Here is a 144179-nt window from a genome sequence, read left to right on the forward strand (position 1 = left end):
CACCAGCGTTGTTCCTCAAGGTCCTGTTCTCGGCCCTCTCCTCTTTATCATCGATCTCCTTCCACTCGGTCACATCTTCAGGAAATTTGGCATTCATTTTCACTGCTATACGCGGACGACACGCAGCTCTATCTCTCCACCCTACCACCATCTCCCGCCTCTCACTGCCTCTTAGAAATCAAATCCTTGTTCACTCAAAATTTCCTTAAACTCAATTGCAATAAAACTGTCCCTGACCTTCGTTCAAGTGATTTCACATGAGCCTCACAGGCGCAAACTGTGTTTGTGTAAGTTCAACTGAACTCTAAAAGGTTCAACCTCCAGGAAACCTTAACTATTAAGTGGGTGTTATTACCTTCATGCCCTTGATCAAATAATTTCTTTCCTCCATGCCTCAAAGGATTGTGGCGTGAACAAGGCACATGTGACATTAAAGAGGCAGTTTACCCAAATTGCAAAGGAAATATTTCGCTCACTGAACTGTGGTGATATCTAACCATGCAGGTAGTTTGGGTTTAATATATCTGAGTTCACAAGAACAGTGGAGGTGAATGGAATTGATAAATGACTGCACATGATGTCCTGGAGGTATATTATCCTGCCATATGATCATGAATATCTTTCTTAATGTACATAAAATCAATGTCTATAGTCCTAGAGGATGAAAAAAAAATCCATTTATTGAAATTTTGCATGATGTCAACCCCGTGTTTTTTTGTGATAAATGGTGTGATCATCTTATATCTGGTTGTTTCTTTCATTTTTCATGCTCTAAAGTAAATTCCCTCAGGGGAATAAAGGTCTCATTCATTTATTCATCATATGTAATATGACAGGGAATAATAATTTTGATCAATGTAAGATTTAGATTGTCTCACATTATTTACGGGGAAATGGGGAAATATGTCTTTTTGGACAATATTTTTGTTGACATTAAAATTGTCCATAAAAATGGATGTAGTCACCGGGTTTACCAAAGTGAAGCCAATTCGGATGAGCCTGAAGCCTGTATTCTCTGGAATGACCAGCAGAGGGCGACTCCACTGGTTGCCACTCACAAACCAACCATGGCGTGTTACTTGTCTTTGGCCGATCGATTCCAAAAAGTTAATAATCTGAAGATAAACTCCCTGGTAACAATCCAACATCTGTCCATGTGTTGTTGACTTGTTTTGCGCGCGTGCACACACACACACACACACACACACACACACACACACACACACACAATAATAATGCTGTGGTGACTATAAGTGGATAATATTTGTGTAAAAATAATAGGTGGTCTGTGAACATGATACGTTCAGGAAAGATTTTGCAACTTGTCAAACACGTAAATTATCTACAACTGACGCGTTGACACTTCGTACAAACGTATTTGGTGTTTGCAGTTTAGTTTCATAGAAAAACTTAATTTCCAGGGGGCAGGGTTGTATCATCATCATACTACTTCCCTTTCCCCTTATATCTTTCTATTATAGGAGGCAGACGTGCGTGGGCTTGTTTGGCCTCGGCGGAGGTTCACGCTCCACCGAGTGCCATTGTGGTTGGAGTGCGTATCCCCGTCTGTCTCTCTCCCTCGTCGCGTCCCCGTGTTATGGAGAATCGAAAGAGGCTCCCTGTTGTGTTTCCGCGGCACAAAGCTAATAACGCAGAGCCAAGGGGGAAAACTGATCAAACCGCTGGAACACAGCAGAGAGGGAGGGGGGGGGGGGGGGGGATAAACAACCGCTGCCGTAATGAGAGATTTATTACAGAGGAAAGTGGCTTTGTGGTGCGTGCGTGCACATTTATATGCATGTGCTCTAATAGTCGTCAGAAACAAACACAAACAAACATGGGGATGGATAAAGAGAGGAAACAAGCCCCCCCCACCCCCACCAACCTAATTGCAGGAAGAGGATAAATGGATTCCTCTGGAGAGAGCAAAGTGCCACAGCTTCCCTCTGAACCACATGAACTCTGCGTCTGCGCCTCGCTGTCGTCTGTCTCCGTCCACTCCGTCGTTTCTCTCGCTGGTTCTCGGTCTAATTCACTTTCCAGGGCCCGTCTGCGCCTCTTCCTCCGCCTCGCCCCCTCGTCCTCTCCGTCTATCTCATGTGGGACCGCGGCACACGGGGGACGCAGAGATGTCATATTGATAACAATCAGGGCTGAAACATAAAAAACAAGAAGAGACACAAATTACTCTGAAGAGAAATCATTCGATGATGAACGTTATAGTGTTGGAAAAGCAAAACACAAGTGTTTAATGCAGCAGTTCTGTGCTTTAGAGAGGCCATTTAGTCTAAGTAGTTTAAGTATGTTGCGCGTGGTAAATGGACTGTATTCGCCTCGTGTTCTTCCTTCCACTTCCTCCGACAAACTTCCTCTGAACAAACACAAAGACATGAACTGTTGAATGTTGGGAAAGCCACACGAGGTGGGTTGTGTTTCCGAAGTCGTGACGTCGATGTACCATTCGTACAAGACAACTCGCTGTCTTGTAATCGAGAGGCTTTCAGCCGCTGATCACACTACGAGACTGGGGGGGGGGGGGGTCACACTATACAAGATCCTTCTCCTGGAGAAATCCTCAACGGGCCTCTCTGGGCTCCAAAGAACGTTTTTTGTCATGAAAACAGGGGCAAAAAGTGACGGGGGTTTTGCGGGTTTCCGTTCAGCCTGTGTCGTCCTGCGCCGTCATTGGCTGTAGTAGTCGACGCACTCGCCGACAGTCACAGCGCAGTTCGCACTACAGACATCGCCGAGTTACTTTGATCACGTCATCGGTGGTTCACACAGCGATCGAGTGCTGATTCAATTGCCCTGACTTGACGCAGATTTCCCTCCAACTTGGTTTCTTTTTTGTCGGCGTGCTCCAGAATTTGTTGGTTAAGTGACAAACCATCTAGTGTGAACTCGCCATAACCGGGGCTAAAGCAAGCGTCCAACTTCCTCACTTTCTGCCAAGCCCTCTCCCTCTTCGCCCCGGTCACCATACAAACAGCAACTTGTGTCAAAAAGCTTGGGCTGCCCACTAACAGCGACACTTATTTTATATGTATTTAGGGTGAACTGTTGGGCCTTCTCTACTATGCCCTTCTAGATTGTATATTAATTTCCTTACTCACTTGTTTATTGATTTGGTCACCTTCTTACAAAACGACTACCAGTTCACTTCGTTCCATAGTTTCCATCGAACGCACTAATTTCTGTGCTTCTACTGTAAACATTGATCGCTTACATCTCACTAAACTCAATTACAGGCTTGACTGACAATGTGCAGGAGAAGAGGAACGGCACATCGCCTGAGACGTACGTGGCTCAGCTTTGTCTGTAAAAAGATCTCTCAGACTTATTTCTGGTGGAGCGAAGGGAATGTGCAGAAACGAGGTGACAAGATGAGCGCGTTTAACACCAGCTGCGAGAAGGTAATTATTTCTAAGAAAAGCACAAAAGTGTTAACGGGATAATGGAGCCTTAATGGAATAATAGACCAAGTGAAAAATGAAAAGGGTGACAGCAGCAAGGGAAGTAGTAGTCTAATTAACTTTGACTATGGCTCCATTTCCATCACAACAGTGGTGACTTGTTAAAAAAAGAAACATTTCAAAAAGAACAGAGGAGCAGCTGAGAAAAGAAGACGCAGCAGAAATCTGGCTTATTAATTTTTCAAGCGCTGGAAGTCTTGGATTCAACATTCTTCCGATCTTCCAATGAACCTTAAGTGTTGAGGAAAGAAATCATAATATATACGCTCAACTTTTTCACTTTGTCACCTTCTCCTGACGAGTTCCCAGTGTTCTGTTATAGCTCTGCTAATAGGTTGAAGAGTTTGGTGGTTAAAGCCGCACTGATCTATTTTTTGGGGGAAGAAAACGTATAATCTGTTATCTCCTTCATGAAATCTTTGGATCTTCGTCCAGTCTGTTGGGGTGAAGAGGGATCTGAACCGGAAGGCTAAGCTTTCGATTTACTTGTCAATCAACATTCCAACCCTCAAATATTGTCATGAGCTCAGGGTAGTGACCGCAAGAACGAAATCACAAATACAAGCGTACAAAATGAGCTTCATCCGTAGGGTGGATGGGCCCAGCCTTAGTGATAGGGTGAGGCGTTCAGACATCCAGAGGGAGCTCGGAGTTCAGCCACTGCTACTTTGGGTTGAAAGGGGTCCGTTGAGGTGGGTTGGGCATCTTGAGGGGCTGCCACCTGGGCGCCATCCTTTGGAAGTTTGCCAGGCATGTCTACCTGGGAGGAGATCTAGAGGTCGACCCAGAACTCGCTGGAGGAACTACACGGCCCATCTGGCCTGGGAATGCCTCAGATCAGCAGGAGCTGGAAAGCATGGCCCCGGGGAGAGGGATGTCTGGAACACCCTGCCTCTGCGAGCCAACCCCGGATATACAGAAGAAAATGGATGGATAGATCTAAACTAACTGGCGGAAGAGCAGGAATCTGGAAGCCGCCACAACTAGGACAGGTAAATGCAACAAGAATCACAGAATGAGATTAGGAAACAAAGGGATGAAGACCTTAATAAAAATTTTAAAAACCATGTCTGTACCACTTCAGTCAACAACCATGGATAGATTGACTGGACAGGAACAGAAAACAATGAGAAAAGTTGGAACAAACCAATAGTACAGTGGTTTTTTTTACATGTAATATTAGTTATAGATGTAGATATAACCTCCACAGGCATCTTAACTAAAGAAAGCATAATCCTCATATACATAACCTTAAGGAATTGTACTGTACGTTGCATTTGAAATTCCTCACTTTCTTGTAGAGGCTTTTTCCTTCCTTCATTCATCATCTCCAAACAGTAATTTTGAATTATGAGCTGCAGCGGCAGGGATGATAGGTTTTTAAAAGTGCAAATGAGCCAATGCAGAGTCAGGTCAAGAGTGTCCAGTCCAGGTCAAGTCTGAAAGCTGCTCTCACACAATTCCGTACGGCGTTTTCCATACTTCACAAGCACCTACAACAAGCTATTCACAGAGCTGCTTCTGGCCAGGAGAAAGAAGAATCATTTCTCCCATTACAGATGTAAAGAAATGAGGGAGAGAAGATGGATCAAAGGTAAGGCTGGGGGAAAAGTGAGGTGAAGAATAAAGAAAGCATGCAGGAATAAAAGACGAAGGAAAGAAATTGAACATGGAAAGGTGACATGAATCGAGCTGCGTCTCATTCAGCAGTTTCCCCCTGCCCTCATTTCCCATTGCATTTTCCTCATCCGGAATGATTTATATGCTCTACAAGTTTTACCATCAGGAAATCATTTCATCAGCTGGTAAAAGGGTCGGAGTCAATAATGTATTTCTACTCCCATTTTCCTCACATTCGCTGTTTACTATTAAATTGTAGTTTAGCAGTTTTTCCTCTTAAGGCCAATGCAGCAAAATGGAGGAAAATAATGATCATCCTTGTGGATATTGACTAAATCCCAGCTCATAGCCTTTAGTCCTTTCTTTTTAGCTTTGTCTGTGTGTGTACAAAACCAAAAAACAACTTTGCAGTGAAGACCATTGGATGCGTTACTCACATAAGATCTGAAATAAGTAAATGTCAGGTTTTGATGTCAGTTGCCCAGAATCAAAGAGTTACAGTCTATTCACAGCTTCACGACAAGGAATCCATCACAGAAAAAAGGAGAAATAGAAAATAATCTCATCACCCACAATGCAATGCAACCTTTTACACATTTTGTGGTTTGAGCCGGTTTTCGTAAATCGAGTTGGCCCGTGTACACACACACACACACACACGGCAACATGTGGCCGGGAGGATCTGGGAAATCCATTTAGCTGCACGGGGAACAAATGGGAAACTATTACACAGGCAAATTTGATCAAGCAAAAGCGATACATGACATGGATTTAAGTTTCCAAATATAAAGAAATATTTGCTTTTGGTAAAATGCAGCAGTTCGCTCAGAGAAATTCCTCTGGGTCCTTATAAACTTAAAATATCTAATGGTGAGTTTATTTGCACTGTGTGATTTTGATTTGTCCAAAGATGACTGGTATAAAGGAAACAATGTCCCAGAGTTTCAAACATTGCCGTCGTCACGTCTTGTGACCAAAGATAGCCTGGGACAAATGGCAAAAATTTAGGATGACAATACCAGTGTGGCTGCTGCTAGACAACCTATGTCTTCTAACCAACCAATAGGAATGGAGCATGAAATGACACCCGTGAATGTTGTTTTGCCTCTTTTCCCTTGCCAGAAGGGAGGTCCACATTGCGACCCTCACCTCATGAGCTCTGGGTAATGACCGAAAGAAGGAGATTGGGAATACAAGCCTCCGAAATGAAACCTTCCTCCCCTTGGGTGGCTGGGCTCAGCTTCAGAGATAAGGTGAGGAGTTCGGACATCCGTAAGGGAGCTAGGAGTAGAACCTCTGCCCCGTCTGTGTCAAAAGGGGTCAGTTGAGGTGGTTCGAGCATCTTCTCAGGATGCCACCTGGGCACCTTTTCCTTTGGAGGTTTACCAGGCACGTCCAAAAGGGAGGAGGAGACCGGCAGGTAGACCCAGAGCTCGCTGGAGGGACTGCATATCCCATCTGGCCTGGGAACGCTTCAGGATGCCCCAGGTGGAGCTGGAAGGTGTGGCCGGGGAGAGGGATGTCTGGATCACCCTCCTTAGCCGACTGGCTCCAAATTCTCCATCTCCACCTCTTCTAAATGTTCCCATACACATAAATGACACTTTTGCACCAGTTGGGTTCTTACTTGGCGTCATTGTTTACAACAAGGGCTGCACAGATGGATGACGCACCCTGATGGCGTGTTCCTCTTGTTTATTGACTTGTTACAATTGCACCAGGCTACATACATCAAACTTGATGTCCTACCAAGTTTATTAGACTCATGTTTCACAGTGTTGTCTTGCAACACACTTATAAGATTGCTGAAACCTCATGAGTCTGTAGACGCCTTGAGTAAAACAGACAGATACGATACAAAATATGAATAATGGAAAAACCAAACCAAGGTGTCACGTTTGTGACAGATTGTTTTGCTTTGTTGATGTTGTTTTTCATCCTCAAACTGCGGCGACTGTGTCCACATCACATACCACCTGGAGAATTGTGGAAGAGAGGGGGAACGTAGACCAATCGAAAACAAAGGAGTGCAAGGATGCAATTATATCGGTGGCCTGCTGTCTGTTCTGTAAGAACCCGCTGTTGGAATAGTACAGGATATAATTGTGGTTGTCAGAGAAGATGATGGATGATGGCTGATCCTCTCCACTGCTGCCTGGGACACAAGTAATGACTTGCATTAGGGCGAGTTCATTCAGCAAGGTAATACATTACATAGTTCATCTTAGCATATATTCAATGAAATTGCATGTGGCACTGTATGAATAGTAAATTGATATATTATACAATCATTGTAGTGTATGTTTAAGTTAATTACAAATCCCATGCTCTCTCATTTAACTGTAAAACAGATGCATGGAGATGGTAGCTGGCTGATATCACTGCACTGCTTTCAAATTGCTGTCAATAAAGACTGTATTTTTTAATTCAACCCAACTACTTGCAAATGTTGAAAGGATGAAACCAAAAAAAATCTGCCGATTGACCTTTCCATTCTTTTAGCAGCACCAGTATTGACCATAGATTGTATATAAAGATTTGAGATTTGCAGTTTCTGTTTCAGTTTTTTTGATTCGCCGTTGTGTTTTTGGATTTCTTTGTTTACCTATTTGTCGTCGTGATTTGCACTTGAGGGCCACCCTTACTTTGAGATATTGGTCAAACTACAGGTTAGCTTGATTGTTCTCTGCGGAGCATGAATGTGACCATGTCTGTTTACAAAAAGGGAAACTTCTTTGTCTGCCAGCGGCACAAATCAAAAGGTCAACATGAGGCTCTGGGGACTGTGACTGAACAAAATCTGTCCAGTTGATGTTGAGATATTTTTCTCTGTACCAATCAACAGGAACAACTTGACAACTCAACAGCTGTGATATCAGTTGTGTTTTTCCACCTTGTCAAAGTAGCTGTGAGTGTTTAGAGCGTCTGTCCTCCGTGTCGGTGGCCTCACTCTCACACAGTTTCAAAAAATCAATTTGTAATGCTGACTGCTTTGGAGCCATTTGGTCTCTGGCTGGCTTCACTCACCTGGCGGGCTGCTGGGGGCGCCATTAAAAGCCCAGTGATTATTCGAATTGTTCAGTGACTGCGGCAAAGTGTTCGTACTTTCCATAATAATGGAGAGCGAGGTGTTAATGGCTGCAGTTGGAGGGATTCTAATAAATGGGTGTAATAAAATCCCGGCGAAGCAACTGTGCATAATTTATGGTGTTTGTGGTGCTGGGGAATATAAGTGAGTCTGTGGCGCTGGACAAAAGGGAAAGTAAAGGTGCAATTTGTGCAACAACAAGAGGGGATACATTTTCTATTTTTACCCCCCCATCAGACGTCACCCTGCATGTGGTCGTGATAACATTCTCTTCATAGATTCTGTCCGAACAATTACTCGTCGTGACGGATTCCTTTAAAAGCCGACGAGAGAACTTGCAGAAGGTGGAGCAACAAATCTTCTAAAGAAACCCTGAGGCAGGAGCTGATGTGTTTACTCACCGAGCTCACTGCGAGTTTGACCATTACTTTTTCTGTGTGGGCTTCGTATGTGCTCAGAGATAAGCAGCTTTTTTTTTCAGGCGGCCGTCATTTGCCCTCGGGACCGGTTCAATACGAATTCATTTGGTCGTGTCGTTTTGGGTTGAGCTCGGGGTTGTGTTGTGGATCAGAGTGACGCTTCTGTTTCCAAAAAAAAACAAGACAGAGACATTTTCTTGGAAGGGAAATCTCTTCTTTTTTTCTCTCTGAGGACTTTGGTAATGACTGGCAGCTAGAAATCAATTTCCTCCAGATGATTCGTGCATAGCAAGCCATGGCAAAAAGTGTTAATGAGGGTACCATTGCTGTTTTATTGACACCCACTCAAAGGGGGCTCCTTTTCGAAAGATAATTAAATTTATTAAAAAAATATTGAAAAATTATTGTTGAGATGTTTTTTTTCTCCTGTCCTGCAACAAATTTGATGTAAAAATGTGATCCCTGATGTTCACCCACTGCACTTTAACAAACAACATCCACAATCATCAACTCTGATTCTTAACCACTAGTTAGCAATGTCCGTAAACTAGCGCTGACACTTTAAAGCTACAGTGTGTAATATTCAGAAGAACTTATTCACAGAAATTTTATATGCTATCCATAACTTTGTGTTCATATATGTATAATCACGATGTTCTTTTGTCAACTCTGAATGAGTTAAATATAGTAACATGAGGTGGACCCGACCTCCGTGTGAGTCTCCATGTTTCTACGTTGTGTTGAATACGGTTGCTGAACTGAATTTTTTTTAGTTGTGCTGGAAACCAGCGGTGCGCAACCATAAAGTGTCCCCTGTCGGGGTGCTCAGTTGGTTGCGGTTTGCAACATTACCACCAGAGGCCGCCAGAAAATTACAAAAATTACACACTGGGGCTTTGAGGAATTCTGTCCTTCGTTTCTGAGTTATCTTGTTTCATATTGAGGCATTGACCTGGAGGTGAGTCATGAATATACCAAACAACAAGACAATAGCTGTGTCAGACTGATCAACTCACCGGCCTTGTCGTCCCTAGAGCTAATCCAGCTAAAATTGTGCACGTTCCCTATATCAGTAAACCCTGCACACATGCTGGAAATATCAAACTGAATCTCAAAGAAAGTTCTTATCAAGGTTATAACAATAAAGAATACACGTAAAAGTTTAAATTCAAAATGTGAAAGTTTGAAATGTGTGTTCTACCAGCAGTGAATATTTGGGCCCTGAGTGTGTGTGTGTGTGTGTGTGTGTGTGTGGTCTCTTTTATGTGACAGTGTCCTGGCATTTTAATCAGGAGTGTTTGTTCTGAATCGCCAATGCCGATTCAGAGCATGTTTGATCAGTCTGCTTTTTCTCCAGCGACCCAATATGTCGGCAGATGATAACATTCCCCGGGCCGAACGGGCCTTATCTGAATCGTTTTGGATGGAAAAGTTTAAAAAGGGCAGCCCTCACCGCAAGACAAAGACAATCAATTTCTCTCCTGATCACAGATGAGACTAAGATCTTACATGAGATATTCAAAGCTGGTCTAGTGGAGGACTGACTGATTAAACACTGACATGCCTCGAGATGCTCAAGTGGTTCAATCCTCTGCATCTCAAACTGGGAGCTGCTCTTCTGTCCGTGGCTTTTTTCCCATTATTTATCTGCTCTCCTCTGTTTACGTCTTCCAATCATCTGGATGAGAGGGGGAAGTGCTCGCTCTTGACAGACGACATCAGCCACATGTTGCTCTGCTGTTCAATCTAAAGAGCAGGCTCTTGAAAAGATTTGCTCTTAAGATTTGCCAGTGGAGAAAAGGTCCAGGATTTTTGTGGAACCAGGGGCGTTTGAGAAAAGACCTCCTGCTTTTCCTCGCCAAAGGGTTGGACCAACTTCCTGGTTCAACGTTGACCTACCATACGTACCCTGCGTTCCATTATACCTCGAAACTCGCAAGTCAGGTTTATCGTTCCAGTATGATCTTGGAATTGCGACATCCGGGTCGGAAATTCCTAGTCGGAATTCCAACTAGGGAGGTCGGAAATAGATCAACACCCTGAGTCCCGGGCTCGGAGATCTGAGTTCCAAGGAATAATGTAACATGGTCATTGCAGATGCTCTGTTATTCACTTATCGCTCTTGTTGTTAAGTTTCCTGCCTTTATCTTTTACTGTTGTTTTCTTTTATGAGTTTTTCTTATGTACCAGTGGATAATCTCAAGGTATCAACTTGTTTTTAACCTGAATGATTTTCTTTTAGCTGTTATGACTTTTAAGTAACCACAGTTTTTCCTTCAAGCCTTCAAACTGCACTTTTCTTCTGAGGCGGAGCAATTTGTGAGATAATGCAAGTGGTTAAATTCGTTTGTGGCTGAGTCGGACTCCATGAGGAAACAGTTTGCGTAGCACTAGATCAAGATGATGAATCCCTTAAACGTTGGAATACATCTGCATTACACCCGCACCACGATTGCATCATTTTGTTTACACAATCATTTATTGCGCGATCAAAACAGCATCCACACTGTTTTGATAAAAAAAAAAAAGATTTGCTACTTTCCATGGAAAGTTTGTTTTCTCCTGCGTGATGCCAGGATGCCAGTAAAATCCGGCGCCTGCCAAATGAATCACAGCCTTTTAAATCTCTCGAAGGGGCCGACAAGGAAGACGAATCGCTTAGAAAATGAAATTAAAGAAGCATAACTCTACAAAAGCTGACAAAATATGTGATTCATCACTGGAGGGAAACGGCCCTCGGCGTTACGAGAAGGCAACATGGACGTAATGCTAAATAAATCCAACTCGCACACGCCGCTGCCCTGAAGAAAAGCCTGCTCCGTCTTAAAGACAGCTGTAAACACACACTGTGGATTCCTCTCCGCAGTCATTCACTTTCTCCTCCTCGTCCTCCTCCATCCCTCCATCCCTCTCAGTTTGTCTGCACAATACCCCGTCTCCAACTCATTACAAATGATACTATTGTGCTCAAATATTATATTTAATGCCTCACAATTCACATATCGGCACAATGACTGCTGTGTGGAGATGTTCCAATGTTTTTGTCAGTGGGGTATATATATATATATATATATATATATATATATATACTCCTAAGCACATTGAAACCTCTTCCCACAGCACAACCAGGCTCAAACCTATGTTTCTAATTTGTTTCATGCCTTGCAGATGTGCCTTGCTTCTTTCTTTTTTTTTCCATTCCCAGTTACCTCCTTTCACCGGTAGAGGCGCTATTTTTTAGGAAACGGTTTACCACGTACGACATACTTCGTCGTATGGGTTGGACGACTTGTTCCTAACCCTTCACCCACTCGGGGAAGCAATGACAGACGAAACCAGACCTCTTTCAAAGCAGTTTGACTATAATCCCGATCTAGGATCAGGTAGGGAGGTCGTTCTTTGTGGTTGTGGAAGTTCTCTGCCAACATATCAACGTCACACAGTTTGGGAATTGGGCAGAACCTTTGATTGACATTCAACCACCTGTAACCCCCTTTAAGCAACCGCAAAAAATCAAGACATCCTGGAACTATTGAAGACAAAATATTCTCGTCTAGCCTCATTACAGTGTCAGAACAGTTGGTCATGAATGTGGTGCAATGCAGAAAGCATATTGTACACAATGTCAATTACCTTGTAGCATATCGCTGCTGTGTATGTCGTCAGCATCGAGACGGATGAGAACATTGCTGCTAATCTGTGATTGAACTTCTTCTCTTGGGGTTTTTACAGAATCTCCAAACTGGAGGCGAGAGATTTGTTTCGCCCCCTCAAATACATGCTCTTGATGTTTATCTTTCTGGCGGGGAAAAATAGAAGCAAGAAATAAGTATGAACATACTGGTAGACTAACTGTATTGTTGCACGCCTGGATAGCGACCCGGCCTTCCTGTCGAGAGAACAGTGGCTTTGCCAGGTTTAATTACAGTGCGACGTAGGAGCGGTGGCCACACAAAAGGCTCCGCAGCAGGAGATGACGGAGGGTGAATCTGCCCCGTACGTCCTGACGCTCTTCCTAAACAGTTCTGCTTCCCTTTGTGTCGACGACATTGTGCCTCACAATGAGGCTCAGTCTGCAACGCTTAAGTGGCTCGGGTGTCAAATCGGCGGCAGCAGGAAAGTGCCGCCGCGCGCTCTCGTGATATTATGGAAATGTGGCTCTCCTGTGGCGAGAACGTGTTGTCTCTTTAACTTCAGGACAAAGGAAAAACTTAACAGGAACTTAGGCTTGAGAAAGAAATATAAGGGTGTGTTGACGCACATATGGAGCGGAAAAGTGGAGGCGGAGTCGGAGTCTCATTGTAATACTGTTATTACCATAGACTGTACATAAAAATGGACATAGTCTCCATCCCCGGGAAATGAAGCCAACGTGTCTGAAATCGGTATTCTCTGGAAAGACCAGCAGAGGGCGACTCCACTAGTTGTTTCTATAGAAGTCTGTGAGAAAATCACTGTACTTCTCTCTTGATTTATAACGTCAGTAAAACACTTTTCCTGAGGAGTTTAAGGTCCAATCTCTAGTTTCAAGTCAGTAGAGCAATAGTTTCAAAACAGCATGATGTTCATTTTGTACATTATGGTCCATTAAGAGTCAAATACGTGTATTGGGGTGTGGATACAGCGTGATTGACAGCTGGTACCTCAGTCAGACGTACCTCGAGTTCTATGCCCGGTTGCAAAAGAACCCCCAAGATGGCACAGGTCAGAATGCGAAACTCAAGGCTTCAGAACGTCAGCTCAGAAACGGGTAACGTCACAGTGGGTTATTACAGGTACTGTATTTGACCACAGCACACGTTTGGTTCCAGCTGGGGACAGTTGTCTATTTAATTCAAGTTCTTGGTCAGACTGATCCCAACAGTTCAAAAAATGAGTTGGGTGAAGCAGCAAAAGGAACCTCCATGTTGGTAGGTGCTAGTTAAGCAAGAGTGCTTTCTGAAAGAAGCCCTAGAACACACACACACACACGCACACACACTTGTTTAGAATCACACGGTTTTTGAAGTCTGAGCTCAGAAGAAAGATAAGAGGGAAAAACTGACATTTGTTCAACTGTCAGTAGACAACGGACATTGCTTGATGATGTTTGAGGGTGAGACTGCGCGATGGCACAGCGGTAGTATCCAGGTATGGATTAGCATCGATTAGCACGTTCTCTCTCATCCCGTCTGGCGTCAGTTAAGTTCACCTGCTGCACATCACTCGCAGGATATTGCACTTTGATAAATCCACGTGTAGGAACTTGTTTTCCCTTCATTTGTTATTTCCTCAAGTAGAAACTTCTGTGTCGTTGCGCCTCGGACGGGATTCATTTAGAAAAAAGGCTGGGGGGAGAGTAACAGGTTATCAATATCCTTAAGTATGTAGCCAGAGAAATTATTTCCGTCACGGCGTCTCTGACTCGACAGCTTTTAATCTACGACGCAGAATCATCGGAATGATGAGACGGAGAAGGAAATATACCTTTGAATCATCTATCAAGTCCCGAACTGATTGCATTTCACTGTTAACACTGTGCTTGTGTGTGTGTGTGTGTGTGTGTGTGTGTGTGTGTGTGTTGCAGCATTGGTGGGCTTGATCAAAACCCGAGCGCAATCAGTTTTTAATTTCCCTGAAATCAAATTACATGGGGGGGCAATAACCGAAGCACTGGACTATGGGAAAAGTCATCTCGGAGATTATAAATCGACCCTAAAGTGGGCGAGTGTGTGTAAGTGTGCGGCGTCTGTGCGATGAACGTGTGTGTATATATAATACACGCTCAAACATTAAATCAGCCGACCAGGAGCAGCCGGCAGGACGGGGGAACGTGAAACCTGCGTCGCCGACCAAGAAATCATCAGCGCTAACAACCCGCTGGCCGCTTCCTGTAAACTCCTCGCGGTGCTGTAGCCAATTAATTAGGTCGTTAAAAAACACAGACCTATCAGAGGGCCCGGGCCCTGCGCCATAATTTGTATTGATCTGCTACAGCGAGCTTACGCATGCTGGAATCGAACTCGCCTCTTCCCACGGCAGTTCGCAGAAAGGGGGGGGGGGGGTTGTATATTAATATTGATCTCCTATACTTTTAAAAACAAGTTTACTTTGCCCGTTCGTTGGCGAGGAAGACGTAATGAATGTTTGCTAATTATTTTTGGAAGCCAACATTTGATACTGAGCCGAGTTTGACGGCGTCAAAAATGACTGATATGTTGATTTTATCTTTCATATTTGTAAATTATAGAAAATGTTCTCAATTTCTTGCACCTGTGACAGAGTTGCCTTCTCACAGTGAGGGTCCTGCCCCCAATTGGTCGATACCAAGCGGCTAACCCACCATGGCGTCACCCGTTGGTTTGTGAACTGACGTTGTTCCAAGCCTTGTGTTTTCTCATTTTGGCCGGCGCCATCTTGGTTTTTTTGAAACCAGAAGAAACCACATTTGGAGAAGCGAGGGGGCGTGGCCTGGCTGAGAGCTCGTCCACTGCACGTCCACCCACACCTGCGACCTGCACCCGTTGGACGGACCAGCTGTCAATCACGCTGTATCAACGCTACTGTGCTCTATGTGTGTGTGTGTGTGTGTGTGTGTGTATGTGTGTTACCTATTTGGGACCTTGTCCGATACGAGCTGCGACCCCGTGGGGACCCGTAGTCCTCACAGCGACCAAATCCTGTTTCTAATGAGCCACAATGTCTTTACTGACGTCGTGCCAATGCATTTGTGCGTATAGGACCAAACTTAACCACCTACTGTACGGTACAGTGTGTCCATGAACTGATACGTCTATAAAACTAAACTGAAGTGGAATCAGACCCAGGAAGGCCTTGACTGAACTAGTAAATTCCAAAAAACCCTAAAAAAATTTGACAAAAGAAAAACGAAACTTTCAGTCATCTGATCCCGTTTCAAGTTTAACGATCAGCACAGTTCTTTAAGGATTATCAAGTTTCCGAAGGAGACGATTGTGTTCGTTCATCCACTGAACCTCGAAGCGGCAGGGTATTCACGCGTCGTCCCGTCCTCACATCCCCCCTCGGTGAAGTACTGAGCCCCGACATGTTCCCTCCTGTCAGACAAAATACTCGGATCTGTTTAATGAGACTTCCCGACGCCCTGTTGTCGCTCTGCGATGAGAGTCTTTAACCAGCCCAGACGCTTTTCATCTCGTATCTCGTTTTGATCCCGTTCCTACCTGGAGATGCCTTTTTTAAAAATTGATCTGTAACAAAAAAAAGAATAAGAAGAACTTAGTGAGCTCCTAACTATTCCAAAAAAAGATAAAAATCTTTCATATTTACTGCAGAGAAGTGCTCTTTGGTCCCTAGTGTCCAGGGCTGATGAGGCTTTCAGGGACCCGTGTCGACCATGACATGATTCTCTAACGTACGAGACTCATTTACGAATGCATCGAGTGTGTTTAGGGGGGGAAAGTCACAGGAAAGGGAGAGAAGAGGAGCAGGGGAGCGAGCGAACGAGTCGAGGCGGTCCTGAATCCGAACGGAGGCTCGGAGATTTAAATCAATCAGCGTGCGCTCTGTGGGGAAATCAGCGGAGGAGCTGATTGATGGATTAGGACCAAGACATGTTCCGTCAGCGGTGCCAGGCCCGATGCCAGATCTCTGACTTAATGCGACCACGTGGCGTGATGTTCATTATCGGTTTAGTGCCCCACTGTTGTGCTCCTTCTCAGGAATCCCAGAGTGGTGGCTTCGAGGGTGTGTGTGTGTGTGTGTGTGTGTGTGTGTGTGTGCCAGAGGGATTCGGTTAAACTTTTAGGACGTGACTCTCTTTGAACCCGGGGACCGTTCATGCCATTGATCCTCAGATCAGAGAAAAAGCGTTTGATTAAAAAACGGAAAAGGGGGAGGGAGGGGTGGTGGGGGTTTAATTGGCCGATTGGTTTCTGAGCTACAGAAACCAAACAAACTGTCCTTTAAACACGCAACACTGCAAACGTCCCGGTTGCTCCGACCTCCCGCGGACAGGGACGTCGCATCACTTTGTGTGTTTGGATCTTGTGCTGTTATGATCTCTGACGCTCCCCTTCCTGGTTCACGCTCACGTTTGTCGTCTCGGGGACGATTCAACCTGCCAAAGACAACGATGGCGCACTTGTGCACGGGCCCCGTCGTCCTCGCCTCCTCCATCACCGCCTGGTAAACTGCCGCCGCCGCCAAGGACAAGGGCAGGCGGCAGCGTTATCAGGTGACCGGCCGCAAACTGCCATCGCCTCAAGGCCTGAGCGCCTCCGGGACCCTGAGGGCGGAGCAGGTAGAAGACTTGGGCCGACCCCCTCCCACACCCCCCCCCGGGACAGTTAGAGACGCTCCTCTCGGGCTGAAGGCCACGGAAACACTTTGTTTCCCACCTGCGGTTGCTCCTCGGAGACCCCCACTCACGCTGACCTCCGACCTCATGGACATTATGCATCGCATCAACGCCGCCGCCGCACATCGCTCCACAATGTCGACTGGCACGACCTGTACAGCCGACAGACAGACTGTTGATCATATTTCCATTTGACACATACTTACTTACATACATCTGAGAGTCTGATAATCCTCAACCAATTGAACGGAGATAAGAAAGTATAGCTGACGTAATGAAAAAGAAAATGTGCCTCAAAGGATTTTATCAGAATTATATTTTTGACTAATGTGGCTGCAGAATATTGTGAACAAATGTGAACTGTAATTTCAAACATTCTTTTTTTAAAAACAACAACTTTTATCGCTGTGAATTTAAATCTATTGGATTTGATCCTTGTTTTATTCTTTCATCCGTTTGTGCTGCACTTTCTCATTTTGTCAAGACAAATGCTTTGGAAAATGAAGCTCATTATCATATCACTATTATTAATAATTATTCTCGTTTAAAAAAAGAGGAGAAACAAGACTTACAAGATGATAAGAAAAGCGTTCATTATAGCCCCAGACACAGTGTGAGCTCGCGAACAGCTGCCTTCTCTCCGACACCAACACCTGTGTTGGGAATTCTCCTCACCGCCCACAAATCTCGGCTAATTAAGTTTACGTGCCTCCGTATTGCGACGTGCTAACGGAATAAACAGGTTTGAAGAATGAACAAATCACAACCTCGCCACCTGCTCGAGGCTCGGCGGAGCGGCCAGAGTTTTCTCGGCCCGTGTTGTTATGGAAATAAAAAGAAAAGAAAACCGTCTCTGGACTCTTTCAAATGATCACAGCTGTTTGATTTGATTCATTTAATAGCAGCGTTTTAATTATGTCGCCCTTAACTCGTTTGGGTAAATTACTTTTGGAACACGGCGTCCGGGTTGCTGATACTGGGAAATAAAAAATATTAGTATTCGTGGGAGGTAGGACGTGCGACGCATTTTTCCTAAACTTGTAATCAGCAGCATTCGGCATATTTTGCAGCACAGTGAACGCTTCAGATCCGAAACTTGGCCTCGGGGTGATGAAATGAGGAAGAAGGTTAAATTCTGAAATGTGCACATGAATTACGCTCATACTCAAAGAAAATGCTAACAAGGACGGACGGACACACACACACACACACACACACACACACACACACACACACACACACACACACACACACACACACACACACACACACACACACACACACACACACACACACACACACACACACACACACACACACACACACACAGTTCCCACTGCGACCGCTGGCTACTGTCATACATGGTTCATTATCTTGAAGGATCATCCTTCCTCTCTCTCCGGTGACTGTACTCGTCTTCAACCCCTCCGCACACGAGTGAGTGTGTGTGTGTGTGTGTGCGTGTGTGCGTGTGTGTGTCAACACGAGTGTTTGCACTATTAACACGATTCATCGGGCCTCCTCTCTCGGACCGCGTGCTCGCCACCGTCACCCTTGAACGCCTCCTCTGTTTTCCTGAGGTGCCGCAGCGTGGACATCAGCCTCAAACGGACCGGCCCCGATGACTCGGAGGTACACAACCCACTTCCCCAGTGTCAGCACTCCGCGACGCTATAAAAGCATCAGTGTGAATTGAGGCGAGGACACAGGTATAGCAATTCATAATAGATAATGAACCCTCCCATTTATCCCTCTTCCCGCCGTCCCACGCCCATCTCCTGTCCTCCCTTTCTCTCTCTCTCTCTCCTCCTTTCCCCCCAAAACAGATAAAATACTGTTGGGATGAATGTTTGTAGTGTTATTCTTGTTTTATTGAGCATAAACGGGCGGCAGAGTTGGGCCAAGAATTGTGCTGCCTCAGCTCGTTGCCGAAGCCACCGCCGTGTAAATCAGAGCTTACGGCGGAGGAGGAGCTCATTGATGCGGATGAAGCGGGACAGATGCTCGACATGAGGCCTGGACGAGTGTCGGAGCGACGGAGACAAAGCGAGAGGACTTGTTAACGGACGATGTGACGCCGCAATTAAAAATGCCAAAAAGCTGGAATGAAATTTAAAAAATACTTTTTTTTTTGTTTACAGTTTTTTTTTAATGTTCTTGTGACTTTCGGAAAGAGTCCTCAAGAAGTTCGACCATGAATAAGTACAACAATGAAATATTGCTGTATATAAGATTAGATATTACTTTATTGATCCTACGCCAGGGCAGTTTGCATGTTACAGCAGCAGCAATAGTCAAAAAGCCATCAGGGAACAGGCAGGGCCGGCCCAAGGCATAAGCGAACCAAGGGGCTGCTTAGGGCCCCCAGGCCACCAGGGGGGCCCCCCATGCCCAGTGTAACTATGGGCACGATACAGCCACAGTCAGTCAGACAGTTGATGGAAAAGTCAGTAGCGAATAAAGTTAAAGAGAAAGGCAATGTCACACAAAAAAAGCACACGCGTGACTTATTTCAACGTTTTACCGTAAACATTCACCGGCTAGCTAGCCGTCCAACAAGCCCTCAGTTCAGTCGAGGCATCTTCAGCTAACGTTAGCTAGCTAAACCGTTAGCAAAGAAGATACAACGACAGCTAGCTTCCACTCAGTACTGTATCACTTTGAATATTAAAGTAAATTATCACTGGACCACTATTGTGAGTTGGCTACTTTTATCATAGGAGCATAAAGAGGCTGACATTTTGGTATAATGTAAGCAACACAGCAACAATTAATTCAATTGATAACGGATGTGTTAGATTTACAGAAGGTGTGCGAATGATCAAGCATGAAGATAGTATTAGTGGCGGTGGGGGGGGGCAAATCAAATTTTGCTCAGGGCCCAATATAAGCTATGGCCGGCTTTGGGAAGAGGTAACAAAAACAATGAAAAGATTCTAAATAACTGTCCAACGGTGGTGAATTCATTGTTCTGGATACTGGAGGTACAGTGACCTGAACAGACCACGGCAGCAAAGGAAGGTAAAAAATGTCAAGTTCCAATAAAGTATTTTTTATAAAAAATAAACTGAAAATAAAAAACAACTCTGGCATCTGGTCTGGCACCAGACGTGGAAATTCCCTCTCATCTTCAACCAGTTGCTAAGAGATACCGAACGATGACCGATTTAGCCCCATCGGTAGCCATGGCGACCAAAATGGACGTTGTGGAGATCATTGTTCTCAGCTGCACATTCCCGCTGCGACAGAACTTTTGAGGTGACCGACCCTCCGCGGGAAGTGACCGCGGAGGGTCACTTCCACTGGGTGTCCACTCGCCTCCCAGCACCTCAGCGCTGTTGCCTAGCGACACCTCGCTCGAGTTTGAACGCGGTTCACTGAGAATCGCAGGCGTGCTGGGAAACTTTGGCCGAAATGATTCAGCTTCACCAGTTGGACGACGGCTGATGTCATCACACGCGCTCAAACAGACGTCATGCGCCGGCATTTTCGTCAAGTGTGCAGGGATCCAGTGTGACGGCGGCATCATCTCCGACAAAGAGACACCAACGCCAATCGCAATTTCTAAACTGGGACTGTAGGGGGAATGTACCGTAGGCCTGTACGTAAACACAGCGACGTAATTACACTGGATTAACGAGCCAAAGCCAAATTGCCTGCAGCACATATACATTGTGTTGTTCAAAAGAAGCATCGTTTAGCGAGCGGCAAAAAATAAACAGCGTGGAGGCGGAGACACGTGTGCTTGTGTGTCGGTGCGTCTCATTATTCCACTGACAGACGGCCGATCAGCGATTAGGGTGACGTGGGTTTTCCTCCGTGTGTGTGTGTGTGTGTTTATGGCATCTTTTATGAGAATTAAAAATAGTTGCAGTTGCTGTTCAAGATTCAATTAGCGTCGTTGCTGCACGTGTGTTCTGACATACCATCGCGCTCAACAATGGGAAGAAGGAAAAAACATGGAATCTACCTTCGAGAGAACTGAAATTATAGTTATTCCATATTTTCTAGCGATTCCTGGGCAATGGAGCCACATCCAGACACGGCGTCAGGGACCTTTCATTCCCAGCCAATTGGACTGTGGGCCACTTAATGTGTGCTATTATATTATTAACTTACTGGATGATGATGATGGAACTAATTTGGGGAAAAAGAACTAGGAACAGATGACACAATGGGGCCGTAACATCACGGTGTTTGTCTCTTCTCTGCGCCCCCGACCCTCTGTACGGTCACGGTCGACCTCGTGCGTTGGCGTTTTTCTCAGGATTCGAGAAGGTTGACAGCGTGTTCATCCGTACACACACACAGATTCCTCGCATTATAGAAAGCCGCCGGAACTTTGACATAAAACGCAGACGGAGGCTCCAGCTCCTCCTCTACCTTTTTTGATCAAACTTATTGCCGGAAATCAAAAATGGAAGCATCAACAACTATCGGTTGAAAAGAACCCGTCTTCATATCTCCACGGAGGTTGTTTCTTTTCCTTTTCCCCATGGCTGTAATCCAGTTTTGCCTTCCAGATGTTGAGAGACAAAAGTCAAGGTGTTGGCTCCGCCTCATGAGTAGCATCCATCACTTTCAGCACTCAGCCCTGAGGGGATCTTTATTACTGACAGGCCTGGTTTACCTCCACCCCGTGTTTATAGCAGACGCCATATGACCCTGTCTCTCTCTCTCTCTCTCTCCATCATACCTGCCTTAGTTTATTTCACTGGCTTTTACTGTCACTGTCCTGCCTCTCCATCTGCAGTTTTTTCCTCTCCTGTGCATTTCAAAGAGATGGTGGGTGCCGACGTGTAAATGTGTAAAAATCACCCAAATATTACACACGTGAAATGGGATTGTCTTGAATATTTTCTTCAGAAACAAACAGTGTCAGCATCCGAAGACAGACGAAGGAAAAGACGGACAGAATGGACAGAACGTGCCACGAACGGAAACGTCTCCATACCGGTTCCCTCTATTGGATGATTGACAGCGTTGAGTAATCGCCCACAAGACAAAACACGAGCGTCGTATGGAAATTCAATATACTCTAATCAGGTGGAGAGAAAATGTGCACATATACATATATATATACATATACATACATATATATATACATATACATACGTATATATACACATACACCGGATATATACATATACAAATACATATATATACATATACATATATACATATACACATATATATATATACATATATATATATACACATATACACATACACCGGATATATACATATACAAATACATATATATATACATATACACATATACATACATATATACATATACACATATACATACATATATATACATATAAATATATATATACACACATACATATTGTCTACATATATACACACATACACATTTATATACATGTACACACATACACATTTATATACATGTACACACATACACATATATATATATATACATATACACATACACACATATATATACACACACATATATACATACATATATAGATATATATACAAATATACATATATATACACATACACATATATATACATATACACATATATATATACACATACATATGTATATATATATAAATGTGTAGCAGTGGAAATCCACATCTCAGTCAAACACTGGCTCCATCAGACAGCCGCTGTGCAGCAGTATATGAAACAGCGTGTGAGGACGAGGGCTATTCAAAAGGCATTGTGGGAAAATAACATTCTACGCCGTGCTTGTGTTCAGTCAAACAATCAGTTAATCAAGCTGAATTCATTCCCTGCCCTGTGGTTTTTAAAATTTTATTTTAATTAATCTTACCCTCTGCTTTTTCCACATGTTCTTCCTTTGTTACTGATTAAGGAAAAATTTGTGGTAAGAACTTGATGCTTTTAAATTAAATCTGTGGAACACTGTGTACTCAAATGTTCCATTTCACTATCAATTAGTGCCCAGAAGAAACATGGTATCTGGGAAAACAGGCAAGAGACGGCAAGTCGGATCATTTAAACCACTTATTTGGAGGTAAAACCAGAACTAAGTGCGACCGCAACGTCGGTAAACATCTGTAATTTCATAAGAAAACTGCTTATCTGGCTACTTTATGTCGTTTGCCTGCAGGTTTCCTTTGCCGCAAATGTTTGTGGGTTTGTTGAAAACCTTTATGATTGTTTAAATGCTCGCGTTCTCATCGCCCAAATTGATTTTAGTGATGCTGCCACATTCCCAGATCTCAATTATCAACTTACCGAAAAGAATGACGCCCGCTGCGCAAAGCATCTGGCGACTGAAGACGAGGCCGCTCGGGCCGATGTGGGCGCGTCGCAGTCCCACCGGGTCTGTTTCTGTGGCTCTTTTCCCTGCGTCGCCAAAGTATAAATTAACTAGCAATTAACTTGAAATGTGTTATTTTTAATGGTGCACTGCAATTGCTTTTATTTTTGCACAAACAGCACAGAGAAGTGCGACATCTGCTGAATGAAGCGACCAAACTCTGTCATGGTCGTTATATCCAAGAAAGCATCTGTTGCCATCGAAATGAGCAAAACACAAACAGTGGGAAAGACCTGAATATTTATTCTTGTCAAAAGACAAAATGTCAGCTAAATCTCCTCTAGACTATCAGAAACATTTGAAATGTTTGACATTGGTTAAATTCTAAACCCAACCAAACCTATCAGATGAAAGATCAGGTGTCAGGTGTTAATTGTCGACGTTAAAGGAGACATATTATGCTCATATTTAGGTTCATCATTTAATTTGGGTTATTGCTTGAAAAGGTTCCAATGCTCTTCTGTTCAGTTTCCTGCAGCCCCTCTTTCACAACATCTATCTGAAACACTTGGTTTTATCTCCCGTCTCTTTAAGGCCCCTCCCTCCCAACGAAGCCCAGTCTGCTCTGATTGGCCATGTGGCTCAACTCTATTGTGATTGGTCGACCGCTTCCAGTGCGTGAAGGAAGTTTCCTGGGTTCTTCTGGGGGTGTGCCAGGCTAGCCGTTAGACATGCTTTACGAACTTCAGTATCGTCCGGACTACTGACTTGCCGCGGACTCTCTGCTTTTTAACTTTGCAGACTTTTTACATACATACCTATATAACAGACTAAAGGAAAGGGGGAAACTGAAAAAGCATAACATGTCTCCTTTCATGTAAAATATTTTTTCTTGAACGCTAGCAGGCATCGTCAACAAGTCTCTTAGTGCATCTTTGTCCGTTTGGCGTAATGTGCACGTCTGAGTCAGAGCACGTCAGAGTACAAAGTGTGAGTCAAGTGAGCTTTTCTTTTATCGCTCATTAAGAGCCTCTGTGCCGTTTAGAGAAGTTGCTCCAGACCTTTCGGTTAATTTGTATTTGCAGTCCCTGGGAAGTAAGTAAGTAAGGAAGGAAGGAAGGAAGGAAGACGTCTGAGTCATTTAATGAAAACTTGTGTTTGGGTCAATTCCAGGTGCAGGAAATTCATAGAGGGAGGCCAGGGAGGAGAGGAAAGGCTGCAGCTGGTGTCACAGTGTCTGAGTGCATCCTCCGAACCAGGCGCGGACTAAAACAATAACCAGGTCCCAACCAGGCCACCGTCAGGCAGGTGAAGCTCTTTGTTTAATGTAACGAGACCAGAAGAGTGATACATGTGGCCACTAACGCTTTTCACCACTATACTTTCATTAGACAAAAGGCAAACGCAATGTAAAAGTCCATAGTGGTAGCAACGCCGCAGCATTTACATTGACCAACCAAGTGTCAACCCACATCTGACTTTATAAATCAAGTGAGAAGTAGTCAATTTCTGAAAATTTACAACCAGTGAGTCGCCCCCTGCTGGTCATTCAAGATAATACAGGGATTCGGGCACGTCCGCGTTGGCTTCACTTTCCAGACCCAGTGACGACGTACATACAATCTATGTTACCGACCAAAGTGTCTCACGCAGAGGCTCCTAGCTGGATCATTTTATTTCCATTAGCAGTTCAACTTAATTCAGTTATGCCTCTGGACACATGTTTAGGGTTTTACAACTCCGACAGACTGTGGTGGCAACACCTCGACAGGGAGAACACGAGTTGTGACCGACGAAGCATTTGATTTGGGTCCGAGATGACGTTGCTAGTGCGACATCTACTGTGGTGGCAGTGAATATCGTTCATGTCAACTTTAAATAACAAAACAACAGAACGGTACAGAAAGGGGAAGCAGGTGCTGGAAGGGGAAACTCCCTCAGGACAGGGAGGGTTCAGTCGGAGCCTCTGGTCTTTTTAAAATCCCCCTGCTGCCGAGGCGGTGTTCCGCTGAGACAGTGGTTCATTTACATACATATGAGGGACGTGTGCTCCCCGGAGAATTTAGAAGATTTGAGTTTTAAAACTCTGTGAGGCTTTAAAGCATGTGTGTGTGTGTGTGTGTGTGTGTGTGTGTGTGTGTGTGTGTGTGTGTGTGTGTGTGTGTGTGTGTGTGTGTGTGTCTTTGAGGCCACACTGCAGACGTACAGAAATCTGAATTAGATGCGGGGGTCCCCGTTTGTCCTTGATGCTTCATTTCCACAGAAAGTGGTCAATTAATTCCAAAAGTGTATCAGGTGGATTTAGAAATATGATAATACATGCAGCAAAATGGATGAGTTTGCTTAGGGACGACGCCAGGCAATTTATGGCTGAACAGCCACTGCGACTGCTGTAAGCCTGGAAGGGTGTAGAGGCCTTTTACAGAGATAATAAAGGAACGGCCAATGTGAGCTCCAGGAAAGGCTGCAGGGCTGCAAATACCTCAGCATCCAAACACACACACACACGCCACAACACACTCACTGCGAGTTTGCTCACAATTGACTGAACTCAAGTAAACTGAGAAATAAACAAGAGATTCAGTTCGTTCATCCAAAATATTTTAATCATTCGCAGATGACACCGTGCTTTTGCTAGCAGTGCGCAACAAGTGTGGAGCGACGGTGAAGCCTCATGTCTCATCTTTCTGAGGAAAAATGACTGACTTCTTAAAAACATCTGTATTGGCTAATATGTCTGATGTTCGGCGCCTGTGAGAGATTGATAGTTCGCAAGTGACGTCAAGTGTAACATTTGACAACTTTACATTAAACGCTACTATTTTGAGCTGATAAAATCTCAAAATAAAAATAGTAAAATTTTATTAATCGATCTACTGTGTATGTCGCAAGCAACTCGACAACTCATGTGCCAAAATTTTGAGGACTTTGCCAGTTGTTCCAACTTGAAGTGGCATTCACTGGGATTTTTCGAGTCAGGAACACATTTTTGCAATTATTCCGACACCACCTGAGCGCACAGTTAGTCCACAGTGAAATCGGTTATTTTTCTTCCCCTAACATTAGTAACTTCATATGATCGCAGGAAATTCTGAGAGTTTACATTTCGCTTTCCTTTAAATCGACTATTAATCAAGGCAGACAAACTTTTAGCGAGCTGCTCGTACTAAATACGTAAACTCCCTGCCTCTGCCTCTGTTCTAGGCCCAACAGTTGGAGCTCCGGGCTAAGCAGCTCCGTCTCCACATCCTACTAATGAACCAGAACTGAGCTGAGCAGCATTGCGAAGAGTGAAATATCAGTCGTCATGATTGCACGCCGCACGGTGTTATATTTTCAACAGTTGGCACGGTCCTGTGGTTGTGGTGTGCTGGGCCCCCAAGTGTGCTAACTTTCACGGGGGCCCAACACCCCTGGTGGCTCCTGTCCCCCACAGTAGTGCACATTTGGTTTATGATTACAATAAACTCACCCGCCCACTTCATTAGCCAAGAAAAACAGCAGGCGCGAAGCCAACACATGCAACCATCTGCTGCGACCACAAGCACATCACCTGTAGGCAACGATGGGCAGTCAATGGGAAACAGTTGTCCTTTAATCAAGGTGAAGGACGGCCAATTACCGGCCGTGTGAGACAATAATGGCCAACAGCAAGAGAGGCAACAGCTGGTACAACAGCTAGACGCCTGCTATAGCTTCTCCTACAAATCATACTCATGACAGAAAACAATAAAAAAGTGAACAAACAACTTGCTGATGATTTTTTCATTCACTTATGATGAGGTTACGGGATCATTAAGTGTGGAAAATGGATAAAAGCTCATACAGTACTGTGGGAATCACTAATGTCATAATAATGTGCTCGTTTTATTTGGACACTCCCTGGGTTCAGGTGAAAAACTTGTCCTGATGGTAGCTCCATAGGAAACAGCTGGGGTTCATCAAATGGAGACCAAGAAACTCCTCAAAAGATATTATTTAAATCCCAAACATTCTTTAATCAAGAGTAGACCAGTTATAAAAATGGATGTAGTCACCAGGTCTGGAAAGTGAAGCCAATGCAGAAGTGCCTAAAAACTGTATTCTCTTGAATGACCAGCAGAGGGCGACTCCACTGGTTGTTGCTATAGAAGTCTGAAAGAAAATTACTCTACTTCAATCTCTAGTTTCAAGTCTTCAATACAACATGATGCTAATTAAGTAAATGATGGCCTCCGTATGCATGAGGGCGTGGATACCATTTGATTGACAGCTAGTATCATCCAATGGGTGCAGGTCGCAGGTGGACCTGCAGTGAACAAGGTCTCAGTCAGGACCAACCCTGCTCCTCCAAATATGGTCACTTCTGGTTTAAAATAAACCCAAGATGGGGTATATCTTACTACTGACATGTACAGTACTAGGGAACATGGATTCATTATTTCTAAAACCCTGGTTCGATTCCGCGAATATCCATACATTCAAAACAAGTTAATGAGACTCAGTAGACCCCCTTAAATCCAACACATTGGTCCTTTAAGGTTTTGGAAATATTGCATTGTCCCTTAATAAAAAGCCAAACAATAATGGATGGAAATATGATGCCGTCGATACTCCTGATGTTACTTTCTGCCCTGAATATTAAGGAGTTCACCTGGTCCTGCGTTAGAGCTAAACAAGATACAGTTATGCGTTTGTCAATCACAAAAATGTATTTCAAAGTCTGTCACACAAGTATCATCAAGTAAAAACAAAATAAACATGCAGTAATACTAATAACACACTGCCAACATACTGTACAGGCCAGTCTGTATAACTTTATTTGTGCACAGATGTTTTAAATGCCAAATTGTGGGCATTTGCTGATGCATTGACCCAACAGTACAGTATCATTTGCCAAAGCAGTTGCCAGTTTCTTTCCAGTTTTTCAAGCAGGGGATCGGGGGAAAGTTTTTCTTCTTCTTACAGATCGCTGACAATCCGTTTTATTTTCCGAGCATTGCTCTGCAGAATCTGTCTCCCTCGGGAGGATTCTGCTGCGATATTTGTCTGATAGAGAGGCTTAGCCTTGCTAACAGATCTAGAAATCCCCAGTAACGCGCAATAATCCATTGGTGATTTTCTTTCATAAAATACTGTGGGACCCCTGATCGTCTGTTACATCAGCTTGCAAACGAGAAACAGTTTGGAAGTTTCTATTTTTAAGCGTTTGCAACTTTTTGTTTTTGCAAAAGGGTAATTTTTCCCTTCCATTCATCGTGTATGACTCCGGCCAGTGTGAGGAAATTGCTGGCTCTGCTGCAACAATGGATCGTGACAACTTTAACTGAACTGTGACAAACATGACCTTGACTCCTGTAAAAACCTATTGTGTGCAGTCGGAGGCTAAATGTTTTTGCATGCATTCTTGCAGGAAATGTAGATTATAAACTCATGACCGAACAGAAAGAAATGCAACCTGACATTCGTTTTTTTTAAGTGAGATGTGGAACAGGAATTTTAAAATGTGAGTCAGAGAAAATTAACTCCAAATGTGTGTGTGTGTGTGTGTGTGTGTGTGTGTGTGTGTGTGTGTGTGTGTGTGTGTGTGTGTGTGTGTGTGTGTGTGTGTGTGTGTGTGTGTGTGTGTGTGTGTGTGTGTGTGTGTGTGTGTGTGTGTGTGTGTGTGAGATGTCCAGCTCTGGATGTGTGTGTATTTGTAGGCTGCTGATGAAGCCAGAATCAATTGCTCTGGACTTAAAATGGTGCCATGAACTTTTCCATTTTTTAATATTCCTTCAAGTTCCCCGTGGATGAACTCTGCCCACCTGCTCAACAGCTTCATTTTCATGCCCAACTGTTTTCAATCATTCATACTTTCGTTGGCGGAGGAACAAAGATCAGAAGTTCATCCAAAAATCGTGAAAGCAAAACTCACCGTGGTCATGAACTGCAGGTAATTTGTGCTAATGGCTTTTTTTGTGTGTGTGTGATTGCGTCAGGGTCAGTAGAGACACAGAAACAGACATGTCGTTATTAAAATTCTAATATTTAGTCACTGCAAACATTTAGTGAATATTGTGACCATGCATAATAGGCAGAGCCGCTCGTGTTGCACTTTGCATTAGCTGATTTTTCATTATCCGTGTTCGTTCATGTTTCACATTAACTGGCTCAGTCACCGGCTCATTTATCCAGCTGATTAGTAAAATCTAATCACACTGTCACCGTTCAGTGACTTCCGGACCCAAAATGCAAGCACATACAGAAGCAGGTAGGTGCAGTGAAAGTACTTAATTAGAGGGAAAAGCAGGTTTAACGCTCTGGTAAAAGAAAAACACCCAAGATGGAAACAAGATGCAGGTAACTGGCTCCCATAGGAACGTAAGCAGCAACATATGCCGTGTTTTCTCTGTGTAGAACTTAACTGCCTCGTGTGGACTTTTTGTTACATCGTCTGAACTCTGACGTCTTTATTTATCGTTGGATTCATTTTTTTCGGTTTACTCATCTTCCTGTGGGACATTGCGTTTCCTGTTTTATTTTGTAGTGTCTTCCCTCTTCCTGTCTTTAGTTGCCCTTGTGTTTGTTTAACCTTGAGTTTGGTGTTTCCTGTTTTATTTTGACATTCATTTCCTGTCCTCCTGTCTCTTGTGTTCGGACACTTTACTTTTCCTGGTGATTGTCTGCACCTGTTCCTAATGTGTTGCACCTGTGTACAATTAGCCGTCCTTGTGTATATGGTCTCTGTGCTTCCTTTTGTCCGATCATCTGTTCAGTTTGGCTTCGGTCATGTCCCCTGTTTGCTCAGTGTCTTCTGCTTTTTCTACTTTTGCGCCTCATGTTTCACCGTGTGATTACCTGAGTTGGATTTTGCTTTTTGTTTTCTCCTTTGAAATAGCTAACGTTACATGGTGAAACTAATCGGTCAGAAAGACAGGAAACACACAAGGGCAGAAAAAACAACAGACGACGCAAACCAACAGAAGCTCAAGGTAAGAAAATAAAAACAGGAAAGGCAGGAAGAAATACAGAGAAGCTCTTACTGTACTCGTGCAGGTGTTCAGCTTCCACTTGATTTTTGCTTCATGGTCTCCAGTGGATTTCCTTCTCATCTCAAGCATCTGAAATTAAGTTACAAGTATATGAAAATTAATTAACTCACATATTGTTGCTTTCCAGCATTTCATGCAGAATCATACTTGCTAATATGTTAAAAATACAGCGTCAAATAGATATCAGAAGATTTGAAAAAATAATGTGAGACAGTTTGGCTCAAATGTCAAATGAAGGTGGTAGGCAGGCAGACATTTTGACTCCTCAAGGTGAATGTTTATTTACAGTGCTCTCATCACACACGTAACATAATATAAAAATACAAGGAAAATAAATCTCAAAATTACCTCATGAAACCTCAAGCACGGCCTCACCTTGTTCTCCCTTCTCCTTGAAAAGCAACAAATGCCACTGAATATATAGGGTGTTCAGTTAACACCTACACTCCTTCAGCCCACACCTGTATTTACTGAGGGATGAAACGTACATCGATTGTAACACCAGGAAATATAAATTATCACTTAAATCCTTTCCCATGCTCATTACATTTCTAAATCACTATCTGAAAGGTACATCTCTCTACAGATTTTTACTAACAAACGATAAACTATCATGCTAAACATTCCCAACGAAGAGAAACCCCCCACCAGTTGGTTTAACCCATGATGTCAGCACTGACATCACCAACACCATAAAAAGCGGGAAACTCTGGGCGTGGCCTCTCTCAAACAATAGACCTGCATGGTGGCTCTGGACAAAGGAACAAACAATTGTGAGTACGGACAAAGAAACAAACAATTAAACAATTTCCAAACTTGCAACATTAATAAAGATAACTGAAAAAAACTTTGATATGCTTTGACGTGAATTGTAACACAATGCTAACAAACAAACCCAGGATAGTGAAGGTAAGCTTTGCTTAGACTTTATCTTTCAAGACGTTCTCTTGAAATATAAAGTCTTTAGAAATGCTAGCAGCTCTCTGAGACTTTACTAAGATCTGCCATCCTAAAGTGACTCTTTGGAGCCTTAAGAGTTTTTCAGACTCTTTATTATTTGCTGTTTTATTGTGATACATGTACAATTTGTCTATTTTCTATCGTTGTCTGGTCTTCCCCACTTTTCTGATTTGTCTGCCCCGTCCTGATGCGTTTCACTCGTGTCCAATTATAACTCTTTGTCACTTCATCTGTTTGTCTCCCAAGTTTTACGCTTTATCCTAACGTCAAAATTTGGTTATGCCTTCTGTATCACTCAGTATTTTTGAGTTAGGATTTTCTGCCTTTTCCACCAGAGCATCAGTAAGCATATGTATTCTCATTACAGATATCTTCACTGCACATACCTGCCTTGGTGCTTAGGCTGGAGATAAACTTGCTTTTTAGCCTTTTAGCGTAATTGCTCACATACTTGTTATGACTATGCATGAACTACACATGTTACTGGACTATTTCTCTAGAGGATAGAATTCAGACTGTATAGAACTTCTAGATTTGCGTTCTGTAAATAAAAAAGATGGCGTCACTGGAGGAGGTTAGCCAATGGCTACTTCTGACATGTAAATGGTGAGGCCATTAAGTCAACGACGTTATGACAATGGTCAGTTTAAATGGTGAATTCTGAAACAATTTTTTAACAATTTCCCTTTTCTGAATGATGTATAAAACTACCGCCCCCTGCTGGTATGTAGAGTTATTTCTTTTCGCGCAGAACGTTCGAGCTAGTTGGCCGTTGGATTTAGTCTCGGCAGTTTAGTCTTAACCTTAACTCAAAGCTGGGTTGTGTTTGTTGTATTTCCTCCACCTCCTCTAGACATTCATTTAAATCCACCAAAGCGACTCAGTTGTGTTGCACTGTGCCCGAGGACCGCCCTTAATTGGTGATCAGAAGGATTGAACAACCTGAAGAGAAACCTTTGGCTCCATTAACACAAGACAAACACACTTCCCTGTCACACCCTCCTCCTCATCCACAGCTTGTTAAATTTGATTGACAGGAGCAGATATTTGTGGTGAGTGTCAGGCCAGCGAGGGTTCGGAAATGGAACAGAGATGTCCGTGCGCGTGGCGGCCGCATGAAAGTAATATCCATATATACGTGCTTTCACACGGTCACTTCCTCCCCAATTTGTCATGACTGATTCGTTTAGCTTCAGGAGGTATGAGTGCATGCAAACGATGCCTCACACTTGAAAATAATTGTGGGTAAGTGTGGCAGACTGACATTTCGTAATGGATGTTCTGTCCCTATAATTTGTTGGCATATATAGTTGCCCTCCAGTGACAGGACGAGGCCAACGGGGAAGAAGTTGTGTGACTTTTCTGCGTCAGGTCTTTTCGATGGATGCATGTCATTAACATGTCGTCATGATCCACAAGCAATCAGCTCTGAAATCATCTGCATTTTATTTTCTTCCAATCTAGTTAATGAAACCTATCAATCAGAGCAGCGTATATGTGTAGCTCTAGGAGACGTACGCATGTGATGGATGATGGAAAACTTTGCTTCTCAAGTGGAAAAAGTTAGATTGCACAGTCTCCGAACCTCCTCCAGAATACGAGGAATTGTCAGTAAACATAACAGATACTGACTTCATTTAGTTATTGGCCATTGAAAGAAGGATATGTTGTTTCTTTTTGATATGTTTTCCAAATATATTCTCGTCTCTTCGCCAACCGTGTTGCACGAGCATAGAGTCACATTGAGTGTCTGAGGACGTCTGTGTGCTGTCGTCTTGTCTTGGAGAAACAGATATCTTTGACGAAATGAATGCTTTTCTTTGGTGATCAGGGCTGATTGGACCTCCCGGATGTTCTCTTAACAGGGATCATTTGCCGACATATTGGTGGTGTTGACGGTGAACTTGTGTGTATGTTTGTTGTCTTTAACGAACACACGAGGTCCCGGCTGATGGATGTGTCCTCAACAGAGCAGAGATAACAGAGTTTGCTCCTCGGCCTTGAGGCCAAAAGGTTACAAATGACATTTCATAACTTGTTACAGGAGATGGACGGTATATTTACACCTTCCTCAGCTTTCAGTTTTTCTTTTTACTTCAATTTTAACCAATTTATGTTCAGCATTAGATACAGACATAGATCTCATTTGTCCTCCGACAGTCTGATGCAGAGCTCTCCACTGTTTAAATGGATGAAGTAGAAAGCCTTAGAACAACCAGCTTTTACTGCATCACTATAAAGTCTCCCTGCTGTGAGATGAGTGTTCATGCATGTCACTAGATTCTATTTTTAGAGATAACGGCGCCGGAGGGGCGATGAATAACCTGCACAGGCTTTTTATAGCCAAATCAGGCAAAGCTAACTTTTTTTTAAAATACTGTAATAATGCTATTTCATGATGATGATGATTGGTTAGTCTAGGTAAGCTGTAGATTGTATTTCATTTTATATTTTTAACATCAAATTTGCAATAACAGAGATTGTAGATTGTAATTGTGTCTCATATCGATAACATAGGAGACACAATCTATGTTATTGAAAGTGTACATACATTACTACACTATATGATCATTTCTAACTAGTGACGTCATTCCCACCGTGTAATCATATTTGTTGATCTTTATAAGCCCCAGGTCGTGTCTATATGTAGAGATGGATACAAAAATGGATTTTGAGCTATTCATGATGTAATTTTCTGACTTTATTGTGAATTCTTCATGAAGTCACTTACCTTATGACATCATATGACGGGGAATAATTTTCTGATTGATATAAGCTTAAGATTGTCTTACATTATTTGTTGAGATATCTTGAAAAATGTTTTTTGTGCAGCATATTTTTATATAACTTGTGGGAGTTTCACAAAAAAATTACCTGATGAAATATCAGAATCATCTCCTTGTCGTCGGCACATGCTAAAATTTAAATACGATACATATAGCAATCTTTAATAATCAACCAGTCAAAAAATCAAAGGTTTCACATCATCTAAAGTTCTTTTACAGGCAATCGACAAATGACAATGTGGCTCTGAAAAGTCTGTCCGCTGCCTGTGAAAACACAAAACAACACAAGTCGACCTTTTCCCACAGGACACTCGCGTGTGGCAGGAACATCACAGGCGTATATTAATAATGGCTCTTGTTATATTTAGATGTGCCAGTAAACCTTGTCAGCGAGCCAGTATGCAAAACAGCAGAAGTTTTGGCACGCCTGAATGGAACGCATTCATTATTGAATCTATGAGTTACACCTGTGTTTGACACGCAGGATACATCTGCTGTGAGAGAGCGGCTCTTTTGTTTGAAACCTTGGACAAAATCAGCTGCATTCTTTTCAAATGTTATTTAATTATTCTTTTTTTCCTTCCTCCCCCCAAACCCATTTCCAAGCCTGTCAGGTTGAGATGTTTTTGAATAAAATTAGTTATTATCCTGCTACAAAGCCAAAGTTCCTACTTTCTCATGTTGATGTCGTCACTGTGGTAAGTTAGTGTTGATAGCAGCGTGCTAATTGTCTACAGTTGAGCTAACTTGGCGACTTTGTCGATATTTGCTGGCTAATGTTAGCAAGCCGGCTAAGAGCGGGTCGCGGATGCTGTTTGAATCAAAAAACCCAGTAAAACAAAAAGAGGACTCTATAAAAGCAGAGTTTACAACACTAATCCAACCATCGGAAAAACAAACTAAGTGAAGCCAACTCTTAATTTAAGACTCTATATATTCATGTCAGTGGGTGTAAGTGGACCAGCTCTGTTAGGCCCCGCCCCCAAACTCCTGCAGATATGGTTAACTCAGGTTTTTTCGCTGGCCACTCACGATGCACGATACAGAAAAATGACAGTACCGTTCCAGGCCAACTGTCACTCACACAATGTCTCTCCCTATTATAGGTTTGTTTACCATCAAAGATGATTTTGAAGCTGTTATAAGGTAAGAAAAACTACGACGCTTTTACTTTGAAGCTATTAAAACTGTATCGGAAGCTTCTCCTCATATGTTTATACCTCAATTGAACTTTAGTCAAACTGTAAAGATATGTATTTGCAGCACTTTTACTTCCCTGAATTATGTGTCCTTCACCATTAATACAAGAGTTGAGCGCATGTTCTTTCAACAACGAGCACATAACCTTTACATTCAATCCTTCTTAATTATGGGAGGAAAACAAGGATCTAAATGATGCAAACGCCTTCAATGAGCGGAATTTTCTTTTAAAAGCTTTGTTAAATGATCAGACATTCTATTGCACACTTGAGCACAATATCGAGGGCTTTTCAGAACCCTTATAGTCCATTAGAGGAAATGACTTCCACACAGTAAACTCAGTGCAATTTTCATATTTAATACCCCCCTTTTGGCCCATGCATGCTTCCTGTGTTAGAACCATATCACTCCCACGAAAGTCTTATTTAAGCAGGCAACCTGACAGAATGTTATATTGTAAGAGAGGCTGTGGGATTTTAGCAGTATTTCAAAACTATATAATCATACTGGTACACAAATGTATAAGAAGAAGCTACGCTGAGCAAGAATGAAAATTGAGACGAAAAGCATTTCACATGACGTTCAAGAGGACACTCTTTGAAGATTTCACACCAATAATGATTTCCTCAAGGTGAGACGGGATGGGAAGGAAAAGTTTTTGTGTTTGAATACAGGAATGTGACTGGCTCGTGTGCAGACGGGTTGTTTTCATTCGGGAAAAGGTCAGCGGGTTGTTTCTGAGTCCACGTCTCGGTCGAGTGTGCGATCCAGACGTCAGCCCATCCGTCAGGCGGTTTATAGTGCAGAGTCGAGTCCAGATGGGATCCATCACGGCGAGACATCCGCGGCTGATGCTGTTTAGTTTAACCGCCTCCTGCGCCGAGCTCTTCCTTGGCTCGGCGGCAGTCGGACGCACACACATGCTCCATGTGGACGCTAAAGCTCCGGTGAACTCACTGCAGCTCATTTCAGCGAGGTTCTCATTGTTATTCATGTGCATTTGTTACCTAAAAGCAGAAGTTTCATCATCGTTGTAGTGTTTAAAATCAACAAGGAAAGCCATAGCTAATCCAAGCAGATTACAGTGTTGTGAAGGAACCAAATAACATAGGCAAATGGATCAAAATCTCATCAAACTCGAATTTATTTCTTCTGCCGAGTCCAAACCGCAGTTAATACGAGACCTTAAACCTTTTTGCATTTCCATAATCCCTCGCACTTTTTCCTCTGCACTATAATAAAACTTGAGATGGCAGAGTAAAGGGGGTCCACGGTAATAAGGTGAGTGACAAATTTACTAAGTGGCTGTGGAGAGATGAGGCGAGGCTGTGCACCGTCTAGACACTCTGGCGACACCTGCTGGCCGAGCCACGCAGTCTCCTGCTGCACGTCTTGTCTTGTTAAAGGGTTTTTAATGGGGATTATTGTCTGTGTGAGAGATGAGGGCGTTTCACAAACACACACCAGATGTCCAAATAGAAAAAAAAGTGCATTTAATCCACGAGCAAATTATCAAATAAAATTACAGCAGGCTGTGATGTAGCACATTTACGTCGTAGAAGTATTTTTTTTAAAGATGCAAATCATCCGTTATATTAGAGAAGCAGTTTAATGAATCTACATGCAAAGGCTGCTTGACCGTGGTGTCCTCGAGTGTGTTGTCTCTACTACTGCATGTGCACCAGTTGGTTTATTTTAATAACATGTCTCTGACTGTACTTGTCGTTGAGTGATACGTGGTGATGTGCGTCGGCATATTGGTGAAACTAAATGTGTTGAATCAGGTGCAGATGGACTACTGTTGTAGTTTCTTGCAGATGTTTCACCTTCATCCAAAAGGCTTCTTCAGTATTAACTGAGTTGAAACTGGCTGAGAGGTGAAACAATACAACCAAGTCCAGTTGCTCCTCAACACCCTCGTGGAAAACTATGACCTGGATGAATGAGAATCTCCAGACATATTTGTGCCACGGTTGAGTTGTGACGTTATCTAAGTGAGTTTCTTTCAACTGTCCTCAGAATATACTTGATATCCTTTTTTTAAAATGATGGTGTTTGCTCATTTGTTCATGAAACAAGGTGATTTTTTTTAACGTAATCATGCTTCTGACGTTTGAGTTTTTTAATCAAAAAACAGATTTCATCCAATCAATTTGTATTTTTATAGCGCCAAATCACAGCATACATCGTTTCAAGGCAATTAACATAGTGAGGTCACAATATTGCAGACAAAAACACAACAGTTCCCACAATGAGCAGCTCTGTGACTGTGGAGGAGAGGAGAAGAAAAAAAAACTCCCTTTTAACAGGAAGAAATCTCTAACAGAGCCGGGCGGAACATCTGCCTCGACCGGTGTGGGTGAGAGGAAAAAATGGGAGAGAGAGAGAGACAAAGAGAACAGTTGTAAGCAACGATGTTGTTAATTATAATGAATTGATAATAATGATTTGAGTCCATGGTGTTTTTCAGCTCCCACCAGTCAGCTGAAGTTTAAACGTGTTTTCTTATTTGAACAGCGGCGCATCGTTTGTAGTTTTTCCCCCAAGAGGCGGCTCAGTGTGTGAGATCCACACACACACACACACACACACACACACAGACAGACTGACGGTGTGTGTGTGTGCGTGTGCGTATTAGTGGAGGGTTGGCTCATGAGCTATTAAAGCGCGGAGCTCCAGTCTGGACCTTCCCTCCCCTGAAGTCAGTCAGACCGCCGCGCCACCCGCGCCCCACCGCAGCCTCTCGGGCTCTGATCTCCACCAAGTGATCCGGACACAGCAGCCGCAGTTCCCCCCTCCGCTGCTCCGCGGTGCGCCGCCAGACGCGCTCTCCCTCTCCGGTTGGGGATGGACTCGCCTCCTCCGTCTCCTTGTGTTCACCTTTGGCACTGACGCTGACGCCGCTGTGTAGTTTTGGTCGCGGAGTTTCGTGCGGGAGGAAGGAGCAGATTCCTCCGTGCGCTGCTGCGCCTTCCCACAACAGTTTTTGTTTTTGTTCCACGCCGGACTGTTCTTCGCCTCCTCCCGGCTGCGGCTCCGGGATGGGAATGTATTTGCATCTGCTGCTCTTGCAGCACTGTCTCGTCACGAGTTTGGTGTGCAACGCCGTCGCCTTCCTCGAGGAGCCCGCCGGCGGTAGGTCGGACGGGTACTGCGGGCGGATCCTCCGGGCGCAGACCCAGGGGACCCGGCGGGATGGACACCACGAGTTCAGCCTGAGGATGGAGGGGGACCCGGAAGCCTACCGGCCGGGCAGCACCTACAGAGGTGAGAGCTTGGTTCTCCATTTGCGCAAATCCGTGCGTAAAAGAGCTGCGCCAAATTGAAGTGGAGCGTTTATTTATAGTTTGAAAAAAACCCCAAACGTAAAGTGTTGAAAAAGACCGTGCACTCACTTACAATATAAGAAATGACCAAAGTAACCAGAGACTGTATTAAACATCTGCAGCCTGGAGGACGCACATTCCCAAACGATCCAGTCCGACTCCTCCACAGGGAGACTGGCGATTTGATAAGGCTACTTAGTGTTTTTACTGTGACCTATATTCACTTCCTCTCCTCTTCCTGCAAGCGTGTACACACACACACACACACACACACACACACACACACACACACACACACACAAAAATCTGGCTCCAATTAAGCTGACCACAACAAATTTAAAGTCCCTGTCCAGCCTGGTGACTTTGGCAAAATAAAAACTTTTTGTTCCAACACTGAGATTCTTGATGAGTTCCACTCGACACTTTTCAATCAGAAATACAAAAGTTTTAATCTCTTTATATATATATAAACTATTTAGATAATCGGTTAATCGGTTGGCTGATTTCAGCTTCTTAAATGTGAATATGTTCTGGTTTCTTTGCTCCTCTGTGACAGTAAATCAAATACTGTTGGTGTGTGGACAAAACAGAACTACATCTTGGGGGTTTGGGGATACACCGTCGACATTTTTCACCATTTAATGACATTTTATGGACCACAACAACTAATCGATTAATCGAGAAAATAATGGACAGATTAATCGATTATGAAAATAACCGTTAGTCGCAGCCCCTAGTCACCTCGTCTCCAATCTCCCCCACTGCCATCATACTCCAGATCATCCATCTTCATGTCCAGGGCTAAATTCTAAGGGACCTGTAAGGACCCAACTTGAGGAAAGCTATTCTCCGTTAAGCCTCCGAAGCCCGAGGCGAATAAGTTTTGAAGTTTTTGAAAAATGGATGATGTTGAAAATATTGGCAATTTAAAGATAAATGGGCCGGTGCAAAAAAACCCAACCAAAAAACAATTCCTCTCTCATCTCATTATGTGGCTCCTGTTCCCTGCACGGGATTTATAGCCTCTCTTTAATTCCAGCGTCGGATGATGAAGTCTTTGCTCACGGCCCTCACTCCTTCATACATGTCGGTCTGACACGGGGGGGGTCACGCTGCGTGACCCCGACGTTCGGAGGCCTCCGTGGAGTTGAAACACACGCTCTATCTTCTCTCTCTGTCTCCTTAACTTTGCAGTCGTCCTGCTGGCAACCAGCCCCTCTTTTTTCAGAGGTTTCACCCTCATCGCCCTGAAGGAGGGCAGGGAGGGCACCGCAGACGGCGACTACACCGGCCAGTTCCAGGTAAGGGAAAACCAGATGAACACATTGGCATGCGTCAACGCACACGGGAGTCGAGTCGGCTGACGCAGATGCACCAATAACTGACTGTGCAATATTTATATTTAGTCTCCATGTGCAACTGTTGCTACTGCTCTGTGTATAGTATTTATATACTTTTCTTATTTTTTTGTACATACTTACCCTTTTTTGTGAATTTCTTTATATATTCTTCTGTCCACTTTGCTGCTGTTATGCCCTAATGTCCCCATTGTGGGACGAGTAAAGGTATATCTTATCTTATCTTATCCTATCTAACCACATCTGTGGATGAGGAGCTCTCCCCTCCCGTTGTGGCTCAGAAGTAGAAGAGTTGCCTCTTTGGCGCAGACATGGCGTCCGTCCCGTATCCTTTCCTCCAGCAGAAGGAGACTTGCGGGAAGGAGGAGGCAGAGGAGGCATGTGAGGACAGAGAGAAAAGAGATTAACAGCGAGAGGGGAGAGAGATGTAAGATGTTTGGTTTCGGTAGTAACACGACTCCCGCTGAGCCGCACGGAGCTGCCGAGGAGCGAGAGCCAGGCTTCCTCAATTACCTCCCGCTCGGTGTAAACAGGAACGCGCGTCTGCGGCGGCGCCTCGCGCCCGCTCGTCCCGGGTCGCCGCCACGCTTCTACCGAACTGAGCGGGGAGGCTGCCGGAGAGAGGACGCGGGATGATTTTCATTTCTTCCTTGGATCAGCCAGACCTCTGACTTTGAAACACATAATCACGTTTGCTGGAAGTTTTTGTGGTCATGCTGTTTCTCGCCCGGCATGCAGCAGCGAGGCTCGAGTCTTAATCACGTTGGCAACGTCTGTGTTTTGCGGACGCTCCTGCACTTCAGGCGGACTTCTGTTCGCCCAGTTCCTGGCATTCGTGTCAATCGACAGTCCATCACGAAAGAGCTGGAGAGCCAGAGGAGTCCCGCTCAGCCCTCACATTAGCGTGGTGAAGATCAGCCTGGAAACAGTCCGGGAGTCGTCCGGCTGCGAACCGTCTTCTTCCCAAACCTCTCACCAAAACAAACTCCCTCGCCTGTTTATGAGAACACAAAGTGAAAAAACCCTGCAGTCCAACGGGGTTTGGTGTGGATCGTGTTGCTGCCCGGCTCGTGTGGGGGGGGGGGGGGGGGGAGGGTTGCGACATGAAAACCAGATGTTGGTGGTTTAAACTAAAAGTTATTTATTGTGAAAAGATGCAACTGGAACAGTTGCGTGGCTGAACTAAAGAGGCGGGGGGGGGGGCGGATGCTGTTTGAATCAAAAGACCCAGTAAAACGAAAAGAGGACTCTATAAAAGCAGAGTTTACGACACTAATCCAACCATCGGAAAAACAAACTAAGTGAAGCCAACTCATTTACGACTCTCCCTATCCCTATCACTAAAAAAACAAAACACAGTGAAGCAGCAGCCTTGTTCCAGTCAACAAAGAAACGGCTACTGTATCTTCAATATTCCATAAATCGATAACTACAAGCTGCCATAGACGGAGTAGACCACTCACTAGGTGCCGCTCCAATCAGGACCAACAGGAAGCGTCCAATCCCGCGTGAGGTCCCACACATCCTGCTCAGCATGTCTCCAAATGACAGTAGTTAAAGGGGCAGTAAGCGATTTTGGAGAAACCGTGTTTGTCTCTTTGTTGTTGCTGTGATGTTACTGCTCTGGCTCTGGGAGACCGATGTGCTAACCGCTAGGCTAAAACCTTGGTGCTGCAGCGCCGCCTGCTAGCACGTCTCTGAAGGTGATGTCAATGCACAGAGCCTAACACGGATGCCTGCGCAGAACCGACAGCTAGCGGTGCTGCGGGGAAATATTCGCGAAATATAATATTTTTGACAAAAACGCGTACTGCTTGGGGATCGCTCACTGCCCCTTTAACGGCAGCATGGAGAGGGGGCGGAGCTATGGCCGTAAGAAGACGCTAAAATTGTTAAAGTTTTATTTGCATATACACGTTTGCGAAGAGACTTCATCTATATGGACCAGAGGTACACGCCCGCAATCTATAGGCCACCGTCTCTGAGGAAGAGCTACTGGCACTTTTAAAAATACATTTCTACACCGTAAGATTTCACACAATAGGTTCAGGAAATCCACTGGCAGCTGTTCCCACTCGGCAGCCATCTTGGCAACGCCTTGGGGAATTATTTCAGGTCACACTTTGGATGCGTGAGGATGATTTTGTTTCATGTTCGGCTATAACGTAGTCAGTTGGCGATCGGCTCGTTGGAATGAGGGGTGGGAATATGTGTCATATGAACTCCATCTTGAGCGTTTTTTACGGACTTTTCTATTCAGGATTCGTCAAGTGGTTCAAACTCATGCACAAATTCAAGTCCAGCACTTCTTTCAGCCAGTCAAACCGAGAGGATTGTGCCGTCTCGGCGGAGGCAGCGGCTCTTTGACTGTGTTCCAGATCATTTATTCATTCACTGTCGCTGCTTGGGCTCCATCGTGACCAACAGCAGGGGCGTATTAATGACACCAGTTGTGACCCTTCCTCTCTCCTCTGACCCTCACGCACGTCTTCATCCTCTCTTTACCCACTCATGCATGAATCCAGCTCCTACTTTTTTCTTTTTTTTCCCCCCTTGCCTGTTAATGTGTAAAATCTCAGCATCTCACAGCAGCAGCATCGCCTCTGGGTCCACTTTCAACTTTTCCATCCGCTAAATTATAATGAACATTCTTTGTTTGCTCTATGATAAAATAATTAACAATAAAGGAAAGGAAAGAAAAAAGAGGCATCAATTAACCAGAACGCCACAGGAGAATAAACGCCAGCGACTAAAACAAACTCTGCGTCGAAATGTAAAACTGAGTGTGAGAGAGTGAAGTGGAGAAGTCTGGAGTGGAGGTTTCTGTTGTACATGGAGTTTGGAGCAGGGACTTAAACGTGGCCCTGCCTGAAGATTGATTTGCTATTAACAGCAGCATGTGTATGAAAACAAAGACACCAGAGGAAATAAGTTGTTTTGTAGCTCGCAGTCGGACTCAAGTAAATCTGGGCGGGCGGGCGGGCGGCCACGCAGTGCGGTTTGGTTTAAACGGTTCAAAACCCCAAACATCTCGGCTCTGTTTGATTTCTGCTCGATGCACAGTAAACACTTTTCACGTCTCAACCTCGGGGTCCCGGCAGGGGGGGGGGGGCAGTGAGCGCCGACTGGAACAGTGTGGGCCGAGCTCCAAAAACAAAATTAAATTCGACAATCTGGCTTCGCAATCGGTTTAACACACATTGGCAAATCCATCAGACACTTTTTTTCCGTTCTCTAATTGACAGTTGTAACTTGACACTTTCATCCACGCGCGGGGGAAAAACTGACCAAGGCCCCTTGAGGTTTCAAAACACTGGTCTATAGTGTTTTTACAGAAGAACATCTGAAGAGTCGGGAGAAGTCGACCGTATGAAAAGACGAGATGTTACATCATAAACCGCACTGCATCATCTCAATGAAAACTTTACTTTGGATTCATTTCGAATCAAACACGCCGCCCTTCATATTAATGGGTCGATAAGAGACGATGAAACCGCGACGGCGAGTTTTTCCTTTTTATCTAAATGACCTCAATCCATCAAACTCGACCGGCCTTTACCCGGTGTTTTAAGAAACACTCGCATCCGAGGTTGAACAATTTAGGAGCACAATGAAAAGTTATCATCCACAATGTTTTCCCTCATTAGTTCTTTTTCGGATGCTAACATGCACTGGTCCAAGCGGAGTCTCTGTCAATCATCATTTCTTTCAGCCACTTGAGCTCTTTTCTCATTCATCATACTCCATCAACTGTTAATGCATTTCTGCAGAAACCATATTAAAATATGCGGACAATCTTCGCGGAATATTTCCAATACCATGAAACAGTAATCATCCCAAACATGGCTGATTGGTAGGCTTTCATTGATGGAGAATTGCAATGTGTTTTTAGCCTCGTTATACCAAACGGACATAAGGAGGACGGCTTCAGTTTGGATATGTTGTGAAAGAAAGAGAGAGAGACCGAGAGCGGGGATGCTGATGATAACCTGTGGCCAAATTGGACGACAATGTTGTTGTTGTTGTTTGGGTTTTTTTCGTCCTAATTATTGCTGCCTTGAAATTTTCGGGATTTGTTTTGCACGAGTAAATGACTATGGGCTGTAGGAAAAATAAAGGATATTAAAGCAACATGTGATTCATTCTCCTTACACATACTTGAGTACAGTCCGTAAAGTAAAATCCATCCAGTAGTGCGTGAGATTTAACGTGAACAGTCTACAGCGCGGTAGAACGACCAAATCCGTAACGGACCGGCCACTGTCGGCGCTCGCCATCCTGAGACAATAGCTGACAATAGTGCGGCTAATTTAGCTAAGGATCCTGCTCCCGTTAGCCTCGATCAATACGCAGCTTTTTCAGAATACCTGGAAGGGGGATTGAGTTCTTGTATGTTTTTGTTTTGTTGTGCACGTGTCACGACGGTGCGTACGCATCACTCGCGGAACACGCTAAGAGACGTGCTAGAGGCTAATGCTAGCGCGTCCGGTGGCGCGTCCGGCTCCCACGTTGCTCCAGTATTGACCGATGCTCGTTACTGTAGCAATTGAGGAAAACAGTTAAGGAATATTAGACTACAAATAGTACCCCTAAGGTTTTTTTCAATTCCGTCCGCTGCATGTAATTGTTTGTACGTCAAATTGTATGAACAGCGTGAGCGGCAGGAACAGAATAAACACCTGAAGTTCAAAAAGGCCCAAATGAGTCGGCGCAGACGGGAACAGCGTCGTGTGGAAGTGACCTTCCTCCCTGATGAATGGATTTTTTTATTTATTTTCTCCGATGGAAAACGTTGGTTCACCGCAGTGACCGCTCCGTCGGCCCGACGTCAGCCATTCTGTTTGGATCGGAAAAGTGAAGTTGGTTCGGGGCTGAATCTCGTAACAGTTGTTTATCAGCGCACGTTTTACAGCTCACGCGCGCGCGGAGCCCTGGTCAGGTTGAGTTGAACACCAACATTGTCTCTCCTGACAGCTCATTTCTCCACGAGTCACCGGTCCCCGGAGACTTGTTGTGTTGTGACAGAGGAGCCAAACGAGCCAAACGAGCCCCGCTCGGCCGCGGCCCGTCGCCCGGTCGTTGTTTTCCCTCCTCGGCCTCGCTCGGGACCTCGGCCGTTTCTGGCAGCCGTCCTGGAATGTGCCCGCCTGCTGCTTCTCTCTTTCTTTCTTTTTTTTTTACGAAGACAACACAATGCAGATTCATTTCCGCTGCTTCTTTCCCCCCTTAAGCGATGAGCTGCTCTTTGTGCGTCACCGTTAAATAACGTCTGTCTTAATTGCGTCGGCCCTCGGAGAGTTTATCTGCCACTGAGCGTCTGTGTGAGCGCGAGCGACTCGCTGTCCGTCATTGTCTGTGTGTCTTTTGTGCTTATATATGCACCAGTGTGTGTGTGTGTGTGTGTGTGTGTGTGTGTGTGTGTGTGTGTGTGTGTGTGTGTGTGTGTGTGTGTGTGTGTGTGTGTGTGTGTGTGTGTGTGTGTGTGTGTGTGTGTGTGTGTGTGTTTTTTTCCCAGCCCTCCTTGCGCTCGTGTGGGACGCGGGTCATATTTATCTAGGCCAGCAATGTGTTATTGCTCAGGGAGACAAATGGAGCTTGTTTGGATAAGGGGAGAGATGAGCAGACACGAGATATTATCTCCCTGCGCAGATTGCGTTGGTGCTCTCGAGTTTAGCCAGGGATAAACAAACGCAATCAGTTTAAAAGTGCCACAGCGAAGTCAATGGTTTTTTTAGACGGAGGCAATTATGTAAGCCCAGCAGAGCTTAGGGGGCTTTAGCGAAGAGGACGTGTAGGATGTGTGCAGGGTCGGAACGATGGTGACCTGATATACGCCGCGCGGAGTGGCAATAATTAATCTGGCATCACATCTTAAGTACCAACCGACACACTGTAGATACAGTACCGGAGCGCGCCTTGTTTTCTGATTAACAAGCGGCGGGCGAGGACGACCGCGCTCTGAGAGAAGCAGTTTTACACAACTTTTATTTATCATGCTCGACAAGCATTCCCCCCCCGAATGCTTTGCGTGAGCAGCGTTGCACTCCGCTCTGATTGCGGCTTGTTAAATGCATTATGCATCAAAAACGATGCGAGGACGCTTTCTGTCACTGCGCTCTCTGATTACCGAGGGCTTCAAGTTGTGACTCCTGCAAGTGTCGGAGGGAAATGAGTTGTTGTTGTTGTTGTTGCCGGGGAAGTGACAAATCACTTTGGCGCTACTCTGAATTGGTGGGAGAAATATATGGGCAAAATATGAAAACATTTTTTTTCACATTATGCGTCTGTGTATCACAGATAATGTCGTTGTTGTACACAGAGATTTGTGGCTTTGGTGCGTGAGCTAGTTTTTATTCTCTACTGCACAAGAAGTGGTTTTAGATAGTCCCACAACTTCAACATCCATTTCTTTACTAGAGCTGCAACTAACGATTACATTCATTAATCGGTCCATTATTTTCTCGATTAATCCATCAGTTGTTTGGTCACACCAAAGATCTTCAGTTCACCGTCACAGAGGAGCAGAGAAACCAGAACATATTCACATTTAAGAAGCTGAAATCAGAGAATTTTGACTTTTTTTTTCTCATAAAAACATCTTGAACCGATTCATCACTGATTATCAAAAAAGTAGGCGATTAATTTAGCAGTGGATTACTAATGGATTAACTCTCTAATATTTACTGTATTCGTGTGTCTATTCTCTCAAGGCATCGTCTCAAATATTGCTGTGAAGAGGGACGTGTGGCACCAAGACATAAACGACGGAGCATAATATGAAACGATGGATGTTTTTCTTTCATCCCATGATATATATATATCTATATATCTATATATATATATGGTCGAACCACACAGCCCTGAGCCAGTGTCATAAAGATTTTCACTTGCTCCACATTACTCTCGTGTAGCTCCGGGTCATTCGGTCGCGTTTCGCCGAGTGTGCTCTTAAGTCAAGGTGACAGACTCGTCTGCTGTTGTCGGAAGCTTTTCGCACGAAAACCCCCCGACGACGACGACGACGACGACGACGACGACGACGACGATGTCGGAGTGTCGTGACGGGAAGAACAGAGATGAGAAAAGAGGACGCGACAGACTTAAGAAGAAGGGGCGGGAAAGAAAATCATTTCAGCTTCTTTCACAAGACGGAAGAGAGATGCTCTGTGTTTATGTACCGTGCCTGCATGAATACACACACACACACACACACACACACACACACACACACACACACACACACACACACACACACACACACACACACGTACGTCGGGCAGATCGTGAAAATCTTTGCATTTCTTTTTAAATTGACCTCTATGAAGCATCCATCCATCCATCGTCTATCACTTTATCCATTTGTGGGACGCGGGGGCGCTGGAGCCAATCCCAGGTGACATTGGGCGAGAGGCGGGGTGAATTTAGAGTCTCCAATGAACCTAACCCCTTTCTGCATGTCTCTGGACTGTGGGAGGAAGCCGGAGAACCCAGAGAGAACCCACGCACACCCGGTTGGTTTGAACCGGGACTCGAACCCAGAACCTTCTTGCTGTGAGGTGACAGCGCTGACCGCTACACCACCGTGCAGCCCTCTACGAAGCAACGCAGCTCTAAAACTGTAGAATAAAACTATAAAAAAATAAAGAAAGAGCTTTGGGGGAATTTCTAGGAATAATAAAGATTAAGCAGATTAACAATTCTTCTCCATGTTCTCCAGTGTGGTATTGTTGTCATTGAACGCCAAAAGCCACGGAATCGGCTCCATTTGTAATGGTAATAAATCCACACACACACACACACACACACACACACATGCACACACACACACACACACACACAGAGTAACTGTTTGGATATGTGATAGTGCCGTCGTGGTTGGGTGGCTCGGATACCAGAATGTAATACGATGCAATATCGGCGATAGCCCCGAGATCTCTGCGGCTTTTGATTGATGGAAAGCTCAAGGCAAAAATGTCGGCGCCTGCGAGGTCTTCATCCACACAAGAGAACTTTGTTACTTTTCCGAAAATAAGCTCATCTTCCAAGAGATGATGTGACATTTCAATCCATCAGTCTGTCAGCCGACGTTTTTTTTGTTTTTTCCTCCTCGTCTCCGCGCGCAAATCCTGAAGGTTTCAACTTCCTCTGGAACTGTGTGTGTGTGTGTGTGTGTGTGTGTGTGTGTGTGTGTGTGTGTGTGTGTGTGTGTGTGTGTGTGTGTGTGTGTGTGTGTGTGTGTGTGTGTGTGTGTGTGTGTGTGTGTGTGTGTGTGTGTGTGTGTGTGTGTGTGTGTGTGTGTGTGTGCGCGCTGACCAATGCGCACACACACTAATATCGCTCTTATTGTCAGTTTTCTCAAAGGATACTGGGTGTTTGTTAAAGCCTCGGTTTGTCCTGTCTCCGTCTCCCATTCTGTCTCTTGTGTGTGTGTGTGTTTGCACAGGGCTCTGCGTTTGCTTGCGCAGGCCTTCTGAAGCATCTGTGTTTACCGTCTCAACAGAGAGCGAGAGACGGAGAGAGAGGGAGAGGGCGTGGACACACACACACACACACACACACACACACACACACACACACACACACACACACATGCCAGCCTCTGCAATGAAAACAAACACTTCTCCTCTTTTGCCAGTCTTCCCACACTCCCACCTTCCCTTCTCTATCTTTCCCTCTCTCTTTCCATATGTCCGTCCACCTTCCTATCAATCTTTGATGTGCCTCACTTTGATTGATTGGTGAAAATAGAAATCATAACTCGGGACTCGCCTGTCTTTTAGGTTGGACTTCAAAACCCAGTTTTCAGACTTTTGGGAAATACTTTCTGTGACTCCATCCTCTTCATTTCTAACAGGTCCGTCTTGACTTTACATTTAGGACGAAGTTCAGGACGTGGGACGCTGGAGCTTTGTCTATTGGCCAAGTCATGTGGCCTTTAACTGATCAACCGTCTACTTGTGATTCCTGCTTGTCACTCGAGTGCCCCGATCATTCCTTCGTCTCGACGTGGTCTTTCCGGAAAGTGAGCGAAAGCCGGGAGAGATTAGCTCCGAAGGTTCTAGTTTGTGTCTAGGAGGTGAATAGTGAAGCTCGTGCGAGGCTCCGGTGTGAGACTATAGGCCGCGAAGCAGAAGAAACAATAAGACGGTCTGCAGCCGCTGCTCCAACATCTCGGTGTACACAAGAACATATTTCAGGCCAAGAAGATGTTGGTGAGGTCAAGCGCACTGATCCTCTAATTGAATCCCTCCATTTTGGACAGGGCTGATGGGAAGCATGTCTTTAGCAATGCAAAATGCCTTGGGAGACGGACGCGCTATCGAGGGGGGGTAAAACTCTCGAGCGCTAGTCTCGGCGGCTAGCGATTGTCCTAACGTGTTCCCGGGGTAAAAGAATCAACTCCCCCTTCCAAATATTCGTGCTCGGTGACATTCCGAAAAAGCCGCGCGGTTGATCGAGGCTAACGGAACCAGGACCATGAGGGGAATTAGCCGCGATGTCATCTATTGTCTCAGGGAACGCCAGCGCTGACGGTGGACGGTCCGTTTTCGGATGTTATCGGATCGTAGACTGTTACAGCGCTTCACTTGGTTTTAAAGTACTATTTCTGGTATTTCACATGGTCTGATGGTCGAGTAGCATTGATCACTTTCAGGGGGGGGGGGTAAAACCCCTGATAATACGAAATGCACTAAAATGCTAACGCGATCCTTTGCTTCTCGCTGGTCACACTGGGCACCGGCCCGGGGGGCGTGTCGAAGGTCCACTGTCAACACTCTTACTCTCCGCTGATGTTGTCTCGAGCGATGAAACCGGTTTGCCGTCGTCTGTTTTGTCACGTGCCACTGCTCCGGGGCTTTTTTTCCTGTCCGACTCTGACTAGCCAAAATATCTTCAAACTGCTCCGGTCGAGTGACCTTTTCCTGTCGTCGATGTCTCCGTCCTTTGGGGCGGGTCGCCGTGGGCGTCGCGTCTTCTTCATGTCATAGTATTTGGCTGCGACCACAAGCGACCTAACGTGCACGATTGTTGACTATGTATAGCGTGGAGATGTGAGGCGCTCGTGCGTCGTGCATGAGACGCCTTCGCCTCATTCAAGCGCACAGGTCAAGGTCATGGTGCAGATATGGCCATGCTGGGAGAAAGTAATACCTCCTGGGTGATGGATGTCTGTCTGCAAAAAACTAGTTTCAACCTTCAACCATAGTCTAAACTTGTGTGTGCTCCCGCTGCGGTAAATAAACTCTTGTTGCTCTGTTCATTATCGAAACCCCCTCGCAGCATGCAGAGGGTCTCGACCCAGATCTGTAATAAACCGTGTCTGAACTGAGAACCACCTGATCCGAGTGTCTGAATTCAATCTTCCTCCTGAAGACGAAACTCGTGCCATCGGTGCGTTTGTGGTTCGTTTTCTGTGCAAGCTTGTCGAAGCATTTGTATTTAATTATCCACACGTAATATTTATCGACCCATTTGTTTCACGTCTATAGAGGAAAATTCCATCCGAGTGGTATAAATCATTTTATCGCACGGGGCCCCCGTGAATCTTGTCTCAGGACTTGATTGTGTTAGTCGTGCTCTTGTTGTTCAAAGTGAACACAGTAATGGAAACTTAACGTCTGGAAAGTATTGAGTATTAATTCAGTATTAAAGTGTTCTTCATCTTCATTTATTCCAATTTATCTCTTTAGCCCTGATCTATCTCCACATTCACCTCCAACTCTCACAAAACCGTCTGTCACAAGTCTTCACTTTCCTCTTCTTTTGTGTTTCTCTCTTTCTCCTTTCGCCTTGTAGTCAGTTTCTTTGTCTCGTTTGCTTTTGACTGACAGAACTTGTGTCCTCACTGACACAGAGTAAATAAGACAGTGACATGTGACATTTGACCCCATCTCAATGTCCCATTAAGAGTTCGTCCGTGGGTGTCGGGTCTTTGTTATCGCTGAGCCGCGGCAGCTGGAGAACACCGGCTACAAGGTCGTAGGCCGTGGCAGCGTATGTCTGTTCCTGTGTGTGTTTAGTCTTTTACAAAATGTCAAGGTCCAAGCACCGAGGGAACCGGGCTAGACACAACTTGAAAACACAAGACTCTTGTTATCCGAAGATTCACTCATTGTCCTCGTTCACACAACTTTGCTCTTGGCTCAAGCTGGTGTAAAACGTTTTTTTCTTTTTTGAGATGTCATCAAATCAGAATCGAAGATTAATCATATAATTCACAATGAACATTTTCACGTCAAGCAAGTTTGGTTCCTAAGTCGACAAAGAAATGTAATTGGGGCAGTTTATCCGTGAACTTTATTATGAATAACTATAGATAAAGAGTCAAATAAAAACAACCAAACATATAGAACTTGAATTAAGAATGTGAACATGAATTCTAACGTAAAATGGAAACATAAATGCACATCTTCTGCATTGTGTACTCTGTAAAAGAGAAGTGTTAATATTGGCGCATGTCAGCAAACATAAATGCAGATACAGATATGTCTGTTAAAGGCTCATATCGGCCAATCAGAAGATCGGTCCGGCTTCACAGATTTGGATACTCCCTTTCAGAAGACGAGGAAGAAGAAGTTCTTTAGATTCAAAGAAGTAATTTTGCCGTTTTCGCAAAAGTCTATGACTAAATTCTTTGTTTCTTTTTTGTTTCTAGATCATCGATGAGGACGACACGCAGTTCATGACCAACTGCCCCCCCGCGGTGACGGAGAGCACGCCGCGCAGACGCACCAGGATACAGGTGTTATGGACGGCGCCACCTACTGGAACCGGCTGCGTTATACTGAAGTGAGTTTCATTTATTTTAATCTAATAATAATAATGCTCCTACCTCTTTAAACAATATTACACTTCAGACGTCCCTGTGAAGATTTAATCAGTTCGGTGTTGTTTCTTTAAATTAAATCATCTCGCGCGGTTATAAAGTTGCGAGCGGCGGGGGCCGTCGTTGAAAAGGTCAGCAGCTTCGCCAAAGTCACTCACTTTTGCCTGACATTAATGAGCTGTTTTTCACAAAAGGAAAGGGGGAAAAAGTAGCTGCCCGAAATGAAAGGTAATCAATCCAAAAGCCATATGGTGCTTTGGATAATGTGGCGTCATAATGGAAAGTCGATTATAGGTGATATTAGAAAGCCACAGGCATGATTTGTGGTCTTTCATACAGCAGCAGGAACATTTTATCTTCTATTCCTCCTTTGTTTTACCTGCGCAAAGCAAATAACTCTGGGCTGCAACATTGCGGATGTGAGCAGCACCCCGGCTGGTCATTGTTGTGTTTTTACAGATGGTCATTATTGGCTGGGAAGACAATAAGTGAGCTAATTCCAGGTGTGATTCTTCCAGAAGCTCGGACTTGTGTGTGTGGCTTGTGTAGAGAAAAACCCAGACCCTGCAACAAGGAGACAGACGATCATTACATGGGGGCAATTTGTGGTCGGAGGCAGGTTCGATCGTGTTGTTTCAGGGGCTGAGGAACATTAACTGCTCGCTGCCGTGTGACTCTTTGTCATTTTAAAGATCCAATAAAAAGGACTTCATTGCCTCGCTGTGAGAAGGATTGTGGTGCGATACCGGCGGTGCGGTGGTAACTGAGGATGCGTGTGCTGTACATATTGGAATAGTAAACTTGGGGTTCAAACTTACTGATACTTCTGCCCAGTCAATAAATCAACCGATGTTGGGTTTGTTGCAGATATCTGGAACAAGTCTATCTTTTAACTGTACAATCTCCCAGATATTGCACCTCATGGTATATGGACTGTGTCTTATCCAGTTTCCAACGCAAAGGCAATAATTATCAATAGAAGTCAAAGGTGAAGAAGTTTTTATTTTGTCTTTCTATCGGCTTTAGAGGCTGAGAAATGAAAAAGGTTTCAGTGAAAGTAAAGTTTTTCCACCAAGCCCTTAAGGCGTTTTGAGTTTGTTGGATGTCAATGTGAGAAGGACAACACTTGAGTAAACGTACTTAGATACCGTGTATCGGCGCGTTCACACCAAAACGATGCCAAGTATTTGTACGGTGAGATTTCACACTCGATGCAAACGGACAATGCAAATGACGCAATTGGTGCGACGCCAACGGCGAGAAGATGCGAAACCCGTATCGTTCACTTCCTCCAATTTAAGCGAAACATTTGCGCGATGTAATGTCGCGAAAGGGCCAATCAGCGTTGACATCCTCCCGACGTTTGAGAGAAATTCATTTGACGTCAGACTTTTTAGTTTAGTCCATGTTACACCTGCTAACATGGAAGGGGCGGAGTTTATAACTTATACTGCATCCAGCCACCAGGGGGGGGGGCGATAAAGACGATTGCACTTCACTTCATGGGAGCATTTCGTCCATCTCTTTATACAGTCTGAGGCCTAGAAGCTGTTCCGTACTTCACACGAGACAATTATCCGTTGACTTTAATCATGTTTTACTTTGTGTTTATGTGCCCTCACGGACTTAAAGCTTTCGGAAAGTTCAATATCCCTGCAGCGAGAAACAAAACTTTAAAAAACAGCAAAATCCCTGCTTTCAATCATAAAGACACTTCCGCAGTAAATCCTGACTGTTTGTGCTGCCGCACCTCCGGCAGACGCCCCGTGTTTTATTCCTTCTGAGTTGGAACATTTCTGTTTTAGGGGTTTTGTACCATCCACCTCGACTTTCACTGCGGTTTGAATTTGATTAAACAAAGTGTAAAGCAGTGGAGTGTGTGTTTAGCCATTAATTCTTAATGTTCTCTCTTGTGAGCGCCCCGGGGCTGTTGTGGAACTGAGAAGAGGAAAGAGACAATCGTTATAGGTAGAAAAGCAGAGGAGAGGAAAAACGACTGTCGACTGACCTGAGCGAAAGAACTAAAGGGATCGATGGATTTTTATTCACGATGACTTTGATCCACAGACGCTATATTGTCTGATAACAAACTGCTCTTACGATTAATAGGTGATGAAGTGTAATGTAAAGTGTATGTGCTTCGTGACGCTTCTTGTGTGGCCTCGTCCGGCGACGAGTGAGTTATGGCAATATTACCTGTTATTACCACATTTTGACATAACTACAGTGCACATGCATGTTTTCCCCCTCTGCCTCTCTTCTCTTCCCCGAGATGCTATAACTCGCGCCCTCGCCTCCACAGTGTATCCTCCCAGCTGGAACTTCTAATTTATCTGCCGCTGCTGTACGACAGATGGAACGTCGCCATCGCAGTGTTCGGCAAGTCCAATAAATCTCGCCCCGTGCAGTGGGAAACATCTGCTATGCGAATTTCGCCTCGTATTACCAGTCACCTTTGTCTCGTCAGCGGCGAGATGGAGATTTAGCGTCACCTTATCTAATATGCACGCGTCTCCCCGTCTTCCTGCTCATCTGTCCGTCCGTCCATCTGCGCAGAGACAATTCATGCCAGGGAGATGCTCTGCTGTAGGTCGGCGCTTGGACAACTTCAGCAGCTGTCTCCAGTGAGTCGGGCCTCTCTGTGCCGGCCCGGTGTCAAGTTAAAAGGAGGCAAATGTCACTTTAATGGCGGATCTTCGCACCAAATTGCACATTTTCACTCGCACACCAGCGTCATCCTACTCCGTGGGAATATTCCTCTTCTCCTCCTCCTCCTCCTCCTCTCTTTATCCTGCAGTCTGTTTCTGTCTACACTCCCCGGCACTCTTCTTGTTATCGACCGAACGCTGCCAGTCCAGGACGCTAAGCACACACGTCTCTCAGCTCCTTCCAAGAGAGGCTTAAAAAAACCCAAACAGCCCCTGACAGTTGGGAGGGTTCCAGTTCTTTCTCTGTGTTGTGGGAATGACATTGGTCCTTTCAGTATAGTGGAACAGGCCTCTGGGAATTAATTTTCAATTTGATGCCAACTTCAACACCTGCTATTTAAAAATCTGTGCAATTATATTTTGGCGAGGTGGGGGTGAAATCTCCCCCTGACAGCTGTAGCGCTTGGACGGAGCGACTCGTTTTTATTGCAAGATTAAGAGATTCAGGCTTTCATGATGTGCAAATAGGGCTTGTCAAGAAACATCGTGGCAAAAAGCCAAAAATTCTCGCTTAGCAATTAAGTGAAATTGATACCGCTCTCGTGACTTAACTTGGCTTATCGTAGCGACTGGAAACGGGGATATGTGGCAAGCGCTGCCATGCTAGCAGGATAATGAACATTGATGTTATGTAAGCAAGGTAGGCTACAAGGTTTGACAAGCTGTTTTGCTAACAGTGTTTTTTGTGTTGTCAATGGAATTGATTAAATGAGGATTTATACGATCTCCAACTCCAACTAGCTATATTCGCTAACTATGTACTCACACGGTGAGTTGCTAACATCCTAACATGGCGAATGAATCCAGAAAAAGGCAAAATAGATGAGGAGTCCAATCAGAACAGGAAACTCAACTTTTTTGCAAACAGACGTAGGATTGAGACTGGGAGCTCGTCCACTGTGAGCCAACTTACACCTACAACTGTGCACCGATTGGACGGGCCAGCTGCCAATCACAGGCTTCAGGCACTTCCGCATTGGATTCATTTTCCGAACACGATGACTACGTCCATTTTTATATACATGGTTTCTACCTTCAAGCAAAGTGGTTTCCATACCTAATTTTTGGTTTATTGACAACCTGTGGTAGGTTTCCATTTTGGATTTTTAAGGAATATAGAAAAACATTTTTTTTGATAAAAGCAAAATGTGGAAACAGCTTAATCATGATCAATGCACATGTGGCTCAATGTGCTTGGGACAAAACCCCCACAAACTCCAGATCAACTGTGTGTGGAGTGATTGGACTGAAACCAACCTGTAGAAAACATAAATGCCATATTTCCTTCAGGTTTACAACATTGCTTTCCTCTCTTTGCACCCTCTTCTGCAATGGTTACATAGGGGGTCATTCCTTTGTTCCCAGGTCCTACGTTACCCAGATTTATATGGCAACATAATCAAAAAGGGCCCTATGTTGTGGATATGTGCTCACCTGGGTCCTATGTTCCCTATCTGCAAACTGTGTTACACTCCCCCTCCTCTAAGCTGCACAATGTCCCTAAATTGAAAAAGTTAGGATCACATTCTCCTCGGGAAAAAGCCCTGTTCCTAAAGATTAAAATCATAACTCAATGTTTCTGAGCGGTAAATGAGCCGCAAAACGTCTGACAGCCTCTAAATCAATCACAAGTACTTCTTGCAGAAATGCACTCGTGCAATTCATGATATTTTTTTAATAGACCTTTCACTTTCAAGTAATTATCTTCAAAGTTGGAGACCTGTTTTCCCCTTACTTACTACTGACAGATGTTTGCTTTTTTTGATTAAGCTTATGAAAACGACGCAAGTGGGTCCAAATCCTCAGACTCTTGGAAGCCACTGTACATAAAACCCTGTGCTTTCAAACCTAGAACAAATATGTATTTGTATGTTGCTACAAAACTCAAGTCTGTCCAAAATTCCCAACTTGAAATTACAGTCTAACAAAAGAACACAGATACAAAAATCTGATAAATATATAATAAGAACTTCCCCATCCCTACCCATAACCAAGCAATGACTATTTTTGGGCACTGCCTACCCCTACCGGTCATTTTTAATTTGCCTACCTCAAGCATTTCCAATGACTCCTCTATTTCTTACATTGATAATTTGTGCATCAGCTTGAGATATCCAACTGTGAACTCTGTAGAATCCTGTTAACCCAAGGCATTTACTGCATAGACTTCTCCAAAAGTAGCAAGTAAAGTCCTGTCAGGTGCTTCTTTGCCTTGAAGGTTAGTTGTGCCTTCTGGTTCTGAAAGCTGGGTGAAGCACGCAAACTTGTTGCTGCTAGCTGTGCTCGAAGTAATAGAGTTTGATGCTGCCATCTTCAGGTCTTATTGTTTGGAGAGGTGACGGAAGAAGCACTTGGGGCCCGTTGGACAACCATCATGGTCAATGATCCGATAACGATAGTACATTTGATAGCTTACGGCTTTGTCCTGCTGGTTGGACAAACCATGCATTCTGATTAAGTCATCATGGCCTTAGATTTTTTTTTTCCATAGGCTTTTTCTACACTTTTCACTTGATAAAGTGATCTGCAAATTAATCGCTAACAAAAAAAGTAGCTAGCCAAGCCCTGAATAGGAATCAACTCTTTTACGATCACACAATATTGAACTCTATTGGGGAATAAACTATTTTCTCCCCTGAAGTTCCGAACACCTGAAAGAAGTCGTCTGTTAACGCTCTCGTGAGTTTCTTGGCAGGCGGAACATGTCAGCCGCTTTTAAATAGCTGCTCTGGAACAGCTCTGCTCGTCTCAGCCGTTACTGGCACGGGAACTGACAACAACTTCAAGATGCAATGTGCAACTTTTTCTCCTTCAGGCAGGAAGTGTACTGTCAGGCGAACCCTCCTCCTCCTCCTCCTCCTCAGTTAGTCAAGTTTTCACCCCGGCTCTTGTCACTCACCCTGCAGAGCTGTCTGCCTTGAAACAACATGTTGCCCGAGGCCGAGGGAGACGGCAACCGCAAAAGCCTCCACAGGCGCTGAAGAAGTGCGTGCTGATGTCGACCACGTTCTTAACTTTCCTGACACATGTTTAGCTTTGCTGCATTTATTTTCCATGCTGCGCTTCCCTATTCTCGCTGCTCGCGTAACACACCGACGTTTCAGTTCCTACGTACAGTAGGGGCAAACAGGAAACTCAGCTTGAGCACACAAATAGTCAATTTATCTTGTTGTTTAACACAGCAATTTCATTGTTGATCTATTATTCTTTAATAAAACACTTCTGAGAGTTTTTATGAGCTTTTATCATTTATCATACTGTACCTCCGGAGAAAAGACAGAAGCTGTGCTCGATTTGTAGAAATTCTTAGAGTTGCTTATGGTAAGTTCAATTTCAATCTGTAGTCACCTGAAAAGTCAGAAACTCTACAGATTCTAACAGAAAACCTAATTAATGTAGGCTACATGTGACTGGCAATGTAGGACAAAGCAAATGTCATGTTATCATTGTTAGCTTGTTCAGTCAGGTCTTTGCCATTGGTTTGATGTGGATTTTTTTTTGAATACACTGGTCGGGGTTCGAAATGCCTCGGGCACGGGAGACAGACTCGCTAACCACGAGGTCAAAACAGATGAGTCGGTGCTAGCGGCTGTCGCTAGCACGTGTCCTTAGTTGGCGGGAAGTGATGTTTACTGTGCAGTGTTGTGTGGTTCGCATCATTTCTTTCTGTGCGGAAATATTCGTTGAATTTTAGAAAATTGGTATCGAAAATCTCTTACTGCGGTTTAGGGTTACGGCTGTTTCATACCATACTAGCCAAGAGCCGTTTCCAGAGGTCAAAAGCAACGCTAGTGTGTACTTTGTCTGCCGCTGTCGTTAGTATGCTAGCCCTGACATGGCTGGCCCTCAGCTCGTCTCTTTCCGATAGCGAGGTGTTGCTGTTGCGGTCAACGTGCCCCAACGTGGCTGAAGTTCTTGGGAAGCGAACATCACCACCGCCTACCGCGTTTGGTGGCAAGAGAAAGCTTCTAAACGTTAATGTCATCTTTAATCTTCTTTTAAAGGTAATCAACCCTCTTGTTTTAATCAAAAAGGAAGGTCTTTAAAACACTGATTTGATATTAAACCCACAGAAATGTACTGTACGGTTTCAAAAGAAAACTTTATCTTTTGTCCTCGGGTTTTGACAACCCCTGACGAAAACAGTTGAACTTGAATATGTCTCTGTTTCAAAACTGTCAAATCTTTGTTTAATAATTGTGAGTCACCCACACAATTTCTCTCCGTCTTCAAAGCGTTGTTCGGTTTCATCTGCCACGTGTTCTGTGGAGGATTTTCAGTCTTTGTTTTAACTTTTATGTTCTGCGGGCGTGATGTGCTCATACACAACATCCACGGGCTGTAATAGTGTGTATGTCGGTGTGAGATTGTGTGTGTGTGTGTGTGTGTGTGTGTGTGTGTCGTTGTGAAAGAAAGTGTGTTTTCCACCTTAGGTCACCGAGGTCCTTGAGGTTGTCCTGATGAGCTCAGACCAAATCTGTTCTTTAATCTCCAGAAACTCCTGAAATGGTCTTTGGGTGTCTGGAAACATTTTACGCCCGAAGCTTAAAAGTTAGGAGATGAGACTTTAAGTGAGCAGAAGAGCGTTGGGGCGGACTGTTTGTCCAATCAAAGTTTTGCTGTCCTGTTGATCACTTCTCATCCCGTTATCAGGTCAACTCTCTGCTCTCGCTCCCATCGCGGCCCTCAGGCCGGCTCTTTATCACACTTTCACCTCACTTTGACCTCCCCTCACAATCTCCCACCCCCCATCAGTATTCTGGTGCCGGTACTGGAAGGAGGAAGAGATTCCAAGAGTTGTCTGCTCGCTCAGTGACAACACAAATCTAACGGCGAGGACTCTAAAGCCGTTTGATAGCTGGCTCTAAACCCTTCAGACTTGATGCGGGCACAGACAAAGACAAACTTTTGTGTAAGCTCAGCTATCTGAAACCATCTGGCCATAGGGATTCATGTACGTAACCTGAGGCTTTATTAAGTTCAGATATTTCTCAGCTGAGAAAGCAATGGTTTCGATTTGGAAAATTCATCTAAACTTGCTGGTCAATGTGTAGAGAGAAGTCTAATTTCTTAAAGTCCAGTAGTAGGCTAATTTATCGATGACTTTGTCGTCTGTAGCAAACTGAAAAATGTTACTCAAAATAATACCCACTGAAATGACCAAATATGGCATCTGCCATTCCATCTCATCTTGTTAACGTTACGTTACGCAAGTATCAACCCACCGTGACGTCACCCGTTGGTTTGTGAGCTGCCGATTTGAAGCCTAGAGTTCCGCATTTTTGACCAGTGCCATCTTGTTTTTTCTTTAAATTGGGGGTGTGGTCTGACTACGATCTTGTCCACTCTGCGCCCACCTACACCTGCAACCATGCATCGATCGGACGGTACCAGCTGTCAATCATCCTGTATCCACGCCCCAATACGTACGATAATTAACATTTTACAGCATTCATATTTTAATACAGGAAGGAAATCCTCAACCTTGTCAATCAATAAATAATTTCCCAGAGGTAAACGCCAAAATCATTTGGCATATTTTTGGATTACGTTACTGTCCAGTCCTACTTATTAATGCTTTATGATCTGTTGTATCATATTTTCCTCCACAGTCACAATTTTTCAATACGTACAAATAAACTTACACAAGTAAAAGGCAATAAACTGATTTCCCTTTCCCGCAGTAACTTCAGTTGAATTTCCTCCACTTGATGTGTTATTTTTGCCGTCAGGAGCACTTGTCATGTAGTGAAAACATTATTGTATGTACAGTGACACAGTTGAATATGTAGGAGCCGCTCTCATCGCGCAGCTCCCCCACGTGAATCCACACGGCACGCTGGAGATTCAGCGCCATCCAAGCCCGCGGGGTACACAGAAGACAAGTCAGCAGACATGTCGCTGAGATATGGAATATATTTACAGGAATGCATGAGGCATGAAATGCAGTTGGGAGGTATGATTAATAAGGAGCTTGGAACAGAAGGAGGCAGGGGGGCAGATGGAATAAGAAAAAACATCAATCAATAGCAGCGTGGTAGGATGGAAACAGATGGGAAGTCTAGATTTGTAATCTTTAATGTGCTTTATTTGCAATGTAGGCATAAGTGGTATTGTTTTTTTTCTGCTGAACACTTAGTCTCTAGAAATATCTTCTGAGGCGTGAAGCCACAGCAGTGGCTCTCCCCTGCAAAACTTTTGGATTCCTTTGTTTTTGTTCTGCACGTGTCGTCAGCGCAGCATGTGATTAACAAGTTCTTCTTGTGGCCCATCTGTTGGCTCTCAGATTTATTCTTGTAAACATTAAATAGTTCTGAATGTCTATACTTGGTTTTGGGGATGATGTTCTAAAACGCTTAACGTTTAACGACACTTAATGTGCTAGTGCAGAGATCAATAATCACCACATTTCTCTCAGATAATGCTCCGTCATAAACACTTACAACCTGTCAAAACATTCAAAACAGAAATCCTATAAAAATGGACGTTTATCTTTAGGCATGGGCCGATATTAGATTTTGTCGGTATGATAACCTTGGGCAACAATATCGCGATATCACGATTTCATGGTATCCCGGTATCGCGCAACTCTACAATGTGCTGTTGTAAAATAAATTTGTATTTTCGCAACCGAGGCTTTTTGATACCATGGTATACCTTAAAACCATAAACCGTAATCTTACATTAAGTCACATTAAACCTTTTCCTTATAATAGGCTTCTATTGGGAAAACGCTTAACGTAAGATAACGTCCATAATTGTAGGATTTGGGGTTTGATTTTTTTTTGACAGGTGTAAGTGATTATAACGTGACATATCTGATATAAATTTGGTGATGAATGACGGCTGCTTTAGCACCTTAGGTCACGTTAAGCCTTTTGCACGTTTCACGTTTTAGAACGTCCCTCGGTTTTGGCCTCTCAGCTTCACATTTGTTCTGTGCGTGGGCGAGTTGAAGAGTAGAGTTGCAAGAATGTCAAGGTAAACGTACAGTACCTACTTTTACACCCCACCACTTCGTTCACCGTCAGAAAGGTTATATTGAGCGCTCTCTCCTCGGAGCGCTGGAACTAGTTTCCTCCTCCCACACGTCTCGGGTACAATCTGCCTCCTCTGAGGTGCAGCGGCCTGCGATTGACAAATGTTCAATATAGAAACGAGTAAACTCCCAAACCGATGTGCAGACTGAACAGATGAGGGGGTATGTAATTGTGAAAAGATGTTAAAAAAAACCTCCTCCCAAATGACAGCTTATTGTTGGAATAATTGATACATTCATTTGATCAATAACCCAAATCACCATTAGTGTCATTGAAGCTATCAGAGAAAATATATATATTTTTTAAACTACCAAGGTCAGCTCAGTAATAGTCTGTATATTTCACTTTTGTTTTTCAATTTCATGCCCAAGCAGTCAATCCATGTTGCAGGGTTTATTGCACCATTCGGTCTGTGTAAGATTTATAGGAGCAATATAACCACTAACTCCTACCTAATGTCACCGGTCCCTCCTCAGTCTGCACACTCATTGTGTCATTTCACTTGTGTCAGTTTCACATCTCGCGGTTTATGTGTCTCCACTGTACGAGGCGGCTGCTGCTGCCGCGGCGACGCAAAGGCTGTGCTTTTAGAAAAAGTAGTAGGTATGAAATGGGTATATTTTTCCATTTATATGATACGACGTAGTAATATTACATTGTGGGCATCCTTGGTTATCTCTCGTCGTTATTCCGGGCTTTTGGGTTGTGTGACGTCCAGAAACGTTTGCTTATACTAAATTCTGAAATGTTCTTTGGCTACAGGCTATTCATAAGTTTGATCTGTGGAATTTCTGTAATCCAAATTAAGAATTCACGAAGCCTCTGCACGATGAGCTGGCTGTGGTGAATCTGCTTTGCAGACTGTGAGGTGCTCGTCGCCGGTGGGTTGACGGGCAGGTGAAGCTCGGAGGGGGGGGGTGAGAAGTGTAAGTGCATGCGGGTGTAGTTAATACGGTGAGAGGCAAGTCTCTGTAGTTCCCCCTTGCTTACAGTACGTACCGACAGTTGAAGCTTGCGGCTGTGTCACAACCCTTGGAAGCGGTTAAGACTTTAAGACCCTCAGTGATCCGTTGCTGCAGTTCAAAATCATAATCCGTTAAATATCAACTAAGTCAAAACTGAATCAAGTGGCAACCAACCGTGACGTCACCCGTTGGTTTGTGAGCTGCCGTTTCGAAGCCTCGAGTCTCTCATTTTGACCGGCGCCATGTTGGGTTCTTTGAATTGGGGGTGTGTCTGACTGAGAGCTTGTCCACCTCCACCTGCAACCATGCACCGATTGGACGGTACCAGCTGTCAATCGCGCTATATATATGTATATATATAGCACGATTGACAGCTGGTACCGTCCGCTGGTACAATCCATGATCTGAAGGCATGATACACATATTCTTAGATTCAATGACACAATTCAAAAGAATGGTCATAAATCTGCTTAGAATTGTTGAAAAAAGACAAACAATCGTTTTAGCCTTTGTCCCCTCAGGTCTTGCACAGCAGTGTTATCGCCATAGGCTGCACATAAAGGTTATCACACAGTTATTACAGCACCATATCTGCAATATGAGAAATGCGTTTCATTCCGTCTGAACAGGACCTGGTATAAATCGGCTTATTATTTCCCATAACAATAAAAGATAAACTGTAGCCCACACAAGTTGGAATCTGTGCTCCGTCCACAGCCTGTGGTAAAGATCCATACTCTATACTTCCTGCCATAGCTCCTCCAAGCCTCCTCTCACGCGTCCGTGGGCACGATTGGGCCGTGTTAAATTCCATATCGCGGCGCCGCGCTCGTCCGGGTGACGTCCGGAGAGCTCGGGCCGGTGTTCCTGTGGAAAGACGTGTGCTCTCTGTGTCCATTATGAAAACATCGGGGGGGAAACCATTACCGTCCTCCTCTCGCCGAGAAACACGTCGGCCCAGATCAGAGAGAAAGAAAAGAAACAACACATTACAGTGTTATCCATCTAATGCCCCTCTTCTGCTCCTCCGTCTCATAATTTCTCCCACTTCCTTTCTGTTTTTTTGTTTGTTTTCATCTCCAGGGCCAGTATTGTCCAGAAGAGAATCATCTATTTCCAGGAAGAGGGCTCGCTCACCATTCGGCTTTGTGAGAAAGGTAATTGCACCTCGACCCCCCGTCGCCTCCTCCTCCTCCTCTCCCTCGTCGGCTGCTCGTCTTTTCATCCTTGACATCGTGGTGCCATCGGCCCTTTTTTTTTTTTTTGTTACCTGTTGTCTTTCTTTTGTACTAGGATTTGAAAATATGAGATCCAGCAGAAGAGAGCAGGGGAAACGGCTTAATGGAACTCGTGGCAGTCGGCGTGGAATTTAAATAATGTTCCTCAGCATGTCATCGCTGAGTGAAGCCGTCGCTTTTTTTGTGTTGCCCCTGATTTCACTGAGTCAGCGAGGCGACACGACTCTCTGAGCCGTGATGCTACACGTTTATTGTACAGTAAAAAAATCAGAGTCTGTAACAAATGGCTTTTTTCAAACCTCAATCTCCTCTAATAATCTAATAATCTTCCTCTCCGTCGCCAAAAATCTAATTTTCCGAGCTGTTATTCAAAAGCCAATCAAACCACACTGTTTCAATCCGCTGACATACGTTAGGCACCTTCACTGTTCCACTCCTCCCGTAGAATGTTTTATTCCAAATAGTTTTCATAGCTCATATATATTCAAGCGCTCCCCTTGAGTCCCATCTTTGCAAAAAAAAAAAAGAGAAAAAAAAAGAAACATGTGGTCAAGGGCATAATCTGAATATTCATCGAGTCCACGTCGGAGCTGACGTGTCATTTTAATAACGGTTTATTCCGCGCGTGTAATGTCGGTGACATTCTCTGCTGCTCCAGATCGTCGCGGTCCATCTGCTCTTTGTGTGGAAGCAGCTCGCACACGGGCGGATCTTTGCTCGTCTACTCAGCTATGTATAATTTGTTAGGTTTGCGCATCTTGTTTATCATGGTGTGTGTGTGTGTGTGTGTGTGTGTGTGTGTGTGTGTGTGTGTGTGTGTGTGTGTGTGTGTGTGTGTGTGTGTGTGTGTGTGTGTGTGTGTGTGTGTGTGTGTGTGTGTGTGTGTGTGTGTGTGTGTGTGTGTGTGTGTGTGTGCGCGTCCCACTCACTTCAGAGCATGTGTTCGGTGAGGCGACCGAAGCTCCTGCCATGGAGTGCTGCGCCTGCGGAACTGCCAAGTACAGACTCACCTTCCACGGCAACTGGTCGGAGAAAGTGCATCCAAAAGACTATCCACGTGAGTTCAGAGCACGGACGCGCACTGACGCGCGCAATCTGCGGCGCGAACCTTTTTTTCGCCAGGCACGACGAGAGCGCTTAAAAACCCATAGAACACACGAGCACGTGTGCTGCATATGCAGAAAGGTAAGTTGTACTCGGCTCCAAAAAATGGAGACGAGGTCGCCGGAGCTGCGCAGGTTAGTTTTTCCACGGCTCAACAACTGGGAACGAGGAAAACCTGCTAAAAATGGCAAATGATAAACGGACGGCATTCGTACAGCGCGTTATCAGTTTTAACGACCACCCGGAGCACGGTACGCAACCAGAAGTCACATTCACCCGTTCACACACACACACACACATTCATAATAAAGCGCTTCTATATAAAACCCAGCGCTATGACGAAGAAAAAAGTTTTATCTCTTCTGTACAAAAACCAAAGACCAGTGAATTTGAATCTAGTTGCCTGGTAACATGCACCTGCAACCATGCACCTGATTGGACGGACGGGGTGTCAATCACGCTGTATCCATGCTCCAATGTGAAGGCTGCTTTATCCTCGATTTCACTCTAAATGAACCATAATTAAAAAAAAATGATATCATGTTGTATTGAAGAAGACTCGAAACTAGAGATTGAACCATGGACTCCTCAGGAAAGTGTTTTACTGACGTTATGAATCAAGTCAGAAGTAGAGTCGCCCTCTGCTGGTGCTTCCAGAGAACACAGGCTTCTGGCACTAACCGCTTTGGCTTCATTCTCCAGACTACGTCCATTTTTTTTCTATACAGTCTCTGGTTGTGACACGGCTGACGTCCGGCCGTATGAATACACGAGACAAAACCACCAATCACTCTAATCATCAGACTAATGAAACGATTGTCCCAGGCTTTAGTGAATGATCCAATTACAGAGAGTATTCTGTGTGTAATCTGTCACCGAGCAAATCAAGGGAAAATGTAATAGCCACTTAAAAGCCGGCTGTTTATCAGTCTTATTTAAAACCACTGCAGAAAGTAAGTCAGGCAGCCAGCTAGCTCCTCATGCCTCGTACTCACTCCCTTCCAAACCCTAACCAATAGATTTCCCGTCCTCCAGGAAGAGCCAACCACTGGTCGGCTCTGATTGGCGCGTCCCACTCCAGGGGCTACGTGCTGTGGGAGTACGGAGGCTACGCCAGCGAGGGCGTCCGTCAGGTCGCCGAGCTGGGATCCCCCATCAAGATGGAGGAGGAGATTCGACGAAAGGTATCGATCCCTCGTTCATCGCGTTTCTAACGTAACAGCTTATGAAAAATGTCCACGTCTTTTAAAACGTTTTCATGACCCGCGCACTGGTTAAAAACATTCATCAGTGCATATGCAGAGGAGTGTCAATTCAGCTCTTCATCATATGTTCTCAGGCCCGCTTGCCATTTGTCAGAGGCTATTACAACATACTGTGAGGGTAACGACAGGCTGAGGCAATAAAAAAACCACACACACACACACAAATTTCGCTGCGTCAAAGTGACAGCTGATGAATAGTGAACTCTGCCTTCAGGGGATCAGATGTGTGTGTGTGTGTGTGTGTGTGTGTGTGTGTGTGTGTGTGTGTGTGTGTGTGTGTGTGTGTGTGTGTGTGTGTGTGTGTGTGTGTGTGTGTGTGTGTGTGTGTGTGTGTGTGTGTGTGTGTGTGTGTGTGTGTGTGTGTGTGTGTGTGTGTGTGTGTGTGTGAAGTTGAAACGCAGCATAGTCGGGGGAATAGTGCATGACAGGACACAGCTGAGAGGTGTGCCTGAGCATACTTGCATGTGTGTGTGTGTGTATAGGCGAGTTAAATGCTCGCATGACTGTTGGGTGATGTGACAGTACAGTGTATATATTGTGAGCTAATAGTAAATTGTCCCACTGTGCTATGTAGCTATCGCTCAAAATGCTATTTAAAACCCCCACGTCCACGTACGTCCCCACCCCCCCTTTTCAAATCTGTCTGCATTGTGGTTACGGTGACACGGATAAAAACGAACTAACTGTTTATTCAAACACAAATCCACATTACGTAATCCTGAACTACAGCCTGATGTCGGATCATTGTTACTCTGTTTATTCTCCATTGACTCACATGAAGGACCAACTAACGTTTCCCAGAATCACAGTGTCATAATTGTATTTACCATGATAGCGGATTGAGATGGATGGATAGACAGATAGATGGATGGGTGGATACATTGATAGGTGGATAGATAGATGGTTGAGTGGATAGATAGATAGATGATAGATTGATAGATGGATGGGTGGATACATTGGTGGATTGATAGGTGGATAGATAGATGGTTGAGTGGATAGATAGATAGATGATAGATTGATAGATGGACAGATAGATAGATAGATGGATGGGTGGATAGGTGGATCGATAGGTGGATAAATAGATACATAGATACATGGATAGATGTATGGATACATAGATTGATAGATTGATGGATTGATGGATAGACAGATTGATGATGGATTGATGGATAGATAGACTGATGATAGATTGATGATGGATAAATAGATAGATGGATAGATAGCTAGATAGAAAGATGGATAGATGGATGGACTTTTTCGATCCCAAATTGGGAAATTAAGGAACCGCAAAAAATATACAAGTAGAAGGAAAAGATAGAGAAAGAATGTGCATTATATGATTGCAAGTGTGCAATCAGTAACCAGTAATGTTACCCAGTGTGCATAATAAGGTAACAGGAAGGTGCAAATGTGTCTTAATTCGTGTTGTACAGTCTAACGTCTTGTGGCGTTGGAAGATTTCCCGTAACGCTCCTCGTGACAGCCAAGCTGAACGAGGCCTTTTCGGAGAAGCTGCTCCGCTGTGAGTCCAGTGTGTGTTGGAGAGGACGGTCGTCGGGGGGGTTTATCCGTGATCGATATGTACCAGTTCGTTCAGCGTCCTCCTCTCCGCCGCAGCTTTCACAAGTCTCAAATCACCACAAACAAACCCTGATTTATACGTTACATTATATTTCCGCTCTCCTGTGTTCCTGCCTCGACACAGTCTGTCTCTGTGCATCCTCTCTCTCTCTCTCTCTCTCTCTCTCTCTCTCTGCCACACACACACTCTCTCTCTGCGGGTGCTGAAAGGTGTGCCCCGGCCATTTGCGAGGGAACAATAGTGTGTTGTTAGTGGGCTGTCACTGTGGTGTGTGCCTGTCAGTTTAGGTTTGGGCCGTTGTGTGGAGACACTACAGGCTGACGGACAGCCCTAACTCCTCTCTTGGCCGGCTCTGTCTGTCTCCGGGGGCTAATAACTACCCTGACACAATGGAAACTTCAGCCCATTTCATAGCGGAATGAGACGGCTTGATTGTGTGGCGTAGACTGGAATGTTAGCCATTGAGCTGTAGAATGAAACAGCTTGATTGTACACTGCACACGCTGGAATGTCAGTTGTCGGGTTTTTTGGGGACTTTGTTACAGGAGGCAGTTTTAAAAACTCTTTTTTTTCTAATACCTTGAAATAAGAAAGGTTTTGTTGCCGACGCTCTGTCCAGTCCCTTAAGGGAGAACGAGGATTTTCGCTTGTAATCGTTGTTGGCAGCTCAGGAGGTTTTGTGATTGGTTCGGTTTGTCCGTTTGTTTATTAGCAGGATTGCTCAAAAAGATATAAACGTATTTGTATGACATTTTTTTTTATCAATGATAGGGTTCTGGATCCAGGAATGTTTTTGAAGGTGAAACAGCGTATAGGTCGATTGCTCAGCCTTGGCGAAGGTCCACGCTAACCGATTGTGCTTGTTGTCACTTACAAAACTATGGCAAAGTAAAATAATGAAAACAACGTACAATTTCAAAGATTTTCCATTATGAGGCCTCAGGAAGGGTTCAAGCTCCTTCAACAGTATTACAATTTACTGAAGATAAAAGGTCTCAGCAGTGTTGTAGCTACTCAACTGTTGTGGGGAATCGGTAAAGATATTCTCTGTCGCAGAAGAGCTGCAAAGAGAAACTTTACAAAGTGAAATTCCCTCCTGTTTTACCCCAAATTGATCTTTTCAGTAACTTGTTTCCAATAATTTTTTTGGACCAATTGTACAACATTTGACATAAAACAGTAAATCATCAGCATACGGCCATTCTGATCACAACCTTCCTACATACCCATGGTGACCAAACAACCAGCAGCCAAAAGGTGTGTGAGGAGATGGTCTGAGGAGACCAGTGTGGCGCTGAGGGACTGTTTTGACACCACCGACTGGGAAGTGCTGTGGGGTCCACATTCCACACAATAACAAACCCAGGGACCCCTGAACTAAAAACCTCTCTGAACGAGAAAGAGGTTTTTCAGATCTGAGGCGGGTACAGAGGGAGCTGAGAAGGGAGATAAGGAAGAGCAAGGACAGCGACAAGAGGAAGCGTCTGATGCCAGAGAGGTCTGGCGTGGCCTGAAAGTAATATCTGGCCACAGTAGACGGAGTGAGAGGCTTAATCTTATCATATCATATAATCACATTTGCAAAGTTGCAACAAGCCAATATAAAAAAATGACTAATTGACAAGTGATTAATTGACAAAGAATTAAGAGGACATTAATTAAAACTGCTAAACTTTCTTTTGTGAGTTTACAGACAATTCATTTTTTTCTTTTTAAATATAATAGCATAACAACGGTTGTGCCTTGTGCAAGGATTGATAGCAGCTCCTTATCTGTGCTTGAAATATGAAGCTACAGGAAGCGGCTGGTTAACTACAGCTCATGATAAAGACTGGAAACAGAAACAAAATCCTCAAAATGTGTGTGCCAGAATCTGGAAAGCTCACCAAGTAACATCTCATATCTCAGTTTTTAAAATCTGTGCAAAATCAAAGGGTCAATATGAACTTGTGCTTCTCTACGGGCGCCAAGTGAAAACGCTGTGATTTATGAAGCAAAATACAGTCATTTAGTGTTCAGCTATTTCTATTTCTCCAAGTTATGCCACGGGGGAGCAGATGACGGACAGAGGATTGAATAACGTGCTACAGCTGGAAGGTCCTGTGCTGTTTAGTCTAAATGGGAACAATGAATTTGTCCTGACTGCTGCAGCTGAGGTGTAATCAGGTTCAGAAGTGAGGCGACACCGTGCCAGATGGCCTGCGAGAGCCACATCCTCACGTCAGCAGCACCACGAGTCCAAGGTGATTATTTACAGGAGTTTGTCACAGAAATGGAAAGGAGAGTGACTGATGATACCAGATTTTTACCCATTACATTTTACCACACACTTAACCTTGTAGATATAAGATCTTGTTTGTTACAAATAAGATATTCAAGTTATCTTTTCAAGGTTTGAGACTCACACACACACACACACACACACACACGCACGCGTTCTCTCTCTCTTTTCAATTCTCCGGGGGCGTCCGAGTTCAGACTGGGTGAACATCAAAATGGCTGCTGTAAAGGTGGGAAGCCGACATGGGTCAGTAATCCCTGTCTTAGCTGAGAATCCCAACCATCCAGAGGAGCAATCGGCTGTGGTGATGTGTGGACAAAGCCTTATAAGACCGAACCTCTCCGGCCCAGTGGCGAACCTGCCTGCAATGCCCAAACTAACAGACAGACGGGCAGAGACGCGGACGGACGGACGGACGGACGGACGGACGGACAGACGGACGGACAGACAGACAGACAGACAGACAGATGGACAGACAGACAGACAGAAAGACAGACAGACAGACAGATGGACAGACAGACGGACAGACAGATGGACAGACAGACAGACAGACAGAAAGACAGACAGACAGACAGATGGACAGACAGACGGACAGACAGATGGACAGACAGGGAGCTCTCACTCTGCCATGACATGAGAACAAGTCAGTACAGCTCTGTTTAAAATTAGGTGCGTCTTTATTCTTGTGCAGAGAGACCAAGTTTATTCTGCACCTCACCTCAGCTGTTTTCAGACACTATCTCGGGAAAAATGTGGGCAAAATTGATTGCGGACATTTTCCGGAGTTTGCTGTTCACGTATGACGATAGCAGCAGCAGCAGGTTTGTCCGACACGTTCTCAACAGCAAAAACATATTAGACACATTCAGGCGAGGGTTGGTCGCCTGGGCAGGGGGGGGGGGGGGGGGTTCCTTGAACCCCCGAACTTCTGCATGGGGGACGGACGTGCTAGCGAGGAGGCTAAAACCCACGGGCTCTAGCAGCCATTCGCTTGAGCGTCTCTTCGACACACACCACCGCTAACGTCCGGACTCCGGTGCATGTCTGAAACCAGCTCTAGTGAGTCCTGCAGTCAAGGTTAAGACGACCTGCTGCTTCACGTATCACCTGACGACCGTCTCTCCTGCGTGTTTGTTTAAGTTGAACTCGGCCCGAACCTGTCGTCCATCAAACGCCCCCTCGAGCGTGTGAGCACAGCGGCTCGCCGGACAGGACCCGACACGCGCGAGCCTGTGGAAAATATGCGGGATGAAGATCATTTAAAGGGAAAAGCTCCGGGCAAATTTCAGCTCATACCGTCAACGCATAGCTGCTCAACAGCTGAGAGTCCCAGCTCGCACGACTTTCTGAAAAGGAGTCTCCCTCTCTCTGAACGCTGGCACAGTTGACCTCAGGACTCATGAACAAGTTAAAACGCGCCAAGATCCTGAAGGTGGTTTTGTTCATTTCACTGAAGCTGTCAGAAAAAAAGGGTAACACGTTTTTATTTATAGAGAAACAGAGCGAGATGGTAAGAACTACCGACGAAGGAAGTTTAACATTCACCAAACTTCCCTTTCCCTAAATCTGTCATACCTAATTTTACATTGACGCACGTCATGCAAGTTGAATTCAGCATTTCCTCTTTACTACATAGTTGTAACTAGCTTGTTTGAACTCGTGGGAATATCGCAGATATTCTGAAATTCCATCTGAGATTACATTCATGACATTTTGTGCTTCAGAAAAGAGTCAAGGACAAATGCAAGGATATTGCTCATCTACGGGCAATTCAAATTTTCCCCGAGTAGCCTTTATCTCCCATCTGGAAATCAGAGAACTGATATCTGGAATATATACACAAACCTCTAGTTTAGCTCATTCAGCTTTTCTTTTGCTGATCTTGAACCAAAGACTCTACGGTCAGTGGATCTTAAAGACGTGGGTCTATTTTGTCCAAAAAGGAACTAAAAGTGTCTCTTTTACTCCAGCAACAAAATGACGCGGCCCATCTCATCACCGACGGCCTCGGAAATGTCAACAGGCGGCCGAGACGAGCGGAGGTTGTAAAGAAGAAAAAAATGTGAAGAGCGACCAGCCGGGGAGTAAATCCTCAACCTTTCCAGTTGCCAGGGGACCAAAAAATAATAATAATCTGTAGCTTCATAATTATTACTCCCCCCCCCCCCACCGTGAAATGCCACACGCTCTCCGCCGGGTGCGATCGCACGCGGAGATCAGACCGCGGCGAAATGTCAAGAGCTTCCCGGCCAACGAGCCGTTTGTATCAGCGCTGAAGGGGGAGCGGCGTTCTCGCCGGGGCCCACTCAATTGCACTTTTGATGAAGTTTGTGCGAATTCTCTTCTCTGGATGGTTGTACCGCGGCCGGCCCCTCGCGGCGCGGTGCCTCTCCTGCTCACACCTCTTTGAAGAAGGATTTGTCACTCGGGCTCCTCTTCTTTCCGCCTGCATCAGCAGGCGCTCTGGGCCCCCGTCATGGCTACAGCTGTTTGTGAAAAGCCGTTGGATGTGCAGTTTGACAGTTTCACCCCCTCCCCCCCCCCAAAAAAAACTGGCTCAGCCTTTAGTGCCGCAGGGAGCAGGAGGCAGGTGGCAGCTCACCTTTTTGCCTTTATCGGAACAGAGGGACTAAAGGAGGCAGGTTGCACAAAGACACACAGCTGCAGGATTTTCCCTCCAAAACGTCGCCGCGAGCCGCAGGCAGGGCCGGGCCACACCTGGCGTATTCGCCTTGAGCTATAGTACCGACTGTGTGTGGGGGAGGGGGGAGCTGTGGCTGATATTTCCTCTGCACAAAGTGACACTTTATTTCCATTACAAAGTCTCCGTCGGCCGAAAAAGTTTGACTGTTGGAAATAAGGAGGTGTCACAGTGACCTTCTCTGTGCCCGCAGAGATCCGTCAACGCTGGAGGTTTCTCGCCCGCTTCACTTGCACGAGCTCCGTCCCTGCAGATGCTATTAAAGCCTTTTCGTACTTACTTGCATACCTTTTTTTTTTATGTTCTGTATTTTCTGTTCTTTCCCTCCTTCCGGTCAGATTTTTTTTTCTTGGCCTTCCCTTTTCCACCATATGACTCTTGCCTTCTTAACTGTCTCGTCCCTCATGCCTCCTTCTCAGAGCTTTTCCATAAGCGCCGGCTTCTGCCGACTCTCTATTCTCCTGCCGGATACTTCATGTCACGATAATGATTACGATGAATCATAATACCATGGAACAAGAGTCTGTCTGTATTCTGCTCGCATATCTCGAGAGCCGTTCATCTTATCGGCCTCACAGTTGGCAGTTGGTGTGTTGTCGAGGGCGCAGAGGAAGTTCTGTGTTGAACTGGTGCGATTTGGACCCATGATATACGCTCAATATTATGGGGGAGACATATGATGCTCATAACCAGGTTCATAATTTTTAATTTGGGTTATTACTTTAAAAGGTTCACACGCTCTAATGTTCAGTTGACACGTCAGTTTCCTGCAGCTCCTCTTTCACGACATCTTGTCTGAAACACTTGATTTTTAGCTCCTGTCTCTTTAAGGCCCCTCCCTCCCAGTGAAGCCCAGTCTGCTCTGATTGGCCAGCTGGCTCCACTCTGTTGTGATTGGTCAACCTGCTTCCAGCGCGTGTGGGAAGTTCTTTTGCTTCTCGCTTTACCCGGCTTTGTTGGGGGGCGTGTCAGACTAGCCGCTAGACATGTTTTGTGAACGTCCGTGACATGGTGATGTCACCATCTTACGGAAGAAGCGTCCGGACGGCTGACGAGGCGTTTCAGGAACAGAGTTTTCTGTCGGGGGGAGGAGCTCCCTTTACTGCAGACTTTACTGCAATTCTATTACATACACACAATTGAATATCCTTTAGTATATATATATATTTTTCTCACTTTTCTTCATCCGTCCTTCCTCCTTCATGAGAATCCCTAGATTTGAATAAAAAAAAAAAGATTTCAGTTCATAAATCTGTTGCTTTTTTTCTCCTTTGAAGAACTATGGGAACGTTTGTTATACGGGGAAGTTTCTTCCATTCTGGCTTTCCTCCATTTCCGACCGTCTTTCTCACGTCGCCTGCATATTTCTTCTCCTCCGTATCTGCATCTTTTCGTTTCTCTTCCATCCATCATTGCTTTCTCTCTCTCTTCATTTCATCCAAACATCTTACCCACTAACCGATTGATGCCCAGAAGCTCTTATGAGCATCTCATTTCTCTCTCTCCTTTCTCTCTCCGTCTTCCCTTAGTGTCTTCTCTCCGTTTTGAAAGGCCTTATTTCACACAGATTGTCAGAGAGGGGTGGGGTTGGAGAAGAGGACCCAGAGAAGTGTCACTCACTTTCATCTGTCAACTCCAAACACTCTTCACAGGAAATTGCTGCAGACGTGCCACAGATAGACAATGTGCTGGACGGGCGAACCCGAGCGTCCCTACATCCTTATTGGTCCTTTGCAGAAGAAAAGAAAAAAAAAACAGAGAAAGAAAAACACGAGGTGCACTCCAGAGTCCCCCCCCCCGTTCCTTTCTTCTGTCAGATTAAGAGCGAGGGAAGTGGCGAGGGAAGTGACGCCACGTGATGTACTTCCTCCGAGTGTCTCTCACGAACTGTCCCGTCTCTCTGAGATGTCGTTGTCAGTCGCTCGGCACCGACGGAGACGTTTGTGCCGCTGCTCAGAACGTTCCTCAGCACGCAGGGAGATTCTTTTATTATAATTATTATTATTATGATTATGATAGATCTCTAGGTGAGACATGGATTGTGATGTGTTCTCTGTCCTCCTGCTCCGGTCGAGGCAGATGGCCGCCCACTCGAACGAATGAAGGAAGGAACGAAGGGACAAACGAAGGAAGGAAAGAACGAAGGGATGAAGGAAGGAACGAATGAATGAAGGAAGGAACGAAGGGATGAAGGGACAAACTAAGGGATGAAGGAACGAATGAATGAAGGAAGGAACGAAGGGATGAAGGGACAAACGAAGGAACGAAGGGATGAAGGAACGAATGAATGAAGGAACGAATGAAGGAAGGAAGGAACGAAGGGATGAAGGAAGGAAGGAAGGAACGAAGGGATGAAGGAAGGAACGAATGAAGGAACGAACGAATGAAGGAAGGAACGAAGGGATGAAGGAAGGAACGAATGAAGGAAGGAACGAAGGGATGAAGGAACGAAGGGATGAAGGAACGAATGAATGAAGGAACGAACGAATGAAGGAAGGAACGAAGGGATGAAGGAAGGAACGAATGAAGGAAGGAACGAAGGGATGAAGGAAGGAACGAATGAAGGAACGAACGAATGAAGGAAGGAACGAAGGGACAAACAAAGGAAGGAATGAATGAAAGAACCAACGAACGAATGAAGGACCGAACAAAAGGACAAACGAAGGAACAAATGAAGGAAGGAAGGGATGAAGGAACAAATGAAAGAAGGAAGGGATGAAGGAACAAATGAAAGAAGGAAGGGATGAAGGAACAAATGAAAGAAGGAAGGGATGAAGGAACAAAGGAAGGGATGAACGAAGGGACAAGCGAAGGAAGGAATCATCTCTCACATGCATGTGCACATATTTACTGTGTCCCATCACGTCGTCCCTTGGAGGAGGCGGAGCCTCGTCAGTGCTCCGTAGACAACGACAGGGTTCGTTGATGAAAACACGGGGGAATCGTTTCATTTTTCATTTTGTGCTCGTTATTCGCCCCAGACTGACTCATGTCTTCATACTTATTGTTCGGAGGAGTCGTGATGAATTCCATCAGTGCTGCCTGACACCAGGCCGCCGCCTCGCAGTTACCTCCGGGAGACTTCTGTTTTATAATCAGATACACCTCATCTTTGGATCCGTCAGCCTTTTAACGCCACTCCGCTTCTTTATCTGCATCCACTCGATGCACTTCATCACCTCGGCTGTGATTGACAGTCCTCGTCAAGCCGCTCATTCGCTGCAGGTCACGTGATGCAGGCCGACTGCCGTCACGCCGTATCTGGACTTAACTGCACTTGTCACTGAGAGTGAGAGGTGGGCGGGAAATGAGAGACATCTCAGCCCATCGGTGTGTGTGTGTGTGTGTGTGTGTGTGTGTGTGTGTGTGTGTGTGTGTGTGTGTGTGTGTGTGTGTGTGTGTGTGTGTGTGTGTGTGTTCGTGTGTGTGTGTGTTCGTGTGTGTGTGTGTGTTCGTGTGTGTGTTCGTGTGTGTGTGTGTGTGTGTGTGTGTGTGTGTGTGTGTGTGTGTGCACATCCCATTTCCTCTTGGTGTATCTGTGTGATTTGTGCACACGTGGGAGTGTATGTTGTACGAGTTCTCCCTGTGAAAGAGTGACAGGTAGTTAAGTCAGGGAGCAGCCGATGACACACACACACACACACACACATACGCTCGCTCGCTCGCTCCGAGAGTCCTGGGGGATTTTTGGGGGAAAAGCTGTTGGCGGCTGACAGGCGGACGGCGTCTCACAAACGGACTCTTTAATTGGCCGAGACTTTCCAGGAGGCGGACGAGTGGACAAACGGAGCAGGCGGCGAGGACGGTGACGGCAGAGATACGAGCCCCTCCGACGCTCTCCGGCACCAATTAATGACCGACTCTCTGGGAGAGTGCTGCGGTCGGGAGGCCTCCTTCAGGCTGAGGGGGCATGTGAACACGCTCAGGGGAAAGGATGCGAGTGGACGGGCACAAACGTTTGTCCAATGTCTTGTTCGTGCGAGAGTGGAGATTGTTCCAGTGTGAGACAGTGGTCATAGAAAAGAGAATAGTTCTAATTAGAGCCCGACCGATATATATATCGGTTTGCCGGCAATATCGGGCAATATTAGCCTTTCACAGACGTATCGGTATCGGACGATATGTTTAGAGCTCATTATTGGCCGATATTATTGGCCAACAGATATGAGCCTTTAAATGTTGCATTTATGTTTCACATTTTACGTAAAATAAATGTTTTTATTTGGTTGTATTTGTTTTTTTATTTCAATTTACAGTTATTTATGATAAAGTTCATGGTTAAACTAAAATATCAAGCCTCCGTTACATGTCTTTGTCATAAAGGTTTGATAACGACATCTTAGGAATCATTGACAGATTTAAAAATGATAATATACTGTATAACGGCCGAACTATCGGTATCGGGAATCTTATAGTCCCAAATATCGATATCGGCATCGGCAACCAAAAATCCAAATGGGTCGGGCTGTAGTTTTAATTTAGTTTAAGCAGCCAGATTTTTAAAACCTCCAAAATTCCATATTCCATATGTTTTTAAACATTATAGTATAGTTTCACATTGATATTTATCACTTTAATTATCATTTGACTGGCTAATCTCCAAGTAACGCAACACGAAAATTCCCCTTTGCGTTTGATGCGAAGGCAGCATTAAAAGTTGGGAAGTGGGATTCCTTTGAATGGCAGCAGGTTGGTTCCAGTGAGTGTGTAGGTGTGTCATTGTGTGGTGATGACCACGAGATGCACTCTCCTTAATGCGTCTTCCTTTTTCTTTCCCGTTGGTCGTCAAACAAACCGGACGACGTCCTTGGTCTGGTGTACGACCTTTAATGCGTCCCGCTGCTGGACACGTCTCTGTCGCGGCTTTTAGGAAAAAAGGAAAGAAAAAAAATTACGATTCGTGCAACAGACGAATGCGTAAAGAGCCTCGACTAGAAAAAGGGAGAAAGGAGGTTCCAAAGTCCACGATGGCAGACAGAGTACAGAGGGTCAGGCTGAGGCCAAATCTGACAAACACCGACCGCCAAGGGCAAAAGCACAATGAGGACCAGGCGAAGAGCAGAGAGACGGACGCCGAGGCACGTCGACACTCTGGCAGCGAGCGAGTTGACGTCACGGCGGGTCGCCAGTGGTCGTCCGTCCTCAGTCTACGGTCCGGATCCGACACTGACGGCTTCTTTGAAGAGAGGAAGAAGCCTTTTGTTCTGTGTTTGCATGTTCGCCTGGTGCAGCTCAAGGGTTCATCCACATCCTCTGGCTTCCTCCCACAGTCCAGTCGGACCCCCCCCCTCCCCACCACCACGACCCGTCCTGTATGTCTCTGGTTGAATCCTCCCGCCTGCCTATTGACGCTCCCGTGGCGCCCGGAGGAGAACGGAATCCAAACTGGGTTAGATTTGAAAATTGAAACCGTCACAAACGAGCGGCGAGCGTTCCTCCAGAGGTACGTCCTCCTCACGGTTTCCTCCTTTGGTGCAAAGGCAGCACAGCATCAACGCGGCTGGCAAACATTTTTTCATGCGCAAAGCGCTGAAATTCAGAACCTTGCCAGCTGTCAGTTTGCTCAGCGCCGGTATAAAGCTCCCGACATGAAGCGTCTGTCGGTAAGGCTTTAAATAAAAAAAAAAGAAAGAAAGCTGAATCCCGAGACTCACTGTACCTGAGACAAACGTGTTTATTCCTCCAGACAGATTCCCTTGTTATCCACATACGATTTCACAGCTTGTAATTGTTTCAGCAGTGGACTGTGGCTGTTAGACAGGACGACGACGCCGCGTCTTCAAGCGTCCTCCGTTCATCTGGCGTTGAAAAGGACTTCGACGCTTCACTTTGCAGCGATCGGACTTCGTTGGGTCTCGGATGCACCGAGGGAATTTGTGTTTGGTTGTATCCTTTATATATCCCTCTTCACTGCCGGCCTCGGAAGAGCTCTTTAACGCCATCATTTCCTCCATTTTTAATTTTCCTGAATGTCGCACGTGACACCGCCGTCTACTGAAGTGTCCGCTCTCCACTTTTATACGTCATAATGTTCTGTGTGATCTTATACACCTCCCCAGGGAAGAGAATTGGGTCTGTAAAGATAATGCGATGGCAGAGCCAAAACGGATAAACCCCCGGTATACGTGATGGATTAAAACAGAATTGTGGTTGTAATAACTCTTTGCCCAGTCGTAAATGTTTAATAGGGACATTTTAAAATGCACAGCGCTGTCGGAGGGCGGCGTCCAGAGCGGAGCGCTCTCCCTCACTCCGGGGCTAAAGATCAGCTGTCAGCAAAATCAATGGCGACGGGGAAGTTTGCGAGGCCGGCCCGCTCCGCGGCGCCTCGGCTTGTCCTTGGCGTGTCTTACTTTGTTTTGCTTTGTCCGGTCATTTTACATCACTGTCGGGGGAAACTTTCCTCCGCTCGAACCGAGGAAGAGGAGGAGGAGGAGGAAGAGGAGGAGGAGGAGGAGGAGGAGGAAGAGGAAGAGGAGGAGGAGGAGGAAGAGGAGGAGGAGGAAGAGGAAGAGGAAGAGGAGGAGGAGGAGGAGGAGGATCAGGAAGAGGAAAAGTTGACGGCGAGAGCGTAGGACGACAGAGGACGCTGAATTTTTAAAAAGACGTTGCCAAAGTGACGACAATCGTCCTCGACGGGAGCGTGACACCCGAAGCGGGAGCTAAGACGTTTTTGTTTTCACTGCCTCGTCCTCCCTCACTTTATCAAAACCCAATTTTTGTCTCCTCACTTTTTACGATTGCTGCTCGATCGATTTATTTCTCTAAACTACTCTTTTTTTTTTCCAGAGTGCCGCAGTCACAATTGGTATTCATACCAAGGTATCAGATCGCTGACGTATCTAACCCACTATTACACCAGTGAAATGTTACCTACAGAAAATACGCAATGTTCTGAAATTGAATCAAATATAATCAAAATCGGTTGATGTTAGGTTTCACTGCTATGCTACTCCCCTATGGTGTCTTTAGAAATGAAATGACATTTTCTTTAATTGGTTTTAAGTAAACTTTTTTGAAATTAACTTTTTTCCACCAGTAGGGGGTGCTACCACACTTTCAGCAGACCTTATACTTCCAGCGTGTTAGGATAAACCATTTTATGTTTTTTTGCTAGATGGCATGTGATGATGATTTCTTTTTTGTCTACTACTGTTTCCAAGGTTTACAAATTAAAGCCCCAGTGTGTAATTTTTGTAATTTTCTGGCGGCATCTGGTGGTTGAGTTGCAAACCGTAGCCAACTTGAGCAACCGACAGGGGACACCTAATGGCGTTTTCCGGCAGCGTCTGAAAATTCAACACGATAGCGACGTATTCTGGAACAGTTTAGTTCATCAACCGTATTCAACACGACGTAGAAACATGAAGACTCACACGGAGGTCGGGTCACCTCATGTAACTATATTTAACTCATTATACATATATCAACACCTAGTTATGGACAATATGTTCAATTTCTGTGAATAAGTTCTTCTAAATATTTACACACTGTAGCTTTAACTTTTTAACCAAAGTGGAGTAGAGGTCGTTTCAGAAAGGGGAAAAAATGGATGTCTCTCCTGTTCAATCATAACTCCGCATATGAATCAATAATAAAACTGACGGCTCCAGTGAACAATCTGCGTTTTGCCAAGGTCAAGAATAAACACTCGTCTAGTTTCTTTGCGTCCGTCTGCTGAAATCATATCTGCGGTTTCCATGGTCAATATTGATCCTGCGGGAACGTGTCGAGAACTGATTGGAAACCTTCACGCCGCCTCTGTTAATCCGGCACATCGCTCAGTGTTTCTCTTCCCACTGGGGAAAACTACGGCACTTCTCCAAGCTGCCACTTAATGTTTCTGCATCTGTCTGTGTGTGTGTTCGCCTCCGCCTCCACCCTCTTCTAATTGGGAATTTGTATTCATTAAAAGCGCCGGATGAGCACTAAGATGCGAGTCCACACCTGTTGTTTGTGTCGGGAGGCGGGTCGGGATTAACAGCGGGGTCCAACAGTTCCCCTCCACTCTCTCATCAATTATCACCATCACATCATGAATCCACAATTATCTCCCGAGCCGCTGCCCTCGGGCCACGTCCGACCCTCCGTCTAACAGTTTTCAAAATAATGAAAAGACATGTAAGTTATTATTGGGGGCCTTCCTGCCGCTGAGTTTCATCCTTAATTATTCGTTTTCCATTGTATCTCATTATGGGTGGGGAGGGAAGATGACGTCTGGATCCAGAGGAGTTGGGGTTTGGGCACGTCGGCTTCCGCATGCATGAGGGAGAGAGAGAGAGAGAAAAGACAGAGAGGCGGAAAAGATTAGTTGATAGTCGGGGAAACAGAAAAACGTTAATGACTGATGGGCCGGCGGAGAGAGGAAGTGCAGCAGCTTGTTAAACTTCACAGGCCGACGAGGTAACAATATGTCGGGGGGGCTTTATAATGAGGACGCTTCTCTCGTGTGGACCGAGGCTTTAATCCCCCGACACGTCAGCAGCGTGACATATGGTAAACAGTGCATTGTTTGTCACCTACTCACCATTTTCTATTTTCTTTTCTTTTGTGGCACATTCCCTTGTCGTTCTCCCTGAACTTAGTATCCCCCTCACTTTTCTTCTCTCGCTTTCATTCCCTCCTTTGTGTTTTGCCGCCACCTTTTTCCTTCCCTCCCCAGTGTGTCCTTGCTCGACCTCTTAAAGGTGACATATTATGCTCATGTTCAGGTTCATACTTTTAGTTTGGTTTACCATTCGGAAAGGTTTACATGCTCTAATGTTCAGAAAAGACATCAGTGTTCTCACACTGTCCATTCCTGCAGCTCCTCCTTTCACCCTCTGTCTAAAACGCCTGGATTTCTTTTAGCTCCTCCCCCTCCCGATAAACCCCCAGTCTGCTCTGATTGGCCAGCTGGCCCAGTCTGTTGTGATTGCTCAACCGATTTCGAAATGTTTAGGAAATGTCACGCCCCTTCACCAGAGAAGTAGAGATTCTCAGATTGCAGGCGGGGTTACCCCCAGCAGAGAGGAATCTGAACCAGTCGTTCAAACTTCAGGCTTAAGGGTTTAACCCGCTCACAAAAAGTGTACAAACTTTTTTTTTCTCATAATATGTCACCTTTAAAAGATTCCTGTTTTTTCTCTGTGGATTTTATTGTTACTCTGTGTTTGGATTTGCGGTTGTATTCTGTATCTTTTTCTCGTTGCCTTCCTAGTGTGTCTCTGCCTCGGTGACTTTTAGTTTTCCCTTGTGTTTAATTGAATATCAAGTTCATTGCTTCCTGTTTTCTTGTGACATTCATCTCTTCTTCTCATGTCTCTGGTTTTCCATCACTTTTCTTGTGCCCCCCCCCCCCCCAATTGTCTGCACCTGTTCCCCTTATGTGTTCCACCTGTGTTCAATTAGCCCCGCCCACCTCCTGTGGAACGTCTCTGTGATTCCCTTTGTGTTTGTCACTTCGTCCGTTCCGCTCAGCTTCGTGCTCTGCCACCGGGTGTTATCATATGCAGATGTAAAACATGAAGCTCTTCCTGGTTGTGTTTTGTAGAGCGAGTTTCTCTATTAACACGAGTCACAAGGAGGATCGTTGTAGGAGAATAAAAGTGGATTGAACTCATTGGGCCTACGTGTAATTAAAGATTGATTCTTGGAGGAAAAAGGATCGAGGAGCAATGAATATTAATTAGATCTAATGCTCCCTCTTAAATAAAAACCTCTTTAAAGCCCGAGCTTCTTTTGAAAAGAACCTCCTAAAAGCTGAGGGGTTTTCAGAAAAAAAGTAGAAACTTGAAATCAAAATCATTTGACATCTTTAACCTTTGGTTTTTATTGTAGATCGTTGAGTTGGCTGACAACAACCAGCAGATCTTTCAACATGTTTTGTTTATTGATTTAAAAAGAAGAAGAAATGATGTTACCGTGTTGCATCAGGTCGGATCTTTGCCTCTGGCTCGTCGTGATACTGGCTCTTACTCGCTGAAATCCTCCACCTCCTCCAACATGTCTCTCAACTCGAGCCTTTGGCCGGTGGCTCAGCCGACAAGTCAAAGTCTGTGTTCGGATCTCCTGTGTCGTTCATCACTGTTGTTCTCTTTCAAGCAACCGCTTTACTCGTCTTCCACCTTGCTCCCTTCCCTCAGGTCGGTCAACCGTTGTCTGAACTGTTAACTTTAGAAACTCTTTTTGGCAGCTGCAAAGGCTGCAAGAGAAGTTTAAAAAAAATTACATTTCCCATTATGCGTTTAACCATCTCAGCGTGAATTTTAACACAGATGTCACGTCTGATCTTAATGGTAGATACACAAATATCTCGGATACATGTGGTTCCTGTCTCAGGGAGCAGAAGTAGTTTTCACTGAATTGTGATTGAACATCAATTAACTACTGGTTTGCACCTTTGTTTCTTTTGATAGGACATTAACAATACGAATTTGGGTGAGTTCCTTAACCTGCAGCCACATCCTGGTCTCTCTCTCTCTCTCTCTCTCCCTCCCCATGATGCCTTGTGGGTGGTATCTGGTGTGTTTTCTATATTTTTATATCCCCCGCGTCTTCTATTGTTTGTCCTTTTGAACATTCAATGCCTCTTACTGCATTAAAAAGTTAGGCATTGCCTAGAGACGACAACATTAGACTTTCATGAGTAACATTTTGAGTGATTTTTTCTCGGGGTTGACTTAACATACAGCCTTAGTGAACTGTGCCTCTCCTTCACTTCACTGAGTGCATCCACCAGAAGCCGACTTGCATAATGAGCTTGGTGAGCCGGGAGGTAAACGTGTAGATTTGCGATTTACAAAGTCAATGGAAAAAGTGCAGTTCTTTCATTTGCACTGCACCGTTTTCTTGATAAATTTGGTCCCAGAAGCGTCCACAGCTCCGAGCAGCTGTGCGAGGCGCAGGAGGGCCAGACGGGACATTTTCTGCCAGTTGTGTCGGGCCAGGTCGAAGTGGCAGCAGGTGAAGTGTGTACAGTCCAGATGCCCCAATCCTCAGATATGTTTTCCAACTCCTCCTGAGGGGGTGCTTGGGAATTCTGAAGCCAGATGACCCCGCAGTCCAGACTGTATTTGTTCTTCAGGCGAAATGAAATAACGGATTCTACATTGAAGTACGGAGGCTCCGCTTTAATTTGAGTACGGTTTACACCAATAAAGGAAGAACTGTGGCGGTAGACACACAGACATACAGGTATCAATGAAGTCAAACGAAATGATATCACTATGAAGTGGAAAATATTTGGTGGTCAGTGACGACCTGAACTGTCTGCATCTTCCCCGGATGATCCACAATCTTATTATTTTGGTCATCACAAAGTGCATGACCAAAGGTGAAGGTTGGAATGTAGATCCACCAGTCTGTCAAAAGGTTTCTCCTTCGTTCGGGACATCGACTCACTTCCGACCCGGACAGAGTCCGTCTGCACTTGTCCGGAGTTTTGGAGCACCAAAGATTCAGATGCCATGTTAGTTTGAAAACTCTGGGGGAGCGTTTAGGTATGGATGGGTAGAAATAGAGAGAAGTTTGGAAACTATGATGATGCCACTCGCGTGCCCTTTCTGTTTGGTTCTTATCAGTCACAACTCGACAACCAGTGGTCAAGTCAAATCATTGTAAAATCTTACAGCTCCACCTCGTCATCAGGCCAAGAAAAGAAACCCCTCGTCTTACACTTACAATTGTTTCTCTTCTGAAGTATTTTCTGTAGGTAAACAACTGCAGAGTAGGCGATCTGCTTCCTGTTTTCACTGGAACACGCTGGAATACATGCTCAATGTATGTGCACGGTCACGTGACAAACGTTTTCAGGTGTGTTCAAGTGTGGACGTGGATTAAAACTGGTACGAAGCGGAAACGCTCGTCTGGACGGAGGTTGTGTTAGTTTTCCACGAGGTTGTTGATACAGGAGCAACTGGACTTGGTTACAACTTCTTGAAGAGGTTTCACCTCTAAGGCCTCTTCAGTTCTAACTAAGTTGAGGTGAATCCCAGTTATTGTTTTAGTTTTAAAACCAAAACGCAGTAGTACGGACATAGCCTAAGTCAAAAGCTAACTTTAGCATGCTAACATGGTCCCAATGACACTGTTTACCATGTTATCCATCCTGATTTTTTGTGTTCATTAGCACATGGTGGCAGTGCAAGAAGTCTTAGAGTTGGTGATTCAACAAAGTCCTCGACGACCACCGTCGTCTGTCTTCGTGGCAACAAGAAAGCCTCACATGGCACCAGAGGAATCAGAAGACGACGATCCCAGGGGTCAGCGGAGTCTGCGGAATTCATCATTATACAAACAGACCCCGCGTGACACTCGTGGTATTTCCCCGAATGCACAACGAGACCTACACGATCTCCGAGCCCACTGAGCCGGATTTTGTTCACTCCGCTCTCCGTGCTGCCATTTCACACCATTGTCCTTTCTGCCAACCCTCCGTTCCCTCCTCACATTCCCCCGCTCCGTGTTATTCTATTATAATATTCTATTCTATGATAAGACGTAATCAGCCCCTCCCCTCATCTCAACCTCAGTGGCGGTGTCAGCGCTGACATGTGGGTTGGCCTTTTCCTGTGCGACAGCAGCCTGACACCGGTTCACATCCCTCTTCATTAGAGACGCTGCAGCCGGTTATATTTTGCGCCACTCAGCCTGGGTGGTGTAATCAGTTGTGTTCAAAACACCAATCCAGCCGCCATGACAAGATAATTACGGCTGGTTCCCGGGGGAGACGTGGAGTCGGGAACCACAGAACTCAAGTAGAAGTTGCAGCTGCAGTTGCACCATTAGGTCTCAGTCCATTCAGTTTAATCAGTGTTTTTCTGTGAAGCGTGTGGGTGGGGACAGACACGGTGGAGCGCTTAATTACTTGCAATCAGTCTCAGACCAAAAAGTTAAATTTGCACCTATCTGCCAATGGCTGGAAAGAAATCAATGCTCAAAATCTTTTTCAACCGCTCGTAGAGCTGCATTAGTTTGTGTTTCCTGTCGATTAAGAGGTATGTGATGGGGGGGGGGGGGGGCTGAAGGGAATATGAAATAACCGATGGACTGGAGAATATTTAGATTAGAAATGATGTTCGACAGCACTAGTTATTTCAGTCACTCCATCATGTGTGTGTTGGGGGGGGGGGGTCTTCTGATGTTTTAAGGTTCAAAATACTTATTGTCATTGTGCACAGCCAAATTGTTAAAACTCTGGGCCAGTTCCCGATTCCGACAAATGAGCTAAAACAAACAGATCCAACCAGTCGATGTTAAAATGAGAGTAACCGCACCAATAACGTGAGCAATTTTCTCTGCTGAATCCCGAGAGCAATGTAAGACGCGTCGAAATGATTAAACAGAAATGACCTGTGTTTTTTTAATCTTTCGTTCTCTACCTTTCCTCTTTCGACAGTATCTGTTGCTCACTGATGCTTTTGACTGTATGAAAATCTGCACCCTCCGATGCTTCGTCATTACGTTCCACCATCCAACATCTTTTTACCTTTTAGTCAAATTACGTTTCTGTTGTACGAGGGTGTTTTGAAGCCGTCCTGAGTGGAAGACATGTCAGATCACAGCCGCTCTTCAGACTCGCGTCTTTTATTATCGGCAAAAGAAGCGTTTCATGTTTTATCCTTCAAGTGCGGATGCGTCACATTCTGCAGTACAGCGCGCTGCGACCGTTGACGTACTGAAACACAGTGGAAATAAAAATAGCCTTGGATTGATGTAGTCGCCAAAATTGCCGTCATTAACATATCTGTTCATGTTAAACAAATACAAAATTTGACTGCAGTTATGAGACGCTGTGCAAAATCCGGACAACACTATGATTTCCAGGAGAAGAGCCTCTTTTGCACTTTGCACCTACGAGCACCGGACGAACAAATTGGGGAAAAGTGAGAGACGCACAATCTGTGCACTTGTTGTTGATACGATAATTGAAATTGAATAAATGCATTTGAATATAACTTTAAGTAAAGCATCCGAACAATTCCTGGAAGAAATATGTGATGCGTTATGGAGGCCCAAGACGGCGGTGGGGGGTGGGGGGGGGGGATAAGAGGCAATGCTCATAAAAGATAATTTTTCATACAGCGGGTTATGTGGTGAAAGCCATTTCAGAGTGTGACATATATTCCCCGTAGCTGCTACGAGCCTCATGAAAGTTTAATGAGCAGGAAGAAAAAAAAAGAAGAAACCACAGTTAATGTATTCTTTGCTGGAAAACTGCAGCAGCCCAACAGAGAAGAGCACAAAGAGAAGCAGCGTGAGTGCCCCTCCGTCCGAGGTCTTCTCCGGTGTTCCGTCGGTCTGTGGCCGTAAACATCGCCCGGCTGACAGGCCACACACACACACACACACACACACACACTCTCCGCTGCGTGTTGTTACACATGTTGCTCCTTGCAGTCTCTCTCTTGTTCCTCCGGCCTTGGAGCATCCCCCTGCGGTCAATCCTCGTCCATTTAACGGTTTCCGTGGCGATGTTGTGGCAGCCGCCCCGCGCCGCGCCGCACTCTCTCCAGACCTCCGTCCGTCCGACCCTCCCCGCGTTTTTCTCCAAATGGTTGTGAACACAGGAAACAACCCAGCGCGAGCGGCGGGCGACTTTATTCCCGCGACAGGGCCGGGGGCAGGGGGGATTCATCACTCGCTCTCGACTCCAGTTACACCTCGGCCCGGCTCAAGGTCAAAGCAATTACTGGACTTTCAATCCCACCCTGACCTCCCTCCTCTTCACAGGACTCTTACTCCTCTCACTCCCCCCCGATCCTCGCCTCCTCCTCCCTCCTCCCTCAACACTCGTGTTTTCTTGTTCTTTTTGTTTTCCTTTCGCTGCTCTTTTTCTTTTTCCGACACCTGGAACTCACTTTTCTTTCCTTGTTCCTCCACGGTGGTCTTTCCACTTGACAAGTTGCTCACAGATAATTACTTTCATTTTCCTAATCATTATTATCTATTACTGTGTCACACGTTTAGAGCAGTAGACTCGGAAGTTGCGTTAAAGTCACAGCTATCACGTCCTCCGTTGATACTCTTGTATCTCACCACTGGGTCAGCAGCTGCAAACCAGTATGCAAAGTATCAATCGCTCCTTGAGCGTCCGTCCTGAGCGACCGCAGGTGGACGACGGGTGCGAACGAACGCATTGACGATGCATTCAGGACGCCGGTGGATCAGACCTCGTTGGGAGGCGGCCTGAGACGCAGGTGGTCGCATTCTTTTGGAACCGTGTGGACGTAAGTGCGTCGGAGGAGCGCCCGCTCAGCCGACGTTCCTTTGACCCCGGTTCACCCCCTCGTGATGAACCGAAAAAGATTTCCCATTACATCCATTTGTTGGTGGCCTCCTTTGTAAAGCTGTGCACCAGGAACGGCGTATGGTGTTTATTTGCATATCGAGCGGAGAGGTGACAAGTGGACACAGGAGGCTGTTGTGATGGAACCTCATCAGGACAGATATTAATACCCAGTCTGGACGGATGCTGTACAGTCTCGAGCAACGTGGTGGACTGATTGACTGACCGACATTGCCCACCCCCAAGTTCCCGGCCTAACCAAGCCTGGCATGACTGAAAGTGTTTCCCCTTCCTGCTCAAAGAGCAGTTTTAACATAAACGATTAGATCCGCTCCTCTGTTGTTGCTTTCTTCCACCCGGAGGTTTTCTCAGGTCGGCCCCTCCAGTACAATATAAGACCAAATGAAACTGCCAGAGGCAATTTCAAAATCATCACCTCAGCTGCCAGAAGGCAAAACAAGCGGGAGGTTTTTCAGGCCCGAGCACATAATGACCTTTTTGCCTTCTCTTCCCAAATTATAGCGGAGGAAAGGTTCAAGACTGCAGTTTGATCAATTGTCTTTAGTAAAGGCCACGTTCATAACCTTCAGAGCCTTTCTCTCTTTTCCCAAACACCTAAAGAACTGAGGCAGTTGTGGTTTACTGGAGCTAAGTGATTGCGCTAAGATGTGAAAAGAAAGAAATGAGACGGGACGACGGGACCTGAATTACTCAGGGCACGGACAGAGAGGTGGACCAATGAGGGACGAGAGGCCCCCTAATGGTACCAGACCCTCATTACATACTGGGACATCATCCATCCACACCTCTCTCCTCCTCCCTCCTCTTTTCAGGTCTCAGTGAAAAAAACATCTACATTTCCAGATCCACTTCAAACAACTTTCCGCCCATCTCGGCTCTAGAAAGTATTTTCCTTGTTTTTTTCACATATGTTCCTCTTTCTGTTCTTATTCGTAAGACGGCGTTACAGATGAAAGTTCCAATCAACAAGTTGCACCAGCGGGATTTTTAAAAAATGTATTTGTAGGTCTTTGAATTATGATGATCTGTTTTCTTTTTGCTTGTGTAAATGCATATACTTAGTTCAGTGGCCTGATATGTTCCCAGTGTAAGAGCTCATAACTCTGCGTCATTAGTCAGCCTTCAGTCACTTTTCAAAATATATCTTTGCGTCTCCCTGAACGCCGCCGCCCCCCCCCCCCCCTCCTCAAGCTCCATCACATAAATGGACACACATTATTGATCTTGATGTCGTTTCCATAGAGACACTCGTCAGTCTTTCCATATCAGACACGCTTGCTCAGGAGACACCAGTCTCGGTCCATGGGTCAACCCACTCATCCTCCATTTGCATTTACAGGACGTTCAAGTCGAGCAAAACTACGTGCCTCGCTGTTTTGGACACCAGGCCCAAGTGTTTTGTGTGCGATGTTGGTCTGGGAACACTCGATGATCTTTGGACGCTGCCGCAGCCTCCCCTGCACGTCGGAGCGAAGGCGTCTTTCTCCCTTGTTGGGCGCAAATGTTTGCAGTTGTGTTTTTACGAGTGTTCCCACGATAAAGGGTGTTGAATCAGGAGCTACTTCAGTCTTAGAAGAAGCCTCTTGGATGAGAGCTGCAACTTTGTTTTTCTTGTACAGATGGGATTTGTGCCGTGTTTGGCTTTGCAGACAAGCCGTGGACGTTTGCCAATAGTTGTTATTGCGTATTGTTCGAGGGCGCTCACACACCTCCGCGCTGTCAAATACTTGAACTGATGAAATGTGGTATAGAACCATTTTTATTGGCCGGGGGTTTGCGATACCTTTCTGCTGTCTGAAGACGCTGCAACGCTCCCTCTGCGGACTGAACCTGATAATCTGATACTGCCCCTCATCACCGGTGCGACTCTCAGCTCGTTGCTCCGGGCGTTCCGCTCCTCTGACACTGGGAACGCACGCCCGATGTTTCTGCCAGGCCTCATCAGTGCTGCGGAGGATGTCGTAAACCTGCTGGAAAAGGCTCAGCCTTCCCGCAGATCCGGAGCAAGTGATCTTGCAGTGGATCTCGCGGTCGATGGCCTTCTCTCCACGCGGCCCGTTTCCACGTCCAGAACCGTCCTGCCGGTACAGATTTTCTCCAGTCCTGCTCGTACTTCTTCCTCAATCATGGGATGTATCGAGGTCTGGGGATGACATCCCTCACACCAGTCATAAAACTGCGATGTGACCTCACTGCTGCCTGTGACGTAAAGCCCCAGTGTGTAATTTTTTTAAATTTTCTGGCTGCATCTGGTGGCCAAGTTTCAAACTGAAACCGACTGAGCCACCGACAGGGGACACTTTACGGTGGCGCACCGCTGATCCCATTTCCGGATTCCGACAGCGTCTGAAAAATTGGACCGTTTAGTTCAACAACCGTATTAAACACGAAGTAGAAACATGGAGACTCACACGGAGGTCGGGTCCAACTCATGTAACTATATTTAACTCATTATACATATATGAACACATAGTTATGGACAATATATTCAATTTCTGTGAATAAGTTCTTCTAAATATTACACACTGTAGCTTTAAGTTCCTTCCAGGTCCTGACTGATGAATAAACTTCAAGTTATGAAGAAAAACAAGTTTTCAGAAACTCCTGTTCTTAAAACAAACAGACAGTGGGTGTGATTTTTTTTGCTGTTGCAGCAGATATAATATCTATAGAACACCGAAGCCTCCGAGGGATTCTTTCCTTCCTCACAAACACTTAAATTGACTGCATTCAATAAAAAACCTCCATGTTTTAATACCCTGACATTACATTACTGCCTCTGCCAGTAGCATCATCGCCACCGCTGGAGTCAAAGTCTCATAAAACCTCGGTTCTAATTGTCGCCGTGCTGCGTTGTTTTTGATCACTGGAGCTTCTACGTGTTTAATGTGAAGCATTACAGAATATGAGCTTTCACGGGGCCAGGAACCAACGCGCTCATGTCTCCGGGGGCCACGGTGTAGACTTATGAAATTATTACTAGAACTAGAAAAGATTTCAAAACACTCGAATGTGAACTTGAAACTAGCGAGGTTTCAGCGTAAAAGAAGAAGAAGAAGAAGAAGATATGGCCTTTGTCTATTTCTGAATCTGTTGACAGGCTCTTACAGTTTCATGTACAGCCGCAATTACAGCCGCCGTGCTCGAGGGACGAGTAAATTACAATGTAATTGGACACATGATGCGGCGTCGCTCTCTCGCCTCCGTGTCCGCGACACAGGTGGTTGATAAATAACCCGCGGAGCTGAAGTTGTTATTTGACAAATGATTGAAGACGTTGAAATTCACGATTCATTTTCACAAGCGAAGATTGTTTCGTCGTGTGTCAATTTATTGTGTTTGTGTGTGGCATGTTTCTAGGTGAATACTTACGTGTGTGTGTGTGTGTGTGTGTGTGTGTGTGTTCTGAGATGCAACGTATTTGCCCAGTCATCCGTCTGTCCCGCGGCCCCCCTGTGCAATGGTAATTGCATTCGCGCAGTGTTGATTTATTATTAGACACCTTTTCCCAAAGTCCCCAGGCTCATTTTCCTTTATTAGAGCGCGTCCAGGAAAGACAATACAGAGCCTCGCGCCGCCGCCGCCACGCGCACAGTCGCCTGCGGGCCGAAAAAAAAACCCCTTCATTCCAAAGTGAGCGAGCGATAAGTGGGTAAGGTGAGACGACGGAGGGGGTTTGGGGAGGAATGGAGCAGGGCCGCCTGTTTCTGCCCCGGTCCTGTTCACACAGGAAAAATGGGCTGCGAGTTCTTAAAACACCAACATGGAAACAAATCGTCCGTCTGACTTGATGCGGGGGGTTGATCTGAAGACGCCAGAAATAAGATATGGACATATCACAATGCACAGCTACAAAAGCATATGGACAACTTGAAAGCAACAGTAATGACAGTTTACTCTTGCCCCAGCAAATAGTAGTTCAACAATATTAATACATGTGCTGATATTGTCCGGAGGGGCTGTTTGTGAGAAAGCAAATGTCCGGACGCAATTTTCCAGACAGAAAACTGCCATAGCAACATCTCGACCATTTAAAGGTGGCGGTCCTCCGAAGTAAGCGATTCTTTCTTCTAGACCAGCAAAGAGTTGGTGGCACTCTGGACTGAGAGCCAGTTCTTTGGCCGTCGAAAAACACAAAGAACTCGAACCGCCTCGGTGGAGAAGGGGCACGAGCGCAGAATCCCTGATGTGGACCAGGACTGTCCCCATCTCACACCTGTACCTCAGACCGGCCAACTCCTTAGAGTTCTTCACATCGCTCCTTCACGCGCTGGAAATAAACCTGCAAATCCTCACATTTGAAAAAATGTTCTCTTCATAAATGAAACTGTTAACAAGTTGCAGACGTTGTTCAATCGATAGATTGTTTGCGTCAGTTAATCAACTAATGGTTGGGTTTGCGTGTTGTTCAGGTGCAGTTCAGAGGCTAAAAGACATGAAACCAGAAGGAGGATGGATAGAAAACATTCTAAGGACATAGAGTGAGAATTATGAGAAAGGAAGTCGCCGGGAAAAGGAAAGAGGATACAAGGTGGGGATGAAAGGACTCGGATGGAGAGGAGAAGGATGGAGGGAAGGATGGAGGGAAGGATGGAGGGAAGGATGGAGGGAAGGATGGAGGGAAGGAGGTGTTATGGGAGAATGGACTGAATATAATCAGTGTAGCTGTGTGTTTTCTCTCTTTTCACCTCTAGGTTATCACTCTCTCCTTCCATTAACAACCTTCTTATCATGTTCCCTCCCTGCCGTGTCTCCACCTCCATCTCGTTCCTAACGTGTCTCTTCCTCGGTCTTTTTTCTTCACCCTTTCCTCTGGCTCTCCTGCCTCCTTTTCACATATCACTTTCCCCCGTCTCACCCTCTCCTCCCCGCCACCCCGTCTCACCTTGCATGTTAATGCTTGTTGCCTCTCTTCCTCCTCCTCCTCCTCTTTTCACCTGACCGGCCTCTCCACCTCCCTCCCTCCCTCCCTCCCTCTCTCTTCTGAGAAACATTTGGTGAAAATGTTATGTGCCTTTAAACACTGTTAAATCACAGTCATTTTGTACCATTACAATAATTACTATAAACAAACAAGACCATTACAGGAAGATTTGCATCTCCTACCGGGCTCCACGGAGCTCTGTGAATTACATGGTACCGGCTGAGGGGCCGCCGTAAAATGTGCAGGGCTGTTTCACGGGAATGGGATGTTTTTCTTCTTCTTTCTTTTAGCCTAAATTGAAGCGAAAGCATTAATGCGGCCGATAATGGCAGATAGTGAGAAGCGGAGTGAGAGCGCGATGGGGAGAAAAACCCTTAAACATGTTTATCCTTTCAAAATATTTATCTGGAAAGTGAGTGATTGCAGCCGCCAGAGACGGCGAGGTCGGAAAAACACGAGCGACTGCGGCTAAAAGGGTTTTTGTCGTGTGCGAGCGCGTCGTGCATCGCTGAATAAGTGGCCTTTTAATTGATTATTCATTTGGACATGTTCGTCAAAATAATTCTATTTTTGACAGATTTGCAGTGCGCTGTGTGAAATGGTGTGTTGACGGACACAGTTCTTCCACTGGCCCCGCCCCCAACTTCCGACGGACTGGAGCTGCTTTCAGATATGCTCTACACGGAGGGCCAAACATTTCCCCGAAATTTTATGCATGTGAAAACACAAATGTTGCTCTGGACATTTTCCGGAACATTTCCTGGATTTTCTTGAAGCCTCTAGTTTATCATTTTGACCTTCGCCATTTAGTTTTTTGTGCAACCGGACGTAGAATTGGGGGTGTGGCCTGACTGAGAGCTCGTCCACTGTTCCCCCACGCACACCTGCAACCATCCACCGATTGGACAGACCAGCTGTCAATCACACCCCAACGTATGCATTGCTTTATCGTCTATTTTACTCTAAATGGACAATTATTTACAAAATGAACTTCATGCAGAAACTGCAGATTGAACCATAAACTCCTCAGTAAAATGTTTACTGGCGTTATAAATCAAGTGAGAAGTAGAGTCAAGTTTCTCATAGACTTCTATAGAAGCAACCAGTGGAGTCGCCCTCTGCTGGTGACTCCAGAGAATACAGGCTTCAGGCACTTCCGCATTGGCTTCATTATATGGGGTGAGCCCACGTGACAATACGGTTGAATTCACAGTGAGCTAGTGGGCGTGTTGATGACTGTAAACAGAAACTCTACGCTGCCTCCTGCTGCTCCGGCCAGACGCCACAGAAATGTCCTCGGACAAATGTCTGGATTTTATTGGAGTAAATCGATATTGAATACTTCCAACGACAATTAACTTCTAAACGCCCCTCTTCGGCAGCAGGACCCGGTTTACACTCGAGTTACGTCATGCGTCTCGGGCAGACTGGACGACCATTGATTCTCCAAAAAGCTCAAACGCGCCCGTGAGCGTTCGCAGCGCCTGCGGAGGGAATCTGAGACGTGTAGACGTAGATCTCAACACATCTCTGTCTCTGTATCAGTCGGCGGCTTTGGTGAAACACCTCCAGCAATTTCCACACATGCAACATGCTGATCCCTGATCAGTTCAGCCTCCCATCCCTGGGTGTGTGTGTGTGTGTGTGTGAGAGAGAGAGAGCATTGATCTGTATGGGCGAGGGAGTGCGAGGGGAAGTGAAGCCCAGGAAGACAATTCAAAATTTTTGTCTCACTTGTCGTTCAAAAATATGACGAAACGCAAAGAAAAACCGAGAGGTAGCGTATTGAAATGCAGGCATTGCAAGCTGGGATTCTCAGATACACATCATCATGTTTCTTTGTATTTCACGTGGAAGCTCTTCAGGTCAGATCTTTGAACGACGATAACGTTGGGTCGAACGAAGAATCCATAACCTTACTCAAACATTGGGATGAATGAATAAATGGACATATTTGGTCAAACCTATGTTAGTATTTTTTTCATCCACTTGGCAGCTTTGGAAATTATATTTTGAACTTATTAGCTATGGAGCAATATTAGCATTTGTTAGATGTCATGTTTGTAGCCACCTGATGAATGTAAGTCCAATATTAACTCTCCTTCCAGCTCTGTTTTGGTCTCCACCAACTCAAAATCAATACGCTGTTAAATGCTCCACGACAGGGCGGCACGGTGGTTCAGTGGTAAGACCTGTCGCCTCACAGTAAGAAGGTTCTTGGTTTGAATCCCTGTTCGGACCAACCTACTCTGGCTTCCTCCCATAGTCCAAACACATGCAGATTGGAGTTGGGTTAAATGGAGACTAAATTGTACGCAGGTTTATTTTTATAGCACGTTTCAACAACAAGGCAAACGTTCAAAGTGCTTTACACAAAACACTAAAAGAAGTTGGGAAGAAACAAATATTAAATTACATTTAAATACAGTCATCAAAAATGGAAAATAAAAACAAACTAAAGTAGAATGTGACAGGTTAAAAAAGACAGTCACAGTGCAGAGTGAGTGTTTGTTTCAGGCTGGCAACCTGTCACACAAACTTCAGCCCTTATTTTGAATTTTTCATTTGTAATAATACTTGTTTGAAAAGATAATCCAGCGTCGCTGCTCGTGGAACCATACATTTTTTGGTCTACTGTTGTTGTCTCTGACTGCCTCCGTACCTGTCGGGGAATTCACCCGCTGCTCATTAGTCTTCGTACCTATGAGTGTGTGTGTGTGTGTGTGTGTGTGCCAGTGTGTGTGTTCCTGCGTGTGTGTGCGTGTCTCTGGATGTCAATATTCATAAACATATCCATCTTTCTGTGTGTGTGCATGTGTGTGCGCACGGATGGTGTGAGGTCTAAGAGGCACACACACACACACACACACACACACACACACACACACACACAGACGCACACTTGTTTTCTCCACACTGCCCAAGGGAAGAGAGGAGGCTTTCAAGGCAACTCTGGAACCTTCAGTCATGCAGAAAAAAAAGGATTTTCTATTTCCCATATCCCAAACTGAGGCTGTTATTTGTGTGTGTTAGTGTGTGTGTGTGTGTGTGTGTGTGTGTGTGTGTGTGTGTGTGTGTGTGTGTGTGTGTGTGTGTGTGTGTGTGTGTGTGTGTGTGTGTGTGTGTGTGTGTGTGTGTGTGTGTGTGTGTGTGTGTGTGTGTGTGTGTGTGTGTGTGTGTGTGTGCGTGCGTGTGTTTAATAGAGAAAGGAGACAAAAAAGGAGGGGAAGTGGAGAAAATGCAATAAAGCCTCTTATTAAACCAGAGAGGGCACATTTTGGACTTTTCAATTCAGTCCCAATCAACTGCTGCAGCAAACTCAATCCATCATTTGTCCTCCTGCCTTTTTTCCGGCCAAAGTATAAATACAGCCGATTCATTACGGCGGATGATAATGTGTTGTTCGGCCCATAAAGTGGCCCGTAAAAGCCACAGAGGGGCGGCGGCGGACGGCGGTGAGCGGGCTGCGGAGTGATGCTGCCCCGCCACAATGACGGACGGCCATTATAAAACAAGCAGCGAGCCACTTGGTGCCGACAGGAGACGAGTCCAGCTTCTTAAGTCCTGTTGGAAAGTGAAATACGCTTCGCCGCCGTCCTCGGATGACAGTACTCGCCCTCACTCGTGTCCGTTTGTCAGGGGGTTTTTTTGGGGGGGGGGGTCTGTTCTCTGCCAATGTTTCTTTTCTTTTTTTCTAAGTCCCTTCATAGCCGTCAATGTGGTGACCAATTGCTTCTTGTGTTTCTCTCCTTCTCTCGGCAGGGAGATGAAGTGCTGACGGTCATTAAGACTAAGGCTCAGTGGCCGGCGTGGCAGCCGCTCAACATGTGAGTATCACTCAGCGTCACTTTCCTTCAAGGCAAAGGGGCTCTGCTCTGCTCTTCTACCGAAATAGACGTTTGTTTTGAAAAAGCAGAAATGTATTTTCCCAGCTTGACAGGCCCGACTGCATTAGTGTCCCCTGAGGTACACGAGTCAATTCTGCTATTGATCGCTGGTGCTGGTAATTTGATTGGGTCAGTATTTATGTGGAACATTTGACATAGATTGCATTTATTAGCCTACTGAATTTCTGATGTATTACTTATTTGCGGGGGGAATTACCCCGGGGGATCTGATGAATATGGATCATAAGGAGTGTTGGACACAGAGCGCAAATTTGAAGGAGGGGTTGTGATTCTAATTATTATAAAGCTCCTTGCACCTGCCTCAGTAAATCAGACTGCAAGTCTTTATTCTGTGCTATACACTCGTCTTTAATCATTATATTGTTGTTTTCATCAGCTCTCTGCACATTTAACTGTTTTCCAAAGAGAACACCGTCCACACTTGAGATGTTGGTGGAATTGCTGGTCATTTGTTGGGTCATTGTAATGGAAAAAATTGATGCAGTTGAAAGGGTCAGGAAGACGGAGACCGTGGATCGTGTTGAGCAGAAGTATTTAATACAAGAGATCAATGTATATATGAGATCTCTGGTGCGTTACACGGATCAACAGGTGGTCAGTGCATCAGGGTGTCCCCAAAAACCTGCCTATCTCCGGTGTTCGTCGGTGTATTTAACTCATTTAAACCAGAGTAACGTCAGAAATGGCTCCGTAGTATCTCAATAGAAACGCTTTGTCTCTAAATTCAGGACAAAGGGCGACCAACCTTGCGACTTGACCAAACAGTCTAAGAGTCAGGACAGATTTGTTTTCCCCCAACAGCCATGTTCTCTCCAAGTCTGTTATCTGGGAGTGGGGTTTTCATCCAGCAGTCACATACAGCATGTGACTGCTGGATGAAAACCCCACTCCCACTTTTTTTGAGGAAATAGGTTTTAGAAACTCGACAGTGTTTTAAATTGTTTGTTTGTGAAGTGTTTTTGCTCTGGTGGCCCAGCTGAGCGCTGAGAGTGGTTTTCCTCTGTTCATGAAGAAGTTCATACTTTGGAGGCCCACAAAACAATATATCATCTTTTTTTTTCTGTTGAGAAGCTGCCTGAGCTTCCTGAGAGAAAAACTTAGTCTAGATATTTATTTTTTCTAAAGTAAAACCTGAATCAGTTTGGCTCAAAGTAAACAAAGATGAACAAAACTCTTATTAAGTGATCTGGATATTATAATATATGAAGAAAAAAATGGACATACAAGTAAATATCAAGAAACAATTAAAGATGCATGTTTAATTCCTTTGTTACTGAAATCTTTGATAATGCATCAACACGTCTTCATCTTTGTTATGCGCCGCATCAAATTCCTAATTAGCAGGAAAGGGTGAAAAAAGGGGTTCAATTTGTGACCCAATGACCAATGACTGTCAATTTAATTATAATTATAATACTATTGTATGAATTCTAATTTACTTGTTAGGAGAAAAAATAAAAATGATGATGTCGTCCTTTAAACACCTCTTGAAAAAGCCAGACTGACTTGCCTGGATGTGGTCGCGCTCTCTGGCATCCGGTGCTCACTTTGGATTTAGTTCAAGAGCAATTACAAATTTATGCCAATTCCCGCCCTAAGCACAGCATGGGCATGAACACACACACACACACACACACACAGACACTAATGCACTGTATCTTTCACCAAACATCTGTTTAATTGCCCCCCCTAGCGTTGTCTGTCATTTGCAATATATAGTGCCACTATTATTTTTTTACTAATGAGAACATTCACACATACATGTGCACACACACACACACACACACGCACACACACACACACAGAGTATGAAATATGAGCTAATTTTGTTCAATTTTGCATTGCAGAGTTGTCATGTTTTCCTAAAAGAGCTGTTTCTGTATGTATGTCTTGGTTCGGCCATCGTGATTAAGATGCCCCAGACAATTTTCTACCCGAGAAACTTTTTTTTGCTTATAATTACACTGAGTGGGATTTAGACATGCAAAGAGAGAATACCTCATTATGAGCTATTTCCTGCCTCTAATTGGATATTCCAGAGCTTCGTTTATCCAGCAATTAGCAGGGTGGGACTCAGGTCAGAGGTCATGACATCAGGACTGGCCATTTTTCAAATAATTATCCCCCCCAAAAAAATACCCTGCTATTGCAGAATGTTTGTACAAAGGACTTTTTTTTCTCCTGAGATGATTATGTTAAAAACATACTTGCTGCCTCATTAAATACAATGTCTTCTTTTATTATTAATTATATTCCCCCCTACCCCATTACCAGGCGAGCAGCTCCATCAGCAGAGTTCTCTGTGGACCGGACCCGGCACCTCATGTCCTTCCTCACCATGCTCGGGCCCAGTCCGGACTGGAACGTGGGGCTTTCGGGAGAGGATCTCTGCACCAAGGATTGTGGCTGGGTGCAGAGGCTGGAGACGGACCTCATTCCCTGGGACGCAGGCACTGACGGTGGTGTCACGTATGAGGTAGTCTATCCTACTTTACCTCATTAGTTCACACGTTTTCTGGAGGCGGAAGAAACCGGGGAGGTGCAACATCTGAAGCCGTTGTCATCATGGAGGACCAGGGCTCCCCATTGAACCACACGCCTGTAAAGAATAGCCATACTCTAAACGTTAGCCAATTGCCTCTATAGGTAATTCAAATATCACACAGCTGACCATTGATGGTCAGCGATGATCAAATTGTCATGTCCTCAAAACAAATTAACAGATCTGCTTCAGCTAATGCTAAAGTCATGTGTTCATAAAGAAAGATACTGTTCCCTAATAACATTCAGATGTTCTATCTAAGGTTATGTATTTGGTGTGTAGATATTGTTTCCTCAAAATTATCTGCGTCAGCTAAAATTACATGTTGTTTCCTAATTAACAAATTAATATTAGTTAAAGCAGATATATGCTATCTAACATTGCATGTTTGCAGGGAGGAATATTGTTACGACAAATAAGCATATCTGCGTTTGCTAATGTTTTTAGATTGGAATAATGTTTTTTCACAAGGACAAGTTAGCATATACCTTTAGCTAATGTTAGCCAAAGTTATGTGTTTGTAGAGAAAATATTGTTTCCTAATAACAAATTAACATTGCTAAAACAGATATGCTATCTGAAGTTATGTGTTTGTAGAGAGAGATATTGTTTAGCAAATTAGCATATCTGCGTTAGCTAATGTGTGAAGAGAAGAATAATTTTGTTTCATAATAACCAATTAACATATAGCTTTAGCTAATGTTATCTAAATGTATGCATTTGTTGAATAATGTTATATTTAACTTTCCAGATACAAACATTTAAGCACACCTAGTTCTTTTGAGTTGGTCACACTTCCCGCTGCTAAGAAGTAAAGACCCACAAAATGGCCACTGAAGGTGTGTTACATCAGTGGCACTTGTGTTACCTGACCTTATTTAAAAGGAGCAGTGGTATAGTTTTATTGTTAGAGATAAATCCGTTGCTATTATTGACAGCTGACAGTCAAAGTATATTGCACATTATCAAAAGGCGTATAACTCAATATCCGTTGGCAGCCTTTATATTAAACTGCCATCACAGCACACTTCCACCTCCGTTATTGTGTTTGTAGTTTCCTACATCCTTAGTATAAAAGGAGCTCATCCATATTCACCCGCTGTTTGGAGACTACAGCGATTTATTTATAGTTTGCAAGCCCCTGAATAAGCATAAAGAGCTTATCCGGCTGAAGGGAGGTGGTAAACACCTTTCAAAAACTTCACAGACACAAAACCAGAGCTCTTTCTATTCAACTTCTTTTGCGTCTTAGATGTGGAAGTGACTTATCTGGGTCTTTTTTTTTTTTGGCCTCGTGTCAAATAGCCTTAATTTGTCCCTTAGCTCTCTGACCCACACTGGCAGTCATTGGACAATAATTAATACAGTCAGCATCGTACTGAGCAGGTTAAAATGTGACAATTAGACGGTTTTCTTATCCCTCAACATAGAAGTACATGTTGTTTCTCATGTATAGTGCTATACACTGTTGTGCTATTGTGGATGTATGTGAATCATGTGTATAAAATGGGGAATATAGCAATATAACTTAGCGATGCCTTTACGTTAATCTACTGTTTTCAAGCTTATGACGTAAAGCGTCCCCTTTGAAAATGACATATTTCGTTTTCTAAGTTTAACGCCACATGATATATTCATTATACACTGCCGATATTAAAATATCTGCCACCTACAGACAGAGAGGCGGCATTACACATCTTCCAGACAGAGTTTCTTTTGGTCTGCAGAAAAATGCTGTAACTTCCAATTATCTCGAACAAGTGAAAGATGTCCTCTGTTTGCCTCTCGCACAGGATCTTTTCATCCAAGTAGAGAGGAAAAACTTTCAGTCAACCCGCGAACTACAAAGAGAATTGTCTACCTTTCTTTTTTTTAACAGCACTGTAGATGAGGATCTGACTTCATATCCATTCTCCCTTTGTAGATTGTCTTCCTTTTGTCTTATTCAGTGCTGGCGCATATATCAAATCAAAAGTTGGTTTAAAAAAAAGTTGGTTTACAACATTAATTTAAGATGGAAGAAGAAAGAGAATGATTCATTTGTCATGTTTTATCGCTTTACCCTAGGTTCTTCTCTTTTTTTTAACTTTAGCAGTAAGTGCAAACTCTGCCATCACACACACACGCCTGGAAACAATGCAATGAATCTGTTATTAAAGGGATGTTTAAATGGATATACATAATGCATACTGAGATCAAACAGAAAAGAGGCCCCGGACCAGATGGCTGATGGGAGCCTCTCTCAGGCCCCTGACAGCTACCCACCTCTCTTTTTGGCCAGAAAGGAGTAAAAAAAAAAACAAGGCAGCTATTGTTCGCATATTACATTTGATTAATTCTGCTTGGTCTCCCGCTGCTCTGCTGTTCCTTCCCTCAAGAGAAATCATGTTGTCCTCATTTAAGAAGCCTTTTTCCGCAGACAAATGCGTACACTGTATGCTTCTATTGGATTTGCATTCCCTGTCACACAAATAACTCCCAAGCCCTAAATTTTTGGCTGTTTAACTTTGATTATTCTAACCGTCCCTAAGCGGAAGACTCGCACTCTCTTTTCCCCTCAGGCACATTTGGTTTGCCAGTATACAAGAACAGATGTTTTCCTCGAGGACGCCGACCAATTTACCCACAGAGTGCATGATTTGCACATTGCTAATGCGGGAGTGTGGGAATACTTCCCCTTCAAATCTTGACCTGATCTTCACCCGTGGCGTCTTATTCGCTCACGTACATTTACACCCCCCCTCCGATTGTTAAAGAGCTGTCAGAGCTTATTCACCTTTAGATTCACATTGAGAACTTGAATACACCCACCTGGGGAGATGACTGTGAAAACTGAAAGGCCCCTTGTAGTGCTAAAGGAAAAATAATAATTATGATTTGATGTTCAGTGCAGCAGAGGTGCCTTCTGCTGCGGGTTAAATTCATGTCCACGTCCACTCCATGTGCAATCTTTTCAGAAATATTATTTATTTCAAGAAAGGGTACAGAGGGCTTTAAGTTTTCCATTGGCATCAGCTCTTTTATATATAAGATACTAAAAGCTGTATTAATTGAATTCGGCTACCTGGAGGTAAAGCGACTACACAACACTGATATTGTCGCCTTGCTATCTAAAACTGAAGGACAAACATGTTCGCAAACACTGGCGTTTCTACAAAGTAAGCAGATAGGAGCAACCTTAACCTTAACTTGTTGATTATAAGTCCAATATATACACTCTATTTTGGTCTCCACTACCTCCATTATTCACCATCATAGTAGCTGACTTAATATGTTCCGTGTGGTGCTGGGCAGGTAGCAGAAAGTCGCCTTACAAAGCTTTTTTTGCCAGAAACATCTATCTGCTGCAGCTGAGACAAAGCCAAACTAGTTCAATCGGGGGCCATGAATTCAAAACAATGAGCTGTAAGATGCTAAAAAAGGCTTTGGAGAGTTTTTCACCTTCGTCATGTCCGTTACCGTTGTCGTATTTGCTTACATTTACTTCCCCATCTCACCCTCTTTCAGTCGCCGAACAGGCCCACCATCCCTCAGGAGAAGATCCGACCGCTGACCAGTTTGGACCACCCCCAGAGCCCCTTCTACGACCCCAAGGGAGGGGCAATTACCCCTGTGGCTAAGTTGGTGGTGGAACGCATTGCTAGGAAGGTAAAATGGCGTATGTAAGAGTGTATATGTGTGCGTGTATATGTGAATAAGATTTAGGAATAACTTCTTAAAACTCAAAATTATTGCAATTTCATTGTCAATAGCAATATTGGTAAGAAAGAAAATGTAGTTATATTTAGATATTTTCCTCAAATTTGCAGCTCTAAAGTGAAGTTTATTAACACATTTTATAAAAAAAAATTAAATACATGGTCAATGATAATGTATAAAAGGTAAATAATGGTTCAAATCGCTAATGGTGGTCTGCTGACTGTCATGCTAGCAAACTAGCTTGCTAGGCCTAGGGCTAGCTTGGCTGCCGTCATTGGTCATGTCACCTTCAGATTTATCACGTGACCAAAGTTTCATACTTACTAATATGTGATGACAAATGATTAAACTTCATCCAACCTCCATCTCACTGTGACATCTGAGAGAGTTGAAAGTTACAGAAAAAGCTGATTGCTGTCGACCTTGAGATATAGTTTGGGTTGTTCTGCTATTTTCAATCTATTTAGAAGATTGCTTCATCTTGAAAGAAGCCCTTGGATAGACATTTCTTTTATGTGTGTGTTATGATGATGTGTATGACCCCCGTTTTTTCTTGTGTCCACAGGGGGAACAATGTAATGTGGTCCCAGACACCATAGATGACATTGTGGCTGATATTGGACAGGAGGAGAAGGAGGAAGGTAAAGTACATGAATTACCACATCATCCTTTCATAATAACAGTGCTGCAGGGGAAAGAATCCGAAACAGATGAACCAAAAAGGGCTTGGCGCTGTGTTCATCTAATTATCCAGTCCCTGTCATTACCTGATATTAAATTCCTTAATTTTCTTTGAACTTGACGGATTCTTCAGTTCCACCCTGTTTGCTAAACATCCATGTTTTTATGGAGTTGTGTAGCTCGCAGACAGTGTGGGGGATTCGGTGTCCTGTGATGATCAAGGACACCCACTTAGCTAATTGAAGACACAGCTGGTTAAAGTTGAGTCTCAGATGGGAGGTCAGACATGTCAGCATACACATCTGGCCGGGGCCCTGTCGTCGCCCCTGCTGTGAGATGGCGGGCGTCCCACCGCTGCAGAGTAACACAACCGCGTCTGGAGCAAGTTCTGCCCTTATCAAACGTACTTAATATTCTGTGGTCCTGTCACGCTGGACAGTGACGTTTCTGCAGAGCTTGGGACATTTTAACATCACAAATCGTACCATTCGCCGTATTTTCTGAAATAAAAGTCACTTTTTTTGTAGTTGTCGAAGCAAGTTTTTGGAACACACTGCATTTCACACTTCATGTTTTGCCACTCCTGGAATTTTCCAGTATCTACCTACCTATCTTACCTACCTACCCATCTACCTACCTTACCTATCTATCTACCTACCTATCTTACCTACCTACCTACCTACCTTACCTATCTATCTACCTACCTACCTACCTAACCTATCTATCTACCTACCTATCTTACCTACCTTACCTACCTACCTAACCTACCTACCTACCTTACCTATCTATCTTACCTACCTTACTTACCTACCTACCCATCTACCTACCTTACCTATCTATCTACCTACCTTACCTATCTATCTACCTACCTACCTACCTAACCTATCTATCTACCTACCTATCTTACCTACCTTACCTGCCTGCCTACCTACCTATCTATCTACCTACCTATCTACCTACCTTACCTTACCATCTCCATACCTGCCATCTTCCCTGGAGGCCTGACTAAAATACTCTAGTTGCTCGACATTGCAGTCAACCGGGGTTTTTAAGGCCAATTTTTACACCTGTGTGAGACATGGATAGTGGATTGGATAACACAGCAACCCGGAGGATGCGTCATGCAACTTGCCAGGATGCCCCCCCCCCCCCCCCCCCCAGAATGAGTCAGAGCTTTTATCTTAATGTGGCTTGTTATGCCTAACGGTACCTAGCCTATGTTCTTTAGGCTTATGTATTCTGTAACTGAATTGAAGACATAACAGATTTTTTGATAGGTTCAACCAATATTCTGCTGCAACATATTGTAGTTCTTTTCTGGTATAACTCAGCCCTGAAATCGATCGGCGCTGTGACCTTACTTAGAGCGGCTAAACCGGCGACCGATGCACAACAGTCTTTGTGTTGCACGTTGGGGCTTTATGCCTCTTTTTATAGGTAAGATAGGCTGCAGGATTTTTGCCCACACTGCAGAATTTCTTAACAAGGATCTCCTGCCGCCTAATAACTGTCTTCCTCAGTCAGTCATGAACCATTTGCTTCTTTCCCTCCTCCCTCTCTGTCTCTTACTCCACCTGTCCTCTCTTGTTCTCCCACTTCGCTGCGTGAGATGACGAGCATCTATGGGAGCCGGTCCCTGCGGTGTGCCCGGAGCCTCGCTGCTTCCACTTACGCACATCAGCCAGACTCTCTCCCTTTACCTTTCTTCTCCTCATTCTCATCCTCTGTCATTACCCTTTATCCCAGAGAATTGGACGCTCTCAGGTTTCTCCCCGAGGGCCCGATGATGTATTCTTTTCTCTCCTCTCTCCCCTCATTTTCTCCGCCTCTGAACTCCCGGGAGAGCATTATTAATTGCAGCCAGTGCTCCTGTTACTTCTTGTACTTCTGCTCCCACTGATAATTGGACAAGACATTCCACACTCTTCACTCTCTCTCTCTCTCCTCCGCTCCCGCCTCTGCCCCTCAGATGTCTCTCTGTGGCCTCTTGTGGTCCACTACCTGCGGTTATCACCTTTGGATACGATGTTAAATAATCAGCGTTAGTATAGTCCTCCCCGACCCACACACCCTTCAAACCTACCCCCTCCTCTGTCTGAGGAAAAGTGCTCAGCTGCTTTAGAGGAATCACATAGAAAAGTATGTTTTGTGAAAAAGCACATTCAACCACCATCACCCTCTTGTCTCTCTCTCTCCCAGACGACACACCGGAGACGTGCATCTACTCGGGCTGGTCTCCCTGGTCGGCATGCAGCAGCGCTACGTGTGAAAAAGGCCGCAGGATGAGGCAGAGGATGCTGAAGGCCCAGCTGGACCTCAGCGTGCCGTGTCCGCACACTCAAGATTTCCAGCCCTGCATGGGCCATGGATGCAGTATTGAGGGTAAACTCCTTCCACTTTCTCCAACAAACCACTCGAACAAACAAACACACGTAACTGTTGAACTGTTGAATGAAAAAGAAGGCAGACAGGAATGCCGATGGGAAAGACACACAAAGCGCTTGTGCTAACTGGGGCTAAAGCTAGCGTACAACTTTTTTGCTCACGTTCTACTGAGCCTTCTCCTTCTTCACCTGCTCACGATACAAATAGCGACTCGTATCAAAAAACTTGGGGTGTTCACATATACTCATTTCCGATTCAATGACAGGACGTCTGACGTCAGTGACGGAGGAAGGATCTCAACGCTGAATTGCCTATCACATGTCTAGTGGCGTCTTACCAATGACTTTTTATGGAATCTACTCGCCCGGACAATTTGCGTCGTGTCCGGTGTGAACGCGCCAATAAGTCTCCATGGCTCCAAAGGACATTACTTTGACTTGCAGTCATATCCTATACTTCAGCCACCCACCAGGGGGCGATCCCGAGGATTTGGCTTCACTTTTTGGGAGCTGTTATGTCGTTAATCTTTATACATACACTCATTGGGATGGCAACACCAATCTGTCCATCATTTTAAGTGATAAGAAACACAAATGTTAGCATGTTAATATGCTACATTAAGGAAGTAAAAATCGTCCACCTGTTAAACATGCTAACATTGCGTAAAGGAGCGTGTTTGTGAGAGGGTAGGTTCGAATGTTGAGATTAACGTATGCAGTAGTTTAAGAGATAACAGTAAAGATTATGTTTAAAGTTCAAAGATGCATTTATGAATTTGGTTACTGAAGATGCCAAGGTTTGAAAGTTTTCCTTCCCCCCCGGGTAATAAACTCCAGACAACACAGGTGCTACCGATCGCCGTGGAGAGAAGAGCTCTCACTCTGATCTGTCAGTGACGGGCGGATTCACCCAAAGTGTCTGAAGGATTCGGTGTCGCAGGTTTTTTCCTTCCTGCCGCTGTTAGACTTTAACAAACTGCGACTGCTCCCTGTAGATCACAGGCACCAGGATTCTGCCAAACTACTGCAGCAATAATTCACTCGGTGTCATTTAAAATTAAGTATTGACTGAACTTTCAATATCTGTCAATATCTTTCTATGTCTGTACACAATCTTGTTTACGTTGTATAGATCATTGCTACCTGTCTTTAAATATCCCGATGTTTTTATTGCTCGTTCACTTTTTTTTTTTGCTTCGTCCTTTGCTGCGCAGCAAATTCCCCACGTTGTGCGACTAATAAAGGTTTATCTTATCTTCCACGGCCGGCGCCGCCTCACTCTTGAAGGTGTGTGTGTAGATTAGAAGTGTTACATCCACAATACTGCCACCTTCACCACTTTGCAGATTGCCTCATTACTGCTATCAGGTTCCCTTTTGACATTTGGGGTAAATCCAAAATGTTGCCAAATAGGCGCTTTTTTCCGCTTTGACACCAAATCCTTCCCCCTTGTACGTCAACTCTTTTCCTGATAAGACTCTGCTGCTCTGTGATGTGACTCTGCCCTGCAGCTGCACGGGAGCTCAGCTCGTAATTGTTGCATCCAAAGTTTTCGATAACTTCAGTTTTACAAATTTGAATCTGAATTCTATGAATGTGGATGCGACATTTGATAAGTGAAAGTGAACAAATGCATAATTTTTTTATATAAAAAAAAAATTAATAAGACAGTAGCCTCGGTGGGCAAGTTATGCAATCAGCGTTTGCCTGAACACTGTATGATGGTGTGATGAGACCAAATTTTCGTCTTGCGTAACTAGCAGTGGTAAACCTTCGCCTCCAATCCAAGCGAGCGAGGGGGAGAATTCAAACATTCACCTCCTGTGGCAAAGAAAATCCGCAGCGTGGCCTCGCGTGTAGGTGAACTTTGGCGAACTTTGGCAAAATTTGCGTATGTGTGACCGTGTCCTTACTGGCTTCACACACACGAGTTAAACAATATTTTTGATTTACCTCTTTGAGTAACGCCCACTCCTTTTCTGATACAACGTCAGGACGTCGGTGGAATCTCAAAGCAGATTGGCTTTGGCGACATCGTGTCCTGCGAATCTTACGCTGAAGCGCGCGCGTGATGCTAAATTCGCGTCTTTGCATTGACTCGTTTGTAATCGTTCAAGAAAATTTGCTTCGCTTTTGGTCCGAACACTCTTTTCTTCTTTTGGTCCGAACGCAGCTTAACCCCAGTAACTACAGCTTTGTGTTCAAGTTTAAGTCTTTGAGTGGTTTTACCTTGAATTATTTTAGCCTTTATTTGACAGAAATAGTGAAGGAGAGACAGGAAACGGGATGAGAGAGGACGGGAACGACGACACTAAACGGAGTCAAACTGGGAATCTGATGCTCGTATTCGTTGATGCTGTATGCACCCTAACCAGTTGTTGGGTCCCCCCTCCTTAAGGTTTCATTCTTTATGTTCGAACGCTCTACGAGTTTTAGAATTTGGATCGTTCATCTACTATTAACGAAAGGGGCCATCAGTGAACCCTAGAAATAATGAGCAGATTAAAGTGGAGGTATTATCAAAGTTTAGCTTTTTATCTACCAGCTGACAACGACTCTGTGACTGTGGGTCGTTCCTTTTGTTTTAAACTGATGGGATCTTTTGTCGCTCTTTTGTCGCTGCAGCCTCATTTACGTTTCACAGCCCGGCGGTTTTTAGTTTATTCAGAAACGTAATTGTTGTTGTCAAGGATTATAGTGTGTGTGTGTGTGTGTGTGTGTGCAAAGAAGCAGGAAGACAGAAAGCAAACAAGTGGCTGAGACTCTAGAGCCGAATGTGAGCGCAGATGCTGTGATGCCCACACATATCGGAAACTGATACAGTTACATCATCAGATTATGTCACGAAATACTGTAAATCCCTTAATTTCATAGAGTAAACACCGGTGATTGGATGCCCTAATTGCTTCGGTGGGTACATAAAAGATTATGCGGATTAGCTGTTAACGCTGAGCGGACTCCTGCATCCAGGAACGCTTAAACCCGGGGATTCCACCGCGTTTATCTGTGACTTTAAAGGAAATCGACGCACCGTGTTTTCACTGTTGTGTTAAGGATAATGAGGAATAACAGGAGGATTGTTTGCTACTGACTGTTCCTGAATGCTCATTAGGATACAGGAGCAAGCGGATGTTCACGGTTCACAGTAATCCAAGCATCGACGGCGATCACAGAGGATTTTTTGCAAATTGGCGTCAACATTTTTTCCTGTTTCTCTCCGTGTTGTCGAAGGAGAAAGTCGTCTTTCGCTTTTCCGTCGAACTTGTCAATTTCATGCTATTTTACTGCGAGCAACAACCCACCCCATCCCACAACACACACACACACACAAGCGCAAAACCCCCAGGAGTTTGCTTTGGTCCAATTTACAGTGAAGTTGTCAGTTTGGAACAAATGCCGAGCGGCAGCCACAGTCGACGTCTGTCTTCTCCCCCCTCACTCTTCATTCCCTCGCTCCCGGGATGCCGAGCAGTCGGCAGACAAGTGAAGCTCATGAGGCTGTGCAAGGCTGAAGAATCCTCTCTCACACGCACACGGCTCACCGCTGCTCCTCTTATCGATTATCAGACAGCTACACAGATAGCTTTTTGTTCCTAAGCACCTCTCCTTTGTTTTCATTTAGCGCTCCGTCAGCGTGCACGGGCAGATTGATAATAGCGAGGTGATGCACGCCAGCGGGGCTGGACGAGGAGGCCGAGGGCCAGCGGTGATTAATATTCCTCGGAAACACTACTCTGCCTCTCCGGGGATCTCGACCGAGCGAGAGATACCTGCGTCTTTTTATTAATGATTCACTTAGTTCTGCTTTATTAGGGGCCGCAGCCGGTAAGCAATGCTAACTCATGGAAGGCGATGGGGGGGAATAGTGTCAAGAGAGTCAAGTGCTGCGAGTCAAAGAAAAATCTGTGCCAACAGCTATAGAAAAAACTAAAATCCTGTTTATATGTATACAGTATATGAAGCTCTCTTCTCCACACACTCTCACTTCTAATAAGAACCAAGGCTGTTCTCGCCAAAGAGGTTGAGGCAGTAACGGGGCGTCAGACTCGTACAGCGACTCTCTGGAAATGAAGAATGGGGCAGATCTTAGAAGAGATGCGCTGCCCTAATAGTGATGAAACACATCAGAGTGAGACCTTGTTAAGCCAAGAGGAGCCACGGTTCACTTTCTCAGCTGCTGCTACACGGCGGAAGGTCATGAATATTGACTTTGACTCCCTCAGGCCCCGTGCTGTGAATAGGAGGAGCGTCCCTCCGGCAACGTGACTTATTAAAAAGAGAGCCGGGGCGGTTCCCGAGGAACGAGAATGGCCGCTTCAACTTTGAGGTTGCGGAACAACAGGCCGGAATGTATGAACGTGTTAGACAGATAGAAAGTGTCTTGTTTAGGGTGATCGTCATACGTCCCGGTGTGACCGGAACTGATCCGTCTTCAACTCTGTGTCCTGAGTCCCATCAACTATCTGTAAAACTCTGTAATAAGTCCCGGTTTTTGAACAGTCCCGTGTCCCGCTTTCAACCAATTCAAATACCCAAACGTTGCTAGCGGCTGATGCTCGGGACTTTTGCACCCTTGGTAGAGCGCCTGTCTACCATGCGGAGGTCGGGGGTTCAAAGCCCCACCCCTTGACACATGTTAGAGTCACCCCCCCCCTCTGTTTTTTTCACAAATCACACCCTGTGTGTACGTATCAATCCTGGCGGAAGGCTGTTGGTTAGCGACCCTCGCGAGACAGGACCTAGGCCCCTACAGAGCTCAGGGAGGTTTACAGCTTCCTTCATCATTCTCCAACTAAAACAAACAAAACATGCTGAGCTCACGTCAGCGACCTGTCTCCCCCCCGGTGCACAGAACCCTCGACGTGCATGATGTCGGAGTGGATCAGCTGGTCGGCCTGCAGCGTGTCCTGCGGCATGGGCATGAGGTCGAGGGAGCGATACGTCAAGCAGTATCCCGAGGACGGCTCGCTGTGCCAGCTCCACACCGAGGAGACGGAGAAGTGTGTCGTCAACGACGAGTGCTGTGAGTCCTCGTTTTAACGCTGATGTGCGAGAATGAATTGCTTGTTTGTTTTTGTTGAGATATTAAATCTAAAAAGTTCCACCAATCAAAGATGAGTAAAGGGTAGGTATCTGCATTTTTTTTTGTTTTTCTCAGTTTCTCTGGACAATTATTAAATAACTTTACTTTGCATGTACAGTATCACCACATAGTCAATTCCCTATGTACATAAAGCCCTTATTAATATTTTAAAATGACATTGAAATATATGTTATTGGCTCTATTCTATTTAAGAGTTCGTGTGGTGAAAGAAAGTTGTTCGATATGATTAATTTGCACTTTCCTGTTGCCAGGTTCCATATGCACATTTCTGGCAACTGATTCTGAAATTGTGTTTATTCATATTCCTTATTCTTATATTTTTGCGATTCATATATCTTCACATTTGTATTTTGTATATTTTGTTTGGTGTGTTGTGTGATACGTGCTGCTGTTAACACTGTACTTTACCAAGTACTTATCTATCCATCTATCTAATTCTGGAAGATGATAATGTTGTCGCAACAACAAGCAATAACTTTCCTTACGTCAGGGAAAAAACCCGCCTTTAACCGACGTGTACTGACTTTCCCCCGCAGCTCCCAGCAGCTGTGTGGTGACGGAGTGGGCGGAGTGGGACCCCTGCAGCGTCACCTGTGGCCTGGGCATGAGAAGACGCGAGCGCATGGTGAAGATGCCTCCCATAGACGGATCCATGTGTAAAACCGAGGTGGCCGAAGTGGAGAAGTGCATGATGCCGGAATGCCGTGAGTTTTACAATTGGTTTGATTATTTATATCCATACCATTTGCGATTTACAGATTTGTAAATTTGTGCTTGCGCGTGTGCAGACAGCATCCCGTGCATGCTGTCCCCCTGGTCGGACTGGAGCGGGTGCAGCGTGACCTGTGGGCGCGGCGTGCGGACGCGTCAGAGGATGCTGAAGTCCGACCCGGCGCAGTGCGCCGAGGAGCTGGAGCAGACGGAGAAGTGCATGTTGCCCGAGTGTCGTAAGTGACCGAACAGCAACATGACGGCTCTTAAAGGGCCAGTGAGCAATTTTAATCCGACACACTTCAGAAGAACTTATTCAGAGAAATTGAATACATTGGCCATAAATATGTGTTCATAATAAGTATAAACATCTCAGGTGTCAACTGTGAATGAGTTAAATGTGGTTCCATGAGGTGGACCCGACCTCCCTGTGAGTCTCATGTTTGCTACGTCGTGTTGAATGCGGTTGTTGAACTTAACGGTCCAGAATACATCGAATTTTCAGACGCTGCTGGAAACCGGGAAATGGAATCAGCGGTGCGCCACCATAAAGTGTCCCCTGTCGGTCGCTCCGTTGGTTGCAGTTTTCCAACTTTACCACCAGATGCTGCCAGAAAATTAACAAAATTACACACTGGGACTACACAAGTTTTTGCATCCATCAGTTTGATTTTGCCCCTTTTTTGAAGAAGTGTTCTTCCAATACATTGCTTTCATAATGACATAAATAGACATTTATGGTGCTTTTAAACATTCACTTATACCTAACACCCTTAAAATAGTCGATTTTGCAGAAGTTCATGTGAGGTTACATGAACGACCACTGGCACAAACCAATGAAACCAGACTCATTCACCTTAAACAAGTCATTTCTCCTGGTTTTTCACCATCTTGACCTTTACTTCCCCTTCCTTTCTTCCCTCGTTCCCTCCATCCAGCCGTCGACTGCATGGTCTCCGAGTGGTCCGAGTGGTCCGAGTGCAACAAGTCCTGCGGCAAGGGACACACCATTCGCACCCGCATGGTCAAACTGGAGCCGCAGCTCGGCGGCAGCGCTTGTCCCGAGACCATCCAGAGGAAGAAATGCAAGATCAGGAAGTGCCGGACAAAAACGAAGGAGGAGAGAGGAGGAGGAGGAGGAGGAGGAGGAGGTGGTGGAGGAGGAGGAAAGAGGAGGAGGCGGGGTAAACAGGGTAGAGATGCAGCGCAGGAGGAACAGCCAGGTCAGTGAAGTTTTTTTTGTGATGTAAATCAAAGTCAACAAACTTCACAACAACTTGAAAACACAGCGATCGTGTAACTTCCTCAGTCAGTCAGGCAAGAAATAAGAAGCATGAGCCGTGGCTTTCCTTCAAAGAGCAGTATAATGATATATAATAATATAATCTCCGTCATCTCGCATCTTTCGTTTGTGTCCAACAAGGTTGCCGGATGCAGCCGTGGAGCAGCTGGTCGGTCTGCTCCAAGCCGTGCGGCGGCGGGATCCAGGAGCATTTCATGACGGTGAAGAAGAGGACAAAGGGCCCGGTGGCGGCCAGCTGCAAGGACCGGAAGGAGATCCGCGCCTGTAACGTTCATCCCTGCTAGGGGGCACTACTGAGCTGCAAGAGGAGGAGCTGAGCTATGAAAATAATGATGATGAGGGGCGGGGGAACGAGCGGTTTGACACTGGGGAAAGAAAAGGAATGATCTGTGAAAGTTGGAGGTGAAGACGGAGAAGAGGCTGATGCGCTGTTTAGTGAAGCCATTGTAGACATTTAGTGCACAGGGCTGACGTTGACTTTAGACCACAAGGGAAGTATTAGAGAGACATATCTGTGTCCTGCAACAAAAAAAATGTGAAAAAAAATAAATCTTTACAGTAATCTGAGGCGGGGGAAAAAAGAGAAAACTCTCCCAGTCGACACAAACTTTTCATTTTGTCCGAGGGGGCGTGAGATGAGGTCGAGCCACGGGTCTCTCCTGGGAACGTGTTGGGTACGTGCTGACGTAATACCGCTTCCCTCAAACATCGTTAACCATACCATGTAACTGCCATAACTTGAAATCCTGGATCAGCTTATTATTAGGGCCCGAGTCACTGACAAAGTCGGGCAGCGAGGACCTATTGTAACTGAGGGAATTATTAGGGCCCGAGCTCCGACCAGCAGGAGGCTTGCGAGGGGCCCCTTGTTATTACTATTACTATTATTATTATTATTATTATTCTTTTCACTGAATCGGCTTGTTGAGGGGCCTGAACATGCTTGAAAAGTTGTAAAATTCTGCACATGCATCAGAATCTGTGTAAATTTTGATATTTTAAGGGACTCTCGGGCAAAATGACTCGACAGAGCCCCTCACCACATTTCTCCCGGCTTTAAATTTGATCGGTCGGCGCACGTGTATCGCATGAAGACCTACGAAAAAAATAAGAGGTCGCCATTACCTCGGACCAACAGGAAGTTTGTCGGCCATTTCAACTTTTAGTGACCAAATTTGTCGCCTTTCGCGCGTTTCGACAGATTTCAATTTAGTTTGTAATTAGATTTAGAATCAAACCTCCTTTTCTCAGACAAGTGTCACACACTCCTGGTTCCGTTTTTTAAAGACACATTTTCAAATCTAGTTTTCAGTAAATAAACCAAACTTTCTTTTGTTTTTTTCTTGCAAGACATAGATGCCCACGTCTCTACAGTCTTATGGATGTACTGTATATCTACTATCTAACCAACACTTATCAACGACACTTCTATGTAATTACTAAAAACAAAAAAAACACTTTCCCTTAATAAGCAGATACATTTAAATGGAGATGTTTTTATACTGTTAAATTTTAGTCTTTCTATACTGTACTGCTGTTTATCTGTGGTTGATTCAGCGGATGTAGCATTAAAACCTGCGATAGCCGTCTCGTCTGTCCGTCAGAAGATCTTACAGTAGAGCATGTGTGTGTGTGTGGGAGAGAAAAATGTATGATTATTTTTGGTTTGATCAGCTGTAGATGTTGTGGTAGAACGGATCGCTGAGTTATCTGCCTCCTGAACACACCAACAGACGGAGCCTTACTGTATCTGACACACACACACACACACACACACACACACACACGACTGTTACCAGGGCCTCGGTTTATTAAAACACAAAACACCTTCATGTATTATTTTTTCATTATTTTATTAATGCACTTTTCACTGGTTTTGCCATCAGGTTTACAGTGATGTGTAAAATCTTTATTTCAGATTATATCGTAGTTTTGTTTTCTGTTGTAATTATAGAGTCGTCATGAAAAACTCTGTAGATTGACTTTATTTGTATTTTTTCCACTTTTCAGGACTTTTCATTTCTTCGCCTCAGTATCATGTGACTATTTTGTAAGAAACCACCTTTACAATAAAAAGAATGTAAATGTGAAAACAATGAACTTGTTTTATTATCAACTGGACTTTCAATAACTCAATCAGACTTTATATGTTCAGCAATTTTTGTACAAACAATGCGACAAAGTTCTGCACAGAATAAAAGCAATAACTAACAGCCCTCCAACTGAAATTTAAAATGAGGAAACACCAAAGGCAGGTAAGGAAAGAAAGATAAAATGATAATGATAAATAATTAAATACTAAAAGAGATGAGGAAATAAAGTTAAAAAGGCTAAAGTAATAAAATACTAGAACAAAAGTAAGTAACCAGCGATATAAACGTAGGATATTAAAGTGAGAAAAAAACATCAAAGACCTTAAAGATTCATAAGAGATATAGAAATACATTGGTAATAACTAAAATAAAGCCCAACTGAAAAAAAGTAGATCTTAAGTTTGACTTTAAAAACTTTTGACGCTAAATGACTTTTTTCATATTTACATATTATATTATATAGGATTTAAGTGAATTCTGGCGCGACGTGTCGCAGCAGACCAGCAGTGGGTGACACAGGAGGCGGCTGTTATGAAAAATTAATCAAATTTCTATTCGAGGATTTAGTTGGCGATGACTGAGAAGAAGACGAGAGCAGCGAGGAAGTTCTGCAGCTCAAACATTACTGACACGACAAGCTCCAACTTCACGTGTCAATATTAATAACACAGAGACGGACGAGTCAGAAATGGTGTCAGAGATCTACATATACAAGAAAGGCTTATTAAGATAATTATGAGCTGATGACATGGTAGAACTGTATAGAATAAAATGCTAAAATCATTCAAATGTTATAAGTTCTTTGCAAAACTACATGTACGTTGTTCTCATTGGGAAAGAAGTGTTATGATAATTAATAATCTTTCATTCCTGTGGTTTTAACATTTCCCTCATATCTGGTAATGTACTGACAATTCCTCCCCACTAGATGGAGGCGGAAGCATGAGACATCACGAGGTGACTCTTATCAAGATGATGCTGTGAGGGGAAAAAACGTACAGTAGCAGCCTTTAACAATGTGTTCATTTATTTTAATAATCAAAATAATATCATATCATGTAGTTTATACCGTGGTATTTTAATCATTGTTTTTTTCATAGTACATTGACCTTGAATTATTACTTTTGTTTAATTCGTTTTTCTTTTCTTTTATTTGGACAATAAAATAAACACATAATAAACAAGATTACAGAAAATATTTTTTTCAAAACCAAAATGTAATAAATAAATAAAGTCTTATTTATATAATTTTTATAAAGTATGTTCTATTAAAAACTAGTTTGATTTGTTGACAATTTCTTATTATGAAATTATTTAAGGTTGATAGATATTTTAAACTTATTTAACATATATTTTAAATGATTTATTTGTTTTAATGTTTAACTTTGTTTCATCTATTTTAGCTCATTTACATGTTTTTATCAAATTTTCATTTTCTATAATAGTCATATGAAATGTGTTATAAAAGAAAACTTGAGTTAAAGCTTCACATAGTATAAGTAATACACCACTAGTTAAGACACATTATGAGTTATCAAATCATGTACTCCAGGGTCACTGTTGTTTTTGCAAATAGCTTTTATTTCATCGCAAAGTAATAAAACAAAAACCCCTCCGATGACCACCGCACTGCTGAGAAGAACATCTGAACCCGTATCTATTATACATTTAGCACATGTTGATGTTTTTTTAATTTGCCTTCATAAATTATAGTAATCCACAAATATGTGATTCTTCCATCACAATAATCCTCTTCCAAGTCTGCGGCTCCATAAACTCGTCAGAGCCGACGCTGCGTCTGAATGATTGATAAACTCTCCTGAGGGCCCATCATGAGCCTGAGACAGATGTAGTGTTCGGTACAAACTGTTCCTCTGCTGCTCAATTCTTGGAGAACGCTGGGGTGACACCCCCCCCCCCCCCCCCCGTTTCCAGTTATATGACATATTTGGTCCTGCTCTGCCCTCAGGTGGTCGAGGAGCTGTACAGCTGCTCTATTCATAATGACAAACTGCACCTGCACCTGCACCTGCACCTGCACCTGCACCTGCACCTGCACCTGCACCTGCACCTGCACCTGCACCTGCACCTGCACCTGCACCTGCACCTGCTGCCATACTGGAGCCAAAATCTTACAGCCACAGACTTGTGGTGACCTTCCAAATGTCATGTCATGTTGAGCCTCGATTTGTAGCAGTTTTCATTTGTTTTTTCTGCAGATTGTGGATTAAAATGTAAAAACATTCATATAAAACCACACCTGCAGTGTAAAGTCATTCTTCATTACATATGTAACCAGGTTGCAAAAGCGGGGCTGGGGGGGGGGGGGCGCGGTGTTGAACACATATGCAGGAAATCTAACAACTGTACCGTACAGTAAGTAACAATTGTCCCCTACAGCAGCAGAACTGTTGTAGGTGTTGACTGTGGACAGCAGGGGGCGTAGTTTCCCGAGGGGTCAGGGAGTGAATATAACGTGCTACTTTTCTTTCTGGGATTTTTTTTCAACGGTAAGAACATTCATAAATATAAATAATGTTGAGTTTTATTTAGTTATTAAGGTATTAAGCATTATAGGTTACCTTACATTCACAAAATAATGTGTTGGGAAAAGACTCGAGTTGAGGGAATCGCCAAGAACATTGGGGAATCCTGATACCTCAATATCTTCTTCTTCCACTTGGTATAAACTATTCCTATGTTCCAATATCACAGGCCTCATAATGACACAAGTATTACAGCACGGGCCCCCTAAAGCTTTGAGATGACACGAGATGTTCAGTATCTTTAACGATATAGTGCGAATCAGAAAAATAATCAGTCCAATTGTATTTCTGTCACGTCAAATCAAAACATACATCACCTCATGCCGTTTACGTCATGAGGTGAAGATCTTACAATATCCCGACAGAACAACGAGCAATCAAGCTGTCCACGTTGTTCACAACAAATAATTTAATTTGCTGGCTTTCAAGTTGTCCCTTCACCGACCACCTCCTGTACCGTTGTGATGAAGGTTAATGAGACGGAGGTGACGGCACCAAGCCGTCTACACGACGCACAGAATGTTTTTTTACTCTCACTGATTTCAAATCCAATCATAGAACATCATGAACAGGTCTTTAAAGTAATGGAGTCCCAGTTGTCTGGGAAAACCATGGATACGCTGAAAACGCTGCTAATCACTTACTGTACGCGGCATGTGATTGTGTTTCTAATGATACTGGGTTTGGTAATATGACGCTCCTTAAGATCTGATATTACACATCATCACATTAGCGTCTACACTGCATCTGAAGACAGGGGAGATAACTTTTTCCTCCATAGCACCATCTGAACTCCATTGGTTCCATTTCAATGGTCCACATGCAAAGCCAGTCGTCACAAGTGATCCAGAAATCCCTGACTCTTTTCACATAGATCGAAAGGTTGCAGTTAAAAGCGTTGTAATCGTTGTCCAACAGGGGAACATCAGTGTAAATACATGCAGCTTTTTGTGCGCGGTGTGTAAAGGGCTTTGAAAATGAAGGGGAAATGTGTGTTTTGGAAGGGATGTGGCAGCTGCGTGGGGACGCCGACTCCCAGCGACTGAGCTCCCAGGTGTGCGTTCTGTGCCGAGAGAGAGAGAATCTCAAATCGTGCAAAAATAAGTCAAAACACCTGTAGATTCTGCACGGCTAAGACAGAAGTGGGACTGAGATAGGAGTAATCTTTATGATTGACTTGATCATTTATGCTCAACGTTAGATACGTAGATGGACGGAGCCTCCTGTCCGCACACCACGTTCATTTCATACCTATCTGTGCACGTCTCCTGAAAAGCTAATGGATAGAGTTAAACGGAGCAGTACCACCGGAAATCCTCAGGGGGCAGTGTAGCTAATAACTCACGACACGAATAAATGTCAACAATGGCGGACGCTTTTTTGAGGAGAGACTTTGAAGAAAGTTGCCATTTACAACTCGGACGCTTTCTGAAGATATACATTATCGACGGTCGCCATGTTTGTTGTTGTCAGAGACTCTTGACTCTGCGCTGCCCTCTAGTGGATTTACAGTCGTGCCAGCGTAAAGGACGTATGTGGGCAAGCAAGTGGTCGCCCGCCGCGACGTCACCCGTTGGTTTGTGAGCGGCCATTTTGAAACCTCGAGTTTGGCATTTTGACCAGCGCCATCTTGGGTTATTTTTTGCGCCAATGTATTCGGTGCTTTATCTTCTATTTGACTGTAAATGCACCATAATGTACAAAATGAACATCATGTTGATTGAAGAAGACTAGAAACTAGAAATTGAACGATAAACTCCTCAAGAGAAAAGTTAACTGACGTTATGAATCAATTTTTTTTTATAGAAACAAGTAGTGGAGTCACCCTCTGCTGGTCATTACAGAGAATACAAGCTTCAGGCACTTCCGCATTGGCCTCATTTTCCAGACCCGGTGACTGTATGTCCATTTTTATATGCAGTCTATGGAATCAGCCCAGACACGTGGCCTTATTACGCAAAGTGGATTGAGAATCAGTCTGATCCACATTAAATAGTCACAAGTTCTATGCGTTCAATTCATTCAGTCACCACGATCTTCTGAAGAGACCACGTTCAAACAGTCACTGTGTTCATGCTCATACTGTAAAAGCACATTCATGTAAATCTGCATTCATGTATATCCGGGCGAGAGCCGCACGCTCTGATTTGCCAGAAGATATTAAATATTCATAATCTCATCGACATGAGTCAAGGGGGGGGGTCATCCCTTAGTGATTTATCAAATCAATAAGAAGGAATAAGGAGGTGGTGGTGCAGACCAGAGGATTGGACCCCTGATGTTTTGTGCATTGATTGTAGGATTTTGGGAAACACAGACAAATCCAATCCAGCTCACGTGTTGACCGGAGTTACTCTGAAGAAAATGGGGATTTAATCAAATGTAAAATGAGACTCGAACTTTTACAATCCGAGGAAAACTACTCATTCCAACTAGCAGGCTTTAAAACAAGGAATACTAATACTTCTTCTTGGGTTTAAAACTGAGACCTGTCTCCAGCCCGAGGATATATTTCTGCAATTTCATCGATTCTTTTCCAATCTGCATGAAACATGGCTCACATGAATGGATAAAAAATAAATACATGACCACAAGCTGCCAGAGCCTGAGGGGGTTTCTGCAACAGAGAATAAGATTTGTCACAACTGGACTCACCTTCACAACGGGCCGGTTGAACATTTAACATTTTTACTCGATGAGTCCGAAACCATAATCCAGTTATTTTATTTCATATATATTTGAATATATTCCTGTTGCTGTTGGTGTTTGTTTGTCTGCAGGATTACGCAACAACTACTTCAAAGATTTCTAAGAAACAACCCATAGCATTTTGGGACGGATCCAGTCCAAGATCCAGGGTTTTCCAGGGCTTTCTTTAACATTGCAAGTTTTTTTTCTTGTGCATTTTAATCAATTTCCCAGGGGGGAAAAAAACCTGCCATATTTTGGGCACTGATATCTACAAGTGTGTGGGATTTGCTGCTGCTTGATTGAATTTAATGTGACTGTTGGGCCTTGGCAGAGAGTTTTATTCTAATTTATTCTAAGAATTATAATAATTGATTTTTTTGGGATACTTGGGGGCAGTGAAAGAAGCTAGACACACAATATTGACATATTTTTTACAGAATAAATTTACATGTCATTACATATAACATGTAACAATGTTACACTTATTCATTTGCATTCAACTTACATTATGAACATGTTGGCTAACAAGTGGCTTACACATCTCGCAGAGCTCCGGTTTGGTCTCCACCAACTCCAGAGGGCAACATCTGGCTCTTGGAGTTGGCATCAGCTTTGACTGTCTGTGTGTGGGGACGCTCATCTTTCCATCAACGTAGCTTATGTCACTGTGTGTTAGCGCAGTCAGTGCGTTCGATTCGACGTTTGTGCATCTTTCCACGTCAGGATCGCAAACGAGTCAGTAACTCACCGTCGCCCAGTGACAGGAGGAGGAGAGTAGTGGTACCATTAGCGAGCCCCAACAATAAGTGTGTGTGTGTGTGTGTGTGTGTGTGTGTGTGTGTGTGCGTGCGTGTGTGTCTGTGCGTGTGTGTGTGTGTGTGTGCGTGTGTGTGTGTCTGTTCGTGTGTGTGTGTGTGTGTGTGTGCGTGTGTGTGGTTGGCTCCCCTAGGTGGCGATGTGATGCACTAAGTAACCTCGTTTGCTACTCTCTCAACAAAGTGATGCTGACTGGTGGGATGAGCGCTCGGCACCACCTCCCGCTTTCTCTCTCGCTCTCTCTCCTTGTTCTTTCTGAGATCAGACACACACACACACACACACACACACACGAATGCAGAGCGAGTCGTGTCTCCATTGAGACGAGATGGTGAAAGTGGAGCAGCACATCCCCTCTCCCCTGATAATGAGCTCTGTATTTGAAGACATGCAATATTCATTCAGTCATTCATCCATTCAGTTGTTCGCTCACCCATTCATCCCTTCCGTAACCACAAAGCTAATTAGCGTCGTATTTCGTTGGTCCTCATTTTATTATTCAAGCAACCAAAGTGATCATGAACACACTTTAACGTACCACACCCACACACACACACACACACACATACGGACATCTATTGAAAACCAGTAATTACACCCTCACAGTTTTTTCAGTCTCTCATGTGATTAAAGTTTGAGTTGTGCACTTCATCCTCAGGTTTAACTCAGAGACCGCGCGAGCTAAAGGTCCGTCCCCCGGTCGAGTGTGGTCGCCGTAGTGATCTGTTCAAAATGGAGGAATGTCAGGAGACAAACAGCTAAAAGCAACAGTGTGTGGGAGTGTATTCAAATTGAGCCGGAGCAGAAACACCTACACGTCCGCGTAAGCAGAATCAACAACACTAACTGTAACTGACAGCATTTATAATGTGGACATCTGAATAGTGCTCTGCAGCTGCCTCACGCAGAGAGAAGAAAATGTTAGAAATACACTTGGTTTTTTAAATATCATCTAGATTTTGCAAAACAACAGAAGAGCTGAAGCGAGTGTATGTATGTATTCATATATTTATTTAACTGTGACGGGTCAGTTTCAATGTGAAGGTGGGTTCACACCAAACCCCCATTTTTCATGCAGTGAGATTACGTACAGAGTCAATGCAAAGACACAAGTAGACACGAATTTCCGTGTCACTCACGCCAGAGCGACGCAAATAAGGCAGAGACGCAAATTTCTTATCGTTGAGTGACGCGATGTCAAGTTAGCGCTGAGATCCGCCCGACGTCACAAACGTCCACGTCTGATATTCTCAGGTTGTGTTTACTCACGCTACTCCGCGAGTCAACAGGTGTGAACAGAGCATAATGGTGCGACTCACACGAATTACGCAAAAACTTTTAGTTAAAGATTTCGTAGCGGCATTCGACATGAAAGCTTGATCCAACTCGGCCGCTCTTCACTAGAGTGTTTCCAGATGTAGCAGAATACGCACGCTAACGGTTGGCGGCCCAACGCTTGGTGTCAATCACAGTAAGCAATCGTGTGGCCTTGTTTCAAGTGCCACCAAATAGGTTTATTTTTTAGCTTTAAATGAATGAAGCAAGTTTAGCAAGTGTTTAATGAATTATTCAACTTTTAAGCTTTTTAATCATTGCCAGTGGATTGTCGGTGAGGAGGTGTTTACTCCAGGGACTTGTGATCCCGCTAAAAATTATTCCTTGTGTTCCTCTGTTCTCTGTGGTTGCCATGGTCACACTGTGAGCGGTGTGGTCAGTCCATAAAATGGCTGTTCAATTTCAAAAGAGCGATATTTCACATCTCTCATTTTGCTAATGTTGACCTCAGTCTTGGAACCCTGTGTTCCCTCAACCCTATAATAATAATAATATATTTGATTTATAAAGCGCTTTTCATGCACCCAAAGCGCTGGTACAAAAAAAAAAGAAATAAGATAAAAGTGGAACGGGGGGAGCTAGGGATATGCAGAGGAAAAGCGGTGGGTTTTTAGGCGTGCCTGAAAGGTGGTGAGGGAGTCGGAATCAAGGATCTCTTGGGGGGGGGGGGGGAGTTCCACAGCCTGGGAGCAGCCCTGGAGAAAGCTCTGTCTCCCAGGCTGCGGAGGTTGGTTTTGGGGGTGGAGAGGAGACCGGCAGAGGTGGATCTGAGGGAGCGTGTGGGTTGGTAGGGGGAGAGGAGATCAGTGAGGTATTGGGGAGCAAGATGTTGGAGGGCTTTGAAGGTGAGGACCAGGACCTTGAAGATGATTCGGTGGGAGACAGGGAGCCAGTGTAGTTGTTTTAGGACTGGGGTGATGTGGTGCCAGGATTTGGTGTGGGTGATGAGACGGGCGGCTGCGTTCTGGACCAGTTGGAGTTTTTTGATGGAGCTGGGGCTGATGCCAAGGAGAAGAGAGTTACAATAATCTAAAGGTGAGGAGATGAAGGCGTGAATGAGTCGTTCTGCGGCGGGGAGTGTGAGTGAGGGTCTGATCTTGGCGATGTTACGGAGGTGGAAGAAGGAGGTTTTGACTATGTGGCGGATATGGGGTTCGAGGAAGAGGGTGGAGTCGAAGATTACGCCAAGGTTGCGGGCCTGGGGAGATGGGGAGACAGTGGTGCCATCGATGGTGAGGGTGGGGTTGTTGATTTTGCTGAGTGTGGATTTGGAACCGATGAGGAGGAATTCTATGTTCCCCTTAGTCCTGTGTTCCTTCAACCCTATGTTCCCTCAGTCCTATGTTCCCTCAACCCTATGTTCCCTCAGCCCTATGTTCCTTCAACCCTATGTTCCCTCAGTCCTATGTTCCCTCAACCCTATGTTCCCTCAGCCCTATGTTCCCTCAGTCCTGTGTTCCCTCAGTCTTATGTTCCCTCAGTCCTGTGTTCCCTCAGTCCTGTGTTCCCTTAACCCTATGTTCCCTCATTTGTATGCAATCCCCCCCCCATCAAAATTAGGCCCTAGGTCCCTAAGCCGTACCTAATTCCTACCCTAACCCCCTAGCCCTAACCCAATGACTACAACGTCACATATCCAAAACATTAAATACGTCCAGGGGTGGGGGGTATGTGGGCTGAGGGGGAACATAGGGGGCCTAATTTGGGGGGGAATCCTTGAGGGAACATAGGGAAGTGTGTGAGTACCACAGAAGTGACGTATACGATTACAACACAATGGGACGTGTGTCTAATTTCCTGGTTTCCAAATCAGTTGTTTGCAGCAGTTTATTGAAGAACCACATTCCCTGACAGAATAGCCAGTGGCAAAGCTGCTCCATCTATCTTGAGAACATTTTTTTTGTTGTGATGCGTGTGTTTTCGTGACGTCCGTCTCTCTCCGAGCCCCCAGCAGCAGCCATCGCAACAGACCAACACACACTTCCTCAAAAGCGCTTCGCAGCAACTTTCTGCAAATGGCCCCGGAGCTCACGAGGGATGGATGAGCTGGTCTCCTCTAATATCTGTTGAACTTCGTCCAAGATGCACTTTGTCTTCACTAATGCCCCCGTCATTTTTTTTTAAACGCGGCCCACAATCCCTTAATGACCCGTGGCTTGGCAGCGTCAGTTCGAATGACTGATGGCGATGTCACGCTCAGCATAAATACCGTCGGCAGTCTGTCAAGTGTTTTTTTTTTATCTGTTGCAGTCTGGTTACGGAAGCACTTCTGAAGTTCCCCTGCTGCCCTGTGCGCACGCTCTCAAATTGAAAATGTCCTCCCATTGTGTTTGTAATACAGACAGAATATTATCCCGAACATCACTCAGACTCCACTTCGCTGCGGCTTTTTTTAGTCTTCGCTGACGGCTCAGCGACCCCCCCGCCCGGAGAGTCGTGTTCCCGTCCTCCCCGCACTGTCAGACTTTCAACCACAAGACAGCAAGGGAACTCTTGTTGAAGGCTTTTCTCCATAATATGCTTCACTGATTCTAGAAAGGGTTGTTCCACAGGGGACAACCAACAGACAGTAAAAGGGTTAATACAGGTCAAACAGCATACGGCCTTTCTCAGGCTGCTTACCAAACATTTGACCTCTTTAAAGCTACACTGTGTGATTTTTAGAATAACTTATTCACAGAAATTGAATATATTTTCCATAACTATGTGTTCATATATGAGTTAAATATAGTTCCATGAGGTGGACCCGACCTCCGTGTGAGTCTCCATGTCTCTACGTCGTGTTGATTACGGTTGTTGAACGAAACGGTCCAGAACACGTCGAATTCGCGTTGAATTTTCACTCGCGGCCGGAAAACCGGAAACTGAATCAGCGGCGCGCCACCATAAAGTGTCCCCTGTCGGTCGCTCAGTTGGTTGCGGTTTGCAACTTTACCACCAGATGCCGCCAGACAAAAATTACACACTGGGGCTTTAAGAAAAGGGTGGTCAATTCTGATTCAGTGGATCTCTGACCGACACACAGGCAACAACTGTGTCACAATAAAGATGATTTATTTTAGATTTCTTGTTGAGGCAGTCCGGACAGGTTGGTGTAAGAACAAGACGCTAGCTAATTACTGTACCGTAGACTGTGTATAAAAATGGACGTAGTCACCGGGTCCGGAAAGTGAAGCCAATGCGGAAGTGCCTGAGGCCTGTATTCTCTAGAATGGCCAGCGGGGGGTGACTCCACTGGTTGTCACTTCCAAGTCATTTCATATAGACTGCTGGTCACCATCCGGACCCGGCGACTACGTCCATTTTTATATACGGTCTATGGCCTGTACATGATACGTGTTAGAGAGACAGAACCCAGGTTTAGCTTTGGTGTTTCCGGAATATGGAAAATGACCACAGCGTCTGATGTAAGCAGGTCTGGTATTGGGCCGACAGAGAAGATGATGAGATGATTGGGAAAAGTCCTAGTACACTTGACGCACACCTGGATATTCTCCCTCTGCGTCTCACAGCCATGATGTCGTTTCTCTCCACCGGTTTCAGTGAAAGTGTGTATGTGTGTTTTCAGAAGCTCTTCATAGCTCGTTAATCACGGCGGTCTGCTGAGAGAGCTCACGACGCAGGTGCCGGGTGGAAAAATAAAATAAAAGGTCTGAAGGTAGGAGGTTGATAATTCGCCTCTCTGATTCATTTTCTCTCTCTGTGTCTCCCACTTGCCATAAATGAACCAATGCAATAAATATTTATATATAGAAATATTTATTAATAACATCTGAATGGACAATTAACACAGTCTGCCTTGGGTTCATAATACATCTTGTGTTTACAATATGATTAGTATCTCACAACGAAAGAGAGAGATTTAAAAATGACGCACAGGAAAATGATGCATGCATTGTACTGTACCTACAAACACAGGGGGAGTTCATAAATAACAATCGTGACGGTGTCCGATACAAAGACAAAAAAAAAACATTACTGGTATTAATCTGAATTTTTCAAAAAACAAACACTGGCTTATTAAAAAACAAACACAGGGTGTGGACAAAACAAAAAAAAAGAAGAAAACATGACAGTCTTATTACAGTAGAGGGCAGTTGCAATTTTAACCCAAATGCATTTACAGACGTTTTATGACCTTCTCTTTTTGTATTTCTCGCCATGACTTCATCACCTTGTAGTTCTGGTCATCATCATTTCAATTCAATCCAATGCCCCCGCCCCCCTCAACACTGAATGAATTAATGTTTTATTTAAAACGAGTTATGCTGCCCCCTAGTGGCCAATAAATCAGTTAATGAAGCTTTAAACAAGCTTTCTTTGAATATGTTCCCCCGTCTAATAGATGAGGCCCTATTTCAAAATCAAATTGTGAGAGCTTAAGATTTTAGCTTAGAGCATATTGTAATTACATGGACGTATATATTCCTAAATGAAGTGTTAATTAATTAAATGTTTCCAATCATCATGGTTTCTGGGTTACTTAAAGGCACCATGACATGAAAAATACACGTTCCCAGTTTTAATCCTATGGCCCTGGGTTAGTTTATTTGCCAAATACATGTAAAAAAAACCAGCTATATTATTACATTACTATGTCTTTAAAATGGTTTCAACAGTTTGACGACTCATCCTGCTCTCAGCGGCGTTCACTCATTATGTGTCCAATTATTACATTCTCTGGAATCTTATCTCTCTCGCCCCGTGGTAATAAATCCTGCCAGTTACCAGCCGGCGCACGGGGACCTACGCTATCTGATTCATCAGTTGACTCCGCAAGCGAAGCAGGCGTCGTCGAGAAAGACCTCGACAACAAAGCGCAGGCGGTTGTCATGACTGTCCATGATGAGCCGCTAATTACTGTCAACTCTCGTGCTGCGGGGGGCTACGGTCGACTGTAAACGCCAATTAACATCGGCGACAGCTCCCCCCGCAGCTTCGTGTGTCTTTGTCCAGACACGAAAATATACAGTGCCCTGATTTCAGTTTCTTGGGGCCTTGAACGCGGTGAGTACAGACCTATGATTACAAAAGGAATGATGACCAACACGACACAAGATAACACCACGTTGTACAAAACCAGAAGGTCCTGAAGAACCATTCGCCGTCATACTTTGATGTTGCCACGGGAGGAGACTGACACTGATAACAAATCTGAAGCTTCCGTTTCCCGTATTTTTGACCACACCCCGTTAACAAAGTATGACAATTTAACGTGCAGTAAATAAAACACTGTATGTTCCATCCGTCGGCTGCTTTACACATTCTCTCGGGCGAATCCTCTTCAGTTTTTACGTCTCTGCAGGAAATGTACTGCGAGAAAAAGTCGCCCCCTGCAGGAAAACGAAGGTTAACGCACAGAAAATCTCCTCTGGTCATGTCTGGCAGGGAGTTTGTATATAATCAGGGTTCAATGTGCGGCACATTGACTGTAAATAAAGATGGATGACATGACAGATCCCCAAAAGTGAAGCCAAAACCTCTGGGTCGCCCCCTGGTGGGTGGCTGCAGCATGGGTCATAAACCCCTCCGCTTCCATGTTAGTGGATGGACATGGGCCAGATTTAAAAAGTCATTACACACATCAATTTTTTTTTCTCTTACAGATAGTTTCTGTCATTTTGAGTAGCTCTTATCACACTGATGTATGTTCAAGTGTTTGTGTTTCTTATACGTTCGGTTCGAATTAGTTATAAGATTCCATGAAAATAGAGTTTCACAGTTTGCACAAGATGGCAGCAGCTTGTTTTGGCTTCCTTTTTTGTTCAGTGGGAGAAAGAGGAGACGCGTCGTCCATCTTTATCTAAAGTCTCTGTTCCAGCACAACAACAAAGACCTGACGCGGAGTTGACCTGAGCCTGAAACAACGCCCTCTCCCTCGCTTCTCTCTCCGTAACGCTGCCTAACTCTTACTGCATCGATGGAATCTGATCACACACACACACACACACATCACTAGTTTCACACATTCACTGAAAAACTCATGATGTTGGTCCCCAAACAGAAATTTACCAAAAGAAAGAAGAAGAGAAACAAGAAGCTTGACCTGTTAGATTAATCTCAACCCGTTGATACTGCCGATGTCAATCCAAACAGACGACTGACAGTCGTTAGTTCAGCTGGAATGTAGTTAAGTGTTTTGTTTGGTTGCGAAGACACATGAGAAAGTGGTGATGAGCGTTTTGCCGCGGTCTGAATCCCGTTGACACCCAGAGTTCGATCTACAGACACGTCAGTTAGAGTCGTGGCTCATATCTGAGGTTTCTACTGTTGCTCCTTGTTCGTCTCACCTGGCACTTCACGTCCTAACACTTTGACTCTCTGCAGGTCCGACTCCCATCACTTTACCACCCTGAGGCTCTGCATGTGTGTGTGTGTGTGTGTGTGTGTGTGTGTGTGTCGTCATGGAGACGGCGGCGTCTTCAGTGAATTGGTGGATCCTCCTTGGCTTCCTCCTCCCGTCGTTCCCTGTCCGACCCACTGGATCACGACCAAACAGAGAAAAGACAGAGAGAGAGAGAGAGTAAGATTTTGGAGAACGCGAATCCGTCGGCCACCAGCTAGCACGTCTCTCGAGGTGTCGACGAGACGCACGGAGCTCGGGGCAGAGCCGGAAACCCCGGGTTTCTTTTTCGCCGCGCACACAAAAGCGACATCTAAACGGACGGTGAGGGAATATTCAATGATTTTTACCAAACGTGTGTTGGTTAAGAATCGCTTACCGCCCCTTTAAAAGGACAAGACGTTCACACACTTATCACACAGGCGTGTTGACTCCTCACTGTCTGTAAACCATTCATCCCTCTTTAGTTTATACTCCGCCAGAGGACGTGGATCATGGCCAATAAACTAAGACGGCTTCCTCACTTCAAAGGTTCAAGACGTGTTGCTATCGGTCAAAGAATCATCACGTGTCTAATAATAAAAAAAAATGATTATGTTTGCGAAGGCTGCCCTGCAGCTTTTAGATGTCGTTGCGACGCCGCCTCAAGACAAGTCCGAGTTGATAAAAGAAGAATGGTTTCTTTGATTATGATCGAGATAATCTCTGATCTGACGTGCGCCCGCCCTGGAGCTGGTTGACCAATGCAGGTTACCATGGCGACGGATATAAAGCTCAGACGTGGCCTGGGAACACGCTGACAGGGGCCCCGCGGTGGGCCAGCGCTCGCTCATGTGACAAAGTGGAGGCGACGGACTTCGTTTCCCCGTTTCTTGGCACACAGTCGAATCGCAACTGGCTCGAGATGACTCCGGAGGATTCCAGAGCCTTTTGTTGTCGCTTGTTGGTCTTTGTCGAGTTATGTGTATGAGTAGGTTTGTGTTTGTGTGTGAGGTCTGGGTGTTACTCATGGTTTGGGGACCTAAATCTCTTTACACAGTCACATTATTGGGGGGAACAGCAAGTCGCCATGACGTCAATCATTACATTTCAACGTGAAGACAAGTTTTAAGGTTCAGATTACAGTACGGTTATGTATACTTTAAGTCTGGAAACCATAATATTTTTTTAAATATTTTATACGTGTCTGTTGCTTGCTCTTTTTAAAATATTCTGCTTTCCACGTTGCTGCTGTGAAAATGAATTTCCCCATTGTGGGACAAATAAAGGAATATCTTATCTTATATATAATATCTCATAATAAGTACTTCACGGTGCACGGGCACATGAGACGTAACATCAGTAAATAAATATATAAATATATATCTGGGATTGAGTCTCCCCTGGCTCATCTTTACTGGCCCCATTATGACATAAATACAGCAGCGTTAAAATGTCAGTGTGAATGAATAATATATAAACATCTTTAAGGATATAATAAATATCTATATAGAAATATACACACACACGTGCATATGCAACATTATTTCAAATGGGAACACATAAATGATTTCAAAAGTAGTAAGTGATAAAAACATTCAGATGCAAAGAAAAAAAATTAGGAGGTGTGTGTGTGTGTGTGTGTGTGTGTGTGTGTGTTTACAGCCCTAGCTGAGCAGATCAAGCTGATGAATTATTAATGCTCCCAGTTTGTGGTCAGAGGGTCAGTGAAGCCTACGCCACTTTCGGAAAAACCATAAACCTGAGTGTGTGTGTGTGTGTGTGTGTTTTGGTGCCATACAAATGGCCCTTGAGACAGTCGGAGCGATCTCACGTAGAGTCACCACAGTTGTCCAATAGGCTTCTGTGTAGATCTTTTAAGGAAACACAGATAAGCCATTAGTCTCTGGATCTCAGGCCCTGCTGCTATAGTCCAGTGCTGCTGCTGCTGATGGCCTCCGATAAGACAACGCTGCTGGAGACCGAACCTCAGTGTGTGTGTGTGTGTGTGTGTGTTTTGGTGCCATACAAATGGCCCTTGAGACAGTCGGAGTGATCTCACGTAGAGTCACCACAGTTGGCGATAGCAGGGTCAATGACCTTCGACCAATACTGCGAGTCCCCCTGGTAAACGCGGTGACAACTGTTGATGGTTTACTGGGAGAGGTGGGGAAGAATCCTGGTGTCAGACTGCAAATAAATATAATAATACTGCAGCTTATGTTGTAAGAAGAGCCTGGACACAACAAAGTCCTCCTGTCGGAGGAGGTGGCAGCTTCTCTGGCTCCGTCCTATCCAACACCGAGAGGAATAAAACATCCTGATACAAATCGGTCCACCAGGTGTTGTTCCTGTCCCCTGGTGAACAGCACCTCAAAAGCAACGTTCTTGCTACTGCGCAGCGCCGCAAGTTTCATATCTGCAGTTCAGGTTTCAGCCTGAGCCCGTGCCCACTAAGAAAAGTATCTGCATATTAAACTAGAATGGCCCCTCAGTTGAGCGTATCCCTCCGCTAAGGGCCCAACAGTCCACTTCAATAGGATCCAGTTCAATCAGGCCAACAAAACAACACAGAGGAATGAAATCATTATCTCCATTGCCAGAGAATAATAGGTTAATAAAAAGACTAACCAAATTAGACACTGTATAAAATGTAAAAAAAAAAAAAAAATCTTCTATTTTATTATTGAATATTTTGGTTATATTTTCTACCTTGACTCTTGCTGCTGCTCTAACAAGTTCATCCCCCGGCTTAGGATTAATAAAGCCTTATGTTATCTTAAGAACAGCATTTATTCATTTTCATTCACTCTGGAATAGTTCATGGCTGTCCCGCCATAGTTGACACTCCAATCTGTCCGTCTGTCAATCAAAAACACCTGAGCCACACCTCAGCCAATCACCTTTCTCCACCTTGCACCTGTGAGCCAATCACAGCCTTTCTCAGCCCCACTTCCTGTGGAAAAAGGAAACACGAGCCAGCCACAGGAACTGAAGGAACTCACCGAGCAGTTGAAACCTTCCAACTCTCTTTCACTCACAACCAACTTTGGGGGATTGCATTTGGAAACCTCTTGATGCATCTGGATCTTGGTGAGTGGAATCTCACTGGGCCTCGTGGAGGCATTTCAGCACCACTGCTAATTTAGCAATGCTAACAAAGGTAATGCTAACAATCCATGCCATGCCTCCGTCATTGTTCAAAAAGGTTCACACCACCAGTCTTTTGGATGAACACTGGCTGAGCCATGATGATGAACATTAGGTTGTGAAATTTGGTATTGCCTTCATCAGCGAGGAAATCTTCTAAATATTAAAAGGCTTGTGGTAATTATGCCTGTTTACCTGAAACGGGTCAGGCTTTTATTGTTGGAGCAATGAAGATGGCGAGCTGAAGCTGAAGGGGAAAAAACCTTGAACACTTTTGGAACTCGTCTCAAAGCAAAGCCCCAAGATAGACTGCTGCCCCATGATGCCCATGGTGTGGTAGGATCACACCATTAGCTACTCACCAGCCTTGTTCACCTGATTTTCCTGAACTCTTGCAAACATTATCCACACACCTTCAAACATTTGAAACACAGAAGTGTTAAGTTTATGGGAAAGCATATTAATGGAAATTTTGGTTTTGTTTATTGAATTGATTGTGAAGAATAGAAATTAGAGTTATTAAACGGTGACTAACTACTACTAGCAACTTGTGTGTGTATGTATGTATGTATGTATATATATATATATATGTATGTATGTATATATATATATATATATATATCTTTTTTCCTTTTGTAAATTTCTCTTTGATTAACTTCAAGATGTTTTGTTTGCAATACAATACCAGTACCACAGAGTCCAACCTAAACTATCCCTACTCTCTTTATATTATTCCTTAACATTTTCACTTATAAGTGCTACACTGAACTAAAAATATCTAGATTTTTATTAGATTCAAACCACACAGTCATACTGTAGATATATATAGATAGATAGATATATTCAAAAAGATGTCCTGGATCTGCCCCTTTGTCGGGATCCTTGTCAAAATGTAACGAGTTCTTTCTTGGCTCACGTCCCGTCCTTCCACCAAGTTTTTTGGAAATCCGTTTAGTAGTTTTTTGCATAATCCTAATTAAGAACAAACCAACCAACAAACAAACAACTTAGCGGAGGTATAACATAATTCATTTTAAATCATAAGAAAAGCTTCTTATAATCCTTTTAAAATCCTTGTAAAACAAGGTTAGTTTTTGTGACTGTGATTTTTCACAGTGTGAGTTTTATAATGTCTCTGGTAAACAACATACGTGTAGCAGCAGCAGCATCGTGATTTAAGTCTGGTTGGTATAATAATCTAATTGAATGCTCATTATACGTTCGCCCCGGCCTGATTTCAGATGGAGATTTCGTTTGGGTGGCTGAGGAGAATCACTGACATGTTCATTAGAGATGCGATGGTGGTGATAATCCTGGGGTCCCCGACCTCTCTCTAAATGAGCGGCACTCCACAGACGTTTCCCGGTGAAAGGGGGAGAAGTCACGTACAACAGCCGCCAGACGCAAATGTTAATGTCAGCGCTGCGGCGTTCTCGTTCGCCCTGGACAGCGATACATTTCCAAGGTGTTTCATCTCCTGACCTCTTCGGCTGAATACCAATAGATGGAGCTTTGACGACGCGGTATGAATTTGCATGAATCAGTCCGGCATCTGTTTTAACATGCTCTGTTTTTTTAATGAGTGTGGGCCGGGAGGATTCAGAAATAGAAACAGCTCGGTGAATGTCTCTCTCTCTCTCTCTCTGTAAGCTAGTTGCCTCTGTTGTGGCATTCACAGCAAAACAAGTCAAGTAGACACAAGGGTTTTTTCAGGACTCATTGTTATGTAATTGTTTTAATTGTTTTTTTAATTGTACCTCTAACTGGAATACACAACATGGCAACATGGAAGAGGAAAACTTCTGAATCAAAGCTCTTTTTTTTTTTTAGAAGTGCCATTAATGTGATTAGTGCAATGGAATTTTTGTGTATTTGTAAGTGTAATTTAGAGCTTTGTCTGATTTTTACATATGTCGTGAAATATATCAACATCTACTAGAGTGGCTAGGACCAATTTTGTACAGAAATTCGTGATTCCCTTATGGACAATTTTTTTAAAAAATATGGTTGGGACCTTCATACCGATTCCTCCTGTATGACTAATAAGAATTTCTCTACTTCATCAAGTGCCGTCATCTGATCGTTTAATTATTATTTTTTATTTAATATTAATTTGTCCAGTAGGCCTGCTTTGATTAAATACTAGCTAAACTAATTAGCCTCAACCGTACTTTGTGTTTAGAGCTAATTAGCTAACGTTAGCATGCTTATGCACAAAACTTGTACCGTACTTTAGCTCAAAGCAAACTCAAGCTCACAAAGATGCTAGCAAAGGACCGTAGAATCTTATCTTTGGTTTCTGGAGGATTCTATTCTCACCTCTTTCCTCTTTTTTTGCTTTAGGAACCCCAGTTTAAAACATCTCTAGACAAACACTGTACCAGTACGCAGCGTGGGCCGTACCTCTACAAGCGGGTGCCAGTGGGCGATGGGTTTCCGTGGGTACGTCAGCATTTCGCTCCAGTGGTCTCGCCCCAGACTCTCGGCCTCGTTGCCCACCCTGCACACTCCGATCACCTCATTATGTCCAACTCTGCAGGACAGCACAGAATAGCACATGGAGACATTTGCTTTACACAGAGGGACACGACACAGTTGTCCGCACTCGCATTAGAACCTTTACCCGAGAATGTAACCGAACAGAACGCCCCAGACTGAAAATATTGATCTTTCTTTGCAAACCCAAGATGGACAATTAAACCTTCCCAGTTTCTACTATTGGGCGAGAAATGTTCCTGTATGGATGTTTTATTTTCTTCTCCCACTGCCTCTCATAAAAGACTAAAGCATAAAGAGAAGACTACGCCCCATACGACCCTTATCTGCTCCTCAAAAATGTAAATTTGAATTTTTATCAGATAAATGTATTTAAAGCCATTTGGCAACCTCCCATAAATATAATTTATACATAATATTTCCAGATTATTATTTCTAACCACTGTTATGTAGGATCCTTTGGTTTTCTCTCAGGTGTCTTTCATCAGTGTTGTGGTAATAGATTGTATATAACGATGGACAACAAATGTGAAGCCAAAACATCTGCGTCGCCCCCTGATGGCTGGCTGCAGTATAGGTCATAAACCCAGAAGGGACATGGACCAAACCAAGACTTTTCTCAAAGATGGTTTCTGTAATTTTAAGGTAGTTTTGATCCCACTGATGTCTGTTCCAAGTGTTTATTTAGTCATTTGATGCCATACAAAAACATTATGATTGACCACATGATGACCAGGATTCATGAGCCTTTAAAACAGAATGGTGTTTGTATTAGTTCTGCACAGTCGCCAATTATCATTTTATTGCATTTGTACATTCTCCAATGATTATCAGTATATTCGGTTAATGTACTGTAGGGAACGTACTGACCGGTCATAGTCCATGACGGCGATTAGCAGGCTGATCTGGTCGATGTTCTCAGGAGGAACGTCAAACACGATGGCTTCGTTGTACACCGGGTTCAGAGTGTTGCGCTTGGTTGATGTCTTCCTCTTCTTCAGCCTGCGGCCCTCGCACATCAGGGACACTTTCACGTACGGATCTGGGGACGGGGGTAAACGTGGACGTCAAAGTGAACTGACGTAAAGACAAGCGTTCATCAAAAACACTACAGTGACTACCAAGGATAAAGCGCTTCAACAGTATTCCTTCATCTACCCCACCTCACAGCAGAATCACTGTCAGTCTGAACCCACCTGAGGCTCCAGTGATGTCCATGGCTTTGAGATTTCTGGCTTTGATCATAGTGATGGTGAGCCTGCCGGCCGTGGGGAGGTAGCACAATGAGAACATCAGCTCTCCCAGGTCCACGTTGTCCTGCGATTCAACATGTTACACGTTTACATGAGCCGACTGTTAGTCATTCTGTCATAGTGACATTCTAAGAACAAACTTTGACTTGCTACAGGAGCTGCAGCAAAGGAATTTCATAAAATAGTATAGATTCGATTAGAAAGCCTTTATTGTCCTTGTGAAACAAGAGAAAACAGTACTTGCTACTGCTACTTCCCCAAAACAGTATAATGTAAAAAAAAAAGAAAAAAAAAAGAGGAAAATTTTAAAACCTTCACGTTATCGGAATTATGGTAAATATGAGTTGGAGACTTGGAAATTGCACATGAACGCCCCCCTTGAATCGTTATTATGAGTGGGGGAAATCTGAGATGATGTTGATACCCGAGAAGATGAAAGACTCAATTATAGATTGTACGAAATTCTTTATTTTCAACAGTGCAACAAGTATTAGCTGTTGCTTGTGTACATCATTTAAATCTGTAATCTATGTGCACTTAACTTGACATAGACCAGTGCTATTTATCGTTCTATCAATAACGAATGGACTATGGTGCAAAGTTATTACATTGACCATTTCGGTATTTTTTCAATCAGTTCCGACGACAAAACACTTCAACATGACATTCTCGTAATTCTGACTTCACAAGTGGGAAGTAGGATCTTTTGACTCGCACATGAAGGCAGCATATAAACACCAGATAAAAAAAAAAATCCAGTTCGCTTTGAAATACAAAGAGATTATCTAAAGTGTTTGAATTCATTCGTCGTGGACTTGAACTTAATGGAAATACATTTTTATGTAAAACTCCACAGGCTGTAAACAAGATAGGATTAAGTTTTGTTCTGACGCTGTTTGTGTAGATTTAACAGCAGACACATTATAAAGGAATGATACCTCTCTGCACCTCAGACATGGACCAGTGACACCTCCAGTAAAAAAATACATAAAAAATCATGGAAATAGTTAATAATTATGTTAATAATGATGTGCAGCAATCGCATGACTCACTGTTAATGCGTCACGTTATGGCCTCAACATTTAAATGACGTGTGACCTGGTTTGGGATTTACTTGAACTTCATTTTGAACTATTCCCGATTTCTTTGGAGAATCTCCCCGCTTTCACAACGTATCTACATTCATGCCCGTGCCGAGCCCTTCTCCCAATCAACACGTCTGAAAATAAACGTGTGATGGCGTGACAACAGGCGGTGGGTTTTTGCGAGACACAGAGCACACACAAGGTTTCTTCCAGGGCAAACTCTTGGATTCATAGTTTGACACTTTCGCTCTCTCACACACACACACACACACACACAGACACAGACACACACACACACACACGAGACAAGATCTTTAACAGGAAGTGAAGTTGTTTTTTGTCTAAATTTTGCATCTTTTAATCACAAGGGAATTTAGAGGGAAACTGGCAGGTGTGGTTCCAGCTGTTTTCAGCATCTCATTTAATTTAGATTCTCTCAAAGACTGAATTCAGCTACTTTAGTGTCAATGGACGCAGTTACAAAGCAGGTCAAAGGTTAAATTTCATATTTCTTCCCTGAATTGACCCTATAGTGTCTCCGTAGACGCGCCTAGCCCCGCCCTGGAGATGTAACTACGTGTTGCAGCGACGGAGACAACAATTACCATTATGATTGGTCTGCTTGGTAATCGTTGACTAATGAAAGGAATTTTGTTTTTTCAAAAGTTCCACTCGTATTACTGTTTTTGGGATTTTGCTAATTAGCTCAAAATGTTGTCACGAGAGGCTTCTTGTAGAGCACGTTGAACTTGACGTGTGTAGCAATTTTCAAGTCAATCGGAGTTACGGTGTGAGGGGCGTGGCCTTTCCAATATTGAATTTTTGCGCCTCGGCTACAGCGCCACCATGTGGCCAATTCGGATGATTATTGTTTCAGATTAAAAGGTAACGTGGAACGAGAATAATAATGATTTCTCTGGACCAACACAAAAACAATAGTGTTTGAACCCTGATAATAGACTTTATGTATAAAGCACTCTTAAAAACACATTTTGAAAAGTTGGACACATCGTTGCAGTAATTACAGTCAAAGTAACCGTTGTTCGAAGTACACACACTAAACGCCACGGTGGCGTTACACAACTGTACCTGGTTGTGTCTCGGTGCGTTCGGTCCAATCAGTGATTAACACACAGGGTGCTAATGATTTTGTGTCTTTGTTGTCGGGCCAATTAGCTGAGGAAGCCTCAGTTAAAGGTCAGGTGTCGTGGTTATACTGGGAAAAATAATTGTCTCACTCCAATATCAATAAGCGCTCCGTATCATGCTGATCGAGATTAATTTGCGTCGGGCAACGCACACACACATGCACGCACACACACACATACACACGTCTTTCTATAGTTGTGAGGACACTCATTGTCATAATGCCTTCCCTCACTTCTTCCCCTCACGTTAACCATCACAAGTAAATGCCTGACTCAGGAGCAGCTGGTGTAGCTTAGTGGGTTACACTGGTGCAGAAGGTCCGGGGGTTCGATTTCCAGTAAAAAAAAAATCCAGTGTGGCCCTTTATTGCTACCTATATGAATCAATCATTTTAAGTAGCTTTGGACAAAAACATACATCGATGTTCTGACTTATCACAAAAATCTGAATTTTCTGCTTCAACACAGACGTCAGCATCTATGGCCCAATGAAACGAGCATGTGAAAACATGTATACGCTCTCACACACACACACACACACACACACACACACACATAAAGCCATTAGAAAGACAGTGTCGTCCGAGACCCCCGTGACATTCTGACGAGCGGATTCACCGGTTCACGTGTTGCCGAGGCAGAATCCACCTCTGACAATGAATCATCTTCATCATCGTCACTGTCGCCACTCGGAGACGCGGGCGTTGGTGTAACCCCTCGCACGCCCACGGACACAACAATGTATACAGCACGCACGCACGGCAGGTTGGCAAACCGCCGCAGCTCTCCACAGATAATGTGATCGCCTTCTCCCATGACGCACTCAAGTTTTCAGACTACAGACTGCCGGGCACTACTCTTACGAGCACTCAGATCGAGCCCTGTGGTCAGGATCATGGTCACTTGTGCTCGGCCAATGAAATTAGAGCGCGGCTCTAAAGCGCTCCGACCAAGCAGAGAGAGAGTTAGGACAGTGTATAGTCTTCAATTAGAAAACTATAGCACCTCCTCTCCCTCAGGATCAGCCAGGCCTCCCCCTCTCTCTCTCTCTTTAATAATCCCAGGCTCGGTCTAACTCGATGTCTCTTTGTCTTCCTCTGTGGTCAACGTCTTATGTGTCACCGAGAAATGAACCGATGCGTTAAACATTCATTAGACCTTGGCAGCGTTCCAATAAATCTTAATGACTTCACTTATGCTCTGACAGAAAAGGATAACTATGTTCCTTTGCAGTGGAATCTGAGCACACACACACACACACACACACACACACACACACACACACACACACACCACACCTCAGTCTGAAGTCATAAAGTATTTTCCCTTTTTGCTACAAAGCAAAGAAGACGCTGTCTTGTGAAACAAAGATGTGAAATTCAGTTGAGCTGAGATGAAAGATGGGATTTTTTTTTAATCGATAGTTTTGTTCATTTAACGGAATTATTCTGAGTTGAATGTGTTATTAAACAATCTAGTATGAATTCTTGTGAACTCAGAGTATCCTCAATATTTCATTAGAGCCCAAGCTGAGATATTGTGCATTTCATTTGAGTCCCAAGTCAGAAATCTCAGCTGGAGCTGAAGTCGGATTTCCTCCGTTGGAAAGTCAGAGAAACTTCACCAACCCCCGACCTCAAAATCCAAGATGGCTGCTCCGTGCATCAAAGGTGATGTAGGAGGTTTGTCTGGGGCCGACAACACGATAAGAGTGAGGTCGTTCATTGTTTCACATGCGCTTTGTCACGTCTCCTGGAATTACAAAGATGATGGACAGTCCACAATCACATGTATTTTCCTTGATTTTGCAGTTTAAAAGCATTTAAATGCTGCGTTTAACTTCAGTTGGGTCCAGCGTTCGTTGTCGTTGCAGACTCAAGTGAACTTCAAACAACAACTTTTTTATGACTCATCAAAATAAAGAATACGTTGGTTTCAAAAACAAATAATCACTACATCTTCATACCGTCTATGTGGGTTCATCTCTTCTTTTGCTTTTCCGCCACATTTTTAATATCTGCCACTGTCAGAAGAAAAAGAAATACGAACCCACTGTACAACCCTCTGTTTAGACCAGTGTGAATATTGTTATCATTTATTTAATATTTTACCAAAATGCTAAAATTGTCATAACTGCATAATTTATTTTGCAATGACTTTCTCCTCAGTTGCTAGGACACACACCCACATGTACAAACGTATGCACTGGCACGGTGGGATTCGTCGTCCACATGTAACTTTAAATAGTTATGTTATATTTTTTTCTATTTCAATAATAGATTATCAAAAGAAGGGAAAATGAGTCGACTCGGTGCCCTGAGAACAAAAAAAAAAGCAGCCATGAGAGTTTGTTCTTCTCATTCTTCTCAACATCGCAGATCCCGTCACACGAGGGCTAATCAAGAGGACAATGTCTCTGCCTGGGTGAACATGGTGGAAGTAAATAAATCACTGCCTGGGCTGAACTTCAGCTGTACAAATGAATGTGCCCTGGCAGAATCGGGTTAGGATGAAGGCTCCTTCATAACTTTGAGTAAAGAACAGTGAGACCGTTATAAACAGCGGGGGTGCTTGGGTATGACTGGTTTGTTGAGGTAATAGATAGAAGTTTTGAAAAACATGTATAAAGAGTCAAAAGTTAAAGGTCTGCCTCACTATTATAGGTGTGCATCTGTTGTTTAAATGTACATTTGTTCCAAAGAGAAAGAGTCTCGTCAATCAAAAGTTGCCTCATAACAAATGGTCACTGATTCCACGCAAAGCATTTTCAATATAATCAACATTATTGGAAATGTGAATTATTGTGAGCTGAGAAGAATCTATAACATTGACACTTTTAACAAGTTTTGTGATGAAATTTATCAAACCTACTTAGCTCAGGCCAGTTTGACAGAAGCTAATGTATGGACGCCATTAAGTGTATTGTATTTGTAAAATATATTCTGTAACTAATATACCTAGGTTATGGGGCAACACCATAGACTTAATATCAAACTCCACTGGTTGTTACTATAGAAGTCTATGAGAAAATTACTACTTCTTGAATAATAACGTCTGTAAACATTTTCCTGAGAAGTTTATTGTTCAATCTCTAGTTTTCTCAAGTCTTCCTAAGTACAGTATGATGTTCATTTTGTAAATTATTTATTAAGTATTAACGGACATATTTAACTCTCTATTGATTGGGCATATCTTTGAACTTTGAAATTAAGGGAGGTTACCTCCTCAGCTTCCAGTCTTGATGCTAAGCTAATTGCCTCCTGGCTCTTTCTCCATTAGCACAACCATATGACAGTTTCTTGTGACACAAGAAACAAAATGTCAAACTATGTATTTTATTTTATTTTTAAAGAAAGAAAATAAGTGTATGGGTTATTCCAGGGGAAGTGACGGCACATGCTAACAGTTAATATATAATGAGCTAGATGCATCTGTGTACAGGTTGTTTGCCCGGCCCTGTAATCTATTCAGGATATTCTCACTCACTCAATGGACCATGAGCATCAGGAGCATCGTATTTCTCACCAAGTCAATGAGGGCAAATGGGAGGACAAGTGCTTGTTATATGGTTCCATTTGTCATTGTTGGGAAATGGGAACCTCCTTCACTGAATTAACCACACACACACACACACACACAAAGACACAAGTGCATGCACACGCATCTGAACCCATTTATCAAGGTCCTAATTACAGCCCGACCCTACTACAGTCAATAGTATTGACCGACCCTGCAGGAGCTGCAGGTTACAGTGTCTTTGTCTTCAGAAAGGTCTCCAGCCATGGAGAAAGAGAAATGGCACATGTAACGACGTGATAAATGTCCAAAAGCAAATTGAAAGTCTTGACATGTACCCGATAGACACGCCGGAAAGTCTCTTGATACTCCAAAAGCTGTTCAATACACTAAAGCTGTTCAATACACTAAAGCTGTTCAATACACTAATCGGCACTGAGCTACAGCATGAAACAGAGCAAGATATTCAATTTACAAACATGGGCATCATGGGAAACAATGCAATTAAGTGGTCGAGTCAGATTTATGTTTCCTGTCTCGTTGAGGAAAAGCTCTTATTTATGAGGGGCGTATAAAGAAAACAAAATAACGAGTACAATTCAAGCTAAGAATGGCCCTTGTAACACCTGTGAGGAAACTCATCCGTTTGCCTTTGGGTAATATGAGATTCTAGATGCTTGGTGACGTAGTCACTGCTACTAGAGCTAACTGCTAAAAAATAACCATTTGACCTTTTGGTCTTCTTTCTGTTCTGTTGTCTATAAAAAGGTTGGAAACCTTATCTGGAGGCTCGACACAAGAACGTGTCGCCCGAGCCACACAGTACCACATGCCAAAAGTTCCTACCAACGTATTTCACCTCATACAACACTTTCTCTGTACTGTCCTTTATTCGTATCATAGTAGTACTCATTCCATTTAATAAGGGGTAACTAAAGAAGGGACAAAACCTCTACGAGCTTACAAGTTTGTTATCTGCTGTCGGTTATCAAGCTTGGCCACCAGCAGCACAATAGATAAACTCAGTTTAATCAGAAAGACATATTTTAACAATCGACAACTTTGTCATAAAAGCCTGGAAACCAGCCAACATTTTGTTAGAAATGGACGGACCTAGGAGGTTTTTGACTCTTGGGATTCCCTCCAAGGCTTTTGTCGGGTTAGTTTGGTGTTGGTCAACCAGTTCCAAATACATGGTCAAAGTTGAATGTGTCACGGAAAAGAATATTCAACTCATGGAATGATCATTAAGAGTGTCTTTTTTTTGTAATGCCAGTGGAAGCATTATGGGATTGCAGTAAGGTTCAGTGGTTTCCGGAGAAGGATTTTAACAACTGTGTGTTGATACACGGTGAGACACTTCAACGTGAATCCCCACAGAAGAGGACACTTACAGTCCAATGGCAAACTTGAGGTTGGCGTTAATTAAAACTCACAAAAGGGATCGGCCGGTCTTATAGCTGTAAACACTAATCGGTTTGTCTAATTAAGTGTACAATAACAACTTCAAGCACTGCAGATGCTCTGTGTCAGCGCTCCCATTACTGACTTTATAATATACACCCTCCAGGATGAACCTCCATTTAGTTTTCTCTAAGCACGTAGCTCAGAAATATACATTACAGTCCAGCGCATATGGCCGGGATATGGCTCGGGGCTCATTCTGTGCCAGGAGCCATGATTAATGCACATAGACTGGAGACTGGACCAGTGCAGGGCACCGCCCCGAAATCCCAAGGGAGGTAGCCTAGTTCTGCTGGGGACAGTTGGAGAGAAAATAGACCTCACAGATGCAAAAAGCTTGAACGTCAACACTGACGCTCACACGTGCACAAAGGAATCAGTTGCTTTAGCCAAGTCAGGGTCAAAATCATTAGCACTGGCATTATCCTAACTAGATATTTGGAAAATAAGTGAATGCATGGTGAAATTAAGACTATTAAATGGTGTTGTCATGTTACAGGAAACCAACTATATGGAGCCATAATATCAATATGAAACAGAAAGTTTGAGGATTATCAATCAATTCCTGGAAATAGACTAATTGGAGATTTCCCGATTGTGATACCAGTATCGGAAACGCCCCCGTTACTTCCCAAAATCCCGGATTGGGCATCGGTGAATATGCAAATCAATGTTCCGATACCACGTCTTTAAATTAGTTCCAGCCACATAAAACTACACTTTCCATGATGACATACTATCAATTTGCTGACACCTTTGCTAGCTTTTGCTAACGCTACACTACTAGCTCGCAAAAATGTCAGCAATTTGTCAATATTTCACCCTGTAAAGATTTGAGGCTTCAGGAATGACACAGTGGAGGGTTTGGCCACAGTCCTGCCCATGATTAGGTTCAGGCAACGCAAGAAATTTGGGTAAAGTTAAGGAAGGATCCTAAACACCTTGTGTCTCAAGTCACTGTGAACGTTTTCTGCACCAAACCAGACCAAAATCTTGGAAATAATGCATTTACACATCATTAAGAACCTAAATGTAAAATGTTTATTCCAAAAAAATTATCTTGCTCTACAAGATGTGATTAATTCGAGTTGAAAAAGTGAATCGGTCATAACTGTGTATCCTCTCCGCTTTGGAAGAGAAAGTATATTCAGAGCTGCTCAAGATGAACACATTATATCCTGAGTCA

At 44.3% G+C, this 144179-nt stretch overlaps 2 protein-coding genes and 1 long non-coding RNA gene across 3 annotated transcripts in view; 1 reads left to right on the forward strand and 2 right to left on the reverse strand.

The window, feature by feature from the left end:
- Window positions 1–23153: 23153 nt before the first annotated feature.
- On the reverse strand, window positions 23154–30578 carry LOC118315986. The gene is made up of 3 exons (XR_004795005.2): window positions 30541–30578; window positions 30184–30261; window positions 23154–23265 (listed from the first exon to the last, which is right to left on the reverse strand). It is a non-coding gene; the product is annotated as an uncharacterized LOC118315986 (long non-coding RNA).
- Window positions 30579–37733: 7155 nt separating this feature from the next.
- LOC118315975 (spondin-1-like) lies at window positions 37734–115174 on the forward strand. Its single transcript, XM_035643707.2, has 16 exons — window positions 37734–38405; window positions 39659–39765; window positions 51479–51612; window positions 63446–63519; window positions 64535–64657; window positions 65740–65888; window positions 96509–96573; window positions 98929–99130; window positions 102704–102844; window positions 103461–103536; window positions 105776–105958; window positions 110813–110983; window positions 111601–111768; window positions 111853–112011; window positions 112714–112998; window positions 113199–115174. Exons 1-16 carry the CDS (start codon window positions 38180–38182, stop codon window positions 113360–113362), a joined length of 2427 nt encoding a protein of 808 aa, XP_035499600.2. The 5' UTR covers window positions 37734–38179; the 3' UTR covers window positions 113363–115174.
- An 11133-nt stretch (window positions 115175–126307) lies between these two features.
- LOC118315977 (synaptotagmin-9-like) overlaps window positions 126308–144179 on the reverse strand; it is a 33474-nt gene continuing 15602 nt past the window's right edge. Inside the window, exons 5-8 of the mRNA XM_035643711.2 lie at window positions 135724–135844; window positions 135398–135569; window positions 134435–134564; window positions 126308–129039 (exon numbers count right to left, since the gene is read on the reverse strand). Of these exons, the coding sequence (XP_035499604.1) occupies window positions 128962–129039; window positions 134435–134564; window positions 135398–135569; window positions 135724–135844 (501 nt within the window). The 3' untranslated portion in view covers window positions 126308–128961. The remainder of the gene's footprint in view (window positions 129040–134434; window positions 134565–135397; window positions 135570–135723; window positions 135845–144179) is intronic.

The sequence above is a fragment of the Scophthalmus maximus genome, chromosome 7 (assembly GCF_022379125.1).
Source record: "Scophthalmus maximus strain ysfricsl-2021 chromosome 7, ASM2237912v1, whole genome shotgun sequence".
NCBI classification, from domain to species: domain Eukaryota; kingdom Metazoa; phylum Chordata; class Actinopteri; order Pleuronectiformes; family Scophthalmidae; genus Scophthalmus; species Scophthalmus maximus.

What these genes read in the sequence shown, in the direction of transcription:
- LOC118315975 (XM_035643707.2), top strand. Translation starts at nt 38,180, where the DNA reads ATGGGAATGTATTTGCATCTGCTGCTCTTGCAGCACTGTCTCGTCACG. An exon ending in ACGGTGGTGTCACGTATGAG is followed by an intron (nt 99,131 to 102,703) that starts GTAGTCTATCCT and finishes ACCCTCTTTCAG; the next exon opens with TCGCCGAACAGGCCCACCAT. An exon ending in GTGCATGTTGCCCGAGTGTC is followed by an intron (nt 112,012 to 112,713) that starts GTAAGTGACCGA and finishes CCCTCCATCCAG; the next exon opens with CCGTCGACTGCATGGTCTCC.